A 141,468-nucleotide genomic window follows, 5' to 3' on the forward strand; every position below is an offset into this window, starting at 1 on the left:
CCCAGCATGGTCAGCTGCTAAGGGTCAGATCTCTCTGGTGCATGGTGCAGGCCGGTGAGGGCTTGGAGCAGTCTGGGTGTGAGGGCCTGGCAGGGTTCCCAGAGAATCACACGCTTGCTGCCAAATGCTTGTCCTTTCCCAGCAACAGCACCCCATGGAGTAGCTCTGGTCTCCCAGGTGCCCAGGTCCATGCTGAAAGGGAGCTACTCAGAGCACAAAAGGAAGCTACTGACTGAGCCAGTCTCCTCTGGCTCAGAGGAAACAGTGTAGTGAGATCACGTTGATGAAGGCAAATAAATATATTAGACAGGCGGGGGATGGGCTTCAGCCCCCCCAGGCGACTTGGGAGCACACAGACAGAGAGGGCCATGCAAAGGCAAGGGAGGCAGAAATCCACCGACACTCAGGGGGACTTGAGACAACCCATGAGTCCCTCAGCAGAGTCCGTTTCCATCTGCATAGCACAGGGGGCGATTGCAGGGGTTACTGTGGGGGGAAGAGGGGTGTTGCTAGACATGCCTACAGGATCGTACGAGAACATTCAACCCCAGAGTTACGCGCCCAGGACATGAGGGGACTGCACATTCCAGTCCCCCCCAAAGCAGCCTCCCAGGCTCTGAGCCAGTGCAAAGTGTACACATCACAGTGGGAGGGGCGGTTGATACACTGTGGCATGGGGATGAGCAGATTTGACACCGACCCAGACCTCTGAGGAGCCTTGGGCAGTGAGCCTGCAGCCCCAAGCGCTCAGCAGCTGCTCCTGGGCTAGCTGCTGCGAAAGATGCGGATGCGCTGCACGATGTCTGTGCGGCAGAGGGGGCAGGTGTGCAGGGCCTCGCAGCACGTCCGGCAGCAGCACACGTGGCCACAGTTCAGGAAGATCATCTGGGCCTGCAGGAAGGAGGCAGAGCAGAGATGAGGTTATACTGCTCCCGCCCAGTCCACCGCACAGCAGAAAGACTGGCACACACAGTCACCTGCTAGGCCTCGCAGCACCCTCCAGGTAGAAGAGCAGTATCATTCCCCTTTTACAGAGGGGAAACTGAGGCACAGAGCGGGGCTGTGAATTGCCCAAGCTCACCCATTGAGTCCGTGGCAGAGCTGGGACTAGAATCCAGGTGTCCTGATCTTTGGTCCCTTCCTCTAAGCACTGCACGTTCCTATTGAAGTAGATCCAGTGTCGGGCCCAGCTTTCACTCTCCTATGTTCCTGAATACACTGAGCAAAGCAGGGCTTCCAAAGCAGAGAGCTCAGGCATCGCCACTCTGGAGAGCTGGGGTTGGACAGAGCCAGTCTGCGGGGATCAGAGCTGTTGGCAACCCCTGCCTGACCCTGAATCTTGCTCTGCCCCATTTTCAGGGATAAACCCAGGTGAAAACTCAAATCTCTCCCCCACCCACCAGGCGACTGATCCTACTCCCCGTCTCCTGCTTGTGAGCACCGCTTGGATGGAAGCCAAGGCGAGCAGGGCCAGCATCTCCACTCACTGCTCTTCTCGGCATTCTGCTTGGCAGCCCAGGGCTGTGCTCACAGACGTGATGAGGACACACTGGGCTCCTGGCAAGTGCCGAGGATCAGAAGTAGCTCCCTACATCAGCCAGCTGTTGAGGCGGGAGGTGGGTGTCGTGACAGACTCCATAAAGGGAGAGATGAGAGGGCCCTGCCCCAGGCTAGGAGGCTGATCCCAGCCAGTAGGTCAGCCTTTGGGAGCTCCCTGCTGTACACTGCTGCCCAGCTGTGGCATTCCAGTCAACAGTCCCTTCCCCGGCTCCAGGATCTCACCTCCTGCTCCATGCAGACCACGCACTCAGACTTCCTCTCGTCCAGCTCCAGCTGGGGCGCAGAAGGGAGGATTTCTTCAGGGGGGGTGCTCGGCTCTGGGGCTGCAGGGCCCTTGGTCTCAGTGCTCGTCAGCAGCTCTGCAGTCAGCAGGAGAAAGCATGAGTGTCAGCACTAGCCTCCTCTTAACACCAGCCCCCACGCCAAGCAGCACAGCACAGAGCCCTGCCATCTGACTGGTGGGAGGTTGCAGCACTCCCTTCTCTAAACAACCGGCTCTGCAGCTCCTCCCTGGCCTGCCTCTTCTCTGGCTCCCACTCAGCCCTGCACATCTCCCCCTCCCCTCTTGGGCTGTCCAGTGCCTGCACAGAGCTGCAGACCTTCAGCCCAGAGGGCTAGGAGGCTGCTCTGGGCTGAAGGGGACCAGGACTCTTATAGAACACCGACATCCAGCAATGAGGCAGAGGAATAAGTTGGTGGTACCTGGGATTGTTTTAGCCACAGCCAGGATCTCCTGGGCTCGCCTGAGGATCGCACGCTGCAGGCCAGTTTCTGTTATTCCAATCTGCAGCACAAGGAGAAGCCAGTTAGCTCTGAGAGGCCAGGGCTGAGAACAGGATACAAGGCCTGGGCAAAGCTCATTGGCTTCATGCCGCAAAGCCTTGGGAAGCAGGTGATGCCATCCTGTGTCTCCACTAGGCCCTGGAGCCAGAACCAAAGCATTTCTTGGCATGGGACAGCAAAAGGCCTGGAGAGCACTCAGGAGAGGATGAAGGTACCAAGCCAGCTGTACAGATTCCTTCCCAGGAGACGTTGCAGGGAGTGGCTTCTGAGCAGCAGCTGCCATTTGGTAAGGCTCCCTGTGTCGGGGAACAGGCTCTTTAAAAGCACCCAGCTGGATCTGGCTCATGGGGCTGCATGAGGCACTCCATCCAGTCCCCTGTCCCCACTCCCCCGCCCCCACAGCAGTACACAGGGCTTCCCCAGGCTGCTCAGACCCAGGGCCATGGCAGGATCAGCTCCTGGAGTGCAGGGCAGAGGCAGGGAGTGGCATTGCAGGGGCATTTGCCATCGTACCTTTGCCAGGTCGCTGAGGGTCATGGTGCTGAGCATTTCCAGTGACAGCCGATGATGGGCAAAGATTGGTACGTACTGTTCAGCTGACAGCTCAATTAGCAGGTTTATCAGCTGCCTCTCCAAGCCCTCCTCCTGCAAAAGACAAGGCAAGTCCCAGCCATCCCCCAGCCAGGAAGTGTGCAGGGTTCAGCCCCGGGTCAGGATCAGACCCCGTTCCAAAGCCATGTCAGAGGAACAGGCACTGCTCCCAAACCGGCTCTCTAGGCTGAACCCCTGCTCTAGGCAGTAGCTGGTTAGAAGCCTTCCTCACAGGTATGGCTGCTCCCCAAGAGATGCTGCATCCCTGGAAGCACCCAATGCATCTGAGCAGCGTTTGCACCTTTCTAGTTTACCTGCCACAACCCAAATGTTCCATTTCTGGAAGAATAAAACCAAGGGTTTGACAGTTCCCATTCTGGCAGGTACCTGCCCTCCCAAAGTTCTTTACAAACACCAGTCGATATGCAAGCCAACAGGGATCATTCAGCTATTGCTGAAATCAGCCACCTCTGCACCACTCCAGCAGTTACGTAACAGTACATGACACAGGGCAAAAGTTATGGGCAGGAAGTGAAAAGACTCCCGCATTCAACTGCAATTGCAGGGGGATTTGGGGAAGCTGAATGCAGCTGCCTGAGTTGGAGTTTGGCTAAGACCAAAAGTCCTATTCTTAAAATGGCTATCAGTGTAATCATCACCAGGAGCTAAAAATTCAGGGTGAGGCCCATACCTCTGGCAGCCCAGCACCCTCCAATGCCATGCTGAGCTACTGGCTCACTGCAGGCTCAAAGGGAAGAGCATCTCCTCCTGACAGCTGCACTGGGATTTCTGTGGAGATGCTGAGCAGCCATAACCCTGCGCAGGGCAGGGAGGTCTAGCAATGCACCGCACAAGGGGATCAGAGGGGAGCAGATCTGGCAGCGTTTCAGCCTCTGTGGTGACATTGCTAATGGAACTGCTCTCCAACCCTAGCTCCAGCTGAGCACATGGGCAGGGCAATGGAAAGTGCTCGTTACCGGCTTAGATTTGGGGCAGCGCCTAGTACCATGGCCCCAGCACTACTGCACTCCCAGCAATACCCCCCAGTGACCTGGAGTTTCAGTGAGAGAGGTTTCTGGTTCAGCAGGCGCTGATACTGGATCAGCCAGTAGTTCTCCTGCTTCGTTTCACTTTTTGCCTCCATCTCGAGCTGCAAGAAAAAGAAGGTGAATTAGAATTCGGGCTTTAGGGGAGTTTGAATTACAGACTCAAAGGGGAAGCCAACAGCACCGTCAGCATGGAGCAAGCTCAGATACACCGATGGTAGCTCACATTGCCATGGAGAGCCAGGGCTGGGCACAGTCAGACCTTAACGGCCTCCTGGGGCTGACTCTGCTTTGATTCCCACATCCCTCCTCTTGCTCACCCCCAGGATTCTCCATCTCCCTCTGTCCCCACCCTCCAGGCACCCTTGTCCCACGCGCTGGGACCAAACTGCTAAGGGGCTGCCAGTGGCTATGGCTCAAGAAGATGAAGCACATCGGCAGACCATGCATACTGCATAGGGTCTCTGCATCTTGCTCCCCTCCTTCCCTACCTCTCCCCTTGAAACAACCATTGCAATGGTTGCCATTGCTCTGGCAAGGATGGAGGATGCATGCTGACCTCTGCCAAACAGTACCCACACTGGTCCAAGGACACTACGATCCTGATCCAAAGCCCTCCAAAGTCACTGGCAAGGCTCCCATTGACACTAACGGGCCCTACGAGCACAGAATATCACATCCCTCATCTCAGTCCCCTTTTCTCCCCATGGCCAAGAGCACCCATGGTCACCCCCCACATGGCACTGCCTGCTGCTCCTGATCTACGCAGAGTCATTAACAAGTCCCACCACATACCAGGATTTGTTGCAGTTCCTCTTCCCTTTGCTTCTTCTCCTTGAGCAGCTGTTGCAGCATGTAGCTCAGGGCTTGGCGTTGCTCTGTGATCATCTCCTGCAACAGAAGCAGAGGCAGCCCTGTCTCCAGACCACATGGAGGCTATGGCAGGGGTGCAGCTGCAGAGCGTTGTCCCTCAGTCACACCCTACAGCCTCCAGTGGGCAGAGCATTTATTTTGCTCAAATACTCAACCCAAGTTTTTGAGCCGTGTCCAACTGAACCTCAGCAAAGTTGAGCAGACGCCCAATCCTGCTCTCAGGGAGATTTCTGCTGGGGCCCAGGGGTCGCTGCCATGTGCATTAGACCCAGTAATGGCAGTTCCCCTGTTCTCAACGTAACACCCTGAACTTGTCCATTACCCCAGTCCCGCCACACGCTGTGCAGAGTGACCAGACTCACTGAGGCAGCCCTCTGCCCATAACCCACTCGCACACTCCAGCTGGAGACTCTGCCTCGATCTATAGAATAGGAACATCCGTATTCCCCTTCCTTATCTGCAACAAGGCCACAGAGGCTGAGCTCTGCAAGCCTGCAGGTACCCAGGTGGGTGGGGATGGGCCTAGGCAACAGCATCTCCATGGCCTTGGAGATGGGTGGACTCCTTGAGATCTCATGAGTATCAGATAGAATCAGGCCCCATGGCAGGGTGCTTGTTTGGTTCGATGGAGCTGTATGTCATGGGGCTTGGATTTGATCTTCATTCTGTTGTATGCTGCCCTGAGCTTGTGGCTGTGGGGAAGGGGAGGATGCTGTGGAGGTGCAGTCATCATTGTAAACCATTGTCATCAAGGACAGTGATGACAGTGGAACAGCTGGAATACCCCTTGGACATTCCAAATCACAGCGCCTCTCGCTGGCCACGAGAGGGATGCAGCTGCAGAGGTTTATCCCACATAGCTCTTTGTTAGTGTGGAGGAACGTAGAGTATGGTGAAACCAACAGAACACTGGAGCTGGACATTTTAGATGGCTGGGACCAAGGTGCCAGCAACGTTATTTGGAGTCAACCCCCCAAAAGAGGCCCGGGCAGCAGAGAGAAGCTCTCATCGAGCATAGCCTTGACAGGGCTCAGACACATTGCTGGCGGAAATTTCCTTTGACAGGAACAGTGGGTTCTGATCTCTGCTTTTGCGTAACTCTTGAGGGGGTTATGTCTCAGCAGAGGATTTAATGACAAGAGCCTCCTAACTTTGAGTGGTGCAGCAGGAGACTGTGAAATACCCGTTGACTTCCTCTCTGTCCCAAAGGGAGGTACTAGGCATGGGACACCAGCCACACAACCCCTCTGTCTTGTGCTGATCTCATTTGGAGAAGACATTTCCCTCAATACAGAACTGTTGTGTTCACGTTTGTTTGTAATTGTTGATTTCTTTCATTTCCACAGAGACACAGATCCAGGATTCTGTGAGCAAGAAAGGGCTGGTTTGGAGCACAGAACAGATCAGCTTCCCTGAAGGTCATAAGACAACTACCCTGGAGAAAGCCACCTGGAAAGCTCTGCTAGAAACATACCTCTGTGAGCAATCTGCTCCCATCCCCCCCAGGCTGTCCCACTCTAAGTGGCTTGACTCTCTCCCCATTTTCTCAGGACAGGGTAAGTAATATTTCTGGAGGCTTTAGCCATTGATGCACGGCTCAGAAGCAGCCGCTTAGTTCTCACATGGCGAATCCAGCCTGGTGCTCCTCTCCCCACATGGCCAGCTCTCCTTGGCCAGTTATTCAGGCCTTCTCTTAGGTTCCCCACAGCCCCTAGGTATGCCCAGTGCACCCACTTCACGGAGGCCCAAGTTCAAGCTGCTACCAGGGGAGAACATTCACACGCAGTACCGATTCAGGGGGTTTAGCCCCTTGGAGCACGTGTGGCTGGAGTGCAACCACAGAGCTCTCCAGTGTTTCTCTCAAACTACCCTGGCTGGTTGTGGCCTGCACAGGCTGTAGCTCGCAGCAGCTGGAAGGGTGCTCAGGCCAGTCACTGTATGATGGGACCTGGCATCTCTGCAGGCAGCACTTTGGTACTAAAGAAGGTGGCAGCTGCAGTCTGCTCCACTTGATGCACATCTAGTGCAACAGTTGGGCTTCAGGTGCGTTCCTGCTGCACCCCATTTTGGGCATTGATCCTGTATTAAGGGTTCAAGACAATGCATGAGACTACTGTGCTATGGGCTTGTTTATAACCACGCTGGCTAATGGGTTACCGGGGGAATGCGGCTCAGTTCTAGTTTCTAAGCGGTCGGTGCTAAGAGTAGCTGACAGATTAGGGTCAAGACACAGTCTCTGACACTTTAACACCATCCCTGGTACTGCCATAGTTTGCCTACACTCCAGCCCCGTCTCATTCACTTGACCACAGGACTTCCCACTCTTTCTCCTTGTAGCCGCTGCTTTGCAACTTGCTGCGCCATGATCCTTGGGCTGTGTATCAGGGTGCACAGAGACATGCCCAGCTCTTAACAATCTACTCTGAGCTATTTGGCAGCCTTCCGGAAGAGAGGGAATTGCGACTGGCTTGCTTCCCCAGGTATAATGAGCATGGAGGGTTCCCTGCCACCAGAGGTCAGTTACTGGAGTGTTTTATGACTAAAAGCATTTACAGTCACACTTGCTGACTAGGTGGCAATTGAATCTCATGCTTCAGGGTGCCAACTGATCAGTTCCGGGGTCAGGAAGGAACTCCCAACACCACCCCACCACTTACAGTATTACATGGCTGCTGAGTGTACTAAGCAAACTATATTCCTTTGACACATCAGCTACTGGCTACAGATACCAGACTTACTGGACCAGGGACCTGAACTGGCAAATCCTATGGGATAATTCACATAGGAAGACAATTCCTGCAAAGGCATATGAAAGAAAACTAAAGCTAAGCTGCTTTAACCCAACTTGAGCTCCCTCTACAGCTGGACGAAAACTCCTCTTGAGATAGAAGGCTGGCTGGGCAGAGGGGATGCTGTCATGGCCTTGGAGACATGGCTTAGAAAGGAGGACGAGGGAGGTGTGGGTCATTTTTGGCAGATACTTAAACAAATTAAAATTAAAACAAAACAATGCAAGAAAACATGAGATGCTTGGCAGATGTGTGCTAGGAGAAGCTCCTTCCCTGCCCAATGAGCCTGCTTGTGCCAAGTTTTCAAACTGAAAATTACTCAAGATCTTCAGGAGCAGCAGCAATGTTTGCAGAAAGCAGCAGGAGAGGGGGAATTTGGGGAACATCCCCTTCTGACTAAGCATGAAACTGCCTAGAAACTGCAAAGAGCACAGGAAGTGAGCAGATCTTTTGAGACCCCCAGAGTGAAGGTAGAGGGTAGAAGAGGGGCAGCCCCAGAGCCCTACATACCTGCAGTGTCTCTGTGTCCAGTTCTTGCCTCTTTAACTCCAGCTGTGTCAGCTGCAATAACTCTGTTTCTATTAACTTAATCTAAACAGAAGATGAAACAGTTTTTTACTGACATTTGAAATGACTTTTATTTAGCTGCTTTAGCGCTGGCAAAACTGCACAGCTGCCCTCGGGGAGACAGGGGGCTGGGCTGTGGTTTGGAAAGCCTGTTGTCTGCCTTCATTCTGTCAATTCTCCAGGGCCAAGTAAACAACCCACAAGCTAACTTGCACTGCCTACATGACTGCGCTGCCAGCTGCTCGTGCTTAGTCTCTTGCCTGATGCTAACTAGCTGTGTTCCACCCCCCAACAACAGAAGGCATTTTATGTGCCTGTCTCTAAGCACCTTCTAGCCTATGGCCTGGAAGTGCTTTGCAGTCAGTTGGTTCATTCAAGCCTCCCAGCCAGCTTGGAAAGTAAGGACACATTAACTCTGTGTTAATGCAGCTCCTTAGATTGTAAGCTCCGTAGGTGTTTGTACAGTGCACACAACACTTGGCTTCTAGGTGCTACTACAATACAAATAACAGATACTACTGATGGGGAAACTGAGGCACAGAAAGGCAAAGTGACTTGTCCACAATCCCACAACAAATAAGTAGCAAAGCCAAGAACAGATCCCAGATAGCCCATAGCCCAGGCTTGTACTTGAACCATTATTTTATCTGCTGCTATACGTCCCATGACCATTCAGGAAGAACACCCTTGGCATGCAGCTGACTGCTCCGGAGGCATCCTAACACTCCATTAGGTGCACAGCATGCCAATGGAATGCAGGGGAAGTGGAGGCCCAGGAGCGAAGCGTTTAATAGAGAGGTGCCCAGCAGTGAGACCTGAAGGCCAGACATGTCCCCAAGACACCCTAGGACTGTAGACCAAAGATAAGCAAACTGACCATCCACAAGGTTCTTGTTGCTGGTGAACTCCAGCAACGGAACCTTGCACGGAAGGTACAAGTTCAAGCAAAAAGCACATTTGTGTGATCTGATCACTGACGAGGTCCATATATATGTGCAAGCAGCCTGTGGGCTTCCCACAAGTTGCAAAGACTGGCCCTGTTTAGCTCATTATAACAAAGCAAAGCCATTCAACTTCTCCCCACCTCCTACACGAGCTCCTTTCCTAGGGTCAGATGGGGGAAAGCCTGGAGCACTCCGCTGAGAAACTGGCCAGGTCCTTTCTGTCATTTAACCAGAGGGGCATCCCGGTGCCGTGCTCCCCAGAACTGTCTCCACTACCCACCCCCAGTAACATGCTTCATCTTTAACAAAATGGAGATCAAACAGCAGGTTGGCAACAGAAACAAATAATAATGAGCTCATGCTGCAATGTACAAGTCTAATGGTCTGGATGGAGATGCAATGGATTCTTATGGAGACAGCAGCCCCGCTCACTATGCAGCCTGTCACATGGCAGAGGCCTGGCTCTCTCTGGCTCATCCCTAGAAGCTAGTGCAGGATTGCTCTCTATAACCCATTCTCACGTGCTTTGGCCAGTCAAGTTTCAGATGACTCAAGTAATGGGGATTCCAGCATTTCCCTTGGATCTATTAGGCCTCACTGCCACTCCTCCATGGTGGAGAGAAGTATTGTTAAATCAAATCTGACACTTTGTGTTACACAGCCCTACAGAAACAGAAGGGTGCTTGGTTTTCCTCAGACCCTGCGCTGCATACGCAGCACGACAACTTTCCTTGCAGTGGTCTCACCACTCAGATGAACAAGCTGAATCTTTTGTTGCTTCTGTTCTGCCAGCGCCAACTCACCTGGTTCCTGATCTGCCGGTGCAAGAGATCCTTCTTCACCTGAAGGGCTTCAAAGGCCGCTTTCTGCATTTCACTCTACGAAACATTACATTCTGCTTAGCCCAGGAACGATGCCCAATCATGGGGATGCAAACACACAGGCAACCCTCACTACGCTGAAATGATCTGATTTACAAACACTTCCCTGGTGCTCACCCTTGCAGAATCTGGGTGCCTTCTCACAATCCCAAGAAGTAAAACACAATTGCCCCATTTTACAGATGGTAAACTGAGGCACAAAGAAATTAAGGCCAAACATTTTCTGATGAAGTGAGCTGTAGCTCACGAAAGCTTATGCTCAAATAAATTGGTTAGTCTCTAAGGTGCCAAAAGTACTCCTTTTCTTTTTGCGAATACAGACTAACACAGCTGCTACTCTGAAACAAGTAATTACATAGCTTCCCTTTAGCCACTGCAGCCAATTATCCAGATCGCCAGAAATTTCTGCACCCAACTAACTAGTTTTAACAAGGCTTTAGAATAGCCAATGTGCTTGTCATGCCAGCTCTGTTCCCCACCCCCATTACAACATGCACTTAGCTTCCCTGATCACAAGCCTACCTCCCGCAGGATCTGACTAGTGGCCTTGCTCTGATCTAGCTGTTGCCAAGCCAGGATTTGTTGGAACTTCTGATCCATCTCTGCCAGGCTGCAAGAGATACATCACCAGGGGATTATTACAGGGTCTCAGACTGCAATGCAAATAAGAGGACAAGCTGGCCATGGAAATGAACCCAGAGAAATCCAGGAATGGGGACTTCCTAAAACATGAGAGTTTATTACTGAGCATGGACAGCCAGAGCTCTCACACTGTGACATTAACCTGCTCTTGGCAGGTGTGTAAACTCTTTCCCACCAACCAACCCTGGCCGATAAATGAAACAAAAACAGATGCACAACTTACTGGTGCACCTGCTGTGAGTGACTCAGTGTCCATGCCCGACAGCTCATAAAACATCACAGTGTGGGGATCATATTCCCTGGATGTAAAGCGTGGCCTCTGCTCCAAGAGAGGACTTTGTATAAATAGTCCCATGAAGTGCATTGCCTCAGTGATTGCAGAGGAAATGGTCTCAGATCTCAAGTACAAAGATGTCCCAGTGGGCCATTTGTCCTGTCACTTTCAGAGCAAAACTGTGCTGTAAGTGTAATTGATTGAAGATCAATGAGAAAACTATTCTGGCTGCTTTCAAGGGACAAGAACCAACATTCTGATTCTTTTCCTCTCCCCAAAGCGCCCCATGGATTCCAGGTAGCGTGGAGGACCCCAAAGAGCAGTGTGCGACTGCATGGCAGTGAAAGTGACGACTCAAAAATGAAATGACTGGTTTCATTTCACCCTCCAAACCAAGTGAAATGTAAGAAATAAAATAAATCATGTTTACTCTGTTCTTTCAGTTCTTACTAATCCAGAGCATTCGTAACACTCGTATTACTTGTGTTTAAACATAAGAGCTCTATCTTGGTGGCCCTTTTGTTCTTCAATCTTTAGTGCTGTTTGCTGTTAAATAGCTGTCATGCTCTACTCCAGAAATGGCTGCAGAGATCCCTATGTGTGTGATCAGAATTGTGCTGGGGCCCTTTGGTGTGAAAGGGGTTCTATAACAACATTGCTACCAGTCACACTGCTCTCTCAAGATACCTGGAGCAGGCCTGGTTGACAAGGTCTTGCCGGCGAGATTCAGAGGTCATGTGGATGAGCTTGTTCTTGTAGCTCTCAGCCAGCATTTGTTGCATGGCAGCTGGGAGACACAAAGAGGAGCCGTTAGTGCTAGAAGCAGGTTAACTCTGTGTCCAGCATCATTTCTGCTCCCCACTCAGCTACAAGAACTTGCTAATATTGGGGTCCCCCCACCAATTTTCATTCCATCCCTGTTTCCATGTAAAGCTGTTCAGACAGGAAAGCTAGCCAGCTGCACCCTCCCAATGGGCAACCACTTATCAGGGCTCGATGAGAGGCCTGCCAGGAGCGTGCCCTGCGGAGTCTGCTCTGCACAGACAACATGCTCTCAGCCTCTGCAGGGCACCACCCCAGTTTCAGCTCCCCAGCGGCTGCTTGCAGGATCAGAGTCACTAACTAGTGGTCTCACTGGGCTGCAAGTCTGATCTCCCCACTGCAGCCTGGGGCCTCCACGCAACTGCTGAAGAGAAATAGAGAGATGGGTGAAAACTTTGCCATCCCACTAAGGCAGGTTTAAGTCACTGCTTCGAGGGTTGAAATATCCACAAATAGGGGCTGACGCAGGAGACTGACTCTGAGAGCGCTTCGGCACAGATGTCTCTGTCACAGCAGTGCACGCGCTTGCTCCTGCATACGCACATTTTAATCCCAGCAGCAAATGCCAACAGCATACGTGAGACGTGTGTCTCTATGTGACGAGCGCACACACTAGGCTGCTTTCCACACCTTAAAGTCAGTTTCTTCCCCCCCCATACAGCAAAGGTGGCTCAGCGGGATCCAGCCAGCACCCCCATGTCCCGCCCCCACAGGGCACAGCATTTACCCGTGGCAGGCAGGCAGGTCTGAGTGCTGCCTTGTTCTCCCGGCTGGTTGCCAGTTATAGCTGGTTTGAAAGTACGAAGTGCTGTGTGTGTGCTGGGGATTGATCCCTTGCCAGATCTCTCACTGCTCTGGCTATGGCAGTGACCAGAGGGATGTGTCTCCCTTGGGATTAGTGGTGCAGTGCAGGAGGATAATGGATCAGCTGCCATCCAGGGACCAAGTGCTAGCTACACGCCTGCTCACACCACTGTTTCAGGCAAGCTATAGCAGTAAGAGTCATGTGTAGCCAGGAGGATATGGCCCTCCCTGCCTTCTCTCTCCCGATCCCGCAGAGAATACGGCCCTCACAACCCTCCCCCCAATGATACAGCCCTCTCAGCCCCCTCCATCCCCCAGAGAATATGGCCCTCACAGCCCCAACCCGATTCCCCAGAGGATATGGCCCTCACAGCCCCCCTCCACTCCCCAGAGGATATGGACCTCTCAGCCCCCCTCCACTCCCCAGATGACTACCACAGCCCCCTTCCCTTGGACTTACAGGCCACTTCCCTTCTGTGTAGCTGCTCCGTCTCCTCCTGCGTTATTGCCATCAGTTGGTCCATCCTTATTCTAGGAAAGAAGCAGAGCCACATTTCACCCTTGCCAGCCAGCCACGCCCTCTCCACCCTCCTCAAAGCTGCACCCTAGACTTGAATGGCTGAGTGATTCCATCTGTTCACTTATCCGTGTGAGCGAGAGATGCCAGGAGGAGGCCTGCAGAGGCTCAGGAATCTTCAGCTGCAGGCAGGACGCTGCCTGTCCATTGGGGAGGGTGCGTACGCTGCTCACAGTAGGGCCGAACCAGAGGGCATTGCCAGCGGGCTGTCTGCCCTTGGGAAAACCCAAGGGAGTAAGAAATAGGTGAAACAAAATACTTCTATAAAACCTCTATTCCTCTCCCTAAATCGTGAGCCCCTCCTTTTGCTTCCTGTTCTCTGGGGTCCCCCCATATACACACCCCCAGCCTCTAGATTGCCAAGGACTCTATATCTCTGCCTTGCTACGCACATCAATGGCACTGCATAAACAAGGATGGTGGTGATCGATGGCCCCAAAGTGCTCAACCCAACAGCGCGGCACCTTCCCGGAAACCCTCTGCCCTACAACAGCCAGCAGATGTACCTGGGTCATAGAATCATAGAATATCAGGGTTGGAAGGAACCTCAGGAGGTCATCTAGTCCAACCCCCTGCTCAAAAGCAGGACCCATCCCCAATTAAATCATCCCAGCCAGGGCTTTGTCAAGCCTGACCTTAAAAACTTCTAAGGAAGGAGATTCCACCACCTCCCTAGGCAACGCATTCCAGTGTTTCACCACCCTCCTAGTGAAAAAGTTTTTCTTAATACCCAACCTAAACCTCCCCCACTGCAACTTGAGATCATTACTCCTTGTCCTGTCCTCTTCCACCACTGAGAATAGTCTAGAACCATCCTCTCTGGAACTACCTCTCAGGTAGTTGAAAGCAGCTATCAAATCCCCCCTCTTTCTTCTCTTCTGCAGACTAAACAATCCCAGTTCCCTCAGCCTCTCCTCATAACTCATGTGTTCCAGACCCCTAATCATTTTTGTTGCCCTTCGCTGGATTCTCTCCAATTTATCCACATCCTTCTTGTAGTGTGGGGCCCAAAACTGGACACCGTACTCCAGATGAGGCCTCACCAATGTCGAATAGAGGGGGACGATCACGTCCCTCAATCTGCTCGCTATGCCCCTACTTATACATCCCAAAATGCCATTGGCCTTCTTGGCAACAAGGGCACACTGCTGACTCATATCCAGCTTCTCGTCCACTGTCACCTCTAGGTCCTTTTCCGCAGAACTGCTGCCTAGCCATTCGGTCCCTAGTCTGTAGCTGTGCATTGGGTTCTTCTGTCCTAAGTGCAGGACCCTGCACTTATCCTTATTGAACCTCATCAGATTTCTTTTGGCCCAATCCACCAATTTGTCTAGGTCCCTCTGTATCCTATCCCTGCCCTCCAGCATATCTACCACTCCTCCCAGTTTAGTATCATCCGCAAATTTGCTGAGAGTGCAATCTACACCATCCTCCAGATCATTTATGAAGATATTGAACAAAACCGGCCCCAGGACCGACCCCTGGGGCACTCCACTTGACACCGGCTGCCAACTAGACATGGAGCCATTGATTACTACCCGTTGAGCCCGACAATCTAGCCAGCTTTCTACCCACCTTATAGTGCATTCATCCAGCCCATACTTCCTTAACTTGCTGGGAAGAATACTGTGGGAGACCATATCAAAAGCTTTGCTAAAGTCAAGAAACAATACATCCACTGCTTTCCCTTCATCCACAGAACCAGTAATCTCATCATAGAAGGCGATTAGATTAGTCAGGCATGACCTTCCCTTGGTGAATCCATGCTGACTGTTCCTGATCACTTTCTTCTCATGTAAGTGCTTCAGGACTGATTCTTTGAGGACCTGCTCCATTTTTCCGGGGACTGAAGTGAGGCTCACTGGCCTGTAGTTCCCAGGATCCTCCTTCTTCCCTTTTTTAAAGATGGGCACTACATTAGCCTTTTTCCAGTCATCCGGGACTTCCCCCGTTCGCCAGGAGTCCTCTGAAGGGAGACGCCTCTGACCCACATTTTAGGGCTTCAGGAGATTGCATGGACCTCCTCTTTGTGGAGGAGAGGAGAGGTCAATTTTCCCATTGGAATCAGACTGTATCAGACTGGGGCCATCTAGCTTGGTGTCAGGTCTCTGACAGCACCCAAAGCACATGCTTCAGAGGGAGATGTAAGGAATCTTGCAGCAGGCAGACAAGGGATAATCTGCCCTCACATTACGTCTCATCCTGATCCCAAAGAGTGAGACACTGTTTCCTCACCCTTCCCATACTGTTAGCTGTAACAACCGTGGGTATTCTGGTTATCCTCAGCAACGTTCACAGCCTGGTTAGACCCTGAACTTTCTGCTGAGCCTGCCAATTATTGCCAACTGTGGATCTGGTTCTTGTGGTGTGGATTCCTGCTTCATCAGGAACCAGGCCGAGGCCCAGCAAACTCATTGTACACAGGCCACCTAATGGCTGCCAGATGCAAACAACTTTCCATCCCTGCTGACCTGAGCTGGATTCAGATGTGAATCTAGAGGTGAATGAGTCCATTTCTCCACCCCAGCCGCTCACCCTTGCCCAGAGGAGCCTAGGCAGGGCACTTACCTCTCGTTCTCCAGGGATTTCAAAAGTTCTGAACTTTGTTTCTGCCTAGAAAAATAAAGCAGAAGGTTTTTACTGCAGAGTAGGGCACCCTTTTCCCCAGGGAGTGGAGTCGTCCCTGAGCAAGCCACATGCCGCTACCACCAGCCCACTGGCTTGGCCACTGTCCCTGCCTCTGTGCTGGTGGAGCTGTCAGCTGCAGCCAGGGTGCAGTTCTGCTATGTGGGGGCAGGAGCTATGTGAGCTCCCCCGCTACTCCTCAGGGCACAGGCATGGAAAAGGCAAGGGGTGGGGGACACTGCCTCTGGTAGATCTTCCCATCCTCGCCCCTCCGGGGGAGCCACTGGGAGGCTAATCCCATGACTGGGGGAGTGGGAGTGGAGCAGGATTCCTTCCTTGTACCTATTTTCCCAGGGCTTGGGCTAGGCGCTAGCCAGAGAATTTACCCCTTGGAGCATGGAAGAGCTTGGCAGCCTTCCTTGCTGTTGGCAGCCTCATCATATAACTCCATACACACTAGCTGGTGTTCCCCTCTCCTGCAAAGCAAGAGGACACACAGTTCCTGGGGTACAGTGCCTCTGCAACATTTCCCTCCCCGCAGCATCTGGGCTCAGCTCAGCACCAATCCATCTGCAGCACTGTGCCGAGCAGACTCAGGCCAGGTAGTGGGAGCTGGGACACCCAGAATGCAGCAGCTTCCACCGTGGCCCAAACTCTTCTGTTCACAGTTATCTGAACCAGGAATTCTGGGTTGAAAGTTTAGGTTTGTCCCCCATGAGCTAAACATATGTGATCATGCCGCCCTCCAGTGGCCAGCCCCAGTGATAACAGCGGCCTGTGGCTGATTCGCACCTAATGGATTTCACAGAGTTCAGACTTGGGCGACAGGACTATTGTAGTCATTCAGTCAGACCTCCAAAAACTTTGCTAAAGCCAGAGAAGAAGCAGAGACTAGCAGGGCTGTGAAATGAACCAAAGCTCAGGTCCCTGTCCGGTGTCTTAAGCCCAAGGCCAGCTCTCTGGGTACAAGGCCCAGAGACACTGTGTAACTGTTTCAGAGTAACAGCCGTGTTAGTCTGTATTCGCAAAAAGAAAAGGAGTACTTGTGGCACCTTAGAGACTAACCAATTTATCTGAGCATAAGCTTACGTGAGCTACAGCTCACTTCATCGGATGCATACTGTGGAAAGTGTAGAAGATCTTTCTCCACACTAGGGGCTTATACCTGTACAAAGTAGGACATCTTGGATGTATGGACAAGGCCTTAGGCATGTTGACTAGTTTTACCCATAGTCTGTACCAGGAAGACTGTGGGATAGAATGTGCCTGCAAACAAGGATTCGCAGCACGGAGGGTTTCCCTTGGGGTTGTTCTCCAGCCTCGTCCCTGCCCTGCCACAGGGATTCACCCTCACTGCTCAGTCATTTCTGCGCTGCTTGGGGAGTTTGACTATGGAAAAACCTCAGAGAAATGGACAGGTCACGAGCAGCAGGTCAGCACAAAATGGGACACAGAGAAATAAACGCGCAGAGGGGCAGAGCTGACTGCAAGGTGTCCAGGGAGGAGGCCAACCTCTGATTCTCCTTCAGCAGCTTCTGGATTCGGCTGGCAATGCCCTGCTCCATTTGCTTCAGCTGCTCCAGCAGCTTCAGGTGCTCTCCTTCCAGGTTGCGCTGATGCTTTGTCAGACCTTTCTCCAGCCTCACCTGCTCCTGTGGCAAGGGGAAAAGGGAAACTAGCAGAAGAGAGAAGTGACAACTCTGCTGGGCTGTGCCCACAGCCCATGAGAATTGCTGAGGATGGTGTTTTATTACAAGGAGCTGAAAGGTTCCAAGAGGGTGGATAGGGAGCCTATCCAGAGCTTACACCGACACTGACAGAACCACATGAAAGCCAGAGACACTAGAGAGAGCAGAGACATGCTAGGCCACCCCTAGGCCAGTGTGAGGGGTCAGTGCAGGACTGTCCCTGCAATCCCTGAAAGGCCCTCTGGAAAGTCAAAAGGAGAGGAGAAACTGGGAATAAAAATAACAGAGAGCTGAGAGAACCCTGTCAGTGCTACCTCTGGGGGGCCCCTCTGCATGGGTGGGGCCCACACGTCGATACATGAAATGCCTGTTCTGAAAGGGAGCAGGTGGGAAATGGTCAAGTCTGTCCAGAGCTGGACAGATGGACAGCCCTGATCAAATGCAAACTTCAGCCACAGGCTGGGTGCCAGAGCCTCAGTCCCCAGCTGATGTACCTTTTTCACAGTCTGCAGAATCTCCTCCTTCTGATTGCTGCTCTGCTGAAGAAGCTGAGCATGCTCCCTCTGCCCCATGTCCAGGCGACGCTCGAACTCCAGCTTCTCCAGCATCTTCTCTTCCTGGCAGAGGAGCGAGAAGCAGAGTGAGGTTTGGGATCGGCAGCCTGCAGGCTATTCCCCTGTTCAAACCAAGACCCAGGCTGATAAAAACAGTATCAGGGAAATGAGATCCCAATTGTACGTCCTGGCTAAACCAGGCAGGGAGCTAGAGTGCTTAACTAGAAAAATCCGGTGATTCCTATACAGAAATCCAAACAGCATCAAGAGGAAACTGCTGTTCCAGCTGCCATGCTACTAACATTTCAGCATGGTCAGAAAGTCAGTTCACACTCTGTGAGCTCACCCTCTCTCCCAGTCCCACAACACGCTGTAGGGAAGAGAGAGCTGCAGCAAGTACTGTTAGCCTGGCCAGTGAAATCCCTAGAAGCTCCAGAATGACAGCTGAGAAGGCCGTCAGCAATAGAGTCAGCCAGTCAGAAAGTCTGAGCTGAGGGAGAGGGAACTGGGTGACACACAGAGTGAGTGACTAACAGAGGTCGGCAGTGCTGATGCAGAACATTCATGGACTTGGCCTAACAGCGAGGACAGGCAGAGGTTAGAGAAAGGGGCAGGAAATAAAGTGAGATTTCAGAGGAAAAAATGCAGCCAGTCAACGCATCAGGGGAAAGAATCCCAGAGCCAGAGGCTCAATGAGAGGTGGAAGCCAGAGGCGCAGTAATGTCAGTCCTGGGGTGACAACTGACAGCAAATCAGCACTCTGGCTGCAGAAAAGATCACGGACATTTTAGCCGCATGTGCAAAGGAGTGGTGCAGCAACAAGGGCTCTCACTATGGATGCAGGTCTGGCTTGCAGGTGCATTGGTAGAGCTATATGGTAGGAGGAAGGGGGTCAGGAACAGCAGCTGCTGTGGGGCAGTACTGAGGTACCTCAGCAGAATGGGGCCCAGGACTGCAGTAGCAGGGGGCTACAGGTCAGGACGCGGGTGCTCTGGCACAGCTGTGTGTGGATACGTTTACACACTGTGTCTGGATCTAGCTAGGCACTAAAACTCCTGAAGCTTAGAGAGTAGAAAAGAAGTGAAGAAAGTGTCTGGAGGGCTCCAGAGAGCATAAGCACTAGAAGCAGCCCTGCTTCTTCCACATGGAGATGGACACAAGCTTAACCTGAACTGGGACTTCTCACGCAAAAATATGCCACGGCTGCCAAAACAAACTGATTTGAAAGGAAAACAACTAATGGGTGTCAGGCAATTCCTGCCTTCAGAGCCAGATGTGGAGTGTGTGTTCAGATGCCTCTCTCACTCAGAGAGCGGGGGGTTGCAGAGCTCCAGGTTTCAAGGCATTCAGTGCTAGTTTGCTCAACTACACAGAAAGAAAAGCGAGCACACTCAGCCCCAGAAAAGGCCGCTGCAGGAACTCTTCCTTACCTTCCTCTTCTCATAATCCAAGAATTTGTTCTGAAAAGTAAATGTAATAGTTAGGAGAGAGGTATTTAATCAGGGGAACCACATTCTGTAGGTAATGTTAGACCACTCCATTCCCTCTTCCTCAACTGAGCTATGTTTCCACTACCACTTACATCGGTATAACTTATGTCACTCAGGGATGTGAATACTCTCCACACGAGTGACATAAGTTACACCGACGTAAGCACCGGTATGGACAGCCCTATGTCGGCAGGAGAGTTTCTCCCACCAACACAGCTACCACCACTTGTTGGAGGTGGCTTAATTATAGAGCGGCTACCCTGGAGATTTTACAGCGGCGCCACTGTAAGCTCTCTACTGTCAACATGGCCTAAGGCCTGGTCTACACTTAAGTTAGGCTGACATAGCTACAGTGTTTCACACTTGTGAGCTCCGTAGCTACACCGACCTAACCCCTGGGGTAGATGCAGCTAGGTTGATGGCAGAATGCTTCTGTCCACCTAGCTACTGCCGTTCAGGGGTGTGGATTACCCACAGAGACAGAAAACCCTTCTGTCACTGTCAGAGGAAGCAGCATAGCTACGGCACCATAATTGTGCTGCTGTAGTGCAGACATAGCCTGACAATCTGTTAAAGGGACAGCAAGATTAAAGAGGAAGTGGTTCGACACACAGTTGCTGTTCTGAGAGCACGCTGCCCCTGCCCAGGCACACTTGGGAGAAGCACCTGTCCCAGCCAGGTGCCACTGAGATTCAGAACCTGGTGGAAAGGAGTATGCTCTGGGGCCACTGAAGATTCAGGGCCAAGTCTGTAGGAGGTGCCTCAGTTCCCCCCACCAGTCCCCGGGGCCAGATTCTCTTCTCACACTGGTGTAAATCAGGAGTAACTCCATGTCTGTGAAAGGAGCTACACTTCGTGCAAAGAAGGAAATTCAGACCCCGAGTCACAGAAGAGCCCAACTCCACAGAAGAGGTGGGCAAGGGCTGTGAACATGCAGAGCTCCTCATCTATAAACCAGGGATAACGAGGCTCACCCCCCTTTGTAAAGAGCCTGGCAACCTAAGAATGCAGATATACCATAGAGAAGCTTAGCATTATTGTTACCTTTGTACAACTTGCAGCTTAGCAGCCAGCTTGTCACTTTCGGGTTCTCATGCCCTAGGACAAGGCTGCAATGTCGGGATTGTAGTGCCGTTGAAGGAAAACCGAATACACACAAATCTCTTCATTTATTATGAAAAAATAAATGAATATGAGGGTTTTACAGCTACCTACTTTCAAGCAGTAATTTCCCAGCTAAGCTCCCAGAGGGAACCTGTAACTGAAAAGGTATCTAGCCCTACCCAAATAGCTAAAGCTGGTCCAATGAAAAAGCTCTTCTACACACAGCCCTGTACAGGGCTGACCTTGCATGCCCCATACTATATCTAGAAATATGGGTCCTCAGTTTACAGTACCATGGCCCATCTAAAGCCAATGCCAATTAGCTACCATGGAAGGGTTTGAAATGTGAGAGACAGAAGCTGATGGGCCAGGTTCTGCTCTCATGTAAATCTGTTGACCACAAGCAGTAATTCTGCATTTACGTGGTGGTAAACTGGGCCTAATTAGGCATGTTGCCCCCCAAATGAGAAGCAAGCAATGGGGCATGCTGGTTTGCACACAATAACCCAAGTGAGGAAAGAGTTCAAAAAAAACACAGTATGGCTTATGGGAGAAGGATTCTCAACAGATTCTCCCAGCACACTTGCCACATGGCATCAGTAGCTAAGCAGTATCAAACTGAGACCTACAAGGGCTGACTCCACACTTCCTGGGTGGAGCTGAAGGACTTCTCATTCTAAAGCCTGACCTTCGAACAGGAAAGTCGCCTATATGGCACCTTAATTGATGCCCCTTGGAGAAAACTCAGAATTCCCTAATATTGCAATGCCGGGCACACACCACATTACACTCTGTGCGTCCCTCTAGCTATCCTGCCTCCTTGCTTTCAAGATGCTGACCTAAAATGAAATTAGTGCAGGAAAATACTAACATGAACATGTGCTTTTTGCAACTGGCTTCCAGGGCGCTTTGTACACCTTGAGCAGCAGGGCCATGGTAATTGAGCTGTGTGCCAGGGCATCAGGGCTCCGCCATCGACTCACTCCATGACCCGAGTGACTCTGTTTAGCCAATGGATGTAAGGATGATGCTTCCATCTCTCCCGTGGTGAGAGATCCTGACGGTTAGTGAACTAAGGGCATGGAAATCTGCAGATGGAAGGTGTTGCAGAAGTGCAAAGTGCTGGTATTCCGCTCTGTATGTGGCTGAGATCCTCACCTGCCACTCGCTCTCTTCCTCCATGTATTTATGCACACGCCTGTTGACACCATCCACTGATGTTTCTCCTCCATCACTTTCCAGGACTGGAAGCAGATACTGGGAGGGAGGGCAGTATTTGATTCCAGACTCTAGGCAAAGCACACAGAGCCACCCAGTTACAACAACACATAGAATCATAGAATATCAGGGTTGGAAGGGACCCCAGAAGGTCATCTAGTCCAACCCCCTGCTCAAAGCAGGACCAATTCCCAGTTACATCATCCCAGCCAGGGCTTTGTCAAGCCTGACCTTAAAAACCTCTAAGGAAGGAGATTCTACCACATGGGTCGGGGCTGGCCTAGGGAGACTCTGCTTCCAACCACAGTCTCTCACTCCCCACCCTCTTAAAGTGCCTGAAGGAGCTCGTTGATCCCTGAAGCCAGCTAGGAGCTGGCAATGGCAGGCTCTGAAGGGAGTGATGTGACTTTGTTCTCACCTAGGAAGATGGTGGCTGTGATGAATGGTCTCAAACACTGGGATGGGAGGAGCATTAGTGTCCCCTTCACCTTAGGGACAAACAAGGCTACTCTGCGTCACCAGACCCACTTTGACTGGACTGCATGGGGATCAGCTGAGGGGGAGATTGCCCCCAGTCGGAATTACAGTAACGTTACAGTTCTGACTCTCACCCTGATCGCTCTTATCGCGGGGAGTTCAGCTGAAAGTCTGACTGGGCACTTCCATCTGGCACCCCCCATATTGGCTATATAGCTTACACACACAAGCAGCGCTTCCGCCCTGGCCCTCTTCTCATCGAGCAGGCTTAAGGGTTTGTGTTTTAATACAGTCCCTTGTTCTTCTCCCAGGGCCTCCAAGCCCTTTGTGAAATAAGCCTGACATCCTCTCGTGGGGAAGAGAAGTCACATTGTCCCAATTTTATGGATGAGAAACAGAAGACGTAGAGACTGTGGCTTGTCCACAGTCACGCAGAGTCAGTAATGCAGCCTAGAATAGCTCTCCAGACTCCCTGCACCTTGATTTCTCCTGGGTTCAGGATAGACCACTACAGTGTCCTCGGGCAGGTGTAAAAAAGCAAAAAGGTTTTATCGGGCTGTCGCCCCCTTCGGGCAAGGCAATACCTGCAGTCACCTGCTTCTGCAACTGCAGGTAAGTCATCAGTAGCAAATCAAAACAGTCCTGAATTGGGCGCACTTTCCCCCAGAAAGGCTCTGGCAGCCAGCTGTCTCTCAAGCCGTCTGCAGCCCCAGCCAGGCACCTCTCAGAATGAGAGCTGGAAGCCTGTTCTCCGTCCCAGTCATCCCTCACTGAGCTGTGCTGTTCCCCTGGTAACCTTCCCTCCAAGACTGATGCCTATTGCAGGTGGAGTGGAGCAGGGCTGACTGAGCTCACAGCAGCTCATTAACCCTTTCCTGGTCAGTGTGGGGTCCACGTTCGCCATCACACTCCCACTCCTATACTTTAACCACAAGACCAATCTTGCCCCTTTCAGAAATTGGTCAGCAATTTCAAGAAGCCAGTAAGAAGTCAATACCCATCCCGTAGCTCATACTCTGGATGTCTGCCAGCTACGGCTTACATGCTGTCTAACGTATCTGCCACATGAGCAAAATGCCAATCAAGAGCTCCCAGAGGTACCAGGTACAGCCCATGAAGTACCAAACCCCTTTGGAACATCACACCTTCACAGACACATTCCTGGAACTCAGGGCAGGACCTGACTGGCATTTAGCCCCAGGTACGCTGTGCAGCAGACCCTTGACCTTTCACCCCCATCCACAGGCTGCTCCCCTTGCTTACCTTTGCACAGGAACTGCTGGATAGACTCTGTGCCAGCATTGCAAACATCATATGGCGGGTATGTCATGGACGAAGCATCCAGCGTCAGAGTCTCCAAAACAAAAAGCACACAGAGCTCCAGCTTTCATTCACAATCTAACAACCCAGACAGAGTCCCGCTGGCTCAAAGCCAGGGGGTCAAAGCAGCAGAAAAGGAGGGTTTCACCCTGGAGATTGAACTGCCGTACTTTCACTGCACCCCACTATAACTGAATGGCAGAATGTTTCTGCACTAGCAGGCATCACCCGCAGCCACCGTGATCTCACATTTCCTGCGCTTAGAGGATGCCATTCTGTTGAGAAAAATGGCATCATCCGCACAGGTAGGGAGTGTTCCAGCTCGGCTGCAACTGTGTTTGTCACCAGGGACAAGTAACAGAGTCACCTCACTGCCTCGGGGCCCCTTGCAGTTGCCTGGGTTGCGGGGGCCTAACACTGCCACATGTGCGCAGGGGCTGCGTACCTCCAGTGTGCGGATGTGCGCCAGCGCCTGGGGCAATTCCCGCAGCAGGTTCTCACTGACATCAAGGGTTCGCAAGCTGCGCAGGTCACCCAGGGTAGCAGGCAGCTCCTTCAGCTTATTACCTAGGGAGAAAAGGTCCGCCCCCCATTACCTGGGGAGAAAAGGTCCACCCCCCAAATTAGTCCACCCCCCAAACTGATCCTTCAGAGAATTCATTCCTCTGAATTGCAAATCCCTCAGCTGCCAGCTAGCTTGGTATTTTCAGTACATTGACTTGAGATTATACTAGTCTGTGCATAAAAATCACTTTGTCCCTACATTATGTACCATACATGAGGGGATCTCAAAACTTGGTGCAGGCTCAGCACATTTTAACACAGAGGCCATTGTAGACTCCGCCCTCATAGTCAAGATCGCTCGACAACTGTGCCACATAACATCCCTGGGGTCACTACAGCAGTTGCTTCCCTGGGAAGGTAACAGTGGGACACAGCCAGCTGGAAGCCAACACCATGTGACCAGCCAGCCCCTTACAAAAGATATTGGGAGGATGGTTAATGGCCTAAGAGGCTGACTAGTTAGCTACAACCCAGAACCCAAATGTACCAGGTTAAGGACTCAGTGGATTGAGTGCAAGGGGCTTCACAGAGGGGCAGGGCTTGACCCCTAAGCAGAGGGAAGGGACTTCAGGCTTAAGTGGCTGCATGGAAGGAACAAAAGTGAAAGTGGGAGTAAAACCCACAAAGAGAATTCAGAAGGCAGGAGGGAAGAAGAGGGGAGCTGGAGGAAGGGGTGGAGCTGGTCAGGGCCTGGGAGGTGAGGAGGAGAATAGGGCACGGGAGGGAAGTGGAAGCCAATTGAGGAATTCCAAGAGTGTATCTTGATTCTATACATAGTGTCAGAGACAGGTTTCCTGAGAGCTTTCTATATTTATAGACCTTCATTTCTCTTGTTGCCAGGAACTAGGCTCACAGCACAGAGTCTAGCTCTTCCCACCCCCCACCACACCACACCAAAAACATTGTCACAACTAAACCAAAAAGGGGAGTATTTCAATAGCCTACAGCAGATCTGCCAATCCTACTGCTTCCTGGCCCTTTCTACCAGCCTAGCAGAAAACTGAACCGACCTAGCGCCTGGTTCGGGGCAGGGGGATTTCACAGGAGATCAAGAAGCAAGAGGTATGTCAACATGTTTGAGAAACAACCCCAGCACTCAAATATTTAAGAGTCATCTTCTGTTTGCGTGACTTCTCCTGTCATGTCAATCACCTGTATTCATGCGCTCCCAAAATATAGCACTTAGTAGAGAAGAGTTTTGTGTCTGAATTTACACAAAGGGAATTTCCACACAAAAACTTTGTTAGCAAACGGTTGTGTGTCAGTGGGCTTTGTACATAAGTAACAAGCACACAAAATCGAGGAAATGTCCGGTTAAGGTGATAAATAGCACATGTGATCTACATCCCCCCCATCCCTGAGAGATCACTAGTACCCCACCCCGCATACACAGCATTCCCATTCCCCTGCCCTCCAGTCCTCTTCCTCCGGTCTAGCACCGCTGGCATCTGCAGAGGCAAAGTCACCAGGCAGAAAGAGGTTACTTTCATTCTCTGACTGTATTTCCCTCCACAGATGCAGGATCCCTGCTCTCCTCCCCTCTATGTTTGGGAGATTCAAGGAATGTGTAATCTAAGCCAGGGTGCCCAAAGTGCAGCCAGAGGGCGAAACACAGACTGGGGAGCTCTAAAATGCTCTCGCCCTAGAACTGCTGGTCTGAGCAGGCGCGGGGCCATTGCTTGTCACTGCTCTCACCCTAGAACTGCCAGTCTGAGCAGGCGCGGGGCCATTGTTTGTTATTGCCGGAGAGCTTGAACTAGCAACGGTTTCTGGTCATCTAACAAGGAAGATACAAGGGCAAGCAAGAGCCACAGGTGTGAGAGTTCAATATGGTTTTAAAATACGTAAATTACATGCAAATTAGGAGTTGGGAAATTGTTACTGCTGCTCTTCTGGTGGCCAGCCTTAGAAAAGTTTGCCATACCTTTCACATTGAGGGTCTGGAGCTGGGCGAGGTCCCCTATAGACCGTGGAAGAACTTTTAAGAGATTCCTTTCAAAGTTTAGGACCTAGGATGTTAAGAGAGAGAAGATATTCAGGCGATTCATTCCGTAAGCCTCGGAACCTCTGCTTGCTTATGTTCTGTCAGGGTGCCCATGAGCTCAATGGGTTTAGGAACTGCTGTTCGGGTAACAAAGCTCTTGGAAAGAGCCATTGGCCAGTCACTCAGGGAGACTTGGGATTCTGCAGCTGACCAGAAGACATGAGCACAGTTTTGGCCTAGCTGGGAAGAGCTGTTTTTGGAAGCTCCCACTGAGTCACTTTAAGAGGATTTGTCAATTTACTGTCCCTAAGGCCATGTCTAGGCGGACAGCATTGCAGTGGCGCAGTTGTATCGATATAGCTGCACTGCTGCAGCGCACCTGGTGAAGACATTTTATGCCGATGGGAGAGATTTCTCCTGTTGGCATAATAAAACCACCCCCACGAGCATCATAAGCTATATTGGTGAGAGAAGCTCTCCCGCTGACATAGTGCTGTGCATACAAACGCTTATGTTGGTGTAACTTATGTTACTCGGAGATGTGTGGAATATTCACACTGCGGAGCAACATAAATTTTGCAGACACAGGCTGTAGTGTAGACATGGCCTAAGGGTCTCGCTTTGCTAGTATTCAGGTTTCAGAGTAACAGTCGTGTTAGTCTGTATTTGCAAAAAGAAAAGGAGTACTTGTGGCACCTTAGAGGCTACCCAATTTATTTGAGCATGAGCTTTCGTGAGCTGTAGCTCACGAAAACTCACGCTCAAATAAACTGGTTAGTCTCTAAGGTGCCACAAGTACTCCTTTTCTCTTTGCTAGTAAGAGATCCTGCAGAGCTATCCTTTAGGAGCAAGACCCAGAGCATGTCCAGTTACTCAGAACAATGGTGATCCCCTTCATTGGTGAAAGCAGAACACAGAACTGAGTCCAGGTGCAGCAAGTGGAAAACAGGCTGACTTTCCGCCATCTTGCCCTTTATTTGCACAGAAAAATAAGCCAGCTATGATCAGATGGGCGCAATATACTGACACATAGGCTGAGGACCCAGTAACCTGTAACAGTCCATGGCTGTCCCAGACTCCTCAGAGTTACTCTTGAGGGACAGACCAGTCCTTGCTTACAGACAGCCCCCCAACCTGAAGCAGATACTCTCCAGCAACCACACATCGCACAACAAAAACACGAACCCAGGAACCTATCCTTGTAACGAAGCCTGATGCCAACTCTGTCCACATACTTATTCAAGTGACACCATCACAGGACCTAATCACATTAGCCACGACATCAGGGGCTCATTCACCTGCACTTCTACCAATGTGATATATACCATCATGTGCCAGCAATGCCCCTCTGCCATGTACATTGGCCAAACTCGACAGTCTCTACGCAAAACAATAAATGGACACAAATCTGACATCAGGAATCATAACATTCAAAAACCAGTAGGAGAACACTTCAACCTCTCTGGCCACTCAGTAAAAGACATAAGGGTGGCAATTCTGCAACAGAAAAGCTTCAAAAACAGACTCCAACGAGAAACTGCTGAGCTTGAATTAATATGCAAACTAGATACCATTAACTTGGGTTTGACTGGGAGTGGCTGGGTCATTACACATATTGAATCTATTCCCTTAAATTAAGTATCCTCACACCTTCTTGTCAACTGTCTAAATGGGCCATCTTGATCATCACTACAGAAGTTTTTTTTCTCCTGCTGATAACAGCTCATCTTAATTAATTAGCCTCTTACAGTTTGTATGCCAAATTCCACCTTCTCTGTATGTGTGTGTGTGTGTATATATATATATATTTTCTTACTATATGTTCCACTCAATGCATCCGATGAAGTGGGCTGTAGCCCACAAAAGCTTATGCTCTAATAAATTTGTGAGTCTCTAAGATGCCACAAGTCCTCCTAGTTTTTTTTTTTTTTTTTGGGGGGGGGGGGGGAATTCTTTGCTAGCTGTTCTGGTGCCACAGCAGCTTCTGCTGGGCAAAGGTGGAACTGCAGCACTTCTGGGACAAATGTATTTTCTGCTGGAAAAAAAAGAATTCTGTGGAACACGACTTCTGCACATGCATAATAGAGCAGAATTCCCCCAGGAGTATCGGGGTCGAGGGCAGGGGTAGTCAATTTTTTTTTGTCAAGGTCCAAATTTCTTGGCCAGAGCATAGTCAAGGTCCAGACTCCAGAGAAACATTTTCATACCACAGGTGACCCTGTTCAACACATACAATGCTGTGTAATACACCCAGCGCCTATATTGTTAATGCACTGCATAACCTAAAAATAATCTCCAGGAAAGATGTAATAAATTAGATCTCAGACTTTGAGAAAGTACATAGATTTCAGACAACGGTTTTAAATTTGAATTTGTTTTGAGTTTACAAGGAGTATTAACTTTGGTTTGTCAAATGAAATTATTGTAGGCATATTACCCCCCGCCCCTAGCTCCCTTCCCCATACCCCTGATTGACCGCACCCAGCTTAGGGTTACCATATTTCAAGTTCCCAGGACATGGCCAGAAGGGGAGGGGGAGCTGGCAGTACAGCTAGGGGTGCTAGAGGGAATATTTGGGGAGATGAGGGAGAAGTGTGTGTACTAGGAAGGGGTAATTGGGGAGTGCTGGAGGGGTGTGTACTGAGAGGGGATATTTAGGGGTGCAGGAGGGGTGGGTGCACTGGGAGGGAGAATTTGGGCATGCTGGAGGAGTTACCTGGTGGATGCTGGAGGGTCTGTGTACTGGGAGAGGATTCGAGGGGTGGAGGGTGCAAGAAGGCTATGTGTATTGGGAGGAGGTATTTGGGGTGTTGCAGGGGTGTGTGTGTGTACTGGGATGTGGTATTTGGGGGGGTACTGGAGGGAGTTCCTGAGGGGTCTGGAGGGTCTCTGTACTGGGAGGGGTATTTGGGGGGGGTGCTGGAGGGAGTACTTGGGGAGTGCTGGATGGGGCCCCTGGGGCCTCACTCTCAATGTGGGAGGCAGTGTTGCTCCGTGTCATAGTGTCAGAGTGGCTGGTGCAGGCCTGGGACTCAGTGCCAGCCCATCAGTCAGTGTTTCGCTGCCTCACCCCCTCTCCAGGGTGGGGAGCTGGGGCCTGGCTCTGAGGCCCTGTGGTAGGGCAGGTGACCTGGCTGAGAGATGTGTGGCAGCTCCGCTTACCTGGTGGGCTGGGTGACCCAGCTCTCCACAAGCCCCCAGATCGCCCACCAGCTCCCCACCCAGAGGGGCTCCCGCTGCTCCACTCACTGAGCCCAGATGCCAGCGCCTGCTCATTCACCCATATGGCCCACTCGCTACATCCCTCTGCTGCTGCCAGCTGGTGGAGGATGGAGCTGGTGAGGCTTCAGCTGCACCAAGCAGCCGCCTGGAGACACACTGTGCCCCGCAGCCTGGCCTAGCCACCTGCCCCTGACGGTGAGGCCCCAGTAGCGTAGCCAGGTGGGAGCAGCTGCTCCCTCTCTGAGCACAAGTGGTGCCTTTTTAATTTATAGGGGCCTTTTTAAATTTTTACTCACCTGGTGGCGCTCCGGGTCTTTGGTGGCCTTCCTGCGCTCCGGCTCAGCAGGGGCCTTCACGTGCTCTGGCTCCTCGGTGGTACTTCAGCAGCACAGGCCTTCCTGCGCTCCGGCTCAGCAGGGGCCTTCACTTGCTCCAGGTATCGGTGGCAGGGGCCTTCGGTGCTGCCAAGGACCCGGAGCGCTGCCCAGTGAGTACAAGCGGTTGGCACCTTTTTTTTATGTTCGCTCCACCTAGCTATGCCACTGGGAGGCCCTGCTCCCCATGGATCCAGTCCTGCTTGGCTTCAGCCCATCTGACCTTTACAGTCCACTCAAAAGTGTCTGGATTTCAAACTTGGTCCACCTTTTGACTATCCCTGGTCTAGGGGCATGAAACCCAGCAGAACCCTCTACTAAAGCTGCTGTAATCAGAATTAATTTTGTTGGTTTATTCGTACAGTACTCCTCACTTAAAGTGATCCCGTTAATGTCGTTTTGTTAGTGTAACAAAAATGATTAGGGGTATGGAACGGCTTCCGCATGAGGAGAGATTAATAAGACTGGGACTTCTCAGCTTGGCAAAGAGACGGCTAAGGGGAGATATGATTGAGGTCTATAAAATCATGACTGGTGTAGAGAAAGTAGATAAAAAAGTGTTGTTTACTACTTCTCATAACACAAGACCTAGGGGTCACCAAATGAAATTAATGGGCAGCAGGTTTAAAACAAACAAAGGAAGTATTTCTTCATACGACACACAGTCAACCTGTAGAACTCCTTGCTAGAGGATGTTGTGAAGGCTAAGACCATACCGAAGTTCAAAAAAGAACTAGATAAATTCATGGAGGATAGGTCCATCAATGGCTATTAGCCAGGACGGGCAGGAACGGTGTCCCTAGCCTCTGTTTGCCAGAAGCTGGGAGTGGATGACACGAGATGGATCACTTGATGATTCCCTGTTCTGTTCATTCCCTCTGGGGCACTTGGCATTGGCCACTGTCGGAAGACAGGATACTGGGCTAGGTGGACCTTTGGTCTGACCCAGTAGGGCCATTCTTATGTTCTTACATTGCTGATCAACTAGAGAACATGCTTGTTTAAAGTTGTGCAATGCTCCCTGATAACATTGCTTGGCAGCTGCCTGCTTTGTCCTCTGCTTGCAGAAAGAGCAGCTGGTTGGAGCGAGCTGGTGCGGGCTTGGAACCAGGGTGGACTGGCAGCCCCCCATTAGCTCCCCTAAGTTCCCTGTGCGGCAGCCACAGAGCAGGCTATCAATTGCTGGGCAGTTCAGGTGTCCCTCCCCCCACTGCCGTGTGCTGCTCCTGCCCTCTGCCTTGGAGCTGCTCCCTGGAGCCTCCTGCTTGCTGTGCAAGGGTTGGGGGAAGAGGGGTGCTAATGTCAGGGTGTCATCCTCCCCCCACTCCTGCCCCCCATCTCCACAGAGTGGGGGAGAAGGGGAACATGACAGGATGGAGGGAGCCTACTGCCAGCAGCTGCTGTCTCAACTTGCTCATCTACTTAAAAGGGCAGTGTAGAATCATAGAATCATAGAATATCAGGGATGGAAGGGACCCCAGAAGGTCATCTAGTCCAACCCCCTGCTCAAAGCAGGACCAATTCCCAGTTAAATAATCCCAGCCAGGGCTTTGTCAAGCCTGACCTTAAAAACCTCTAAGGAAGGAGATTCTACCACCTCCCTAGGTAACGCATTCCAGTGTTTCACCACCCTCTTAGTGAAAAAGCTTTTCCTAATATCCAATCTAAACCTCCCCCACTGCAACTTGAGACCATTACTCCTCGTTCTGTCATCTGCTACCATTGAGAACAGTCTAGAGCCATCCTCTTTGGAACCCCCTTTCAGGTAGCTGAAAGCAGCTATCAAATCCCCCCTCATTCTTCTCTTCTGCAGGCTAAACAATCCCAGCTCCCTCAGCCTCTCCTCATAAGTCATGTGTTCCAGTCCCCTAATCATTTTTGTTGCCCTTCGCTGGACTCTCTCCAATTTATCCACATCCTTCTTGAAGTGTGGGGCCCAAAACTGGACACAGTACTCCAGATGAGGCCTCACCAATGTCGAATAGAGGGGAACGATCACGTCCCTCGATCTGCTCGCTATGCCCCTACTTATACATCCCAAAATGCCATTGGCCTTCTTGGCAACAAGGGCACACTGCTGACTCATATCCAGCTTCTCGTCCACTGTCACCCCTAGGTCCTTTTCCGCAGAACTGCTGCCTAGCCATTCGGTCCCTAGTCTGTAGCTGTGCATTGGGTTCTTCCGTCCTAAGTGCAGGACCCTGCACTTATCCTTATTGAACCTCATCAGATTCCTTTTGGCCCAATCTTCCAATTGGTCTAGGTCCTTCTGTATCCTATCCCTCCCCTCCAGCATATCTACCACTCCTCCCAGTTTAGTATCATCCGCAAATTTGCTGAGAGTGCAATCCACACCATCCTCCAGATCATTTATGAAGATATTGAATAAAACCGGCCCCAGGACCGACCCTTGGGGCACTCCACTTGATACCGGCTGCCAACTAGACATGGAGCCATTGATCACTACCCGTTGAGCCCGACAATCTAGCCAGCTTTCTACCCACCTTATAGTGCATTCATCCAGCCCATACTTCATTAACTTGCTGACAAGAATACTATGGGAGACCGTGTCAAAAGCTTTGCTAAAGTCAAGAAACAATACATCCACTGCTTTCCCTTCATCCACAGAACCAGTAATCTCATCATAAAAGGCGATTAGATTAGTCAGGCATGACCTTCCCTTGATGAATCCATGCTGGCTGTTCCTGATCACTTTCCTCTCATGCAAGTGCTTCAGGATTGATTCTTTGAGGACCTGCTCCATGATTTTTCCAGGGACTGAGGTGAGGCTGACTGGCCTGTAGTTCCCAGGATCTTCCTTCTTCCCTTTTTTAAAGATTGGCACTACATTAGCCTTTTTCCAGTCATCCGGGACTTCCCCGGTTCGCCACGAGTTTTCAAAGATAATGGCCAGTGGCTCTGCAATCACAGCCGCCAATTCCTTCAGCACTCTCGGATGCAACTCGTCCGGCCCCATGGACTTGTGCATGTCCAGCTTTTCTAAATAGTCCCTAACCGCCTCTATCTCCACAGAGGGCTGGCCATCTCTTCCGCATTTTGTGATGCCCAGCGCAGCAGTCTGAGAGCTGACCTTGTTAGTGAAAACAGAGGCAAAAAAAGCATTGAGTACATTAGCTTTTTCCACATCCTCTGTCACTAGGTTGCCTCCCTCATTCAGTAAGGGGCCCACACATTCCTTGGCTTTCTTCTTGTTGCCAACATACCTGAAGAAACCCTTCTTGTTACTCTTGACATCTCTGGCTAGCTGCAGCTCCAGGTGCGATTTGGCCCTCCTGATAACATTCCTACATGCCCGAGCAATATTTTTATACTCTTCCCTGGTCATATGTCCAACCTTCCACTTCTTGTAAGCTTCTTTTTTATGTTTAAGATCCGCTAGGATTTCACCATTAAGCCAAGCTGGTCGCCTGCCATATTTACTATTCTTTCGACTCATCGGGATGGTTTGTCCCTGTAACCTCAACAGGGATTCCTTGAAATACAGCCAGCTCTCCTGGACTCCTTTCCCCTTCAAGTTAGTCCCCCAGGGGATCCTGGCCATCCGTTCCCTGAGGGAGTCGAAGTCTGCTTTCCTGAAGTCCAGGGTCCTTATCCTGCTGCTTACCTTTCTTCCCTGCGTCAGGATCCTGAACTCAACCAACTCATGGTCACTGCCTCCCAGATTCCCATCCACTTTCGCTTCCCCCACTAATTCTACCCGGTTTGTGAGCAGCAGGTCAAGAAAAGCGCCCCCCCTAGTTGGCTCCTCTAGCACTTGCGCCAGGAAATTGTCCCCTACGCTTTCCAAAAACTTCCTGGATTGTCTATGCACCGCTGTATTGCTCTCCCAGCAGATATCAGGAAAATTAAAGTCACCCATGAGAATCAGGGCATGCGATCTAGTAGCTTCCGCGAGCTGCCGGAAGAAAGCCTCATCTACCTCATCCCCCTGGTCCGGTGGTCTATAGCAGACTCCCACCACTACATCACTCTTGTTGCACACACTTCTAAACTTAATCCAGAGACACTCAGGTTTTTCTGCAGTTTCGTACCGGAGCTCTGAGCAGTCATACTGCTCCCTTACATACAGTGCTACTCCCCCACCTTTTCTGCCCTGCCTGTCCTTCCTGAACAGTTTATAACCATCCATGACAGTACTCCAGTCATGTGAGTTATCCCACCAAGTCTCTGTTATTCCGATCACGTCATAGTTCCTTGACATCACCAGGACCTCCAGTTCTCCCTGCTTGTTTCCAAGGCTTTGTGCATTTGTATATAAGCACTTGAGATAACCTGTTGATCGCCCCTCATTCCCAGTATGAGGCAGGAGCCCTCCCCTCACAGACATTCCTGCCTGTGCTTCCTCCCGGTATCCCGCTTTCCCACTTACCTCAGGGCTTTGGTCTCCTTCCCCCGGTGAACCTAGTTTAAAGCCCTCCTCACTAGGTTAGCCAGCCTGCTGGCAAAGATGCTCTTCCCTCTCTTCGTAAGATGGAGCCCGTCTCTGCCCAGCACTCCTCCTTCATGGAACACCATCCCATGGTCAAAGAAACCAAAGCCTTCTCTCCGACACCACCTGCATAGCCATTCGTTGACTTCCACGATTCGACGGTCCCTACCTAGGCCTTTTCCTTCCACGGGGAGGATGGACGAGAACACCACTTGCGCCTCCAACTCCTTTATCCTTCTTCCTAGAGCCACATAGTCCGCAGTGATCTGCTCAAGGTCATTCTTGGCAGTATCATTGGTGCCCACGTGGAGAAGCAGGAAGGGGTAGCGATCCGAGGGCTTGATGAGTCTCGGCAGTCTCTCCGTCACATCGCCTTTTAAGTACTTAGAGTGGGCTGCATACTTAAAAGGGCAATGCACATCTCTCTCTCTCTCACATATCTCTGTCTCTCTCTGCCATGCTGTTTCCCCTCCCTCCATTCGTGCTGCCTTGTAGAGTGTGAGGCTACATTAACAACGTGTTAACCCTTGAGGGCTCAACCAAGTGCTAGTTCATCATTTAGCAGTAACGCATTCCCTGGGAAACATCCCACTCTCTGATTCCATCACCTCAACCAAGCTTCACAATCATTGCTGTGTACAGTGCTAAATTGTTTGTTTAAAACTTATACTGTGTGCGTGTCTATATATATATATAGAGAGAGAGAGAGCGAGAGAGGGAGGGGGGGGGGTCAGGCCAGATGGCTACAGGAGAGTGATCCTACTGGGATCCGGGAAGTGGGCGGGCAAAGCCCGCCCACTGCTAAAGGATCCCCCCCAGCCTAAGAGGGAGATCCACAGGACCTGGACACCAAATAAATACAGGGGACAACTAATGAAATAACAGGGACAGGAGTGTGGTCAAAGGGTCAAACGAAGAGAACCGGACGGGGACACCGAGTAGAGAACCCCAGACAGCGCCCACTGCTCCTCAAAGGCGTCAAGGGAGTCAGTGGACGCCGCCCAGAGGAACTCTGCCTGGATACGTGAACGGACGGAGGATTGGAAATAGGCCCCACGATCACAGGAGACTCCATCGGCCAACCTCCTCACTCTGGTTTTATATATGGCCATTTTAGCTAGGGCCAGGAGATCCTGTGACTTTGTGGGGCTGCGGATAGGGAGTGTATAAATAAGAAGGTGAGGGGAAAAGTGCAGCCAAAAGAATAATAAAACATTTGTGAGGAGCTGGAATAGGGGCTGCAGCCTGGCACACTCCAGATATGTGTGCCAGGGTTTCCCTCATGCCGCAAAAGGGGCAGGTGTCTGGGATAGGGGTGAACTGCGCCAAGTACACGCCCGTGGTCACGGCTCTGTGAAGGAGCTGCCAACTGATATCCCCAGCAGGCCCTGGGACCAAGGTGGAATATAGGCTGGCCCACCGGGGCTCCGCACCCTCCAAAGGTGGCAGGAGGTCCCGCCATTTTGTATCGGGGCGGGACACAAGGGTGAGGGCGTGAAGGGTATTGAGCACGAGCGTGTATAGATGTTTCCTTAGCGCGGTCTGGAAGCAGACTGGCTGCAGCTTGTGGAGCCGGCTCACGGTGAAGGGGTGGAGAGGTCGGTTGGGTCCACGGGGCAGGGGCCTGATGAGGGGTGGAGCGTGAGCGGGGCGCACCCTCATGCAGGACCTGGTCGAGGTAAACCCGAGCAGTGGGTGGCAAAGCAGCCCTCACCTCCTGAAGTACGTGCTGGGGAGTACGAGGTCTGGAGAGCCCCATGTGCTGAGCAAGCGTCAGGGGATCCAGCCAGTCTCCCCGGTCGTAGTCCAGGAGGTCTCTGACTCTTGTGACTTTTGCCAGGACCAACCTCTGGCACACCGAGGGAGACTCCGCTATCTGCACGCGAAGCTGGGGGTTGTGTAGCAGGGGCTCCGTGAGGAGATCTGCCCCCTCGGTGGCCTCCACGAACCTGGTTGTTGAAAGCAGTTTCCAGGTTCGGAAGAGGTCCTGGCAGAAGACAGGCAGCCCGGAGAGGTCTCGCGGAAGACCTCTCGGATGGAGATAAAGGAGCTGTCGGTCGTTTCGGAGTCCTCGGAAGCGGCGCAGGAAGGCGTGCACCAGTACGCTCCACGCCGGACTACCTGCACCATAAAGGTGCCTCTACAGGGCCTGGAGGTGGAAGACATGGACCTGAACGTGCAGACACTTCAGGCCCTGCCCTCCCTCTTCCAGGGGTAGATGGAGAGCCCCTGCAGCGACGCAGTGCAGTCCTGACCAAAAGAACTCCAGAATAGATGTCCGGAGGTTGGCCAGAAAACCTGGGGCCGGGACCACAGCATGGACAGGACTAGTTGATTTAAGCACCAGCGCTCTCCCTCGAAGGGAGAGGCACCAGAATAGTCCTGTCCGTTTCCGGAGCCACTCTACCACCCCGCTCTCTAAATTGTACCAGTTTTCCGGCGGAGAGGGATGCGTAGCAGAAAGGTAAATGCCGAGATAGAGCAGCAGACCCGCGCTCCACCAGATGGCCTGAAGCGCGGGTGGGAGGGAGCTCGCCTGCCAGCCGTCCCTGACCACCAGGCCAGAGCTCTTGACCCAGCTGACCCGGGCGGAGGAGGTTGCCAAATAGATGGCCTGGTAGGCCTCCACCCGCACCAAGACGCCTGGGTCCTGGACCACGAGGAGCATGTTGGCGGCATACGCTGACAGGACCAGCCGCAGCTCTGGCTCCCGCAGCACCAACCCTGTCAACCTCCTGCGGAGGAGACAGAGGAAGGGCTCAATCGCCAGAGCGTACAACTGGCCCAAGAGGGCGCACCCCTGCTGTACTCCTTGCCCGAAGCTGACCGGTGAGCCTGATTAGACACTCTGCAGAGGCATACAGCACCCAGAGAAAACCCCAAAACTGGGGTCTGAAGTGAAACGCTCACGCAGTGCTCAGGAGATACCCGTGATCCACCCTGTAGAACGTCTTCTCCCAATCCAAGGACAGGAGGGCGAATGACAGACCATCCCTACACCCGAGTTCCAAAAGGTCCCAGACCAGATATAGGTTGTCAAAGATGCTGCAGCCCGGGACAGTGTAGGTGTGGTCTGGGTGGACCACGTCCGCCAGCATGGACCCTAGCCGCAGCGAGATGGCTTTTGCTATGACTTTGTAGTCTGTGTTGAGGAGTGAGACAGGACACCAATTTCGTAAATCGCGGAGGTCCCCCATCTTTGGCAATAAGGTGAGCACGGCTCGCCTGCACGAAAGAGGGAGGACCCCGCTCTGCAAAGACTCAGCCCAGACGGTGACTAGGTCTGGGCCGAGAACATCCCAGAACACGCGGTAGAACTCCACAGTCAGCCTGTCCATGCCCGGAGATTTATTGGTGGGCATGCAGCGGAGGGCTTCCGTGAACTCGGCCAGAGTGAGAGGCAGCTCCAGCCGGTCTCGGTCGCCCGCACTGACCATAGGGAGCTCCTCCCAGAGCATTCTACAAGCGTTAGGATCGGTCGGATCTGGGGAGAAAAGGCTTGCGTAGAAGGCTCTTGCCCTCCTGCACATCTCCACCGGATCCGTGAGGGGGGTGCCATCTTCTACCAGAAGGCAGGTGATGCGCTTCTTGGACCCCCTTTTTCTCCAGGGCGCAGAAGAAGTGGGAGCCGCGATCCATCTCCCGAAGGAGACGGATGCGGGATCAAACAAAGGCACCCCGGGACTGATGGTCCTTAAGGGCCCGGAGCTCCTCCCGCTTCTCCTGGCACGCTCCGCAGAGGGGCGAATCCTCAGGGCTGGCGGCCAGATGCCTCTCCAGCTCTAAGACCTCCCGACCCAACTGCTCTATCGCCGCATCCCTCCATCGGCTGGCGCCCCGGGCGTAGTCATGGCAGAAGAGCTGGGCGTGCACCTTCCCCAGGTCCCACCACTGCCCTTGCCAGGCCAGCCAGAACTCCCAGAAGGATGTCATGAAGCCCACATCCTCCAACAAGCTGTTGTTGAAATGCCAATAGACCGGCCCCGGCCTCTCCGTGCAGAGGGAGGCTGTCACGGTGGCTAAATGATTGTCAGAAAATGGGGCCAGCCGGATGCTGGAGGAGTGGGCTCATAAAAGGTGGAAGCGTGATAAATAAATGCGGTCCAACCGGGAGTGGCACGACCGATGGGCCTCCACCTGGACAAAGGTGAATGTGGAAATGTCATCCGGGTGGTGGTTGCGCCAGACGTCCACCAGGGAGTGGTGTTCGACTATCTCCCGGAGGATGTCCGCGGCAGCCAGGCACTGCTCGGTCCGTGAGCGGTCCCACTCCTCGAGGCTGGTGTTAAAGTCCCCGCCCAGGACCAGGCATTCGTGAGGATCCAAGGTGCCGAGGAAGGCCCACGCCTGCTGATAGAATCTTAGCCGCTCCGGGCCTGATGCTAGGGCATAGACATTAACGAGGTTGACCATGAGCCCCTCCATATGGACCCAGAGGTGCAGCAGGCGGCCCGGCACAGCCTTGGCGAGCCCCAGCACCTCGGGCTCTAGGTCGGGGGAGACCAGGGTCGCCACTCCAGCCGTACGAACTGTGAGATGGCTAAAGTAGATCCTGTCCCTCGAGTCCAGCTGCCAGCTGTCTTCGGCGGCCGGATCTGTATGGGTCTCCTGCAGGAAAACCACAGAGTACTCCCCCTCCCGAAGGAAGGAGAGCACCTGGGACCTGCGGAGATCCATCCTACAGCTCCGGGTGTTCAATGTTGCGATTGTGAACAGTGCCATGAGGAGGGCTGGGGGGGATCCTTGCTGGCAGGGACGCTCGCGGCCCCCATTTGACACGCAGCAAACTGTGACCTACCCCATAGGTGAGTAACGAGTCACGGAAGCCGCGGACTTGCTGGTAGGCTGCGGCAGCCTGCTTCCCGGTCCTTTTACCCTCCCCCATAAAGGCCCTTGCGGCCCGGAGGACCAGATGAAAGTCCCCCCATCACTGGAGAGCGAGCTGTACCTTGTTGCGGGAGCCACGGATGTCTTCTAAAAACTCCCGCAGCTCCTCTCGCAGCACAAGGGGGGGTGGGGTTACTGTCTCCTGGTCATCCCCTGACGGGGCCCCTGGCACAGCCCCGTGGCCCACTGAGACGGGCCGGCAGGGTGCGGACCCCCGACGGGGCGCCCGATGGGCTGGCGCCACGCAGCCCACCTCGAACCCTGGGGCAATAGGGGGCGGCGGAGGGAAGACAGCAGCCCCTAGTGGATCGGGACAGGGAAACACAACGCTGCCTGGGGGTCATTTACCGGAAATGGGAAGAAGACAGCCCCAGGGGCGGCAATAACATCGCAGGAAATGGAGGGGATTGAGACAGGGTCAGCATCGGGGCAGGGCCGGGGTCCGGGACAGGGGTAGGGGCAGAGGCGAGATTCTGAACTCCAGAAGCTAAGCAACTGGGCGGTGGCACTTCTCGGTCAGACTCAAGGGTTGGGGGGGATGGGGAGGGGCTCTCAGTGATGCCGGGTGCAGGCTCTATGGTGGGTTTGGCAGCCACGGCATCAGGAGGTGGACTGTGTTCTGTAAAGCCCCTGCCCAGGAAGGAAGTCGATTTTTCCACACCAATGAGGGGTGCCCCTGGTGACTCAGGTCCCGGTTGCCTGGCATTGGCCATCAGCTCAACAGCTGTCAGCAGGGAGCCTTCTGCGGATGGAACAGTCCAGGGACTCCTCGGAGGTGGGAGCAGAAGCAACAGTCAGGGGGAAGGAGCATGGGGAAAGAGGGGCTGGAGTGAGGTCGCCCAGATCGAGGACCGCTGGCAAAGGGTCGTCCTCCCCCTGGGTGACCAGGGTCAGACCCAGGGCCTCGATCTCCTCATATATGGACAGGAGATTGCTTTCCACCACCCCAGGGTTCTCCGCGCTGGCACCCGAAGCGACGGTCGCCTCGGGGCTCACAGGGGCTTCAGATGGTACCAGGGCAGGAGGGGCTCCCTCGGGGGCCTCGGAGGGGAGGAACTCCCGTGGAGGGGAGATACTACCTTCCGGTGCTGCCACATCTTCCCCAGCTGGCACCGGTGGATGGATCACACCCGTGGTCAAAGCGGAAGGCTCGGCATCGGTGCCCCCCTTCCTGGTCTTCTGGGGGGCCTCTGCATCGGCTGGGAGGAGCAGAGCTCGAGCCTTCCGCTTGCCCTGCTTCCCCTGTACTAGGGCTCAGCCCTCCATGGCATCATCTGGGGGCTGGCTAGCAGGGGTCGTGTCAGGGGGCAGAGGCGATGGCTCAGGACTCAGGGAGGGGTAACGGTAGGGCAGCACGAGAAAGGGAGGATTCCCCCTGGGCCAGGCCCTCTCCCATGCCCGGCGGTGTCCCTGCCGCACCCTCCTCCGCAGGCCCCACCAGATTCTCCCAAGCGGGAGCAGTGGTGGGCTGGGAAGGAGGAGGGGTGGCTTCAGGTGCCGGGCAGCCAGGGGCACCGGCGATGACGGGGTCGGCGCCCTGCCGGGGATCGGGGGTCCCGGATGCCCCTCCTTGCAGGGCCAAGGGCAGTCCCTCTGGATGTGCCCCATCGCCTGGCAGAGGTAGCACCGGGCCTCTCCCGTGGAGTAGTGCACCCGGTAACAGGCCCCCTGACAGGGGACAAGGAATGACCCCTCGAGCGCCTCTCCGTCACGCGCCGCCAGCAGAATGAGAGGACGTGACGGAGGGCAGGGTCTTTGCAGCCCAGTGGGAGAGGGCTGACAACGGAGATGGGTTTCCCCAGGGTGGAGAGGGCAGGTAACAGGGTGGCATTGGGAAGAAAGGGAGGGACGGAGGTCAGGACCAGACGGATGCCCAGGTCCTCTAGCGGCTCCAGGGGGATGAACACGCCCCCCACAGCCAGGCCCTTCTCCACTGCCTCCTGGGCGGTAGCCTCTGATGCTAAGAAGATGACGACCTTTCCGTACATTTTGGAGGCTGCCACAATGGCTGTGTGTCCCACCACCCTTGCCAATGCCCGCATGTACGTCTCCACATGGGGCGAGGCGGGCACGAGGAGGCAACGGACGCCATGCTTCCTGGTCAAGGTCGGGAAGGGGCCCTGGCCGCTATAGATGGTAGCGGAGGAGGTGGGCGGGAAAGAGGACGTAGCAGTAGGCCAGGGGGCTGCCGCCTCCTGGGCGTACGCCCTGGGGGCCGGGGGAGGGGCACCCGCAGAGCTGGTGGAGGGAACTGTGGGGAGGGGCGCCGCGGTTGGTGGCGGGGCCGCAGCAGTGTGGGCAGCCCCTGCCATGGAGGGCTTGGTCTTTTTTGCGGGGCCATTGCCCTTCTTTTTACCCTGGCCCTTCCTGCCGGCTGGGAGGGCTTCCCCAGGGTCGGAAGGGGCGAGGGACGTGGCAGCAGCGAAGGTCACCCCGGTGTCCACCTCTGCCGGTGCCCCAGCGGGGGCAGTAGCAGGTGGTTCGGCTGCGGCACTGGAGGTAGAGGCTCAGGGGGGCAACGGGGCAGCAGGTGGGGGAGGGGTGGTGGGGTTTTCTGGAGGGGCCCCACCCGTCTCGTCCCCCGCCATCAAGAGCAGGGAGGGAAGGGGAGACACCAGAAGGAGGAGGGGAGAGGGGAAGCAGGTCGACCACTCGTCCCCGCTAGGCTGCAGGCAGGGGAGGAGGGCGCCAAAGGGGGTGGGCTGGATGGGGGGGCAATCAGGAGTTGGGGTCAATAACCAACACTGGGTGGGATTCTGGCTCCTCTAGCTGCACTAGGGGAGGGGGGGATACAACAGCGTTGGGGGTGCAGTGAAGAGGGTTTAAACTAACATGGGGAGTGGCACAAGCGCATGGGAGGGGGCATGGACGCACAGAGCAAGGGGCTAGCTTCAGAGGCTGGGGCAGGGCAAACAAACAAGGGCTGCAGAGGGAAATGGGCGGGGCAGGCAAACAAACCGAACTAGTAAGGGGGGCTGGGGCAAAGGGGGGGCAAAGGACTGGAAGGGGCAAATGGGGCAGATAGCAAGGGGAAAAGCTGTGAGGTGGGCAGTCCAGGGGGGAGCACGTGCGCCCACATGCACTTACACAAAGTCAGTTTGGGCTGGCTGCTGCTTCTGGCCCAAATGGTGCAATCAGGGCGTGGCAAGCCAAGCAAGCAGCTGAGTCCAGAAGCAGGAGCTGAGGCAGATGGTATACACCCAGTGGGGTGGTAGAGGAGGCTGCGGTGGTGGTGGTAGTGGTGGGGGTTGGGGGGGAGACACAGATGGATCGGGGGGCAGCTCCACGCCACACCCCCGTGTCCCCACACACACAGTCAAGACCCCCACCACAAGAGCACAGTTTGAAAGTTACTCAGTTCCAAAGGCCCCCTCCACGGAGGCCGGCAAAGTCTCAAGGTGCTCCCCCACTGGTAGATCGTCCTTTTCTTCTCCTCTTCGGGGCTTCAGCAGCTCCAGGAAGCAGACTCCGCAGCAGCAGCTCCAGGAACTCCAGGTGGTGGTCCGGGTAGGCAGAAAGGACCCCTCTCAGGTGATGATGGTGGTGGTGTCCACAACAGCAACAGCTGGGATCCCTCACTCCCCCATTCTGGGGAGCCCGCCAGCAGGCTCCCGCCCCCCAATGGGCTGCAGTTGGAGCAGTAGCAGTACCCGAGGGTGGGGGGTCCAGCAGCTGGCGAGCAACCAGGTAGCAGAGAAGGGGGATGGTGTCTGGCCCAGCCAGGGGAGCAGCTGGAGCAGCAGGGAGAGCCCAGGGCCTAACAGCAGCAGTATCAGTATCAGCAGGAGCAGCAGCAGCCCTCTCCCTCCTTCTCCCTCCAGGCCAGAGGGCTACAGGAGAGTGATCCTATTGGGATCTACACATTAGTTAGTCACTGCTTAGTCTATTTTTCATTAGACACTGCAACCATTATTCCTTGCCTGGGACTACTGTGGGATCTCAGTGTTTACTAGGGGAGGCTCTTATCTAGCCCCCCAGTCAAAGCACGGAGCAAAGTCTCATCCCCTCTCAGACTGGCAGATGCCGATTTATTTCTTCCCATCTAGAACATATTTCCCAGCCTCCATTGCTAGAGCGCCACCTTCCCAACAGAAGGACAGAGCATACAACCCAATCAGAGCATGCTTCTGGGATCTCAGTTAGTTTGTTCACATAATGGTCCAATCCTACCCTACCCACGGAGACCATCTCCCTCCTCCACAATGCACAGCTTCCCATGGTCTATAAAACAGGGCTCCCAAAGTCACTGCTGAGGGCAGGTCTCTAACAGGCTGCACAGGACATATGCCCCCTCCATATTATGTACAAAACACACATACTTTAAGTCTTGTAATGCTCTTCCTCATTTCTCAGGAGACAAGATCCCTGTGCTCCAGTGGGTTCCCATCGTGGAATGTCCAGTAACTTCCTAGAGCAACAGGGAGTAATGAACTCCAATGCTCTTCATGGCAAGGGCGCATGGAGGGGAGGACTAATCTTCTTCCCCAGTGACGACAGGACGTCAGAGTTACAGTAGGCACACTGGGACTGTCGCTCCCGACACATTCATTTCAATAGGAGCTGCAGAACCTGAGTACTTCAGAAAGAAATTAGACTGGAAACTGCAGCCTCTCTATGCCTCCGGCACATGGTTGGTGACCTGCTGTGAGTGGTTTGCCGGCCGTTGCCCTATCCTAAAGGCCAGTTATAGCAGAATGGTGTAAACTGGCACCAAGGAATGTGACGTGCCTGCTATGCCCCAAACTGCCATTTTCAATGCGATTAACTTGGCTCTTAGGGAAAGTCAAGTGAGTGATAAGGATCCAGTGACTGACAACTGTCATTTAAAATACTAGTTAGCTATTTAATAGCACTACAAATCAACCACGCTGTCCTAGAGTAGAATCTTAAATCAGGCACCCAGGATACAACCCACAAACCCTTTACCTGGAGATATGTCAGCTGGCCAATATCATCAGGAAGTGATGTCAGCTGGTTGTCATGGAGATCTAAAACCTAGGACAGGAGGAGAAGATTCTGTCATCAATCAAGCTTGTGGTGAAGTAAGCACAGAGAGGAGTTACCCAGCAGTGAAAGTCAGTCTGCCAGGCTGCAACTTTCAAAAGGCCCTAAGAACATCAGGCATCCAATTTCTATGGACTTCTGGTAGGGGCTGGGCACCTAGCTCCTGTCAGTAATCCACTGTTCTCCACGTCCAGCAAAGGAAGGACAAGAAGTAATGGGCTCAGGTTGGACCTAGGGATACTTAAGTTAGATATTAGGAAAAGCTTTCTAACTCTACAGATAGTTCAGCACTGGAACAGGTCACCAAGGAAGCTTGTAGAGAATCCTTGTCACTGGAGGCTTTTAAGAACAGCTTGGACAAAAAGCTGTGAGGGATGGTCCTGCCTCAGTGCAGGGAGCTGGACTTGATGAACTCTCCTGATCCTGTCCAGCCCTGCATTTCTATGACTCTACACTACGAGTTTATGTCGGAGTCCACACAATGAAGCCATTTTTTCCGACAAAGGGCTCTTAAAAGCAATTTCTGTACTCCTTCCCAGTGAGGGGATTAGCGCTGAAATCGACATCGCCGTTTCGAATTAGGGTTAGTGTGGACACAATACAAAGGTATTGGCCTCCGGGAGCTATCCCACAGTGCACCATTGTGACTGCTCTGGACAGCACTCTGATGCACTGGCCAGGTGTACAGGAAAAGCCCCGGGAACTTTTGAATCTCATTTCCTGTTTGGCCAGGCGAGCTCATCAGCACAGGTGACCATGTAGTCCCAGAATCGAAAAAGAGCTCCAGCATGGACCGAACGGGAGGTACTGAATCTGATCGCTGTATGGGGAGAGGAATCCGTGATATCAGAACTACGTTCCAAAAGACGAAATGCCAAAACATTTCAAAAAATCTCCGAGGCCATGAGGGACAGAGGCTACATCAGGGACGCAACACAGTGCCGTGTGAAACTTAAGGAGCTCAGACAAGCGTACCAGAAAACCAAAGCATCAAAAGGACGCTCTGGGACAGAGCCCCAGACATGCCGCTTCTATGCTGAGCTGCATGCAATTCTAGGGGAGGCTGCCACCGCTACCCCACCCCTGTCCGTGATGGGACACTCTCCGCCATGCCTGAGGATTTTGTGGATGAGGAAGATGAGGAGGAGGAGCTTGAGAAGAACACACAGCACACTGTTCTCTCCAACAGCCAGGATCTTTTTATCACCCTGACTGAAATACCCTCCCAACCCAACCAAGCTGGAGAAGGGACCTCTGGTGAGTGTACCTTTTTAAATATAATACATGTTATAAAAGCAAGCATTTTTTAATGATTAAGTAGCCCTGAAGACTTGGGATGCATTCATGGCCAGTACAGCTACTGAAAAAGTCTGTTAACGTGTCGGGAGATGGAGCGGAAATCCTCCAGGGACATCTCCATGAAGCACTCCTGGAGGTACTCTAAAAACCTTTGCAGAAGGTTTCTGGGGAGAGCAGCCTTATTCCGTCTTCCACGGTAGGACACTTTACCACGCCATGCTTGTAGCAAGTAATCTGGTATCATTGCATGACAAAGCTTGGCAGCGTATGGTCCCATTGTTTGCTGGGTCCTCTGCCTGGTTATGGATAAATGTCATCAGTCAACCCTCCTTCCCTCCATGAAAGCAACAGCAGACAATCATTTCATGCCCTTTTCCCTGGATTGCGTCTGCTCGGGCAATCCAGGGAAAAGGGTGCAAAACGATTGTCTGCTGTTGCTTTCATGGAGGGAAGGAGGGTTGACTAATAACGTTCACCCATAACCACATGTGACAAATTTTTGGCCCCATCAGGCATTGGGAGCTCAGTCCAGAATTCCAATGGGCAGCGGGGACTGCGGGAACTGTGGGATAGCTACCCACAGTGCAACGCTCGGAATGTTGACGCTTGCCACGGTACTGTGGACACACACCGCCGAATTAATGCGCTTAGGATGGACACATGCACTCAATTTTATACAATCTGTTCCCAAAAATTGACTTCTGTAAAATCAGAGTACTTTCGTAGTGTAGATATGGCCAAGAAAATCCCAGCCTCTACAAACAAATGGATTCACTGTAGTGCCAGTGACAGGAGCTCAACAGCCCCCAGATGGTAAAGACTTCCTGCCACTGCCTCCCGGGGATGAAACTGAAGGGGTGAGGTCAGTGAAGAAGATTTTACATCTTGCTGTCAGTCCCTAGAGGTGAGAATCAGTTTGATGGGTAGAGGGCTTATTTTTAACCCTGACTGAATGCGAACAGAGACATTGTTACAGGCTCACAGGTTACCTTCACAGTTATGAGATTCAGGAGACTGCAGGACTTTGGAACCAGAGATGTTAGATTATTTGTATGAACAATCAGCACCTGAAGAAAAAAAATAATATTGGAATAACATCACAGGAGATATTACAGCCTGAACAACCACATCCCCATGGATTTCATTCTGTATTCAATTGTTCTATTTCTGTAAGGGGTTCAGACCTGATTAGATTAAATATTAAATAAAATATGTATTTGCATGAGTGGAACTGACTGCCATAGGAGGCCAGAGTCAGATATCACAGCTGAATTTAAAGAGGGGTCTGGATAATTTTCTGATCAATAATACTTGAGGTCATGCAGGCTAAGACAGCATGAGATTTGATTCTTTCTAAGTTAACTCCTGTAGAGGCTCAGCAAGAATTCCTACATATATTCTCCTGTGATAAAGAGGCTCATTGGTGGTTCACTACTCTCTGACAGCAACTCCTCTCAGGCTTGACAAACTCACTACACCTAACATTGCTATCACAGTATTTGTCTGTAAAGAAGGTCTGTCATAAACATACAGCTAAGGGTAGCATAAAATCCCTCCTTTACCTGTAAAAGGTTAAGAAGCTCAGATAACCTGGTTGGCACCTGACCAAAAGGGCCAATAACGGGAGAAGATACTTTCAAATCTGTGGGGGAAGATTTTTGTTTTGGGTTTTGTGTGTTCTCTCCAGAGACAAAGAGAGACCAAGCAAGTAATCCAGCTCCTACTGAATGATACATTTAAACTTACAGAAATAGTAAATAAGAGCAAGGAGTATCTTTTATTTTAGCTTGTGAATTTTCCTCTATGCTAAGAGGAAGGTTTATTCCTGTTTTTTTTGTAACTTTAAAGTTTTGCCTGGAGGATAATCCTCTATGTTTTAAATCTTACCCTGTAAAATTATCTTCCATCCTGATTTTACAGAGGTGTTTCTTTTACGTTTTCTTCTTTTATTATAAAAGTTCTGTTTTTAAGAATCTGATTGGGGTTTTTAGTGTCCTAAAAACCCAAGGGTCTGGTCTGTGCTCACCTTGTTTACTCTCAAGCCTCCCCAGGAAAGGGGGTGAAGGGCTTTGGGGGATATTTTGGGGAAACAGGAACTCCAAGTGGTCCTTTTCCTAAATCTTTGTCTAACTCACTTGGTGGTGGCAGCGATACCATTCCAAGGACAAGGAAGGATTTGTGCCTTGGGGAAGTTTTTAACCTAAGCTGGTAGAAATAAGCTTAGGGGGTCTTTCATGAGGGTCCCCACATCTATACCCTAGAGTTCAGAGTGGGGAGGGAACCCTGACAAGATCATTGCCTTCTATGATGAGATAACTGGCTCTGTGGATAAGGGGAAAGCAGTGGTTGTGTTATTTCTTGACTTTAGCAAAGCTTTTGATATGGTCTCCCACAGTATTCTTGCCAGCAAGTTAAAGAAGTATGGACTGGATGAATGGACTATAAGGTGGATAGAAAGTTGGCTAGATCGTCGGGCTCAATGGGTAGTGATCAATGGCTCCATGTCTAGTTGGCAGCCGGTATCAAGCAGAATGCCCCAAAGGTCGGTCCTGGGGCTGGTTTTGTTCAATATCTTCATAAATGATCTGGAGAATGGCGTGGATTGCACTCTCAGCAAGTTTGCAGATGACACTAAACTGGGAGGAATGGCAGATACGCTGGAGGGTAGGGATAGGATACAGAAGAACCTAGACAAATTGGAGGATTGGGCCAAAAGAAGTATGATGAGGTTCAACAAGGACAAGTGCAGAGTCCTGCACTTAGGACGGAAGATTCCCATGCACTGCTACAGACTAGGGACCGAATGGCTAGGCAGGAGTTCTGCAGAAAAGGACCTAGGGGTTACAGTGGACGAGAAGCTGGATATGAGTCAGCAGTGTGCCCTTGTTGCCAGGAAGGCTAACAGTATTTTGGGCTGTATAAGTAGGGGCATTGCCAGCAGATGGAGGGACGTGATCAATCCCCTCTATTCGACATTGGTGAGGCCTCATCTGGAGTACTGTGTCCAGTTTTGGGCCCCACACTACAAGAAGGATGTGGATAAATTGGAGAGAGTCCAGCGAAGGGCAACAAAAATGATTAGGGGGCTGGAGCACATGATTTATGAAGAGAGGCTGAGGAAACTGGGATTATTTAGTCTGCAGAAGAGAAGAATGAGGGGGGATTTGATAGCTGCTTTCAACTACCTGAAAGGGGATTCCAAAGAGGATGGATCTGGACTGTTCTCAGTGGTAGCAGATGACAGAAGAAGGAGTAATGGTCTCAAGTTGCAGGGGGGATGTTTAGGTTGGATGTTAGGAAAAACCTGTTCACTAGGAGGGTGGTGAAGCACTTGGAATGCGTTACCTAGGGAGGTGGTGGAATCTCCTTCCGTAGAGGCTTTCAAGGTCAGGCTTGACAAAGCCCTGGCTGGGATGATTTAGTTGGGGATTGGTCCTGCTTTGAGCAGGCGGTTGGACTAGATGACCTCCTGAGGTCCCTTCCAACCCTGATATTCTATGTGAGGTATTAAATGAAAGCTGAAAGCAGCAGTCCCCAAACGAGAGACCACAAAGTGGTCCCCAAAGTGGCCAGGAATGGGGACACAGCTCAGGGAGGAGGAATGTGGACAGGGGTAAGGGTGCCAAGGCTGGGGCTGCAGCCAGGGGCGAGTCTGGGGCTGGGAGCAGGGCCACAGCCCAGCTGCGGTGGGGGTGCCAGGGTTGGGGACTGGTGCGGGGCCGTGAGTTGAGCCACGCCAAGGCTGAGGCCAGGGCCAGGCGTGGGGCCGGGAGCCGGGGACTCCTGGGGGCGGGACCAGAGCAGAGCTGGGAGTGGGAAGGGGCTGGGTGGCATTCCCTCCCTGCCCCCATGGCAGCTGGCCCAGGCCCCACTCCATGCCCCCATAAGGGGGTGCGCCCCACACTTTGGGGACCTCTGGCTTATGGTATACTGGTCATCATAAGCGTTGCGAGATGTATATATGGGTGATAACTACGAAGCTGTATGTATGTGCTAAAAATGTGTTCACCACGTGACCCAGCAGGACTGATGAACAAGCCTGTCCCAGAAACAGGAATGTTGGTTTACATCAGAGACCTTGGCAGGCAGGTAAATCAAGCAATTCAAAAGCCAATATGATGGGAGCTGCATTTGCATGTAAGACAACAGGAAAAGCCAGGCTGACCGGGGAAGCAGGGAGTGTGAAATCAGCCTGGGAAAGCACCAAAAACTAAAACCACTGGGGGGTTGTCTTGTTTCTGGGGTCAAAACAATAAGTTTTGAGGAAATATAAGGAGAAACTAAAAGACATTTTGTTATCCATGTCTCTGGCAGAGGGGAGTGATTCGTGACCATTGTGGATGATGGTTTTGACTGAAAACCAGCAAGCTCTGCAGACAGACTTTGAGGGTGAGAACACTGCTTTAGCCAAAGGACGGTAGCCTGCTAAAGTTTAGTCTTTTAAAAGTGTGTTATAGTTTTGTTTTTAACCAATTCTGTTTTCATTACCTTTACGCAGTACCACTTAAATCTCTATCTTTGTTAATACACTTCTCTTTATTTTATCATAAATACCTCTCAGTGCTGTAATATTAAGCAGACCGTGAATCCTTCGTTGAATCAAACAGGCTGGTGTGTGCAGTGTCCCTTTGGAGATAGCAAACTTGGTAATTTCTGTGAGTGTCCAGTGACAGGCTGGATACTGTGGGGAATGCTTTCAAGGGTGATTGGAGTGCACCTAAAGTTAACCGGCAAGGCAAAGCAAGGCTGGCAGAGCTTCTGAGGAGATTGTTTGAGTGGCTACCAGACTAGAGTGACAGGAAGCTGACACCATGTTTAGCACCAGCAAGTCTCTCTCTCACTGAGGCAGGGGAGTAACAAGATAACAGAATCCTGGGTGCCTCAAGAAAACATCAGAACACCCTCTATGTATAGCATTGCATAACTGGTCAAGTGCATTAAGGACAGAGATTTCATCTTCCTCTGAAGCATCACGTAAGCCCATATACGTTACATAGGCACTTCACATACTGTAATAACACTTAGTATTAGACTTCTCTTACCTTTTTTTGCAAAACTTTACATGTTGCAAAAGCGCCATAAGGAATCTGAAATCAAGCACAAAAATAGCCCAATAGATCACAACAATACATTGCAACGTGCCATTAATTTTCTAAGCACTTCTAAAGTATCCATCCACAGGACTCAACAATCCGCTTTCATTAAAAACCAAACTGATACTAAGATTACTGTCTCTGTCATTAGTCAATAGCTGGTCCCAGGACCCAGCACTTCACTGCACTGCTGTGAACATCAACCAGTGGCTCTGGGCAGCACGACAGGGACTTCAGGCAAACAGAGAATGTGCTGCTAGGTCTGGACAGCTGTCCAGGACTTGGGTGGCTTAACAGGCAGCGCACAGATCCCTCAGAAGGCCAGGCACATTCTCAGTGAGTCTCTATACAAATGGGGAATCCCAGCATGTCTTTGTAACTCCCAGCACACAACTTGGCCAAATGGGAAAGGGGAGAGGACAGATGCCTTTACATATGTTGGCGTTCCGAGTATGGAAAAGGTGCAGAACTACTGTCTTAGGCCACAGAGAAGACTTCCCAAAAAAGGGGCAGAAGCCCCACACTTCAAGAGATGAACTAGACTGAACAAAGAGGCAACAATTCTGCACAGATAAAGCCATGACAGATAAATTAAGCAGTTCATCTCTGTCTCCAGACCAGCAAGATCACCCAAGATCACTTTTTGAATTTAAAGACAACCCAGGATCTACCCCGCCCCTTCCCTGAGGCCCCTCCCGTTCCCCAAAGCCCAACTCCACTCACTCCTTCCCCCCCCCCCCATCACTCACTCTCCCCCACACTCACTACCACTTTCACTGGGCTGGGGTACGGGGGTGGGATTCTGGCTCTGGGCTGGGGCCGAGGGGTTTGCAGCGTGGGAGGGGGCTCTGGGCTGAGCCTGGGGCAGGAGGTTGGGGGGCAGGAGGGGGTGAGGGGTGTAAGCTCTGGGAGGGAGTTTGGGTGCAGGAGGGGGCTCCGGGCTGGGGCAGAGTGTTGGGATGCAGGAGGGGGTGCAGGTGCTGGCTCTGGGAGGGGGGGTCAGGGCTGGGGCTTGGGGTGCGGCCTCCTTCCAGGCAGCACTTACCTCCAGCAGCTCATGCTCAGCGGTGCAGCGTGGCTGCCACTAAGGCAATCTCCCTGCCTACCTCAGCCCCATGCCACTCCTGGAAAGCGCCAAGACACCCCTGCCGCCCCGGGGGGGGGGGGGGGGGCGGCATGTGGCTCTGTGCATTGCCCCTCTCTGCAAGCATGGCCCCTACAGCTCCCATTGGGCACAGGTCCCCATTCCTGGCGAATGGGAGCTGTGGGGGTGGTACTTACAGGCAGGAGCAGTGTGTGGAGGGAGACCCCTGGGGCCATGGTAGCCGCTTCTGGGAGCGGCCTGGAGCTGGGGCAGGCAGGGAGCCTGTCTTAGCAGCAGCCCCGTTGCACAGCCAGAGATCGCAATTGACAGAGATCCTCCGGGATCGACTGGTTGGGAACCACTGCTCTAGTCTCAGAGTTATAACAACTGACGTTCTATACTGGGAAGGAAATGAGAGAGCTGGACAGGTCCCCTCACTCTGCAAATCACATACCTCAGAGAGTTCACATTTAGATATATCAAGAATGTCATCAGCACCAGCTTCTTTTGCCTAGAGAGAGAGAGAGAGAGAGAGAGAGAGAGAAATATGTGCTGCACGTTTAGAATGCTAAGAGAGAAAAGTGGCCTCTTGCTGCATGTTGGCTAAACTACCCTGCTGACCTCTCTTTAGAAATTTAATCACAGCTCTTTGCTATCGCCACCCCAATCAAAGGCCAGTATTAGATGCAAAGTATATTCCATAGCTATACTTGAAGCCCTGTTCATGCAACCAAGAAACTAAATTCTACAATACAAACATTGTTTGTGCAGAAAAGTGAATTTCTGCATCAAGAGCAGAGATGTCACTTACTTGTGCAAGAAGATTTTAACAGAGAGCATATGCAAGTGTTTTAGTGACATAATTCCCGGTTCTCTAGGACTGGAGATAAATAGATCATGCCATGAATGAGAGGGAGGCTCTACTACATAAAGGGACTACTGTAAAAATGGTACCTCTTACTCCCTTTGTGCATTCAGAATCAGATCTGCTATCTAGGGGAACAAAAGTAATTACTGCTGCTTTCTATTCCTGCTACAGGGCTAACTCAGCTGCAGAAAGGGGAGCTGGGGTTCATTCCTTCTTGTATAAAGCAGTTGTTATGTTCCAGCTTGTAGCACCTGTGCAACCTGTTGCTACCACTAAAGGCGATAATGAGGTTGCACCAGGGAGCGTAACTTGGCCTCCCGAACTTGTTATTATTAGTGATGCTCATAAGATGAAAAGAGTCCAGCTTGACTTGGAGCCCAGACTGAGTCTGCAAGGCTGGCAGTTAGAAAAAAATCCTTTCACTTGGAGACTAAGCACAGCCCCTATGGCAATAATCCTGGGACAGCAAACACCAGACCCCACAGTGCTAGTTTTACAGACACTCTTCCAGAGCAGAGACACACTTTGGGCCTGACCCTGCTCCAGTGCAAGCAATGGGAGTTTCACCACTCACTTCGAGGGGGGCTGGATCAGGGTCTTCAAGTGCATAAGCACCCTGATCCAGAAGGATATTTAAGTACATGTGTAATTTTGAGCTTGTGAATAGTCCAACTGACTCAAAAGCGCTATCGTGCTTACGCACCTTGCTGAATTGGGGCCCTCAGACAAGTTTCAAGGAGCAAAAAGTCAATTTTAAACACCACCTAAGCTTTATCCGTGAAGGTGGAAGTTTGAGTGAATTTTAGGGTTGGTGGATTGACAGACTGATAGCCCTGGAGACCAAAGTTCCCATTTATTTCCAGAACAGGTATAGCCCCAGCAAGGAAGGGAAAACTGCCCCTTTACTGCCCAAACCAATGTGCCAATCGTGACATGGTGCAACCATATCTGGGGCAAGAGGGTAAGTTCACTGTCCTTAGCCTCTCTGCTGAGATTGTCAACAAGGGGGCCAATAAGTGACCATTTTTGTGTATTTTGTGACATGTATACCTGTCCCACCAGGAACTAGCCAGAGACGCCCTCCCCGCAAATTCATTTCACACAGTCTACTGAAATGAAGGCAGCTTACATGAACTTAAAAGTGAAAGGGAGTTATGATGGGGAACCCGACAGAGGCTAACAACTGCCAAGCCAGTCCATTTAGTTGATTGGACTCTGAACACATAAATCGCTGTAACGTTCAGACTCAAAGAAAACCATCACTTTCACTGGTCAGGCCGCTGGGGTTACTAGGAAGAATTAGAAGCAGCTGCAAGTCACAAGGGCAATTCTTCACAACACCCAGCATCCTCATCTCTGAGCTATTAAAAGATACAATGACCAGTTGGAAGAAGAGTTCTTCTAGTCCTCTGCAGCTTCTAAGGTAAATTATGTTTTGGGGGTCTAATCATTTCCACAGTAACGACTTCAGGGAGTAGCATCATTAATACATATTTATTCATTCCTGTTTTCACCAGACAATTAGATGTAACCACTGTTATTAACCCAGGTAGTGAAACTGATGTCATGCAAATACATGTCAGAAAATACAGGGGCCAAATTCAGCTTTAAATGAAGTTTTAGTGCAGAGCAAGATGTCAGGAAGAGCTTAGAGAAGTGGAGCTTATGCATCATACTAGTTTAAAATACACACACTGGATGCAGGCATCCAAAGCAACATTTGATCCTTTGGCTAGATAGTGTCTCTAAACTATTAAAATTATGAATAGGGAAAAAAGTCTAAAACCACTCATCTCTTCTCAGTTACACCAGCTACTTACATATATTCATACAGTGCATAAGGCCTTTCATCCTGAAGCACTTTGCTGTCTGCTTAAATAGGAATCAATCTCCCACTAGCGAAATGTGGCTGCCTCTGGGGTAGAACATGGCAGCCATCCTATGCCAGCACCACTCCACAACTACTTTTAGAAGTGGTGAAAAAACTACCTGGGGATGGTTTTAAGGAGGCAGACTATAAACCAGGGGACAGACCCTCAGGTGGTATAAAGCAATGTAATTTCATTCACTTCAATGTAGCTATGACAACTTATACCAGTTGAGCATCTACCCCAGCTGTCCTAGCCAAATCACAGCGCAGGTAAACACCTGAACTTTTATTCATTATTATTATTTGCACTGCAGTAGCACCTAGTAATGAAAGTGCCATAGGATCTGTAGTTACCAGTGGTTGGGAGTTCAGCTTAGCATCCTTATCCAAAACAGGGATACAGAAAAGGGAAAAGCATCATCCCAAAGCTTACCAGGCACATTTGGTATTCAAGGCGCTTCCGGGCCGCATCGCTGGGTTTCCTTTTACGGAAGAACAGCAGCATCTTTCACTTTTCACTCCAGATCTGTCTCAGTGGCAGAAAGCGACCAGTGTAAACAAAGGCAGAAGAGGCAGGGAGTGTATGTAACAGGTGTTGACAGGGAGCCTGGGTTAAGGAATTGCACTCTAAGTAAAAAGAAGAAAAAATCGCCATCCCTGAGTTTGTCCTGGTTTAGGCTCTGATTCTGCCAGATAATCCCCAGAAGTCATTGGGGCTCCATGTTGGCACACGGATTAGAGTGCCCAATTGGGTGCTAATGTTGCATCCACGTAGTACCTGCCATTACAGTAGATTGTTTTATGCTTTTAAACCCTACCTTTGCCTTGTGCTAATGTAATACTTTTCAAGCACTTGCTTTTTAGACAAAAATACAGAATACTTCTCCAATTTTACTCACCTAGTACTTTTGCTTAAAACATCTAGCAGTTTAAAGCCCATTTTCAGTTGGCAGACTTTTCAAGATACAATCACTGGCATTCGGACCTATGTTAACACAAATGCACCTAAACTTTGCCCATAAAATAAGAGTTGATTGCCACCGCATTAGTCATATGCGGTGGCATGGGCTGCAGAGACAATAAATTCCAAACTGCAGTGCCTGGAGCACAAGCCTCTCAGCTTAAGCTGGAGCATTGATGCTGCGACCTGTAGTTTTTGCAGCACAAACACTTGCCATATTAAACACTAGGGTGGCCTTGTTACACCGAATTATGGACTCTGTGGGACACATTTGGCCAATCCTGAATTAACCAGCAACTATGCAAACAATATTGCAGTCATGTAGTGTCAATAGCAATAAGAGGAGAGTGCTGTTAGCACACCAAGACCATTCCTATCTTCAGAAATGAGGCCTGCATGAACTAACCTGCACTAGGGGTTATTACTGTTTGGAGATAATGTACCCCAAAACCTCAAAGAGCTTTGGGATAGAGGGTTGCAAAGTGTAACTGAATGGTTCTTTCTCAGACGAGCTGTGACTAAGACTATGTATTACTGAGGTATTACTATCTGCTATACTGACAGGTTTCAGAGCAGCAGCCGTGTTAGTCTATCCGCAAAAAGGAGGACTTGTGGCACCTTAGAGACTAACCAATTTATTTGAGCATGAGCTTTCATGAGCTACAGCTCACTTCATCGGATGCATTCAGTGGAAAATACAGTGGGGAGATTTATATACACAGAGAACCCCACTATATTTTCCACTGAATGCATTGGATGAAGTGAGCTGTAGCTCACGAAACCTTATGTTCAAATAAATTGGTTAGTCTCTAAAGTACCACAAGTCCTCCTTTTCTATCTGCTGTACACGACCATGGCAGATACAGTCCCATCAGAGGGAGCATCACAGCAGCAGACATTTTTAAGATTTATAATATGAAAAACAAAATAATGACATTAAGTTCATGAAAAATATGGCAGCTTTCATTCCCTCAGAATAACATTAAAATGGAAAAGTCCAGCAGCCAAAACGAAACTACGAGCAGCTTGCACTAGCTGCAGAATGAGAGAATTAGGAATATTCAGCCAATATAGATCTGGCTGTTTGAATGGCCCCTAGTGCTTTATAACATGATACTCTTCGTAGAAATTTACACACACACAATACACAACTGTACAGGTCCATTACAAAGGTTTTATTGGCTGATGTTGGGGTAGCTGCATAACTCACAAGAAGTGAAGGCATAAGTGAGTCAGGGAAGGCACGGTTTCTTTATGCCTACAATATCTCCACATATATTTTGTATATGTCAAACACTGTAAAAGTGTTTGCAAGATTTTAGGTTTCTAAACTGATACAATTTTCAAGGCCTTTCACCTACAAAGGTAGGCTGCTGTAGATTATATGCGCCCAAACACGCAGAGCTCCAGTGGGTGAGGACAGTTGTAAATAATACATTGTAAAGACCTCTAAACATTAAAATAGTTTTCTGATATAACAATGAGGGAAGTGGAAGGTCTGATATCTCAGGTCCTTCCAGGGCTAGAACTGGGTGCTGGGCATCCCAGTGGAAAGTAAAGACCTGGTTTTATCCCCAATCATTTCTGAGACATGGGCCCTTAACTATGCCACTGCTCCAAGACTGAAGATTGCTGTGAAGGGCAGGATGAGCAGTTTAGAAGGAGAAATTTCAACTGGTTGTCTGGCAAATTGGGTCCTTTAAATGGCAGCTGCTTGGAAACTGCTCGGAAATTCAGGATGTCATCCAGCAGATGTGGATTAGCTGGCACACAGCACATGACCTGGGTGCATGATAAAAGGAGCGTATTACATGGCTATCATTTTTCAGGTGCTGTATACATGAAAGCTATCTCATCACTATACTATAGGTGGGCCTGGTAGTACTGCCTATTCATGTCGCCTGATACATCCCATTATAACACTCTATTTTCAATTGCTTATAACTTTGACAGATTTCAACCATTTAAGTAAAGTTCTCCATGCCAGGTGTCTGTCTCAGACTGAATTATTTTGGAAAATTTCAGCCAAAATGGTTCAGCCATTTCCGAGAACAACACTAGGGAAAAATAAGTCCTTTTGCAATGTTTAAAAAAAAATATTTGGCGATCTTTTGATATGCTCTAGTGCTTTGGAGCTGGTGACATTCAGCAGGGAGATGGCACTTTGCTGAAACAAAGGTATTTTGTCTTCCGTACGAAAACCCACCCAAACATGGCTGAGTTATACGCCTTTGGAAAAAAATCACAGTTCACACAGGCTGAGCATGCTCCATCCTCTCACAACTTCTACCTGTGACCAGATTGCGCTTGTGCCATCCCCACCAAGTGACTGCGCATGCGTCAATCCAGGGCTACAGGGGAAAAGCTGGACTTTACCTGTAATTACTGCTCCAGACTGGGGCGGAACAGGTCACTGGAACTGAGAGCAGGGAGCCTGTCTCTCCTGTGTTCTCAGAGACACCACCACCACCCCCTCTCGCTGGCACCCAGGCCGTGTGGAGGAGGAAGCTGCCTGATCCAGATACAGAAGGGACAAAAGCTGGACCCTGGGGGTGGGAAAGGAGTTGACTGGGGCAAGGAGTCTGGTGAGACTGGGAGGGGAACAGATTGTGACAGGAAGTTCGGGAGAGACTAGAACTGTCTGGGCAAGAAGCTAGACTGAGAGGAAGGAAGGGGAGGCTAGGACTGGTTGCACAGGGAGGCTGGTTGGGCAAGAAGGCGTGGAGCTGGGGTGGGGAGGATAGGCTGGAACAGCATGGGGAGGAGGTGACTAGCCCTCTGTGAAGAAAGAAGTGGTTCGGGACTATTTAGAAACACTGGACGAGCACAAGTCCATGGGGCCGGATGCGCTGCATCCGAGAGTGCTAAAGGAGTTGGCGGATGTGATTGCAGAGCCATTGGCCATTATCTTTGAAAACTCATGGCGATTGGGTGAGGTCCCGGATGACTGGAAAAAGACTAATGTAGTGCCCATCTTTAAAAAAGGGAAGGAGGAGGATCCTGGGAACTACAGGCCAGTCAGCCTCACCTCAGTCCCTGGAAAAATCATGGAGCAGGTCCTCAAGGAATCAATTCTGAAGCACTTAGAGGAGAGGAAACTGATCAGGAACAGTCAGCATGGATTCACCAAGGGCAAGTCATGCCTGACTAATCTAATTGCCTTCTATGACGAGATAACTGGCTCTGTGGATGAGGGGAAAGCAGTGGACGTGTTGTTCCCTGACTTTAGAAAAGCTTTTGACATGGTCTCTCACAGTATTCTTGCCAGTAAGTTAAAGAAGTATGGGCTGGATGAACGGACTATAAGGTAGACAGAAAGCTGGCTAGATTGTCAGGCTCAATGGGTAGCGATCAATGGCTCCATGTCTAGTTAGCAGCTGGTATCAAGTGGAGTGCCCCAAGGGTCGGTCCTGGGGCTGGTTTTGTTCAATATCTTCATTAATGATCTGGAGGATCGTGTGGATTCCACCTTCAGCAAGTTTTCAGATGACACTATACTGGGAGGAGAGGGAGATACGCTGGAGGGTAGGGATAGAATACAGAAGGACCTAAACAAATTAGAGGACTGGGCCAAAAGAAATCTGATGAGGTTCAACAAGGACAAGTGCAGAGTCCTACACTTAGGACGGAAGAATCCCATGCACCGCTACAGACTAGGGACTGAATGGCTTGGCAGCAGTTCTGCAGAAAAAGACCTAGGGGTTACAGTGGACGAGAAGCTGGATATGAGTCAACAGTGTGCCCTTGTTGCCAAGAAGGCTAACAGTATTTTGGGCTGTATAAGTAGGGGCATTGCCAGCAGATGGAGGGACATGATCATTCCCCTCTATTCGACATTGGTGAGGCCTCATCTGGAGTACTGTGTCCAGTTTTGGGCCCCACACTACAAGAAGGATGTGGAAAAACTGGAAAGAGTCCAGCGGAGGGCAACAAAAATGATTAGGGGACTGGAACACATGACTTATGAGGAGAGGCTGAGGGAACTGGGATTGTTTAGTCTGCGGAAGAGAAGAATGAGGGGGGATTTGATAGCTGCTTTCAACTACCTGAAAGGGGGTTCCAAAGAGGATGGTTCTAGACTATTCTCAGTGGTAGCAGATGACAGAACAAGGAGTAATGCTCTCAAGTTGCAGTGGGGGAGGTTTAGGTTGGATATTAGGAAAAACCTTTTCACTAGGAGGGTGGTAAAACACTGGAATGCATTACCTAGGGAGGTGGTAGAATCTCCTTAGAAGTTTTTAAGGTCAGGCTTGACAAAGCCCTGGCTTGGATGATTTAGTTGGGGATTGGCCCTGCTTTGAGCAGGGGGTTGGACTAGATGACCTCCTGAGGTCCCTTCCAGCCCTGATATTCTATGATTCTATGAACTGGATGCACAAGGAGACTGTAACTGTCCCTCACCCTTACACAAAGTAAGCAGTCATGGGACAAGAGGAAAGGTCATCTCATGCATCAGTAACTGGTTAAAACATAGGAAACAATGGGTAGGAATAAACGGTCAGTTTTCACAATAGAGAGAGGTAAATAGCGGGGTTCCTCAGGAGTCCGTACTGGGACCAGTGCTGTTCAACATATTCAAAAATTATCTGGGAAAAGGGGTAAACAGTGGCGTGGCAAAATTTGCAGACGATATAAAATTACTCAGGATACTTAAGTCCAAAGCAGACTATGAAGTTACAAAGGGATCTCACAGAACTGGATGACTGGGCAACAAATGGCAGATTAAATTCAATGTTGATAAAAGCAAAGTAATGCACATTAGAAAATATAATCCCAATTACACATACAAAATAAATGGGTCTAAATTAGCTGTTACCACTCAAGAAAGAGATCTTGGAGTCGCTGAGAACAGTTCTCTGAAAACATCTGCTCAATGTGTAGCAGCAGTCAAAAAAGCAAACAGAATATTAGGAATCATTAGGAAAGGGATAGATAATAAGGCAGAAACTATCATAATGCCTCTACACAAATCCATGGTACACTTACATTTTGAATAGTGTGCAGCTCTGGTTGCCCCATCTCAAAAAAGATATATTAGAATTGGAAAAGGCACAGAGGAGGGCAACAAAAACGATTAGGGGTATGGAACAGCTTCCATACGAGGAGCGATTAAAAAGAGTGGGACTTTTCAGCTTGGAAAAAAGACTAGGAGGGGATATGATAGAGGTCTATAAAATCATGACTGAATAAGGAAGTGTTATTTACTCCTTCACATAACATAAGAACCAGGAGTCATCCAATGAAATTAATTGGCAGCAGGTTTAAAACAAACAAAAGGAAGTACTTCTTCACACAACATACAGTCAACCTGTGGAATTTGTTGCCAGAGGATGTTGTGAAGGCCAAAACAACAACAGGATTCAAAAAGAACTAGATAAGTTCATGAAGGATACGTCCATCAATGGCTATTACCCAGGATGGTCAGAGATGCAACCCCATGCTCTGAGTGTTCCTACCCTCTGCCAGAAGCTGGGTGTGGACGACAGGGGATGGATCACTCGATTGCCCAATCTGTTCATGCCTTCTGAAGCACCTGGCACTGGCTACTGCTGGAAGACAGGATACTGGGCCGGATGGACCATTGGTCTGACCCAGTATGGCCATTCTCATGTTCTTATTCCCCTCCAGTGCACAACCTGCTATCAGTTACTCCATTAGCTCAAGTGGCAGAGGTCTGTGTGGTGGATCTAAAGGTTCCAACCACACTGATGACACATATGGGTGTCAATGTGTCTTATACCATATGACCATGTAATTACAAAACTGTATCATACATACAAGCAAGGACACTGATTGAAGGCTGCACAAGCATTCTTTCATACAGTCCAAGGCCAGAAGGGACCATTGTGATTACCTAGTCTGACTTTCCATACAACACAGAGCAGATACCTGCCTCAAAATAATTCCTATAGCCGATCTTTCAGAAAAATAGCCAATCTTGATTTTAAAATGGTCAGCGATGGAGAATCCACCACAATCCTTGATAAATTGTTCCAGTGGTTAATTACCGTCCCTCACTGTTAAACATTTACGCCTTATTTCCAGCTTGAATACTGGCATTGCCTAACTTTGAGTCATGCCTGAACTTCCAACCTTAATAATGTTCTTGTCACAGGTTTCTGGGTGTACGTGCACGTCTCGCCGCTGACCAGGCGAAGCTGCACCTGCGACGTGCAAGCGGCGACCGTGCCAGCCGGGATCTGAAGGCGCTGACGAGTCCCGAGCCGGCCGTCAACCCCTCGGAGGCAGGACGGGGCCTCTCGCCAGGGCCGGGGGCTGGCGGGCAGTTGGCCGGAGGGGAACGCCAGGCCCAGCCGTTCCGCTCCCAGCTCAGGCCGCGCGGCGGGCCGGGAGAAGGGCGGCCGCCGCAGCCCAGCGCGGAAACCCCGGGCCAGGGGGAGCCCCACAGGACCGGCCACCTCGCGGCGGGGCAGCCGGCCCGGCCGCCGGGACCCCGGGCAGCTACAGCCAGGGCCGGCGGGGAGCTCCGCCGACAGCCCCCGGCGGGCTCCCCTCACGCCCGACCTCGCCCCCCGACTCACCGCGCTCCGCTGTCACCGCAGGGACTTCCGGGCTCCCCGCCCCGCGGCTGCGGGGTCACATGACCTGACCGCGCCGCCACGGAGGCGAGGCCAGAGCGCCCCACTGCCCAGGCGTGGGAGCGGTGGGGGCGGAGCGGGCGGCGCCCGCACAGCGAGCCGCCTCGCGATCCGGAGTCCCAGGGACCTGCAGCTAGACGGGGATTCGTTACCGTGCGAGCTAGGCTGGGGGCTTTGCCCACCCCAACATGGCGGCTAGCTCGCCTCTGGGGACCTTGCCCACACACAACATGGCGGCCGGATCCCCCGCCCTCCTGGAGGCTCTTGCCCACGCCTAACATGGCGGCTAGCTCGCCTCTGGGGGCCTTGCCCACACACAACATGGCGGCCGGATCCCCCGCCCTCCTGGAGGCTCTTGCCCACGCCTAACATGGCGGCTAGCTCGCCTCTGGGGGCCTTGCCCACACACAACATGGCGGCCGGATCCCCCGCCCTCCTGGGGGCTCTTGCCCACGCCTAACATGGCGGCTAGCTCGCCTCTGGGGGCCTTGCCCACACACAACATGGCGGCCGGATCCCCCGCCCTCCTGGGGGCTCTTGCCCACGCCTAACATGGCGGCTAGCTCGCCTCTGGGGGCCTTGCCCACACACAACATGGCGGCCAGATCCCCCGCCCTCCTGGAGGCTCTTGCCCACCCCTAACATGGCGGCCGGGTGTGGCTTGCATGGGTCTCGCGAGATCTCGGCTAGTATATGTTGTGCGGCCGACGGCATCTCCGGCCTCTCGTGCGCGCTGCCCTAGGCCGGGAGGTGGCAGGAGCTGCCTGAGTCTCGCGTCCCGGATCCGGCTCCATCCGCCTCGGGCCCGCCGCCGCCATGCCGCCCAAGTTCGACCCCAACGAGATCAAAGTCGGTACGTTGGTGCGGGGCGGCCCGTGAGGTGCCGGGCCTGGGGCCGCGGCGGCCGGGGAGCCCTGTGCCCGGGCGGGGAGCGTCCCCCTGCGCGGCCCGGCCTGGGCGCGCTCTGCGCCCGCGGGGGGCCCGGCCTGGGCGCGCTCTGCGCCCGCGGGGGGCCCGGCCTGGGCGCGCTCTGCGCCCGCGGGGGGCCCGGCCTGGGCGCGCTCTGCGCCCGCGGGGGGCCCGGCCTGGGCGCGCTCTGCGCCCGCGGGGGGCCCGGCCTGGGCGCGCTCTGCGCCCGCGGGGGGCCCGGCCTGGGCGCGCTCTGCGCCCGCGGGGGGCCCGGCCTGGGCGCGCTCTGCGCCCGCGGGGGGCCCGGCCTGGGCGCGCTCTGCGCCCGCGGGGGGCCCGGCCTGGGCGCGCTCTGCGCCCGCGGGGGGCCCGGCCTGGGCGCGCTCTGCGCCCGCGGGGGGCCCGGCCTGGGCGCGCTCTGCGCCCGCGGGGGGCCCGGCCTGGGCGCGCTCTGCGCCCGCGGGGGGCCCGGCCTGGGCGCGCTCTGCGCCCGCGGGGGGCCCGGCCTGGGCGCGCTCTGCGCCCGCGGGGGGCCCGGCCTGGGCGCGCTCTGCGCCCGCGGGGGGCCCGGCCTGGGCGCGCTCTGCGCCCGCGGGGGGCCCGGCCTGGGCGCGCTCTGCGCCCGCGGGGGGCCCGGCCTGGGCGCGCTCTGCGCCCGCGGGGGGCCCGGCCTGGGCGCGCTCTGCGCCCGCGGGGGGCCCGGCCTGGGCGCGCTCTGCGCCCGCGGGGGGCCCGGCCTGGGCGCGCTCTGCGCCCGCGGGGGGCCCGGCCTGGGCGCGCTCTGCGCCCGCGGGGGGCCCGGCCTGGGCGCGCTCTGCGCCCGCGGGGGGCCCGGCCTGGGCGCGCTCTGCGCCCGCGGGGGGCCCGGCCTGGGCGCGCTCTGCGCCCGCGGGGGGCCCGGCCTGGGCGCGCTCTGCGCCCGCGGGGGGCCCGGCCTGGGCGCGCTCTGCGCCCGCGGGGGGCCCGGCCTGGGCGCGCTCTGCGCCCGCGGGGGGCCCGGCCTGGGCGCGCTCTGCGCCCGCGGGGGGCCCGGCCTGGGCGCGCTCTGCGCCCGCGGGGGGCCCGGCCTGGGCGCGCTCTGCGCCCGCGGGGGGCCCGGCCTGGGCGCGCTCTGCGCCCGCGGGGGGCCCGGCCTGGGCGCGCTCTGCGCCCGCGGGGGGCCCGGCCTGGGCGCGCTCTGCGCCCGCGGGGGGCCCGGCCTGGGCGCGCTCTGCGCCCGCGGGGGGCCCGGCCTGGGCGCGCTCTGCGCCCGCGGGGGGCCCGGCCTGGGCGCGCTCTGCGCCCGCGGGGGGCCCGGCCTGGGCGCGCTCTGCGCCCGCGGGGGGCCCGGCCTGGGCGCGCTCTGCGCCCGCGGGGGGCCCGGCCTGGGCGCGCTCTGCGCCCGCGGGGGGCCCGGCCTGGGCGCGCTCTGCGCCCGCGGGGGGCCCGGCCTGGGCGCGCTCTGCGCCCGCGGGGGGCCCGGCCTGGGCGCGCTCTGCGCCCGCGGGGGGCCCGGCCTGGGCGCGCTCTGCGCCCGCGGGGGGCCCGGCCTGGGCGCGCTCTGCGCCCGCGGGGGGCCCGGCCTGGGCGCGCTCTGCGCCCGCGGGGGGCCCGGCCTGGGCGCGCTCTGCGCCCGCGGGGGGCCCGGCCTGGGCGCGCTCTGCGCCCGCGGGGGGCCCGGCCTGGGCGCGCTCTGCGCCCGCGGGGGGCCCGGCCTGGGCGCGCTCTGCGCCCGCGGGGGGCCCGGCCTGGGCGCGCTCTGCGCCCGCGGGGGGCCCGGCCTGGGCGCGCTCTGCGCCCGCGGGGGGCGCGAGCGCCCTGACGCCTCTCTCGCTTTCTCCGCAGTGTTCCTGAGGTGCACCGGCGGGGAGGTCGGCGCCACTTCCGCTCTGGCGCCTAAAATCGGCCCGTTGGGTTTGGTGAGTGGCGCTGGGAGGGGGTTGCTCTGTGTCGCTCGCGGTATTACCAGGTGCTTGGCAGATGCTGCTGAAACTGTCTGTAACTGATGCCTGGATGGCTGCGCTACTGAAGGGGATGATTAGGGTGAAGTTACTTTAGTCTAATCGAGAGATTTTTGTCCTAACGTGAACCTCTAAAACCCCCCTACAGGATAGCCATGAGCTGAAATCTAACCGTGTATCCTGAGCTCCAAATGTGAGAGTCCTGAGCTAGACTGAGTCAATTGCCTCTTTAAGTACAGGAATCCAGTGTACCCGCTTCCCGTTTAGATGGGAGCCCTCTTTACAGAGACTGCTAAGGCTGTAAACTGGTCAGTTGATCAACATAAAAGGAGTTAGCTCTTCTAAAATGCCTTACGTTTTGCCATGGATGTGAGTTTGCTCCTTGTGACTGGGCAGAGAGCAAACTTGCAAGAAATTGAACTTAGCCTTGTTTTTGTATAACTAGGCTATTGTATCTCTTTGGGTGTGGTGTGTGAACATGTTAGTGCACCTCCCTGGGTGTGAGGGGGGCCCTGGTTTTGAGATGGGCTTTTTGAAAAGGGGGGGAATTTAGCAAAATAGAAGGGCCACTGAAGGGAGTGAGAAGTGTGATTAGGCATGGGAAATGACTGAGGGTGGGAGTGGACTGGTGCAAATAGCCAGTTAAGGCAGAGGAAAAACTGCAGAAAGCTGTTTAATGTGTGTGTCTAGCAGTCCTTGCTGCCACTTACTCTGGGTTTGTGGCTCGCTCTGCTGAGGCATTGCTCTCTCCATGAGATTTCAGAGATACACAGAAGGGTTTGTATTTGCTCACATCAGTGAATTTAGCTGTTTGGGAAGAGGGGAATCTTTCAAATACAGCAATAAAAATAACTGCCGGTACAGGGCATGAAGTGTACAGCATAATACGGGAGTTCAAACGAATGAGTGTTGGAAAATCTCTCTGAAGAGAAAATAATCAATTAAATGCTTGTTCTTGCCTTCAGTCTCCCAAAAAGGTTGGTGATGACATCGCCAAGGCAACAGGTGACTGGAAGGGGCTGAGGATCACCGTGAAACTCACTATCCAGAACAGGCAAGCTCAGGTACTAAACGCCAGAAGGGATGGCTTGGTGGGAGAAGCGCCAGGTTTGAAACACCTGCGTTTGCTTGAACCACAAGTGTCAATCCCGGCAGGGTTGACTCAGCCCTTCATCCTTCCGAGGTAGATAAAATGAGTTCCATGCAGTTTACTGTGTGGGGGTCTCCTGGACGAGACCTTAAAAACAAAGTCCTTCCTAATCTCTGTAGGCTCTGAAGAGCTGGGGTGTATCCAATGCCAGAACTGTCTCTGGTCCACCATCCAGAGGCAGCTGCATTTCAGTGTATAATTCAGGGCTGTCCAGGCTAAAGATGCTGTGTGTGCCACTGTGCTCAGAAATAGTGGTGTGTCTGAATCAAGAGCAGGCATCAAACTGACTGTCAGAGTTAATGACAATAGAATGGAGAGGAACAAATGAGTTCATCAGTCTGCCAGGGTTGGTATTGTATTGGTCTTGGAACCATGACAACACTCTGAGAGACTACTATGGGGGAACTGTTGGCTGATACTGGAGATGGGGTGGAGAGCAAGTTTTTAGACCAGGGAAACACTGTGCCAAACTGGAATATTCCAACTACTCTTCAGTATACTTGTAGCCACCCGCCACCATACCTGTCTTGTACTGAAGTGACTGGTGTACTCCAGTGGTGTGCTGAGAGGAATCCCCAGCTTAGGAAGCAGGGCTATTCTATGTGTGGAGAGCTCTGTGCCGAAAGGCTGGGAACATTGAATCACACGTCTTCCCATAGAGAAGAATAGTAACAAGCATGTCGAGTACACACAGGTGGGAGGGTGATCCCAATTATTTTCTAGTAAATACAATGCATTTAGGTTTATTATAGTTCTGTGTGAGTTGGAGGCTGTTAGCTCTTTCAAGACTGATATTTGTCAAGCATTCTGGATTTGCTTTCTGACCTCAGTATCTCCTAAAGAAAACATGTTCCCCTCCCCCAATCAGATCGAGGTTGTCCCTTCTGCCTCTGCCCTGATCATCAAAGCCCTCAAGGAGCCTCCTCGTGACAGGAAGAAGCAGAAGAACAGTAAGCTTTCTTTTTTGCTAACTTCCATTGGTCACTGGTGCTAAGTGGTGCAGCCAGCCAGCCCAGATCTAGCTGGCTGTCACTTAACTTGCTTGCCTCCAGTTTACTCCTCTGCAAAATGGGAATATTTGCCAACCTTGTAGGGGATTGTGGGGCTTCATTAATGTTGTGAAGCACTTCACGATTTCAACCTGCAAGGCACAGAAGTACAATCCAAGATCTATCTGAAGGGGAAATTACTCCCTAGGATGCAGGGTATTGAAATGATTTGCCTGTGGATCATTGTACTTTTATGACCAGCTCCATGGTTCTCAAACTTTTGTATTGGTGACTGCTTTCACACAGCAAGCCTCTTGAGTGCAAACCCCCTTTACAAATTAAAAACACATTTTTTATATTTAATGCTATCATAAATGCTGGAGGCAAAGTGGGGTTTGGAGCTGACAGCTTGTGACCTCCACATAATAACCTCATGAGGTGTCAGGACACCCAGTTTGAGAACCCCTGGAGTTTGGTCTAAAAACTTCAGTAAAACAGCCACCTGCCACTGTACCTGTCTAGTATGAAGTGCCTGGTACAATCCAGTGGTGAGCTGATAGAAAACACCAGCTTAGGAAACAGAGTTATTCTCTTTGTGGGTAACTCTGTGCCAAAGTCTGGGAACACCAGATGATAAACCAAGGAATGAGTGTGCTGCTATACTGTCCCCCTACCCTCTTCACTCCCAGGGTTGAGATGTTGAACAGATTTGTTTGTTGCTCTTCAGAGGACTCACTGGTGTTTTGATTTTGTTCACAGTTAAACACAGTGGCAGTGTCAGCTTTGATGAGATAGTAAACATTGCACGCCAGATGAGGCACAGGTCCTTGGCCCGGGAGCTCTCTGGTAAGAGCAGTATGCTGCTAGGGGGTTACTAATGCGGTGGCTGCCATAGGCTGGTCCTGAGTGCCTGAACCAGCTCTGCCTTCTGAACTCAGATGGGCTGCAGAGCCCCTCATCCTGCTTGTCTACCCACTAGCTGGCCTACTCTGCAGCTCTGGGCTCCATTCCAGCAACCTCAGCCTCTGCTGTAGGTTTTCACTTATATTTCCTGGTGTGAATGGGTAGATCCATGAGCATGGACAGTCAAGCTGGCAGAGGCAGAACATGGCAGGACTTTTTTTCCCCCCATACTCCTGACCCTGTCACAGTGCAGTCTGTTTCCAAAGGGGACTAGCCCGTCCCCTGCTGACAGATACCTGGGCATTAGCTAGCTTCCTAAACTACAATATAAGTAGCTTCCATATCTGATTCAGTTTATCAAGATACCTTAGTCTTAGAAATAGGTCAGACCTGCTTAGTAACAGGCCTGTCTTACTGAGATACATTCAGCCAAGTCAGCTCTGAAAGGGGATACGAAGGGAACTTATGAATGTCCTTCTGGAAGGTCCCATGTACCTTCCTGTCCTGAAACATCAGTGGCCTTTCTAGATTGACATACCCAGGAGACAGTGTGCTGCACTGATGCAGGAGACCCAGGTTCCAGGATATGCTCATTATGCCCTCAGCAGTGAATCCTGCTAATGTACCTTGCAGACCTCTGGGGATGGAGGTTATGGCTTGTATAGATAGAAAAATGGCATAGGGCAGTGATTTTCAACCTATGATCCATGGATCCCTGGGGGTCCCCAGACTATGCCTAAGATTTCCAAAGGGGTCTGCACCTCCATTAGAAATTTTTTGGGGTCACTGGACCCCAGGAGAGGAGCCTCCCATATAACACATGCCAAGCCTCCTTGCACCCATTCATCAAACAGGTCAGTATTTAACAGACTTCCACCAGGAGGGAGACATGCACAGGAATTAACATGCTGTTGTACATCACTGACCTGCTGCTACCAGCGTAACTAGCAGGGACACTTTTTTTCCCCCAATGGAAAAATCTGAACTCTGAAAGCAAGTCAGGCTTGGTCTGTGTGTCACCACTGTGTTGGAGGTGGTCTAAGATGCAGTCTCTCTGTTACAGGAACTATTAAGGAGATTCTAGGAACTGCTCAGTCTGTTGGCTGCAATATTGATGGCAGGCATCCTCATGATGTCATTGATGACATCAACAGTGGCACAATAGAATGCCCAGCTGTAAGTCTCAAACTTCAGTTGAAATTGACTAGCATTGTCTAAGAACAAAATATCTCTTTACTAATGGGAGGCTTGTTTTGTTTTTTCAACAGAGCTAAGACAGAAACCAAGAACTCTCAACATGAAAGCTGATTAAGATTTTTTGTGACAATTGGGAAACCTCAATAAAACCTGCATTGAGTGAGAGTGGTCTGGTAATTTAAATACAGGATCCAGGTTGTCATCTGAAGGTGCAAAATGCTGGAATCTAAACACATGGTTGATTCCAGACAATCTGTATTCTGCCACATCAAGATTACAGGATTTTTTTCTGGTCCCACACTGAACTAATATCTAGTACCTACACTAAGAGGTTGTCCTTGAGACAACCCCTGCATTTTGGAATGGAGAAAACATGCCACAGAAATTTACAAAGGTTAAAAGTGGAGATTGCCTCTCAACTCCTATCCCTCTTAAAACTTGCCATCATAAATAGATGTATTCCTTGTGAGCAGGTGGTTTATTCAGAATAGTAAATCTGTGCAAATCTTAATTTATGCTAGTGCTATGTGTACCTAACAGCTAGAAGGGCATAAATAACTGATACCTTTGCATGTGTAGGCTATGGAGAACTGCAGTCATGTCATAAAATGTAATACAGCCTGCAAGCAGATTGTTCAGGTGGCTAGCTTAAGCTAATGCATTTAAATTATGAAGCTTTCACCTGTGGTAGTGATGAAACAGGATACAGCATGATCTTGACATTACATGACTTCCATCTTAAATGGAAATTTACTCCTGAACACCCTGCCGTGTTAAATATACTTAGACAAATCTGTTTTAGTAACAGGTAAAAAGTGAGTGCTCCCAAAGTCCTCTGCTTGAGCGTCTGTGAAGACAGGCACCCTGGTTCTTAGTGTGTAATAGGTACCTAGTCCAATTCAAAACTTCAATTTTCAAGGGTTTATTACTTGTAAATGTGTGTCTGGTCAACATTAGCATCCTCAATTTCTAACAGCAAAAGCTACCCATTATTACAGTACAGCTCCAAGCTTCGTAGGTGTACTGGGCTTGTACTTCTCTCTCTGAATAAACAGGTTGTTTCAGATCAGAATCCATGTAGGGAGGTGACTTAGTAATAGAGTACACTGCATAATGAATCTTAGTCTGTGTTAACTTTGTGAGCCTCTTTAGATGAACACACTACATGGGCTGCTGTTAAGCAGATGGAAAATGAGCAAAGTTATTTGGTCTTTGCAGCTCCTGTTCAGAGAGTTGTGAAGGGCCCGGTTTCATGTCTCTTAGGTCTCCTGATGCCCTGGATGATGACACTTGGGCAGCTGGGCAAACGAGCTATGTGCCCCTTCTCAACATCATATGATCCTGGTCCTGGTGTGTTTCCTGAAAGGAAGAGAACCCAGCAGCTGGTACATCTTAAATTTGTGGACGATCTGCCCTTCTCTTGGTACTAAAAGGCTTCCTCTAAGAGTCTCTGCTCTGCATTTCATGTGCAGATAGACATTAGGACCCCATCACCCGTGGCTTTCCTAACTACATGTAAACAGGATCTTAGTGCTGTCCATGAATTAATTACTAGCATGTGAAATGCATCCTGTGAGCTTTAAGATTTCACCTACTGCTGTAAAAAACAACTCCATAGTTGCTTCTGCTCCCCTTGATGTCTGGCAGGGTGGTTTAGGTGTATACAGACCTAATGAAATTCAGATGCTGTAGCCTGCATGTTTTGATTTAAATGTTCCAGCTACGAAGATCTGGTGCAGGAGCAGAAGTGCTAGAATATGCGAACTACCACTTCAGTGGAAAAGTACTAACTCAAACTGAACGTCTGAAGGGCTAGATTTCCAGTGTGTTTAAAATTGCCATTCTACAATTAGGCTGGGTATCTGCAAATGACAATAGCCCTGTACATGAATGGCAGGAACAGCAGTGGTTGTAAAACTTCTGAAGCTGAGCACGCTCCCAGTGCGTTTTGCCCTTTACACCAGTAACTTTACAAAGGGCCATTTTCACTTACACTGGACAATGGCAGTTTTACCAGCATAGGATTTATTCCTCTAAATATTTAGACCATCTGTAAGAACCACATTCTCCACATGATCTTTGTCCTGGCTTCCTCTTCTCGGTGTAACATCCACTCCTATCAGGGCTATTATACAGTCTAACTTTCTGAACCAGGCTACAACTTGTAACTGAAAACCCAATGCAGCCTTTGCTGGGTAACTTCTGAGCTAGAACAGCCTCTTCTCGCTGTAGTATGAAAGTAAGGGATGTGCCCGTGGAAGGATTTACAATAGTGTGTGTGCAGTGCTATCATGATCTCTTAAATATGAACACTAGTCAACTGCAGCTCAAAATGCTTTGCAACTGTAACCTAGCACATGTGCTGCCTCCCACCCTGGCTCACCTCTTCAGTTTACAAGGGGAAACTGAGTCAGACAGCTCAAGTGACTTATCCAAGCTGGCTGCTGAGGTCACGTCAGCTGGGATTAGGACAGAGCAGTCCCTATTTCTATCTTTCTATCTCAGTTCCCCTTTTCAGGAGAGAAATTCCTGTGTTCGGTCAGATTTTCAAGGGGATGCTGAGCAATCCTAAAAACCTGACTACTTCTTGAGGTACCTAAAGGGGAGCTAAACTCTTTTGAAAACCTTGTAAATCTGAAAATTCTCTGGTCCTAATACCAACTAAGGTCAGGTCTACACTTCACTTTAGATACTATAGTAATGGGGGGAGGGGTGATTTTGTTTTTAAACCAGCACAGAACTAGCCCTAGTGCAGAAAAATTGGTCGTGACCCATAGTGAGAACCACTGGACTATGCCAAAGCTGCTTGTTTTGCTGTGGGTCCTTTCCCACATTGAATGGAACAATGTTTCCCAATTCATAATGAGCTTTGACAAAATATGTGGCCCCCCAAATTGGCTGCTGCTACCTGTTTTATCCTCAAAACAGAACTTCTGCTTAATCAGTTTTTTCTGTCAGTGGTGTTTCGCTATCACCCATGAGTGTGAAATTATCAGTGTCCAGCTTGACACAACCTACTCCCATGTTTTCAAGAATGGCATCTGTATGCTCCATCCCTTCCCCTGAAAAATCTCAGAGGGGAAGAGAAATGGGAATATGGTACGAAGAATAGGGGAGACAATTGCAATAACGCAGGGAGTATGCAGGAAGTTAGTTGCTCTGTAGCAAACTGCTGCTTAGCTTGCACGGTGAAGTGTGTATACAGCCAGAGAGTAATAGATTTAATTGCACAGGGCTTTGATGTTTTTTTTACCTGAAGTGCCCCATTGATGAGTCCCCTGTGGCCGGTTTCTTATAGTGTAAGAAGGTGAGGTCTGCAACACCTGGAAATATGCTGGTGTTGTGTCATATTTATTTGGTGCTGGATCAATTTGAGCATCTGGAAAAAGAAATGGGAAAGTATGATACCAAACTCAGGACTAAAACAAAACCTGGAGACTCTTTGAAGAGACAGTGGTGTTGGGGTCTGCCCTATCTATCATCTTGCTAACAGCATAGAATCAGGACCTAGGACCGTAGCTCCCATAATATACAGGTGTGACTTTTCAACAACCAACTACACTGTGCAACCCTGTGTTCACATGTGGCTCTACAGCAACAAAGTGCTGTGTTTGAGCAAACAGATTTTTGGTTCGATGTGTATTTTACCTGCCTTGTCAAGTCACACCCCTAGCTGAGTGGGTGAAATTTTACAAGGCTGAGCAATGGTGAAGGAAAAAATAAAAAAAATACTTTGACCATGTCCTTTTAAGAGGTAAAATGCTAGCTCTTCTCTGTGTACATGGGGGACAGCTAGAGAGTTACAGAAGGATATAAACTATTAGAGAACAGTGCTGGGGAAGCAGGCTTCATAGAATATCAGGGTTGGAAGGGACCTCAGCGGGTCATCTAGTCCAACCCCCTGCTCAAAGCAGGACCAATCCCCAACTAAATCATCCCAGCCAGGGCTTTGTCAAGCCTGACCTTAAAAACCTCAAAGGTAGGAGATTCCACCTTAAATGAGGCCTTGAACAACAGGGTACTGCTAATGCTGAGAGCTGCACTGAGATCAGCTAGACAGAAGAGAGGGACCCACCCATAGCAATAAAGTGTAGGCCCTTAGCTGCCCCAAGAAGGGCACATGCAGGTCTGACAGCAGCCCAGAGAGCTGTGCTGGGGAAGATGGTCAGAGAGCTAAGAGGAGACTACCTTACTGGGCACAGGAACTTGGGAGGAGTCAGTGTTAATAGCAGAGCCATAACTGGGCATTTTAGCATCCAGGGTGAGAGCATATTTACACCCCATACTGCTTTTGTCATTTTTCTGCCCCCATGGCTTTGTGGGCGGCTGCTCTGCTCACCCCACCTGGTTATGGCCCTGATCAGAACACTCACCTTTGCTGACAAGGCTGAATTTCCCCTTTCTCCCAATGCTGTAGCTCGGGTACCCTGGTCTGCTGGCCTGCCGGGGGCCCAGGGTCGAGGCCTGCGTGTAGTGGAATGGAGACGGCCACTACCAGAACAGAGTTAGTCTTATCAAAGCACAGTGCTAAGTAAAGCAACAGACATTACTGTGAAGGGCAGATCCCTCTGCAGGAGCATCAGGGAGACTCGTGCACTGTGGGTCTACGGGGAAAGAGGGTCTGGAACACTCAGGGACCCCTCAGTTACCGGAAAGGCTGAGGTCATAGGTGGCTAAAGTGATGGCCAGCGTGATCGTTAGTGAAGAGGAGCAGTCTGGATCCAGGCTGCTCCAGTTCTGCTAGGTCATATAGAGCTCTTTAAATGCTATGCCTACACTGTCTCTCTTTGCCATCTGCTCCCCCTACTGCCTGAAGTGTCCTCCCCATGTGACTGTGCCATCCTGCTGGCCACATGTTCAACTCAAGTCTGAGCCTTGTCCATCCCAGCCCTGTGCCTTGGGCAGTCATTTACACAAGTGTAAGACGCATGCAGAGTGGATGTAAAATGCTACCAGCTCCCAAGGGCAAGCATTTTGCATTGGCTCTGCACTGCTGTGAATGGCTGCACAAGGTCCAGGCCCATGCAATAATCTTTTTCCTCTACAATGGAGGCTCTTTGCACACAGGGGTGAGAAACACAGTCTATGCCCTGGTGGCTCATTCGGTCTCAGATGTGTGGGCTGGTGGAGGACAGAGCCTGGGAGAATACCCCCTCCTGTTTTTTTCCAGTCTGAGCTCTGGGAGGGGGAGAGGAATTTGTAAAGATTCAACCAAAGAGAAATAAACAAGCATCACCTACATTGCTCTCTGTGTTAAAATCCGCCTTCCTGGTAAAGGGGCTTTTGCTCTGGAACCAGGACTTCTGCCAGGATCTGCGGCCTCCCCCCTCTGGAGAAAACAAACAGCAAAGGGTAAGTCTGGGGAGCTGCTCCCTTCACCCAGGAGCCCTTTGCTCCGCCTATACAAGCACTTGGTAGGACGTAGGGAGAGCGGACTGAAATAACACTTCCACAAGACAGACAGACACCTGAAGAGCCACAGCTGTGCAATTCACTACTCCCCATCCCAGGGCAAAAAGTTAAGCATACCAGTATTGTTTGGGTTGGGGTAGGATGTAGCAGGCCCAGTCCTGGACCAGGACACCATGGTGCTAGGTGCTGTTCAGACACACACTGGGAAACATCTGGTCAGTGACTGAAAGCAGGTCATCCCACTGAATACCTCTAGGGGGCGTCTTCCTCCCAAAGGTATAGGCTGGAGCACTGGTCTCCCTGCAGCTCCTGGTGGATGGCGAGTAGGCAGCTGGCCCAGGGCTATCTACATTGATGACCAGAGGCGGGCGGCTATCCATTGCCTCTCTATATCCTAGGAAAACAGCACAACATGGTGAAGGAGCCAAGCTCATTGGGGTAAAGGGCTGGCTGCATGGTCCATGCCCCATCTGTAAGTTACACGCTCCAGGGCTGCTCTGGAGCTGGCTGGGCTTTCAGGGGAAGCGCAGCTGCCAGCAGCCATCGTTTGTTCAGCACTGCCCCAGGTTCTTGCAATCGCCCCTGGGGTAGTTCAGCCCAAGCCAGTGCCCTGGCATGTGGGAGGTGGTTCTCGCACAGCGATGCTATGCCCTTCTAAGCACTTATAGACCCACTCATGGCTACAGGAGCCCCCAAGCCCCTCTGCCAGCTGCCCTCAGCTGGACTCAGCAGCAGCACAAGTCGCTGGAGCTCAGTGCTAGCAAGAGCCTGGTGCTCCTGTGGGTGGAGGAAGAAGAGGCCAGCCCTGGCACTGGCTGGGAGAAGTCTGACCCAATGGTTGGTAAATACCCAGAACTAGAGCCCATCCCATTGGGGTGGAGAGGAGAGTGGGAGTAGATAACGTGGGGGGAGGGAGTGGAATGGTGGGAGAAGAGGAGAGGCCTGTGGGGAAAGTGGGGGTATGGTTCGGTGAGGAGAGGGGTCCCCTGTGAGGAGAGGTGGGTGAAGATGGAGCTTGGCAGATCCTGGAGGAAGCAGGACCTGGGCCAGGAAGGCAAAGGCTGGAATAGCCAGGCCTTTGGGTGTTTGCTGGGACATCCCCGCACTGAGCAGCTGCTCCAGGAGATGTGCAGTAGGTGACCGGCGTAGGTTGGCCTTGCCTGATAGACCTTGTGCTCTGGACACCCCCTGCTCTGGCACAGTGGGGTGGGCTCCTGGCACGGCTGTCTGCTGCCGGGTGCAGACACCTCCCTTGTGACCTCAGTGTATGTTTGGGCTGCTGGATCCTAGACCCAAACCACTGGGGCCTCCCCCACCCTGACGTCCTTCCTCTCCGGGACTTGGGCTCTGTGCTCAAACATAAGGGACTCTTCTGTGGCGGAGGCCATGGGCCACCATGACAGAGCCAGCTTCAGAGTGTTTTAGTGTGTGACTGTGGTTGCACTGGAATGTTGGGAGACGTTTCCTCCCCACACATGGGCTGGCTAATCCTGGACTTTAGGAATCTAGCAATGCTTCCTCTTGGGCCTTGGCCTTGAAAAGATGGGCATGCAAATGGGGAGCCTGGCTGTTTGTGCTGCTGCCAACCTTCCTCCCTCCCCTGCAACTGGGTGCTGCCAAGTGCTGCTACCCAGACCTTAGTGAAAGCCCCCTTGGCGCACCTGCTCCTGGAGACCAGTAGGAACCGGAGATGAGCTTGGGGTGCTCAGATCCTGCATTTTGCCCTGTAGCCATATCGAGTAGGGACCAAAATCTCAGCAGGGAAGGAGCCAGTCTCCACTGTCTCTTGCGGCCTGATTAATGCAGCCACTGACAGACCATGGCCACCCAGCACAGTGTACTCCTGCCTCCTTGGTATCCCAACAGGAGTAGGGCAGGGGATACATGGTTGGCAGCAGGGGAGAGACGGGTGACGGAAGGACGGGGGCTTTTGCCAGCCTGGCTGAAGGAAAAGAGGGCCCCGCTTCCCTGCAGCAGCCATTTATTAATAAATAAAAAGGATCAGTTGCTGGCCACAGTGTAAAGCATTTCACTGGGAAAACTCCAGGGAAACCTTGTGCTGAAGAGAGTCTTGACATCCCTGCTGAGATTCTCGTCCCTACTAAATATGGCTACGGGGAAAAATGCCGGATCTGAGCACCCCAAGCTCAGCTGAGCTAAGCAGTTTGAGCTCATCTCTGGTCCGCAGCCCCGTCCAAGGCTGGATTCCCCCTAGCCTAGGCCATCTGAGGCACTTGTACTTACTGCTGCCCTTCAGCACACTGATCTGCGGTAACAGAAGCGTGCTGGGTTCACTATTCAGGCGACCCCTGCAAACAAGACACATATTGAGCATCAGTCCCTCCCCACAGCCTTGGGCAGTGCTGAGCCCTCTCTGGGAGGAGCTGCCCCCATGACACACAGAAGTGGCAAGGTGGGTATTAAGGTACAGAGCTGACGCCAGCTTCAAATACAGATAAAATAGAATCGTACCAGCTGTGTTCAAAGAGTGCACCTTTGAGCATGTGGGGAGCAGCACAAACAGACTATAACAGGAATCAACAGGGACAGCACAAAAAACAGTAAAGAACTGGGTCTGTGCCCAGGCCCTGTGCACAGGGCCTGGCCTGGGAATTCGAGCTGGGGAGTGACAGAGCATGCAGTGCTGGTTTCAGGCAGTGGTAATCTTCCCTGCACCAGCCCTGAGATGAATCATGGAGCTCAGTCACCCGGGGATGCTGCTGGGATTGCAGACAAGGGTGCCCATTGGGGTGGAAATAGCAGATTGAGGCTATGACTGGAGGCCACCAACCTCGCTGCTGCCCAGCCACTGAACAGCTGCCAGGTCGTGATGATGTTTGGTTGCTATCAGTCTGGACTTACTAAATCTGTGACCTGACTGTGGATGGCACAATGTCCCAGTGACATTCCCCTGAGCTCCTGGTGAACCAAAGGGAAGGGGGCTCTAACACTGCCATGGAGTTGTCCTGTTAGCGAATGGCTCAAACCCGACACCTGTGTTAACTCTTCAAACCTGAGCTCAGCATCAGAATCTCATGATTCTGGGGGCAGAATGAAAACCCGCGGATGAAGACCTCCAGAGCGTGTGACCAACCCTAAGGGCAGAACCCCTGGGCGCACAGGAGCTGCCCCAGCAGATGGGAGGGCACTGAGAAAATCCCCCTTCTTTAAACATGCTTGTCCAGTGTTACCAGTGGTACTGTGTGTGCTGCTTGTTGAGCAATGGTTTCCCATGTGGTTTCCAGTGCTGGTTGCCGTTCATGTAGTATTGGGCCAAAAACTTGGTGAGTTTTTGCTGATATTCCATTTCTGCGACGGAGAAATGTGTCTTGCCCTTCTGTGTTGGCGGGGGGGGGGGGGGCGGCGCGGCTGTCCTCCAGCCATTGGATGGAATAATAGCTCCCCTCTGTGTGACATCAGCAAGTCCCTGTATTCTGAAGATTTGTAGTTCCATTCTCCCTTGTTGCAGCAGCCCTGGGGAGCTGGAACCACTCTGCTAGCCTTTCTGTGTGACCTTGTGGAAGGCACTTCCCCGCTCTGCTTTAGAGCCTGGCTAGACTAGGGGACTCTGCCCCAGCAGTTACATCAGTTCAAACCTCTAGTGTAGTGACACGGCACTAGTGCAAAGCAGGGCTCCCGCCAGAGAGACTTAGGGTACATACACTTTGCGATGTAAGCCCTGGCTCAGACCCAGAGGCAAACCCAAACCCCTGTTAGTCTATACAAAAATCTGTCTGACTTGGGACTGGGCCCAGAACTCCACAGGGGTGGAAGGGTCAAGTCTGGTTCCCCTGGGGGCTCGGGCCCAAATACCATAATTTTGCAGCGTGGACACAGCTTGGGCCCGGGGCAAGGCCCCCCAGACTCAGTCCCTGAGAGCGAGCTGACGCTGTTGTATTGTTTAGCCTCTCTATCCCAAAAGCGGTAAATGACTCCCAAGAAACGGAAGTGGCCCCTCTTGTTCTAGTACAGCAGCTCGGTGTTTAACCCTTTCATTTTATTCTGACTGATGAGCTGCAAACACATTGAAACTTCTCCTGTATTTGCAATGGCCACCACCAGAAAAAGTCCTTTGCCAAGCACATTGCTTCCAGGTCATGGGCGCACAGCCAGATTTTGGTGACTCTCTGGTGTGAGATGAGCAAAAAGCATGATTTTAACAAGGAATGACCATGTGTACCAAGAAATAGAGAAGAAGCTGGCAGCATTAGGAATCAGGAGTTTGGAGGCAGGCAGGGACAGACTCTAGAAAAGCAGAGAAGGATGGGAGCAAGGGCTGGACAGGAAGCGGGTCTGGTGCAGCTGTGGGGGTGGAATGCATTGAATATCCATCAGGGTGTTGTTATTACCAGGCTTAAATAATGATCTGTTGGCCCTCCTATCCAATCAGGGAGCACAGTCACTGGGGCCATGTTTACCCTACAAACTCATGTTGACGCAAGTTATGTTGGCATAAAGCCACCACAGTTATTATGCGTGCATACTTGGCTCCTTGTGTCGGTGGTGTGTGTGCGTTTGTGTGTACTCACCAGGGATCTCTGCATCAATGCAGAGTGCGGTGAACCATGAGGAGGTCTCCCACTGTGCAACCTACCACCATCCAGTGCACTGCCTTTTGGGAAGTTTTGGCAATGCATGGTGGCAATGAAATGAGTCACATGAGTGACTGGAAGCATGGGCATCAACTTCCCAGTTTTCAACGGTTGCCATCCCATAACGTCATCTGTATCCCACGATTTTTGCATCTTTTTAAAAAATCCCACAAACCTGTGCGGCCCTCCTTGCTGTCTGCCAACTCTAACAAAAGCATGGAGCTTGTACAGCTCTGCAATATCGTCCTAAACATTGCAAGCACTGGGTGCAGGATCCTAGAGTATTTGCAGAGCTGCAAGAAGAACCAAATCAGTGGAGGACATGACAATTCCTTGCAGGACAGATTGCTGTGGGACAGCAAAAACCAATTCATGGTTGTTTGTGGCATTCATGGAGCAGCTGCAGATGGTGGAGCGCCACTTCTAAACCTGAGAAAAGAGCACTGACTGGTGGGATTGCATGGTAATGCAGACTTGGGATGACAAGCAGTGGCTGCAGAACTTTTGTATGTGCAAGGCAACATTGCTGGATCTGTGCACTGAGCTGGCTGCAACCCTCCAGCACAGGAATACCAAAAGGAGAGCTGTACTGACAGTGGAGAAGTGAGTTGCCACCATGCATATCCCTATTTGGCACCAGTCCACCTTGCTGAAGAGTACATCAACAGAAAGGGCTACATTTCTATGGTTATGCAAGCATTGGTAGATCACCAGCTCAGCAGGTGTAGAATGACAGTCAAATGTGCTTTTGGTCATCTGAAGGGTCACTGGCGTTGTTTACTCATGGGATTGGACCTCAGTGGGAAAAATATCCCCATGGTTATAGCTGCCTGCTGTGCCCTGCATAATATCTGTGAAGCAAAGGGGGAAAACTTTCTGTTGGGGGGTGGAGTGGCGCAGTTGTATGCTGAGTTTGAACAGCCAGACACAAGGGCAATTAGAAGAGCTCAATGCGGAGCTGTATGGCTCAGGGAGGCTTTGAAAGACCATTTTAACAGTGAGCCATAGTAATGCATTTTGTTATACTGTGCTCTACCTGGTCCTGCTCTTTTGTGGCCTCTTAGGAATTGGGTGGTGATTGCTGTACAGGTAGGAGTATAAGATTGTCAATACATCTGTTACTTTTGTTTATGAATGATCCTATGAATTGTGTTACACTGTGCAGCAACAAGCAATTGGTTGCTTTCAGACCTGTTAAGCAATTGATAGCAGGTGCTGCAAACTAAAAGATGAGTTACGTTTTAAATAGACCATTTGTAACAGAATTCAGTGCAAAAAAGAAACCATGGCTTTATATTTTAAAACAAATATATTTTAAACTTACTAAAATTTAATAAATAAAAAGAAGAGAACCTATGAAGGGGAAAGAACATTCCAGTCCATTTTAGCTACACCTACACCATCCGTGGCTTTCACAGGTCAGTGTACGTGAAGCTGTGATAGTCTTTAATGTCCCCCAGGATGGAGTTGAAGGGATAGTGCAGCGGCCCCTGATGCCATGTGGAATGCTGGAGGGGATAGAGGGATGTCCTGATATTGAGCTCTCAATGGGCTGCAGAGGGAGGCAAGCCTGCATCAAGCACAGTCTACAGCAGAGGTCAACAACCTATGGCACGCTTGCTAAAGGTGGCATGCCAGCTGATTTTCAGTGGCATTCTGTTGCCGGCTTGGGGTCCCAGCTGCCGGCCCCGCTCAGCCCGCTGCTGGTCTGGGGTCCCGGCCACTGGCCCTGCTCAGCCCGCTGCCGGCATGAGGTACCAGTAGGGTGACCAGATGTCCTGATAAAATCAGGACTGTCCCGATTTTTAGGTCTTTGTCCCGCGTCCCAGCTGATGCACGGTCAGGACACCATTTGTCCCGATATTGAGGCTTTGGCCGCTCCAGACGCTTTTTTTTTTTTTGCTTTCCCCATGTGTCCCGATATTTTCTCCATTTCATCTGGTAACCCTAGGTACCAGCTGTCAGCCCCCTACCAGCCAGGGTTCCCGCTCAGCCCACTGCTGGTCCCGGCCACTGGTCCGGGGGTCTCCGCTGTTGGCTCTGCTCCTGGCCTCGGCCTGGTGGTCTGCAGCTGTCCCCAGCTAAGGCCCACTGGCCCCAGCCTGGGGCAGTGAGGGGTGCAGACAGGGGCAAGAAGGGGCACGGCTCAGCACCCCCACCTTAAAAATTGTTCCAGTGCCACTGGGATATTTTTAAGTCCTGATTTGCTGCTTATATCAGGCCACATGGAACAGCGCACTGCGTTTGATGTTGCGTGCCCCCGCTGTCACCATTTTTTCCCCCACTGTGAGTTGGGGGGTACATTTGACAAAATGTCAGGTCCTAAAAAAGCAAAGTTAGATGTCTGTTCGTTTCAGCCTTCTTGGACAGACAATTGGATTTATTCAAAAGAAGGTCCATGCTGTTTGTACTTTCTGTTGTGAAAGTGTTGTTTGTCATACATCAGGTGTTCGACGACATTTTGAAACGAAGCACGAAAAAAACCTTTCTTGACGAAGCAGACAATACTGAATTGATCAAAAAGGCAGTAGCAGGATATGAGAAGCAAAGCAGTGTTTAAATGCTTAAATGTAAGTAAAAATCAAGCTACAGAAGGAAGTTACAAGATTGCACAGTGCATTGCAAAAAACGGAAAGCCGTTTACAGATGGGGAACATATAAAAAGTTTTTCTCAGCAGTTCGGAGGTTTTGTTCAATGATTTGCCAAATAAAAATATGATCATATCTAGAATAAAAGAACTTCCTGTCTCTGCCAGAACAGTTGAGAGACGCATAAGGGAAACGGCAGAAAACATTAACGAAATGCAGACGACTGCATTAAAAGACACAGCAGTGTTTAGCGTTGCAGCTGTTGAGAGCGTGGATATAAACGACGTTCCACATTTGGCAGTTGTTGCAAGATATTGTGCTTCCAATGAAATCCAAGAGGAACTTTGTTGTCTAAAACCCCTGCGCAGCACAACAAAGGGGAAAGATATAGTGGAAAGTTTTGTAAACCATTTTGAAGAACGAGGAGTTGACATCAAAAAAATATCTTGTGTGACAATGGATGGTGCTCCTGCCATGGTCAGAAAACAGAAGGGATTTGTAAAGTTACTTGAAGATCAAATTGGTCACCTGACAGTCAAATTTCACTGTATCATCCATTAAGAAAACCTGTGTGCTAAAATTTCTAATTCAGAGCTTAATAATGTGATGAATACTGTGGCGTGAATTGTGAATTTCCTTGTTGCTCGATCTGCTTTGACTGACAGACAATTTCAAGCACTGCTAGAAGAGATGGACAGTGCGTATAACGACATTTCACTTCACAGCAACATTCGGTGGCTAAGTTGTGGCAAGATTTTGGTGCACTTTGTAAAGAAAAAGGACAAAACTACCTGAAGTGGATGATGACAAAAGGCTGTGTAAGCTCATGTTTCTAACTGACATCACCGCTCACCCAAATGAACTCAACCTCTGTCTCCAGGGTGCAGGGCAAATGGTTCTGGATCTTTATGAAGCCTGGAAGGCATTTGTTGTAAAACTAGCAGTTTTTTCTCGGGATATTTGAACTTCGACTTTCTGCTACTTCCAACACATAAAAGAGCTATCCACACATTGCACTGTCAGTGTTGATGAGATTGGAATGCACATGCAAGAACTGGAATCAGAATTTTCTGACAGATTTCAAGATTTCCAGGGATTTGGCCCAAAGCTTTCTTTTCTAATTAAACCTGAAAAGTTCAATGAAAGTGACTTGGATTTGTCTGTATTTCAGTGGATGGGTGTTGAAGATTTTGAAATGCAGCTCATTCAGTTAAAAAGCTCAGAATTGTGGGCACCAAAGTTTGGAGATCTGCAGAGTGCACTTGAAGCTACCGAGAAAGATCATGGGGCCTCTATTCTGACCTGCTGGACGTCCCTGCCAGTGAAATTTACCTGTTTGAAGAAAATTGCATTTGCAATGCTTTCAGTATTTGGATCCACATACCTGTGTGAACAGATATTTTGCACACATGAAATCTGTCCTCTGTCCCTCTTGGAGCCAGTTAACAACTGATCACTCAGAAGCCTATGTGCAGCTTAAAATATCCAAATATGTGCCAGACATTGGAAAACTCAGCAAGGGGAAAGGATCACACTAAACTGATAAGATCTGCATTTAAAATTTAATTTTAAATGAAGTTTCTTAAACATTTTAAAGACCTTATTTACTTTCTATATTATATAACTAAACTATTGTTATATGTACTTATAGAGAGACTTTCTAAAAATGTTTAAATGTATTACTGGCATGCGAAACCTTAAATTACAGTGAATAAATGAAGACTTGGCGGCACACCACTTCTGAAAGGTTGCCTACAGTCTGGTCTACAGTCTCCATGTCTGCTGCTTGAGAAGTACCGTTATGTCATGTTGCATCTTCCTCTCCTTTTCCAGCTGGGCATCCTGGGCCTCTCTCCTGTCTGCCCTTCTCCATGCTGTCCACTCTCCAGGCCCTGTGCTCACTGTCCAGACTTGCAATATCTCATTGAACATGTCAACCCAAGTCCTCCTCTTTCTCCGCCTTATCTGGTTTAGGCATTCCACAGGTGTGGAGGGGGAGACCCTGAGGGCCGTAATGGCAGAAGTTGCAGATAAAACACACAGAGGTATCATTGTCAGCATATTCACTATGACAAGCAAAACTTGAGTATGGCCCGCCAGTGGATGGGGAAATGAGAAGGGAATTGCTCTGGTGCATGAACACTAGTAGCACAGGGCATTGGCACTGAAGATTGGTGCCATTTTCCACAGGTGATTCTGATTTCAGCTGAGATCTCACTCTTGAGAGCTACACAGACAGAGGGAGCACTGCTGCTGGCATTCCGAAGCCATCCTGGCCGGTATGCTGCTGTCCTGGTTATTGCAATGGTGCCCGCCAAAGTTATCGCTGACTGACATGGGAAAGTGTCCTACCATGGAGAAAGAAATAAGGCAGCCCTCCCTAGAATTCTTTGGCAAAGGCAGGTACCTCCATGAAAGTTTCATTGAAATCTCTCAGGAGGATTCAAGGGACATCCCTGTGTACATAAATAAAGTGCTCCACATGGCCCCCACCTCCTGCCTCACTCTGGGGTGGGGGGCGGGAAATGAAAAGCATAGCACTCTCCCTCTTCTAGCACAAGTAAATTGATGAAAAGTCAAAAGCTGTGTCCTCCTATTCTGGGGGGGGGCACCCCTGTAATGGAAAATTTATGTACACCCTTACCAGAGGTTATTTCCTCTCCACTGGGCTCACCTGTGCTTGAGTGGCTGGACTGTGGTGGAGTCAAAAACAGGTCCTGGCTCCCTGCACAGCTGGATCCCCCAGCAGTGGTGGATTAATGATTTTTCTGCCCCTAGGCCCTGAAATAATTGCCACCCCCATACGAACTTGTTTTTAGTTTTTTTACAAATTCACGCCATCATTGGTGGTTTCAGTATGTGCCCCGCCCCACTCACCTCTGCTCCGCCTCCTCCCCTGAGCGCGCTGCCGGGTCCTGCTTCTCCCCACTCCCTCCCAGCGCTTGTGCGTGAAACACTTTGCATGGTTTGGGGGAAGCGGGGGGACGCCGCGTGCTCGGGGGAGGGGGCGGGGCCAGGGCGGGGATTTGGGGAAGGGGACCAATAGGGGCAGGGAGGGGGTGGAGTTGGGGCAGGGACTTTGGCGGAAGGGGTTGGAATGGGGCAGGGAAGGGGTGGAGTTGGGGCACCGCCAGGGGGCGCAAGCACCCACCGGTGCCAGGGGAAGTTGGCGCCTCTGGCTACTGTTATAAATTTGTCAGCCTCGGCGATAATACACCGCTGTCCCCCGGTTGCCTTCCTCTATGCCCCTCCTCCTCATCTGCCTCCAACTCCTCCTTGCTGTACATGGCAAAGGCCTGTAACTTGGGCTTCTCAGAAGTATTGATAATGTTGTGTGCGCGCAAAGTATGACACGCAACTCACTGTAAGAGCAGCAGGTCCCCCGCTCGCCCCCAGATCAATTGCTGGCCTTCTGGCATGCAGCTCCTTGGCTCTCATGTGGCTCTGCTGCTGGCCCCTGATGTGCCCCTTTTCCTGCATCCCCCAAACCAGCTGCTCATAGATATCGTCGGTTCTACAGCTGGCAGGATCTTTTCCCCACAGGCCCAGGAGATCCAATACCTCTTGTCTACCTCAGGCAGGAGCACGTCTGGAACACATAGCTGGGCAATGGAGAGCTGCTGAGTGCACTCACCAAGCCAGGCAATCAGGAACAGGAATTTCAAAAATTCACAGGGCTTTAAAAGGGGGCGGGACAAGTGTGGTGGGGAGCGTCCAGTCTCTGTGACCCCTGGGCAGTGGAGTTCATAATGGTCACCCTGGAGAACTCAGTGTGGGGCATTGTGGGACAGCTGCTGGAGGACTGTTACAGTTGGGGATTGGTCCTGCTCTGAGCAGGGGGTTGGACTAGATGACCTCCTGAGGTCCCTTCCAACCCTGATATTCTATGATTCTATGAGTTGACATAAGTACTGTGTCAATCTCCACCCATCAACCTCGGCTCAAGGTAGTGGTGTTATTATGTAAGTGGCCTGTTACGCTAGCATATGTGGGAGACAAATTTACATGTAGACACATGCACAACTAGGTCAACCCAAGTTGGTGATGTAACTTTGTAGTGAGGACCAGGCCTTCGTGAGGGTTTATTGGGCCCAGTTAAGCACTTTGGGTTCCTGGGCAGCCATGCCCAGAGTTACCTGAGTTCCTGACAGTATCCCCCTTGAGGGCTCCTCCTGCTGCCCTTGGCTCTGGCTTGTCAGGGTATCTTTGGTGAAATTCATTCAGGAGATCAGGAACGTGAACATTTTCTTCTGGTTCCCAGGATCGCTCCTCTGGCTTGCACCCCTTAGGGTTGCCAACTCTCCCGGTTTCACCAGGAGTCTTCTGGACTCAGGCTCTATCTCCCAGAGGCTACTGAAGCCAAACTGGGAGATTTTAGGTGCTAAAAGTCTGGCAGTGCAACAGGATTACTTACCTGCCCTGGCCCTGCACCACTCTCAGAAGCGGCCAGCACATCTCTGCGGCTCCTGGGAGGGCAGGGGGTCTCCGCATGCTGCCGCCACCACCCCCAACGCCAACTCCCCTGCTTCCATTGGCCTGGAACTTATGGGGCCAGGAGCTAACTCTGAGCATGCCAGAGGGGCAGGGATGGGGTGCTCCGGCTCCCTCGGTCCCTGTCCCCAGAAGCTGAGCCTGGGTGGGGGGCAGCACAGCCAGGTGCTCTCCTAGCCAGCCGCTGCACTGCACCGGGCAATGTCCCAATGTGGCTGGAAAAGGTTCTGGCCCTGGCTCTTCCATTCTGGCTCTGGCTCTGCCTGGGCCAGCTGCTGAGGGAGCACTTGACCCTTCCCCTGCCCCCACTCCCCCAATGAGTTGCCTCTGCAAGTATAGTATAGTCAGCTTGTCAGTCAATACTATAGTGTATAGTATAGTATGTGTGTGTGTGTATTAATAAAGATGTATATACGTATGTGTTGATAGTGAAAGAAATGTATAAGATTCAAAGCATTTAGCAATTACTGTCAGCAGCCTGTGACAGACCGTCCATCTGTGACAAGGTACAACCACTTAGAATCATTTCAACTGTCTGGAATATGCTTTAACTTGTTGTCATAAATATAAAAGGAAGAGTAACCACCTTTCTGTATACAGAACTATAAAATCCCTCCTGGCCAGAGGCAAAACCTTTTCAACTGTAAAGGATTAAGAAGCTAAGATAACCTCGCTGGCACCTGACCAAAATGACCAATGAGGAGACAAGATACTTTCAAAACAGGGGGGGGGGGGAACGGGACGGGGACAAAGGGTCTGTCTGTCTTTGGGATGCTTTTGCCGGGAACAGATCAGGAATGCTCTTCATAACTCCTTAAGTTAATAAGTAATCTAGCTAGAAATGCATTAGATTTCCTTTTGTTTAATAACTGGTAAAATAGCTGTGCTGAATGGAATGTATATTCCTGTTTTTGTGTCTTTTTGTAACTTAAGGTTTTGCCTAGAGGGATTCTCTATGTTTTGAATCTGATTACCCTGTAAGGTATTTACCATCCTGATTTTGCAGAGGTGATTTTTTTACTTTTTCTTCAATTAAAATTCTTCTTTTAAGAACCTGATTGCTTTTTCATTGTTCTTAAGATCCAAGGGTTTGAGTCTGTGTTCACCTATGCAAACTGGTGAGGATTTTTATCAAGCCTTCCCCAGGAAAGGGGGTGTAGGGTTTGGGAGGATTTTGTGGGGGAAAGACGTTTCCAAGCGGGCTCTTTCCGTGTTATATATTAGTTAGATGCTTGGTGGTGGCAGCAATAAAGTCCAAGGGCAAAAGGTAAAATAATTTGTACCTTGGGGAAGTTTTAATCTAAGCTGGTAAAAATAAGCTTAGGAGGTTTTAATGCAGGTCCCCACATCTGTACCCTAGAGATCAGAGTGGGGAAGGAACCTTGACATGGTGGCAGAGGGGTGGGATTAACTTGAAAGCATTTTGAGATCAATTTGAGATTTTTTAAACCAGAAGCCCAGAGTTTAAAAGGAACTGTTTTTTTTCCTTTGGGCTGCTGGAAAGCAGGTTTTAAGTTGAAAGCAGTTAGAGTTTTCTTTGTCTCTGCTTGGGGGCCAGAGCAGAGACAAAAGGGAATTGTCTTTTGTGAGCTGGAGTTTTCTCTACCTAAAGGCAGGGTAGTTAACCTCCTGCAGGGAAATTCACAAGTCTTCACAGACCTGAAGTTGTTTTTTTACCTAAGAGCAACTAGAGGGGTTTTCTGTCTATTTGCCTGGAGACAAAGGTGTTAGTTTTTTTTAAAGGATTGGTCTGTAGGCTGACAGTCACGATCCGAGAACATAGGTATCTGGTTACAGCACAACCTATTTTTGTTTTGACAAGCCAAGTTTTTTGTTTGTTTGTTTTAGTTCTAACTCTCGGGTGTAAAGTTAGTTAAAAACAGAGAGGCAAACATGACAGAAATCAAGGAAACAGCCAAAGAGGCTGCCCATAGGAGAGCTATGCAGGCAAAGGAAAAAGAAATGGAGGAAAAGGAAAAAGCCCAAGAGGCTGCCCACGGGAGAGCTATGGAGACAAAGGAAAAAGAAATGGAGGAAAAGGAAAAAGAATAGAAGCATGCTGAGGAGGAAAGGGAGGCTGCCCACAGGAGAGCTATGGAGGCAAGGGAAAAAGAAATGGAGGAAAAGAAAAAGAGAGGAAGCATGCTGAGGAGGAGAAGGAAAAAGAGAGGAAGCATGCACTGGAGATGGAGAAGGCAAAGGCTGAGCGGAATCTACTGGATAACCGTAACCATCCTTCCCCAACAATCCACAAATGGGAGCGACTATGTCCACAGTATGATGAATCCAGTGATATTGCTGAATATTTTCTCACCTTTGAGAGACTGTGCACTCTCCACAAAATTCCTGAAGCTCATGAGATGACCACATTGGTTGCAAAATTAACTGGAAGAGCTCTGGACATATTCAATAAGACGCCTATTGATGAGGCTTCTGACTATAAATTCAAGGATTTGGTTTTAAAGCAATTTCAAATTACATCTGAAACATACAGAGTAAAATTTCAAACCCTTAAGAGTGGGCCTGGACTAAGTAATGTGGCTTATCTAAACCAGATGAAGGATCTGTTAGATAAATGGGTCCAAGGAAGGGGTGTCACTAGCTTTGATGGAATGTGTGATTTGATCACTCAGGAGCAATTCCTGAATATGTCCAAGGAGGAAATAAAACAGTGTTTATGGGATAAGGAAATGGACTCAGCAGAAAGTCTTGCTTCTTATGCTGATCGATACGAGCAGTCCCAGACCACCAGAGAGGGGGGCAAGCCAGAACAAAATGGGTGGAGAGAGGAGAGAGGAACAACCCTGGTCTCAGTTGGAGCGGATACCAGAAGGGACAACCTCAGACCACACCCTACTACCGGGGGCAGCCCAAGGCCCCAACTACACACCAAGGAATACTCCAGACACCTTGTCGTTCTGCCACACCGTTCTCCAGCAACCCACCTCGCCCCAGTGACCTGTCAGCTGGATGATGTTTTAAATGTAATGAGCCGGGGCATGTAAAAGCCAACTGCCCCAAGAACCCCATCCGATAACAGTTCATTGCACCAGAATCACATGAGAGGTCCTCAGGCCCAGATACCTCCCAGATACCCTTGGAGCGGAGGGAAACTGTGAGTGTGGGCGGGAAGAAGGTCACCGTGTGGAGGGAAACCGGAGCATAAGTGTCGGCTATCCATGCTTCCTTAGTGGTCCCCAATTTAATTGACCCAGAGATCCAAGTGACAATTCAACCCTTCAAGTCCAACTCTTTCAATTTGCCTACAGCCAAGTTGCCTGTCCAGTAACAGGGCTGGTCAGGAACGTGGACTTTTGCAGTCTATGATGATTATCCCATCCCCATGCTGTTGGGGGAAGACTTGGCCAATCACGTGAAGCTAGCCAAGAGGGTGGGAATGGTCACCCGTAGCCAGACTAAGCAAGATGTCCCGCCTAGCTCTGTTCCAGAAACTTCTACCAGGACCCGATCAGAGGTGATGAACCCGGACCCCATGCCAACATCTGCAACAGAAGTAGTGGATCCAGTCCCAGAGACCCATACAGAGCCAGTCCCAGAACCGGAACCAGCAGCAGCCCATAACGCTACACAAGAGGCTCAGCTGGAGCCTGAACCCCAACATAGTGCACCAGCGGAGAGCGGTTCACAGTCAACGGAAACAGCCCCATCCCCTACATCGCTTCCAGAGGGACCAAGTATAGGTCCACAATCCAATGAGGAACTGATGTCTCCAGCATCAAGGGAACAGTTCCAGACCAAACAGGAAGCAGATGAAAGCCTCCAGAGAGCTTGGACGGCGGCACGGAGCAACCCACCGCCTCTCAGCTCTTCTAATCGATCCAGGTTTGTTGTAGAAAGAGGACTTTTATACAAGGAAACTCTTTCTGGTGGACACCAGGAAGACTGGCATCCTCAGAGACAGTTGGTAGTTCCAACTAAGTACTGGGTAAAGCTCTTGAGCTTGGCCCACGATCATCCTAGTGACTATGCTGGGGTGAACAGGACCAAAGACCATTTGGGGAGGTCATTCCACTCGGAGGGAATGGGCAAGGATGTTTCTACCTATGTCCAGTCTTGTGAGGTATGCCAAAGAGTGGGAAAACCCCAAGACCAGGTCAAAGCCCCTCTCCAGCCACTCCCCATCATTGACGTTCCATTTCAGCAAGTAGCTGTGGATAATCTGGGTCCTTTTCTGAAAAAGACACCCAGAGGAAAGCAGTACATACTGACTTTCATAGAATTTGCTACCCGATGGCTGGAAGCAGTAGCTCTAAGCAACACCAGGGCTAAAAGTGTGTGCCAGGCACTAACAGACATTTTTGCCAGGGTAGGTTGGCCCTCCCACATCCTCACAGATGCAGGAACTAATTTCCTGGCAGGAACTATGGAAAGCCTTTGGGAAGCTCATGGGGTGAATCACTTGGTTGCCACCCCTTACCACCGTCAAACAAATGGCCTGGGGGAGAAATTTTAATGGGGGCCATGATACATAAATTCATAAATGAGCACTCCAATGATTGGGACCTAGTGTTGCAGCAGTTGCTCTTTGCCCACAGAGCTGTACCACATCCCAGTTTAGGGTTTTCACCATTTGGACTTGTATATGGCCGCAAGGTTAAGGGGCCATTACAGTTGATGAAGCAGCAATGGGAGGAGTTTACACCTTCTCCAGGAACTAACATTCTGGACTTTGTAACCAACCTACAAAACACCCTCCGAACCTCTTTAGCCCTTGCTAAAGAAAACCTAAAGGATACTCAAAAAGAGCAAAAAGCCTGGTATGATAAACATGCCAGAGAGCGTTCCTTCAAAGTAGGGGACCAGGTCATGGTCTTAAAGGTGCTCCAGGCCCATAAAATGGAAGCATCGTGGGAAGGGCCATTCATGGTCCAGGAGCACCTGGGAGCTGTTAATTATCTCATAGCATTCCCCACCTCCAACCAAAAGCCTAAGGTGTACCATGTTAATACTCTAAAGCCCTTTTATTCCACAGAATTAAAGGTTTGTCAGTTTACAGCCCAGGGAGGAGATGACGCTGAGTGGCCTGAAGGTGTCTACTGCGAAGGGAAAAGTGCTGGTGGTGTGGAAGAGGTGAACCTCTTCATGACCGTTGGCGTATGCAGTGACAGCCGATCAAGGAGCTGTGCACTAGCTACACACCGACATTCTCAGCCACCCCAGGACTGACTGAATGGGCATACCACTCCATTGACACAGGTAATGCTCACCCAATTAAAGTCCAACCTTACTGGGTGTCTCCTCAAGCTAAAACTGCTATAGAACGGGAGATCCAGGATATGTTACAGATGGGTGTAATCTGCCCCTCTGGCAGTACATGGGCATCTCCAGTGGTTCTAGTTCCCAAACCAGATGGGGAGATACAGCATTTAGCTTACGGTAGTCCATGCAAAAACGTAACTCGCCCAGACAACTATCCAATGCCACGCACAGGTGAACTATTAGAGAAACTGGGATGGGCCCAGTTCATCTCTACCTTGGACTTAACCAAGGGGTACTGGCAGGTACCGCTAGATGAATCCGCCAAGGAAAAGTCAGCCTTCACCACACATGTTGGGCTGTATGAATTTAATGTACTCCCTTTCGGGCTGCAGAATGCACCCACCACCTTCCAAAGACTTGTAGATGGTCTCCTAGAGGGAGAGGAGAATATGCAGTTACCTACCTTGACGACGTGGCCATATTTTTGGATTCCTGGGCAGAACACCTGGAACATCTACAAAAAGTCTTTGAGCGCATAAGGGAGGCAGGACTAACGGTTAAGGCTAAGAAGTGTCAAATAGGCCTAAACAGAGTGAGTTACCCTTGGACACCAGGTGGGTCAAGGAACTATCAACCCCCTACAGGCCAAAGTGGATGCTATCCAAAGGTGGCCTGTCCCAAAGTCAAAGAAACAGGTCCAATCCTTCTTAGGCTTGGCTGGATATTATAGGTGATTTGTACCGCAATACAGCCAAATTGCCACCCCACTGACAGGCCTAACCAAAAAGGAACAGCCAAATGCCGTTCAGTGGACCGAAGAGTTTCAGAAGGCCTTTAACCAGCTTAAAGCGACACTCATGTCTGACCCTGTGCTAAGGGCCCCAGACTTTGACAAATCGTTCCTAGTTACCACAGATGCGTCCGAGCGTGGTGTGGGAGCAGTTTTAATGCAGGAAGGACCGGATCAAGAATTCCACCCTGTAGTTTTTCTCAGCAAGAAGCTGTCTGAGAGGGAAAGCAACTGGTCAGTCAGTGAAAAAGAATGTTACGCCATTGTCTACGCCCTGGAAAAGCTACGCCCATATGTTTGGTGATGGCGTTTCCACCTGCAAACCGACCATGCTGCGCTACAGTGGCTTCATACCACCATGGGAAATAACAAAAAACTTATTTGGTGGAGTTTAGCTCCCCAAGATTTTGATTTCGACATCCAACACATCTCAGGAGCTTCTAACAAAGTGGCTGATGCCCTCTCCCGTGAAAGTTTCCCAGAATCTACTGGTTAAAATTGTCCTTGAGATGTGGAAAATATTGTTAGTCTTTATATACTTGGTAGTATATTTAGAGGTGCATGTGTCTTATTCACTCTGTTTTCTCCTAGAGCTCCAGGAAGAAATCCCAGCCAGTGTTTCACCCTATCTGTGATTTGGGGGGCGTGTCATAAATATAAAGGTAAGGGTAAATACCTTTAAATCCCTCCAGGCCAGAGGAAAAACCCTTTCACCTGTAAAGGGTTAAGAAGCTAAGATAACCTCTCTGGCACCTGACCAAAATGACCAATGAGGAGACAAGATACTTTCAAAGCTGGAGGTGGGGAGAAACAAAGGGTTCTCTCTGTCTGTGTGTTGCTTTTGCTGGGACCAGAGCAGCAATGCAGGTCAGAACTCCTGTAAAGGGCTAATAAGCAATCTAGTTAGATATGCGTTAGATTCTGTTTTGTTTAAATGGCTGATAAAATAAGTTGTGCTGAATGGAATGTGTATTCCTGTTTTTGTGTCTTTTTGTAATTTAAGGTTTTGCCTAGAGGGATTCTCTGTGTTTCGAATCTGATTACCCTGTAAGGTATTTACCATCCTGATTTTACAGAGGTGATTCTTTTACTTTTTCTTCAATTAAAATTCTTCTTTTAAGAACCTGATTGCTTTTTCATTGTTCTTAAGATCCAAGGGTTTGAGTCTGTGTTCACGTATGCAAATTGGTGAGGATTTTTATCAAGCCTTCCCCAGGAAAGGGGGTGTAGGGTTTGGGAGGATTTTGTGGGGGAAAGACATTTCCAAGCGGGCTCTTTCCCTGTTATATATTAGTTAGATGTTTGGTGGTGGCAGCAATAAAGTCCAGGGGCAAAAGGTAAAATAGTTTGTACCTTGGGGAAATTTTAACCTAAGTTGGTAAAAATGAACTTAGGGGGTTTTTCACGCAGGTCCCCACATCTGTACCCTAGAGTTCTGAGTGGGGAAGGAACCTTGACAAGGGCTATTGGATGTATAATGAGGCCTGAAGAGAGAAGTGACCCATTGATAGCCCCAACAATCTCAGGGAAGTCTTTGCAAAGGATAGGAATTTTATGCCCCTTAAACTCCTGGTTGATGAAATTGCCAGAGGCTCCCAAGTTGACCAATGCTTCTAAGTGGACATTGGGCATGGCAGAATTCTGGAGTTGAAAGGGAGACAGAGCGGGGTAATGTGCTGGTAAGGGGTGGCCAAGATTCCTGCAGAGAGGCAGTTTGCAGTTTGCTTTGGCAAGGAGTGGAGTGCTGACCCAACCCTAGTACCTGTAGGGGGGCTGGTGTTTCCTGACCCAGAAGTGAGCTGTTCTTTGGCCAGGCACCCTGCTACAATGTGCTAGGCATCCCACAATACAGTTTCATTGTCTGGAGAGGCGGGGCTGAGGCTGAGCATTTTGCATCACTTTGGGGTCTGATAGGACAACTGGCCCCCAGGAGCTGGAAGAATTTTGGCTGGTTGGGGCCAGGTAGTATGGCATTTTTCTTGGGCTTGCTCTATTAGCTAATCATCAATCCTAATGCAAAGATCAATCAAGGCTCCCAGGCTAGGTGGAGGTACCACCTGTGCTATTTTATCTTTGATAGGGTTATTAAAGTGGTGTCACTGCATAGCCTCATTCCAGTGGGCGTCTGCAATCAGACTCAGAAGTTCTGCTGCACATTTGGCAATAGAGCCAGGACCCTGATAGAGGGCATGGAGAACAGCTTCTGCAATAGGATCTTGATTAGCGTTGTCAAAGATGCCAACCATTGTCTGTACAAAGTTCTTGAAGTGTGCAAGGAGAGGTCTGGAGTCCTCCAGGAGTGGGGAGGCCCACTTCAGGACCTCTCTGCTGAGCAGACTAAGTACTAATCCCACTTGGGACCAATCCAAAAGGTATGACTGTGGTTGGTTAAGGAACCAATAAAACTTGGGATGATCCCTGTTGAACTCACCAGGTAGAGGCATTCTGGGCTTGCATAAAGTGGATGCGAGTGTTGGGGGGACAGAAGATGCTGCCAGGGGCTGGAGCATTGGATTTGGGTTGCATAGTGGGGTGACCTGAGCCTGTAGGACCCAATAATGTCTGAGAATATGGGTTGGGCTCCTGCTGGGGCTCTTCCAGAGGGGAGCCCCATGCGATAGTTTGAGCAGCCCACTAGAAGATGGGGGGGAACGACTTCACCTAGTCACACACTGACATGTAAGCAGTGCAACCTAGTGGTCAGAGCAAAACCAGAGGGCAGCACTGGAGGCATGGTCAGGAGGCAAAACAGGGGTCAGAGCCAGGGGTTAGGAGCCAGAACAGAACCAACAAGCAGATCTAGAGCTGTGGCCAGGAGACAAGCCAATGGCTGGAGCCAAGGGTTAGGAATCAGGGGTTTGGAGGTAGCAGGGGCCAGAGCTGGAGCCATAGGTGCTGACTTTTAGTTTTCCCCAGGGGTGCTCAACCCCTGCTCTGCCCCAAGGCACCCCACCTCTTCTCTCCCCCAAGGACTTGCCCTCACTCTGCCTCTTCCTGCCCCTGCTCTAACCCCTTCCACGAGGCTCCTGCCCACCCACTGCTTGCTGCTTTCTGCCCTCCCAAAAGCACCTCCCCCAGCTGCTGAACTGCTGATCAGCATCCCCACTGAACAGCTGATCAGCGGCGCTACCAAACAGCTCATCAGGAGTGTGGCACTGCACCCCATATTCACCATGGTGTTATAATTGTGATATGTTTTGCACGAAGTATGCCTTGTGGAGTATCATTTTAAAAGTCTTAAATATGTTGAACATTAAATATCCTGTTAAGCTGTAGGCGCTCTCATGGCATGTGAAGTTTTGCTGTGTATGTGCAACTGAAACATGTTGTGCGGTTAGGAACACCCACAAGCAGCCTTTCAGGTATAACAATAAACAGGCCAGACAACGTTGATGGCCTGTAACAGGGTCACACTCACCTTTCGTGAGCGTCCCCTGGCCGAGTGCGTGTGCCTACACTCTCTCTCTCTGTTTGTGGTGGGTCTTTGGTGACTCAGCCCTCCGGTCAAATCATACGCAGTCTGAGAGATAAAGAACTTGTAGCCCAAAAGGGGTCTGCATTTCAACAGGGGCCTCTCTTGGTGCCCCCTGGGATGTCTCTCTCAGTTTGTCCCTGCTCCAAACTGGAGCAGTGCCCCAAGCTCCTTCCCTGGAGGCAGTGTCTTTGCCCTCTCAGGGCCTTTCTAGCCTCAGCTCTTCAACTGGGCCACTACAGTTCAGTTCCCCTTCTGGGGTGCCCAGTGGCTGGTTGGGGGAGACCCTCTTCTCCAGGTCCCAGCCCAGGGACCCTATAGATAGCAGCCATTTGCAATGTCCCTTTAAATAAACGGCATTGCTGCTATAATTCCCTAGGCCACTTCCCCATGGCTCCCACACATTCTTCACCCTTAGCTCAGGGCTCTGTCCTTGTGGAGTCCCAGCAGCCAGCCTGGAGGACGATCCGTGCATCCGGCCCCATGGACTTGTGCTCATCCAACTTTTCTAAATAGTCCTGAACCACTTCTTTCTCCACAGAGGGCTGGTCACCTCCTCCCCATGCTGTGCTGCCCAGGGCAGGAGTCTGGGAGCTGACCTTGTTCATGAAGACAGAGGCAAAAAAAGCATTGAGTACATTAGCTTTTTTCACATCCTGTCACTAGGTTGCCTCCCTCATTCAGTAAGGGGCCCACTCTTTCCTTGACTTTCTTCTTGTTACTCTTAAAGTCTCTTGCTAGCTGCAACTCCAGGTGTGATTTGGCCTTCCTGATTTCACTCCTGCATGCCTGAGCAATATTTTTATACTCTTCCCTGGTCATTTGTCCAATCTTCCCCTTCTTGTAAGCTTCTTTGGGGTGTTTAAGATCAGCAAGGATTTCACTGTTAAGCCAAGCTGGTCGCCTGCCATATTTACTATTCTTTCTACACATTGGGAGGGTTTGTCCCTGTAACCTCAATAAGGATTCTTTAAAATACAGCCAGCTCTCCTGGACTCCTTTCCCCCTCATGTTGTTCTCCCAGGGGATCCTGCCCATCAGTTCCCTAAGGGAGTCCAAGTCTGCTTTTCTGAAGTCCAGGGTCCGTATTCTGCTGCTCTCCTTTCTTCCCTGTGTTAGGATCCTGAACTTGACCATCTCATGGTCACTGCCTCCCAGGTTCCCATCCACTTTTGCTTCCCCTACCAATTCTTCCCCGTTTGCGAGTAGCAGGTCAAGAGCGAGAGACGCCAGCCCCAGCCGTTGCCGCTGTGGATACCATCATTCCTGTCATCTAGGAGGGGTCCTATAATACATGGGTGTCTACCCCCCCGTAAACCGCCCACCCCGCAGCCGTGCCCATCTTACCGGGCACTCTCAGGAGAGGGAGGATCGGTGACACTGGGCGCGGCACTGGGTAACTCGAGGGGGTGGAAGACCGCGAGTGTCGAGGAAGCCCCCCCGCTCTGGGCCCAGGCTAGCCTGAACGCTTCTCCCTCCTGAAAGCTGCTGTGTTATACCTTCTGATTGCGTTGTTTTGTTGCATAGTTGTTTTGTTTCCTTTGGTAATTTTGTAAGCGTTACCAATAAACTTTTTTTTCTGTTTCAAAAAAAAAACCAAAAAAAAACCTTCCCTGTTGGGAAACGGAACGTCTTTTGCTTGCTCCTCAGCTATCTGCTTTCTATTCTTTCCTACAGCTCCCTGGCCCGAATTTTTCTTACTTTTTGCACCTGCCTTAGTCCCCCCGCCGACCGGGCCAGACGCTTTTTTTGTTTTTTCTTGATTCTTTGGGGTTTTTTTTCCCGTCTATGTCCTTCGCCAGCACCAGCCCCCACCACGCCTGCTTTCGGGCGCAGCTACTTGCCTCAGCTGAGCCCCCAGAGGAGGGGGGGAAGATTGCCGATTTGCTGTCCGGAGGGGGGAGTGGAAACCCCCAGACCCAGCCGTTTTGCCAGCAGCTCGGACTTTACAACATTCTTAACATGCCGGAGGCCTTGGAACACAGCCAACACAGCCGGAGAAGAAGATTTCAGCAGACAGAAGAAATAATCCAAGAGAGCTATAAATCATCGTGAAGGGGGCCGTAAGACTGAGTAATTTTCTGAATTATACTCTCGTGGGGGGGAGTTTGACTGTGATTACTTGCGTTTGTGGCGGCACAGGGGGTGTGGCGTGGAGACCCCCACCCCCGATCCATCGGTGCCCCTACCCCCCCATCGTTATTACAACTGTCACGGCCCCCCCGCCATCTGTCCCTGCTGGCAACCTGCCATCTCCTTTCGGATCCAGCTGTTCGCTTTGAACTTTGCCTTCCGGACCGGACATAACAGCTGACCAACCGAGACTCTTTGGACAAACGTGTGTGGGTCTGCAAGCCCCCCCCCGGATTGCTTACCCCACAACTTGCCCCTATTACCAGACCCCGATTTTGTTTTTTTCCCCCCTCCCCCAGTCTAATCCCCTCGGCATTCCCCCCTCCCCGCCCGCAGCCTAGCGGAAGGAGGGGCTACTCCGCTTCTCCCCTCCCCCCTCCTCCTTCCGGTGTCTCCCTGTCTCTCCCTGCTCACAATGGCAGGGAACGAGAGGGGCGAGACTGCTTCAACAAAATTAGTTGTCCCTCCCCCACCACCACCCCTGCCCGACCCCCAAGGTCCCCCCCCACCACTATTGTCAAGATACTTGCCACCCCCCTGCTGGGGCACCGGCAGCAGGAGGCACCGGGGTGATTGCTGCTGCTGCTGCACCCACCGCCCACCCAGATTCTAGGAACCCCCCCCCCGGTTCGCCAGAAGGGCCAGGGCGGGTGGAAAGGAAAGGGCCCCGCTAAAACCACTGAGCCCTCCATGGCAGGGGCTGCCCCCACCGCTGCGGCCTCGTCATCAACCGTGGCGCCCCTCCCAGCGTTTCCCTCCACCAGCTCTGCGATTGTCCCTCCCCCGGCCCCCAGGACGTATGCCCGGGCGGCAGCGGGCTCCCCCCTGCCTGCCGCCTCGTCATCTCGCCCCCCCCTGCCTCCGCCACCATCACCAGCGGCCGAGGCCCTTTCCCCGCCTTGACCAGGAAGCACGGCGTCCGTTGCCTCCTGGTGCCCGCCTCGCCCCGCGTGGAGACATACGTGCAGGCGTTGGCGAAGGTGGTAGGACCCACGGCTATTGTGGCGGCCTCCAAGATGTATGGGAAGGTCGTTTTCTTCTTAGCCTCGGAGGATGCCGCCCAGGAGGCGGTGGAGAGGGGCCTGACGGTGGGGGGGGGGTGTTTGTTCCCCTAGAACCATTAGAAGACCTGGGCGTTCGCCTCGTCCTCACCTCCGTTCCTCCCTTCTTACCCAATGCTGCCCTGTTACCCGCTCTCTCCACCCTGGGGAAACTTGTCTCTGTCATCAGCCCTCTCCCGTTGGGCTGCAAGGACCCCACCCTCCGTCAAATTTTTTCGTTCCGCCGGCAAGTGCAGCTTCTACCACCGGCAGGGGCGCGTGACGGAGAGGTGCTCGAGGGGTCCTTCCTAGTCCCCTACCAGGGAGCCCGCTATCGGGTCTTTTATTCTACCGGAGAGGCCTGGTGCTACCTCTGCCTCTCAGCGGGGCATGTCCGCAGAGACTGCCCTTTGGCCCGGGGGGAGGGGCACCCGAAACCCCCGAGACCCGGCAGGACATCAGCCCCGTCGCTGCCGACGCCCCTGGCTGCCCAGCACCTGAAACCAACCCTCCTCCTACTCGACCCATCGCTGCTCCCGTCCGGGCCCAAGAGATACCTTCCCTACAATGCCCGGGCGAGCAAGGGGTTTCCACCCTTGCTAGTACCAACCCAACAGAGCCTATGGAGGAGGGTGTGGCAAGGATATTACCGGGTATAGGAGAGGGCCCGCCCCAAGGAGAAACCCCCGCCCCTCATGCTGCCTCACCGCTACCCCCCCGAACCCCTGAACCATTGCCTCCGCCCCCCGACACGACCCCTGCTAACCAGCCCCCAGATGACGCTATGGAGGGCTGGACCCTAGTCCAGGGGAAACGAGGCAAGCGGAAGGCTCGAGCTCCGCTGCATCCACCCGACGCGGAAGCCCCCCGGAAGACCAGGAAAGGAGGCACTGATATCGAGCCTCCCGCCACGGCCATGAGTGAGATCCATCCGCTGGTGTCGGGAGGGGAAGACGGACTGGCATTGGAGGGCAGAATCCCCCCTCCATGGGAGACCCTCCCCTCCGAGACTTCTGAGGACGCCCCTTCTGCCTGGACACCACCCGAACCCCCCGCGGACCCCGAGGCGACCGTTGAGGCGGGCCCTAGAGGAGAGGCCCCCGGGGTGGCAGGAGTTGGCCTCTCCCCCGTGTACGCGGAGATTGAGGCCCTAGATCTGACCCCGGTCACCCAGGGAGGGGATGATCTGCTGCCGGCTGGCCTCGAGCTGGGCAGCCTTACCCCAGCCTCCCTTTCCCCATGCTCCCTCCCCCTAATTGCCTTCCCGGGTGAGCACCCTGCAGAAGGTGGTCCACCACCTGATGCCATGGCCGCTAAGACCACCATGGAGCCAGCACCTAGCATTATTGGGAGCCCCCTCCCTTACCCCTTAACCCTTGACTCTGCTCAGGAGGCACTTTCCTTTAGCGGCTTGCCTCCTGAACCCCAGAGCCTTGCCCCTGCCCCTGCCCCTGCCCCCACCCCTGCCCCTGCCCAAGTCCCCTCCTCCTGCAATGTTAATGCCGCCCCTGGGGTTATTTCCTTTCCGCCTTTCGCAGATTCCCCCCAGGGAGCAGTCTTTGCACTTTCTAGCCGCGACCCATTAGGAGTGGCAATTTTTCCCCTGCCATCCCCCTCCACCCCAAGACGTGAAATGAATTTAATAACCCCAGCCTGTCAGACGCCCCGTCGGTGGTCCGCACCCTGTCTACCCGCCTTAGCGGACCACGAGGCTGTATTAAGAGTCCCATCAGGGAATACCTCGGGAATTGTAACCCCACCCCCCCATGAGCTGCGGCATGCGCTACGGAAGTTCCTAGAGCACTCCCGTGGCGCCCGCAATAGGGCACAGCTGGCTCTTCGGCTATGGGGGGACTTTGATCAAATCCTCTAGGCCACAAGGGCCCTTATAAAGGAGGGCAGGGGCAAGGAAGGCGCGGTGCTGCGGCCTACGAGCGAGCCCGCAGCTTCCGACGCGATCTACTCACCCACGGGATGGGTCACGGGTTGCTGCGCAACCCGCCGGGGGCCCTGAACACCCCCGCCAATACTAGGCCCCCACCCCCCCAGCCCTCCGCATGACGCCTCTTATTATTGCGACCCTGAATACCAGGGGCTGTAGGATGGCTCTCCGCAGGTCCCAGGTGCTCTCTTACCTTCGGGAAGGGAGGTACTCTGTAGTTTTCCTGCAGGAGACCCATACGGACCCAGCCGCCGAGGACAGGTGGCGGCTGGAGTGGGGGGACGGGGTATACTTTAGCCACTTCGCGACCTGGCAAGCTGGAGTGGCGACCCTGTTCTCCCCCAACCTACGGCCTGAGGTGCTAGGGGTCAATGAGGCCGTGCCGGGCCACCTGCTGCACCTTCGAGTCCGTATGGAGGGGCTCGTGGTTAATCTTGTTAATATCTATGCCCCGCAAATGAGCTCCAGGCGGCCACAATTTTATCAGCAGGTGTCCGACTTTCTCGGCACCCTGGATTCGCACGAGTGCCTGGTCCTGGGAGGGGACTTTAACACCACCCTCGAGGAACGGGACCGCTCAGGGGCCGAACCGAGTCCGGCTGCTGCGAATATTCTCCAAGGGATAGTTGACCATCACTCCCTAGTGGACGTCTGGCGTGACCATCACCCAGATGACACCTCCACATTCACCTTTGTTCACCCATCGGTCACACCACTCTCGGTTGGACCGTATTTACTTATCCCGTTTCCATTTTTCACAGGCCCACTCCTCCGCCATTTGGCCGGCCCCATTCTCCAATCATCATTTAGTCACCGTAACGGTCTCCCTCCGTGCAGAGAGACAGGGGCCGGCCTATTGGCACTTTAATAACAGCCTGTTGGAGAACGAGAGCTTCGCGATGTCCTTCCAGGAGTTCTGGCTGGCCTGGCGAGAGCAGTGGCGTGCCTTTCCCTCGGTGCGGCGATGGTGGGATCTCGGGAAGGTGCGCGCCAAGCTCCTCTGCCGTGACTACACCCGGGGCACCAGCCGACGGCGAAATGCGGCGATAGAGCAGTTGGAACGGGAGGTCTTAGAGATGGAGAGGCGCCTGGCTGCCAGCCCCGAGGACCTGTCCCTCTGTGGAGCGTGCCGGGAGAAGCGGGAGGAGCTCCGGGCCCTCGAGGACCACCGGGCCCGAGGTGCCTTCGTTCGGTCCCGCATCCGCCTCCTTCAGGAGATGGACCGCGGCTCCCACTTCTTCTATGCCCTGGAGAAAACAAGGGGGGCCAAGAAACACGTCACCTGCCTTCTTGCGGAAGACGGCACCCCCCTCACGGATCCGGAGGAGATGTGTGGGAGGGCCTGTGACTTCTACACAAGCCTTTTCTCCCCGGATCCGACCGATCCTGGCGCTTGTGGGGTGCTCTGGGAGGAACTCCCCACGGTCAGCGTGAGCGACCGAGACCGACTAGAGCTGCCTCTCACCCTGGCCGAGTTTTGGAAGCCCTCCGTCGCATGCCCACCAATAAATCTCCGGGCATGGACGGGCTGACTGTGGAGTTTTACCGCGCGTTCTGGGACATCCGCGGCCCAGACCTAGTCACCGTCTGGGCTGAGTCCTTGCAGAGCGGGGCCCTCCCTCTGTCATGCAGGCGAGCGGTGCTCGCCTTGCTGCCGAAGAAGGGGGACCTCTGCGATTTACGAAACTGGTGTCCCGTCTCACTCCTTAGCACGGATTACAAAATCGTAGCGAAAGCAATCTCGCTGCGGCTAGGGTCCGTGATGGCGGATGTGGTCCACCCAGACCAGACCTATACTGTCCCGGGTCGCAGCATTTTTGACAACCTCTTTCTAGTCCGAGACCTTTTGGAACTCGGGCGGAGAGATGGTCTGCCGTTCGCCCTCCTGTCTGTTGATCAGTTGAAGGCGTTCGATAGAGTAGACCATGGGTACTTCTTGAGCACTCTGCAGGCGTTTGGATTCGGACCTCAGTTTGTGAGTTTTCTCCGGGTGCTGTATGCCTCCACGGAGTGTTTGGTTAGGCTCAACTGGACCCTGACCGAACCGGTCAGCTTCGGGCGAGGAGTGCGGCAGGGGTGCCCCCTCTCGGGCCAGTTGTACGCTCTGGTGATCGAGCCTTTCCTCTGTCTCCTCCGCAGGAGGATGACAGGGTTGGTGCTGCGGGAGCCGGAGCTGTGGCTGGTCCTGTCGGCGTACGCCGATGACGTACTCCTCGTGGTCCAGAACCCGGGCGACTTGGCACAAATGGAGGTATGCCAGGCCATCTATTCGGCAGCCTCCTCCGCCTGAGTCAACTGGGTCAAGAGCTCTGGCTTGGCGGTGGGGGACTGGCGGCAGGTGAGCTCCCTCCCACCATCAGACCATCCGGTGGAGTGCGGGTCCACTGCTCTATCTCGGCGTTTACCTTTCCGCCACGCACCCTTCCCCGCCAGAGAACTGGCAAAACTTAGAGGGCGGGGTGATAGAGCGGATCCAGAGATGGACGAGGCTACTCCGATGTCTCTCCCTCCAAGGGAGAGCACTGGTGCTTAACCAACTAGTCCTGTCCACGCTCTGGTACCGGCTCAACACCCTGGCCCCGGCCCCGGGTTTCCTGACCCACCTCCGGAGATTGATTCTAGAGTTCTTCTGGTCAGGAATGCACTGGGCCCCTGTTGGAGTTCTTCATCTACCCCTGAAGGAAGGAGGGCAGGGCCTGAAGTGTCTGTACACTCAGGTCCGCGTTTTCCGCCTCCAGGCCCTGCAGAGGCTCTTTTATAGGGCACGTAGTTCGGCGTGGAGCATACTGGCGCACGCCTTCCTGCGCCGCTTCCAAGGGCTTCGATACGACCGGCAGCTCTTTTATCTTTCTCCAAGGGGTTTTCCGCGAGACCTCTCCGGGCTGCCGGTCTTCTACCAGGACTTCCCCCGGACCTGGAAACTGTTTCTAACAACCAGGTCCGTGGCGGCCACCGTGGGAGCAGATCTCCTCACGGAGCCCCTGCTACACAACCCCCCAGCTCCGTGTGCAGGTGGCGGAGTCCCGCTCGGTGCGCCAGAGGTTGGTCCTGGCGGAAGTCAGGAGGGTCGGAGACCTCCTGGACTACGACTGGAGAGACTGGCTGGATCCCCTGACGCTCGCCCGGGTCATGGGGCTCTCCAGCCTCCGTACCCCCCGGCGCGTACTTCAGGAGGTGAAGGCCGCCTTGACCCCCGCTACTCGGGCTTATGTCAACCGAGCCTTGCGCGAGGGCACACCCCGCCCATCCCTTACCCCAGGCCTGCTGGACCTTTCCATTGGGCCCCTACCCCGTAGATCCCAACATACCCCTCACCCTTTCACTGCAAGCCGGCTGCATGAACTGCAGCCGGTCAGTATTCAAATTGCACCACGGAAATATTTATACACACTCACGCTTCACACCCTTCACACCCACACCCTGGTGTCCCACCCCGATACAAAGTGGCGGGACCTCCTGCCACCCTTGGAGGGTGAGCAACCTCGGTGGGCCAGCCTGTATTCCACCTTGGTCCCGAGGCCCATCGGGGACATCAGTTGGCGGCTCCTTCACGGAGCTGTGAGCACGGGCGTGTTTCTGACACGGTTTACCCCCATCCCGGATACTTGCCCTTTTTGTAATGTGAGGGAAACCCTGGCGCACGTATATTTAGAGTATGCCAGATTGCAGCCCCTTTTCCGGCTCCTCACAAATATTTTATTGCGCTTCTGGCTTCATTTTTCCCCTCACCTTTTTATCTGTACACTTCCCATCCGTGGCCCCACAAAGTCGCGGGATCTCCTGGTCAACCTCCTCCTAGCCTTGGCTAAAACAGCCATTTATAAAACCAGAGAGAGGAGGTTGGCCCATGAAACATCCTGCGATTGTAGGGCCTTTTTCCGACCCTCAGTACATTCACATATCCGGGCAGAGTTCCTCTGGGCGGCGTCCACCGACTCCCTTCACGCTTTCGAGGAGCGGTGGGCGCTGTCCGGGGTTCTCTGCTCGGTGACCCTGTCCGGTTCCCTCCGTCTGACCCTTTGATTGAGGGGAAGAGCGAGAGACGCCAGCCCCAGCCGTTGCCGCTGTGGATACCATCATTCCTGTCATCTAGGAGGGGTCCTATAATACATGGGTGTCTACCCCCCCCCAAACCGCCCACCCCGCAGCCATGCCCATCTTACCGGGCACTCTCAGGAGAGGGAGGATCGATGACACTGGGCGCGGCACTAGGTAACTCGAGGGGGTGGAAGACCACGAGTGCCGAGGAAGCCCCCCCACTCTAGGCCACCAGGTAACTCAGGAGGGTGGAAGACCACGAGTGTCGAGGAAGCCCCCCTGCTCTGGGCCCAGGCTAGCCTGAACACTTCTCCCTCCTGAAAGCTGCTGTGTTATACCTTCTGTTTGCGTTGTTTTGTTGCATAGTTGTTTTGTTTCCTTTGGTAATTTTGTAAGTGTTACCAATAAACTTTTCTGTCTCAAAAAAAAAAACCAAAAAACCTTCCCTGCTCCCTTACCCAGGGAAAAGAGACCTCCTTCGCTTGCTGCTACTCTATCTGCTTCTATTCTCTCCTAAAGCCCCCTGGCCTGGGCTTTTCTTACTTTTTGCCCCCACTTTAGTTCCCCCCGCACTCCGACTGGGCCAGACGCTTTTTCTTCGTTTTGTTTTTTTTTGCTGTTTTTCTGCTGCCGTTTGAGTGCTGGTCAGCTGCCAGCTTCCTGCCAGCCCCCACACGCCTGCCCTCGGACGCTGCTACTGTTCCAGCTGAAACCTCTGGCGGGGGGGAGGACTGCCGACCCGCTACCCGGAGGAGGGGAGTGGACGCCCCCAGACCCAACCGTTTTGCTGCTTGTTTGTGGACCCGTAATTAACCGACAAGTTATTTTTTTCTTCTTATCTGCTTGGCATTTTTGGAATGCTCCACAAAGCCCGGGAGAGAAGAAAGCCAACAGAGGAATCGCCCAGGGAAGCTACAAATCATCGTGGAGGGGGCCGTACGACTGAGTAACTTTTGAACTGTACTCTCTTGTGGGGGGAGTTTGACTGTGTCTTAACTGTGTTTGTAGGGGCAAAGGGGGTGTGGCACGGAGCTGCACCCTGATCCATCGGTGCCGCCCCCCCAACACTACTGCAACCATCACGGCCCCCCGCCGTCCGTCCCTGCTGGCAACTTGCCATCTGCCTCTGGATTCAGCTGCTTGCTCTGAATTCCGCCGTCCGGACCAGACACAACAGCCGACCAAACGAGACTCTTTGGACAAATGCGCGTGGGTCCACGTTCCGCCCACCCCACAGTTTGCCCCTACTACCTGACCCCAACTCCTGTTTCCTCCCCCTGTCCAGTCCGACCCATTTAGCCCCCCTCCCCCTGCCTGCAGCCCAGCAGGAAAAGTGCTTAATCTGCTTCCCCCTCCCCCCTCCTCCTTCTGGTGTCTCCCTGTCTCTCCCTGCTCACGACGGCGGGGACTGAGAGGGGTGGAGACATACGTGCAGGCGTTGGCGAAGGTGGTAGGACCCACGGCTATTGTGGCGGCCTCCAAAATGTACGGGAAGGTCATCTTTTTCTTAGCACCGGAGGCTGCCGCCCAGGAGGCGGTGGAGAAGGGCCTGGCGGTGGGGGGGGTGTTTGTCCCCCTGGAGTTGCTAGAGAACCTGGGCGTCCGCCTAGTCCTGACCTCCGTCCCTCCTTTTCTACCCAATGCCGCCCTGTTACCCGCTCTCTCCACCCTGGGGAAACCCGTTTCTGTCATCAGCCCTCTCCCGTTGGGCTGCAAGGACCCCACCCTCCATCATGTCTTCTCGTTCCGCCGGCAAGTGCAGTTTCTACCGCCGCCAGTGGTGCGTGACGGAGAGGCGCTCGAGGGGTCCTTCCTAGTCCCCTACCAGGGAGCCCACTATCGGGTCTTTTACTCCATGGGAGAGGCCCGGTGCTACCTCTGCCGATCAGCGGGGCATGTCCTGCGCCTAGCATCAGTGGGAGCCCCCTCCCCACCTCCTTAACCCTCCAATCTGTTTGGGAGGTGCCACCTCTTAGCTGCTTGCCTCCCGAAGCCCAGAGCCTCGCCTCTGCCCCCGCCCTCATCCCTGTCCCTGCCCAATCCACCTCCTCCTGCAATGCTATTGCTGACCCTGGGGTTATTTCTTTCCTGTTTTTTGCGGATTCCCCCCAAGGAGCAGCCTTTGCATTTTCCTGCCGTGACCCATTAGGAGCTGCAATTTTCCCTCCACCATCCCCTTCTACCCCAAGGCTTGAGACAGACCTAATAACTTTAGCCTGTCAGATGCCCCGTCGGTGGTCTGCACCCTGCCTGCCCACCTCAGCAGACCACGAGGCTGCCCCAAGAGCCGCACCAGGGAATAACTGAGAAATCGCATCCCCACCCCACCATGAGCTGCGAAAAACATTGCGGGAGTTTTTAGAAGACATCCGTGGCTCCCGCAACAGGGTACAGCTAGCTCTCCAGCTATGGGGGGACTTATGAGGACAAGGGTCCTCATAAGAGAGGGTAGAGGGACAGGAAGGCACAGTGCCGCAGCCTACAGGCGAGTCCGCAGCTTCTGTGATAAATTACTCACTTACAGAACGGGTCACGGATTGTTGCATGACCCGCTGGGGGTTGCGAACACCCCCGCCAACAAGGAACCCCCACCCCCCAGCCCTCCGCATGATGCCTCTCATTATCGCAACGTTGAACACTAGGGGCTGTAGGATGGCTCTCCGCAGGTCCCAGGTGCTCTCTTTCCTTCGGGGAGGGGGTACTCTGTGGTTTTCCTGCAGGAGACCCATACGGATCCGACCGCCAAGGACAGCTGGTGGCTGGAGTGGGGAGACGGGGTCTACTTTAGCCATTTCACGGTTCGACAGGCTGGAGTGGTGACACTGTTCTCCCCCAACCTACGGCCCAAGGTGCTAGGCATCACTGAGGCCATGCCGGGCCACCTGCTGCATCTCTGGGTCCGTATGGAGGGGCTCGTGATCAACCTCATTAACATCTATGCCCCGACAACGAGCACAAAGCGGCCGCAATTCTATCAGCGGGTGTCTGACTTCCTCAGCACCCTAGATTCTCATGAGTGCTTAGTCCTGGGAGGGGACTTTAACACCACCCTCGAGGAACAGGACCGCTCAGGTGCTGAGCTGAGCCCGGCCGCCGCGAACATTCTCCGAGAAATAGTCGAACATCACTCCCTACTAGACGTCTGGCGTGACCACCACCCAGATGACACTTCCACGTTTACCTTTGTCCGGGTGGAGGCCCATCGGTCACACCACTCTCGGTTGGACCGTATTTATTTATCCCATTTCCATCTTTCATGAGCCCACTCCTCCAACATTCGGTCGGCCCCAATTTCCGACCATCATCTAGCTACCATAACAGCCTCCCTCTGTGCAGAGAGGCTGGGGCTGGCCTATTGGCATTTTAACAACAGCCTGTTGGAGGATAAGGGCTTCATAACGTCCTTCCGGGAGTTCTGGCTGGCCTGGCAAGAGCAGCGGCGTGCCTTTCCCTTGGCGCGGCAATGGTGAGATCTAGGGAAGGTGCGCGCCAAGCTCTTCTGCTGTGACTACACCCGGGGCACCAGCCGACGGAGAAATGCGGCGATAGAGCAGTTGGAAAGGGAGGTCTTAGAGATGGAGAGGCATCTGACTGCCAGCCCTGAGGACCCGTTCCTCTGCGGAGCGTGCCGGGAGAAGCGGGAGGAGCTCCGGGCCCTCAAGGACCATCATGCCCGAGGTGCCTTTGTTCAATCCTGCATCCGCCTCCTTTGGGAGATGGATCGTGGCTCCCGTTTCTTCTATGCCCTGGAGAAAACGAGGGGAGCCAAGAAACACGTCACCTGCCTTCTAGCAGAAGATGGCACCCCCCTCACGGATCCAGTGGAGATGTGTGGGAGGGCCCGTGACTTCCTCGCGGAGCCCCTGCTACACAACCCCCAGCTCCGTATGCAGGTGGCGGAGTCCCGCTCGGTGAGCCAGAGTTTGGTCCTGGCGGAAGTCACGAGAGTCGGAGACCTCCTGGACTATGACCGGGGAGACTGGTTGGATCCCCTGACGCTCGCTCGGCGCATGGGGCTCTCCAGACCTCGTAACCCCCGGCGCGTACTTCAGGAGGTGAAGGCCGCCTTGATGCCCACTGCTCGGGCTTATCTCAGCCGAGCCCTGCGCGAGGGCGCACCCCGCCCATCCCTTACCCCAGGCCCGCCGGACCTTTCAGTTGGGCCCCTACCCTATAGATCCCAACAAACCCCTCACCCTTTCACTGCGAGCCGGCTGCATGAACTGCAGCTGGTCAGCTTCCAAACCGTGCCACGGAAACATCATTACACACTCACGCTTCACAGCCTTCATGCCCACACCCTGGTGTCCTGCCCCGATGCAAAGTGGCGGGACCTCCTGCCGCCTTTGGAGGGTGAGCAACCCCGGTGGGCCAGCCTGTATTCCACCTTGGTCCTGAGGTCCGTCGGGGACATCAGCTGGCGGCTCCTTCATGGAGCTGTGAGCATGGGCGTGTTTTTGACGCGGTTCACCCCCATCCCAGATACTTGCCCTTTTTACAACGTGAGGGACACCCTGGCGCACGTATATTTAGAGTGTGCCAGGCTGCAGCTCCTTTTCTGGCTCCTCACAAATATTTTATTATGCTTTTGGCTCCACTTTTCCCCTCACCTTTTTATCTACACACTCCCCATCCATGGCCCCACAAAATCGCGAGATCTCCTGGTTAACCTCCTCCTAGCCCTAGCTAAAACAGCCATTTATAAAACCAGAGAGGGGAGGTTGGCTAATGAAGCGTCCTGCGACTGTAGGGCTGTTTTCTGATCCTCAGTACATTCACCTATCCGGGCAAAGTTCCTCTGGGCGGCGTCCACCGAGTCCCTTGACACCTTCGAGGAGCGGTGGGCGCTGTCCGAGGTTCTCTGCTCGGTGACCCCGTCCGGTTCCCTCCGTCTGACCCTTTGATTGAGGGGAAGAACGAGAGACCCCAGCCCCAGCCATTGCCACTGTGGATACCATCATCACCATCACCTAGGAGGGGTCCTATCACACGTGGGTGTACGTCCCTCCCACCCCCAAACCGCCCACCCCGCAGCCGTGCCCATCTTGTTGGGAAATCTCAGGAGAGGAATAATCGGTGACACTGGGTGTGGCACTAGGTAACTCAAGGGGGTGGAAGACCACGAGTGTCGAGGAAGCCCCCCCGCTCTAGGCCACCAGGTAACTCAGGAGGGTGGAAGACCACGAGTGTCGAGGAAGCCCCCCCGCTCTGGGCCCAGGCTAGCCTGAACACTTCTCCCTCCTGAAGGCTGCTGTGTTATACCTTGCGTTTGCTTTTGTTTTGTTGCATAGTTTTGTTTTTTCCTTTTTGGTGACTCTTTGTAAGTGTTATGGAAATAAAATTCTTTTCTGTTTTAAAAAAAAAAAATTACTCTCCTATAGCCATCTGGCCCGACCCTGTCACACTACACTTTCCCCAAAAGATAACAGGAACATGCTGACCCATTTTAAAAATAAGATCAGGGTGACAGCATGATGGATAGAGATGTTTTAATCAAACCAACAGGTACAAGGTAATGGGTTGTGGTTAGCTACGTCAGAGGGGGCAGTAACTCACACCAGAGTGTGGCACCTAACTGTATCAGAGGGGTAGCACGTAACTTGTTTGTACTGGGGTATAAAGACAAATCTCAAAGGGAATGTCTTTGTCTGGCCTTGTGGGGAACGGAAAGTCCTGCCATTCACCGATCTGGTCCTTTGTAACAGGCATACATGTGTTAGTGGTTCTGTAGAGTCTGCAGGATACTAGGACCGTGCCTCATTGACAATAAACCTGGCCATATGCCTTCACTTAAAAAAAAAAATTACTCTCCTATAGCCATCTGGCCCAACCCTGTCACAGTACACTCTGAAAAAGCTACGCCCATATGTCTGGGGATGGCGTTTCCACCTGCAAACAGACCATGCTGCGCTGAAGTGACTTCATACCATCAAGGACAATAACAAAAAACTTCTTCGGTGGAGTTTAGCTCTCCAAAATTTTGATTTTGAAATACAACACATTTCAGGAGCTTCTAACAAAGTGTCTGATGCACTCTCCAATGAAAGTTTCCCAGAATCAACTGGTTAAAATTGTTCTTGAAATGTGGAACATATTGTTAGTTTTTATATAATCAGTAGTATCTCTAGAGGTGCATGTGTCTTATTAACTCTGTTTTCTCCTAGAGCTCCAGGAGAAGAAATCAGAGCCAATGTGGTACAGGCTGTGTGGGGGACATGTCATAACCATAGAGGTAGCCTAAATTCCTCCTTACCTGTAAGGGGTTAAGAAGCTCAAGTAACCTGGTTGGCACCTAACCAAAGGAACCAATGGGGACAAAAGATACTTTCAAATATGGTGGGGTGGGAGAGGTTTTGTTTTGGGTTCTTTGTTTCTGTGGCTGTTCACTCTTGGGACTAAGAGGGAGCGGACATCAATCCATGTTCTCCAAATCTTTCTAAACAAGTCTCTCAAATTTCAGACTTGTAAGTAACAGCCAGGCAAGATATATTAGTTTATCTTTGTTTTCTCAACTTGTGCATTTTCCCTTTGCTAGAAGGAGGTTTATCCCTGTTTTGTTGTAACTTTGAAACTAAGGCTAGAGAGGGTTCCTCTGTGCTCTTTGAATTTTCTGCTACTCTGTAAGGTTAACTACCAGCCTAAGTTTACAGAGGTGACTCTTTTACCTTTTTCTCTTTAAATAAAATCCTTCTTTTTAAGAACCTGACTGATTTTTCCCTTGTTCTAAGACCCAGGGGTTTGGGTCTGTAGTCCTTTTGTAACCAATTGGTGAGGATATATGCTCAAGCCTTCCCCAGGAAAGGGGTTGTAGGCTTGGAGGAATATTTTGGGGGAATTGGACTCCAAGTGGTCCCTTCCCTGATTGTTTGTTAAATCACTTGGTGGTGGCAGTGATCCCAAGGCAAGAAGGGAATCTGTACCTTGGGAAAGTTTTAACCTAAGCTGGTAAGAGTAAGCTTAGGGGTTCTTTCATGAGGGTCCCCTAAGATGTGGAAAAAAAGACAGAGGATGTGGAAAAAGCTAATGTAGTCAATGCTTTTTTTGCCTCTGTCTTCACTAACAAGGTCAGCTCCCAGACTGCTGCGCTGGGCATCACAAAATGGGGAAGAGATGGCCAGCCCTCTGTGGAGATAGAGGTGGTTAGGGACTATTTAGAAAAGCTGGACGTGCACAAGTCCATGGGGCCGGACGAGTTGCATCCGAGAGTGCTGAAGGAATTGGCGGCTGTGATTGCAGAGCCATTGGCCATTATCTTTGAAAACTCGTGGCGAACGGGGGAAGTCCCGGATGACTGGAAAAAGGCTAATGTAGTGCCAATCTTTAAAAAAGGGAAGAAGGAGGATCCTGGGAACTACAGGTCAGTCAGCCTCACCTCAGTCCCTGGAAAAATCATGGAGCAGGTCCTCAAAGAATCAATCCTGAAGCACTTGCATGAGAGGAAAGTGATCAGGAACAGCCAGCATGGATTCACCAAGGGAAGGTCATGCCTGACTAATCTAATCGCCTTTTATGATGAGATTACTGGTTCTGTGGATGAAGGGAAAGCAGTGGATGTATTGTTTCTTGACTTTAGCAAAGCTTTGGACACGGTCTCCCACAGTATTCTTGTCAGCAAGTTAAGGAAGTATGGGCTGGATGAATGCACTATAAGGTGGGTAGAAAGCTGGCTAGATTGTCGGGCTCAACGGGTAGTGATCAATGGCTCCATGTCTAGTTGGCAGCCGGTGTCAAGTGGAGTGCCCCAGGGGTCGGTCCTGGGGCCGGTTTTGTTCAATATCTTCATAAATGATCTGGAGGATGGTGTAGATTGCACTCTCAGCAAATTTGTGGATGATACTAAACTGGGAGGAGAGGTAGATACGCTGGAGGGGAGGGATAGGATACAGAAGGACCTAGACAAATTGGAGGATTGGGCCAAAAGAAATCTGATGAGGTTCAATAAGGACAAGTGCAGGGTCCTGCACTTAGGACGGAAGAATCCAATGCACCGCTACAGACTAGGGGCCGAATGGCTAGGCAGCAGTTCTGCGGAAAAGGACCTAGGGGTGACAGTGGACAAAAAGCTGGATATGAGTCAGCAGTGTGCCCTTGTTGCCAAGAAGGCCAATGGCATTTTGGGATGTATAAGTAGGGGTATACCGAGCAGATCGAGGGACGTGATCGTTCCCCTCTATTCGACATTGGTGAGGCCTCATCTGGAGTACTGTGTCCAGTTTTGGGCCCCACACTACAAGAAGGATGTGAAAAAATTGGAGAGAGTCCAGCAGAGGGCAACAAAAATGATTAGGGGACTGGAACACATGACTTATGAGGAGAGGCTGAGGGAGCTGGGATTGTTTAGTCTGCAGAAGAGAAGAATGAGGGGGGATTTGATAGCTGCTTTCAACTACCTGAAAGGGGGTTCCAAAGAGGATGGCTCTAGACTGTTCTCAATGGTAGCAGATGACAGAACGAGGAGTAATGGTCTCAAGTTGCAGGGGGGAGGTTTAGATTGGATATTAGGAAAAACTTTTCACTATGAGGGTGGTGAAACACTGGAATGCGTTACCTAGGGAGGTGGTAGAATCTCCTTCCTTAGAGGTTTTTAAGGTCAGGCTTGACAAAGCCCTGGCTGGGATGATTTAACTGGGAATTGGTCCTGCTTTGAGCAGGGGGTTGGACTAGATGACCTTCTGGGGTCCCTTCCAACCTTGATATTCTATGATTCTATGATTCTATGATCTGTACCCCAGAGTTCAGAGTGGGGAAGGAACCCTGACAGGGCTAAATGAAGGGAACCTGATGGGAACACCAAGCCGAGAACCCTGGACAGCGCCCACTCCTCCTTGAAGGTGTCAACGGAGCCAGCGGACACTGCCCAGAGGAACTCTGCCTGGATGCGTGAATGGACTGAGGAGCAGAAATAGGCCCTACAGTCACAGGAAACCCCATTGGCCGGCCTTCTATCCCTGGTTTTGTAGATGGCCTTTTTGGCCAGGGCTAGGAGGAGGTTGACAAGGAGTTCTCGCAACTTTGTGGGGCTATGGATGGGGAGTGCATAGATGAACAGGTGAGGGGAAAAGTGCAACCAAAAACATAATAGTATATCCAAGAGGAGCCGGAATAGGGGCTCCAACCTGGCGCACTCCAGGTACACGTGCGGCAGGGTCTCCCTCATGCCGCAGAAGGGGCAGGTGTCTGGGAGGGGAGTGAACTGTGCCAAGTACACGCCCGTGCTCACGGCTCTGTGAAGGATCCACCAGCTGACATCCCTGGTGGGCCTCAGGACCAGGGTGGAATATAGGCTGGCCCACTGGGGCTCCTCACCCTCCAGAGGTGGCAAGAGGTCCTGCCACTTCATGTCAGGGCAGTATGTGAGGGTGAGGACGTGAAGAGTGTGGAGCACGAGCATGTACAGATGTTTTCTTGGCGCGGTCCAGAACCAAACTGGCTGCAAATCGTACAGCAGGCTCGCGGTAAAGGGATGGGATGGCCTGGCAGGTCCACGGGGCAGGGGCCCGATGAAAAGGTCTGGTGGGTCTGGGGTGGAGGGTGGGCGGGGCATGCCGTCCCACAGGACCCAGTCAAGGAAGACCCAAGCAGTGGGCAGTAAAGCAGCCCTCACTTCCTGAAGTACGTGCTGGGGAGTTCAAGGCCTGGAGAGCCTCATGCGCCGAACGAGCGTCAGAGGATCCAGCCAGTCTCCCCGGTTGTAGTCCAGGAGGTCTCTGACTGTGGTGACTTCTGCCAGGACCAACCTCTGGCGCACTGAGGGGGACTTCACCACCTGAACACGAAGCTGGGGGTTGTGTAGCAGGGGCTGCACGAGGAGATCTGCCCCCACTGAGGCCGCCACAGACCTGGTGGCCCAAACTAGTTTCCAGGTCCGGAGGAGGTCCTGGTAGAAGACTGGCAGCCCAGAGAGGTCTCGTGGAAGACCTCTCGGATGGAGATAAAGGAGCTGCCGGTCATATCGGAGCCCTCGGAAACGGCGCAAGAAGGCGTGCGCCAGTACGCTCCACGCTGGACTACCTGCACCATAAAGGAGCCTGGAGATGGAAGATGTGGACCTGAGTGCGCAGGTACTTCAGGCCCTGTCCTCCCTCATCCAGAGGCAAGTGGAGGACCCCTGCAGAGACCCAGTGCAGTCCTGGCCAGAAGAACTCCAGAACCAACGTCCAGAGGTTGGCCAGGAAATCCGGGGCCAGGACCAGGGTGTTGAGCTGGTGCCAGAGCATGGACAGGACTAGCTGATTGAGCACCAGTGCCCTCCCTCAGAGGGAGAGGCACCAGAGTAGTCCTGCCCATATCCGTGCCGCTCTATCACCCTGCCCCCTAAACCGTGCCAGTTCTCCAGCGGAGATGGATGCGTGGCAGAAAGGTAAATGTCAAGACAGAGCAGTGGATCCTCCCTCCACCGGATGGCCTGAAGTGGGGTGGGAGAGAGCTCACCTGCCACCCGTCCCCTACCACCAGGCCAGAGCTCTTGACCCAGTTGACCCGGGCAGAGAGGGCCGCCAAGCAGACGGCCTGGAAAGCCTCCACCCGCACCAAGTTGCCCGGGTCCTGGACCACGAGGAGCATGTCGTTGGCGTATGCTGACAGGACCAGCTGCAGCTTTGGCTCCCGCAGCACCAACCATGTCAGCCTCCGGTGGAGGAGACAGAGGAACGGCTCAGTCACCAGAGCATACAGCTGGCCAGAGAGGGGGCACCCCTGCCGTACTCCCAGCCCGAAGCTGACTGGCTCAGTCAGGGTCCAGTTGAGCCTGACCAGACACTCCATGGAGGTGTACAGCACCTGGAGAAAACTCACAAACTGGGGTCCAAAGCCGAACGCTCGCAGAGTGCCCAGGAGATACCCATGGTCCACCCTGTCAAACGCCTTCTCTCTGATCCAGGGACAGGAGGGCGAATGACAGACCATCCCTACACCTGAGCGCCAAGAGATCCTGGACCAAATACAGATTATCAAAGATGGTACAGCCCGGGACGGTGTAGGTCGGGTCTGGGTGGACCACATCTGCCAGCACGGACCCCAGCTGCAGTGAGATGGCCTTCACTACAACTTTGTAGTCTGTGCTGAGGAGCGAGACAGGATGCCAATTCCGAAGGTCGCGGGGGTCCCCCTTCTTTGGGAGCAAGGCGAGGACAGCTTGCTTGCACAACAGGGGGAGGACCCCGCTCTCCAAGGACTTGGCCCAGACAGTGAGAAGGTCCAGGCTGAGGACGACCCAGAACACACGATAGAACTCCACGGTCAGCCTGTCCATGCCTGGGGATTTATTGGTGGGCATGCAGCAGAGGGCTTCTGTCATAAATATAAAGGGAAGGGTAACCACCTTTCTGTATACAGTGCTATAAAATCCCTCCTGGCCAGAAGCTAAGGTAACCCCACTGGCACCTGACCCAAAATGACAGAACAAGGAGTAATGGTCTCAAGTTGCAGTGGGGGAGATTTAGGTTGGATATTAGGAAAATCTTTTTCACTATGAGGATGGTGAAACACTGGAATGCGTTACCTAGGGAGGTGGTGGAATTTCCTTCCCTAGAAGTTTTTAAGGTCAGGCTTGACAAAGCCCTGGCTGGGATGATTTAACTGGGAATTGGTCCTGCTTCGAGCAGGGGGTTGGACTAGATGACCTTCTGGGGTCCCTTCCAACCCTGATATTCTATGATTCTATGATTCTATGACCAATGAGGGGACAAGATACTTTCAAATCTGGGGGGGGGGGGAAAGGTTTTTGTCTGTCTGTGTGATACCTTTGCCAAGAACAAATCAAGGATGCAAACTCCTGTAAAGTTAGTAAGTAATCTAGCTAGAAAAAGGGTTAGGTTTTCTTTGTTTTCTGGCTTGTAAATTCGCTGTGCTGGAGGAAGTGTGTATTCCTGGTTTTGTGTCTTTTTGTAACTTAAGGTTTTGCCTAGAGGGATTCTCTATGTTTTGAATCTGACTGCCTGTAAGATTATCTTCCATTCTGATCTTACAGAGCTGTTCTCTTATCTTCTTTTTTGTTCTTCTAATAAAGTTCTGATTTTTAAGAATCTGATTGGGTTTTTTGGGTCTTAATAATCCAAGGGGTTTGTGCTCATCTTGTTTATTCTCAAGCCTCCCCAGGAAAGGGGGTGTAAGGGCTTGGGGGGATATTTTGGGGAAATAGGAACTCCAAGTGGTCCTTTCCCTGTTCTTTGTCTAAAACGCTTGGTGGTGGCAGCGTTTTACCTAATCCAAGGGCAAAGACTTTGAGGCTTGGGGAAGTTTTAACCTAAGCTGGTAAAAATAAGCTTAGGGGGTCTTTCATGCAGGTCCCCACATCTGTACCCTAGAGTTCAGAGTGGAGAAGGAACCTTGACAGCTTCCGAGAGCTTGGCCAGAGTGAGAGGCAGCTCCATCCGGTCCCAGTTGCCTGTGGTGACCGTCGGGAGTCTGTCCCAGAGCACTCTGCAAGCATCAGGATCGGTCGGATCTGGGGAGAAAAGGCCTGTGTAGGAAGCCCTGGCCTTCCTGCACATCTCTGCCTGATCTGTAAGGGGGATGCTGTCCTCTGCCAGGAAGCAGGTGACGTGTTTCTTGGATCACCTCCTTTTCTCCAGGGCATAGAAGAAGCAGGAACCACGATCCATCTCCCAAAGGAGGCAGATGCAGGATTGAACAAAGTCACCCCAGGCCCAATGGTCCTCAAGGGCCTGGAGCTCCTCCTGCTTCTCCCGGCATGCTCCGCAAAGGGATGGATCCTCAGGGCTCGCAGCCAGACGCCTCTCCAGCTCTAAGACCTCCCGTTCCAACTGCTCTATCATCGCATCCCTCCGTCGGCTGGTGCCCCGGGTGTAGTCGCGGCAGAAGAGCCGGGCGCACACCTTCCTCACGTCCCACCACCTCCGCGCCAAGGGAAAGGCATTCTGCTGCCCTCGCCAGGCCAGCCAGAACTCCCGCAATGATGCCACAAAGCCCACATCCTCCAACACGCTGTTATTAAAGTGCCAATAGGCCGGCCTTGGCCTCTCTACACAGAGAGGCCATCACGGTCACTAGGTGGTGATCCGAGAACGGCTGGATGCTGGAGCAGTGGGCCCGTGAAAGGTGACAGCATGAGAAGTAAATGAGGTCCAACTGGGATTGGCATGACCGATGGGCCTCCACCTGGACAAAGGTGAACATTGAGACGTCGTCTGGGTGGTGGTTGCATCAGACGTCCACCAGGGAGTGAAGGTCGACTATCTCCTGGAGGACGTCCACAGCAGCTGGGCACTGCTTGGTCCCCGAGTGGTCCCACTCCTCAAGGATGGTGTTAAAGTCCCTGCCCAGGAACAGGCACTCGTGAGGATCCAAAGAGCCGAGGAAGCTGGATGCCTGCTGATAAAAGTGCCTGCAGTCACTCCGGGCCCAATGTCAGGGCATAAACGTTGATGAGGTTGACCATTGGCCCCTCCATGTGGACCCAGAGGGGCAGCAGGCGGCCCGGCACAGTCTTGGCGACCCCCATGACCTCAGGCCATAGGTCGGGGAGAAGAAGGTAGCCACTCCAGCCGTACGAACTGTGAGGTGGCTAAAATAGACCCTGTCCCCCCACTCCAGCTGCCAACTTGCTTCAGAGGCTGGATCTGTATGGGTCTCAGACTGGAAAACCACACAGTACCCCTCCCCCCGCAAAAGGAAGGAGAGCACCTGGCACCTGAGGAGACCCATCCTACAGCCCCGGGTGTTTAATGTTGCGAAGATGATGGGTGCCATGGGGAAGGTTGGGGGGGATCCTCGCAGGCAGGGACACTCATGGCCCCCTTTGGGCTGCACAGCAAACCGTGACCTACCCTGTAGGTGAGCAAAGAGTCATGGAAGCCATGGGCCTGCTGGTAGGCCGAAGTGGCCTGCCTCCCGGTCCCTTTACTCTCCCCCAGAATGGCCCTTATGGCCCGTAGGGTTTGATAAAAGTGCTCCCAGAGCTGGAGAGTGAGTTGCACCTTGTTCCAGGACAAACGGGCATCCTGGAGAAATTCACCCAGCTCCTCTCACAGTCTATCGGGGGGCGGGGTTACAGGCCCCTGCCGTCCTCTAGTAGGGCCCCTGTCAAAGCCCCGTGGCCTGCTGAGACAGGCAGGGAGGGGGCGGACCCCCGGCCTGGTGCCCGATGTGCCAGTGGCACGCAGCCCGCCTCAGACCCTGGCTCAGTAGGGGGCGGGGGAGGGAAAATAGCAGCCCCCAGGGGTCGGGACAGGGGAACACGAAGGCCACTCCCTGGGGTCATTTTCCGGGAAGGGGAAGGAGATGGCTCCAAGGGCAGCAGTAGCAGCATGGGAGATGGAGGGGAGGGGGCCGGGGTCAGCATCAGGGGCAGGGCAGAGGTCAGGAGCAGGGTTGGGGAGAGGGGCGGAAGTGGGATTGTGGGCCCCAGCAGCTGAGCCACTGGGGGGGCAGCACCTCTCAGCTGGGCTCAGGGGTCTGTGGAGTGGGAAGGGGGCCCTCAACAATACCGGGCTCGCGCTCCAAGGCAGCTGTTGTGGCCACGGCATCGATAGGTGGAGAAGCAGCAGTGGGGCCCCCACCCAGGAAGGAGGTCGGCTGCCCCGCATCAACGAGCGAAGCCCCTGGTGACTCAGGTCCCAGCCGCGTGGCACTGGCTGTCACCTCAATAGGCTCGGCGGCTGTTATCCGGGGGCCATCTGCGGCAGGGGTGGTGGAAGAATCCAGGGTTCCTCGGAGGCGGGAGCAGAAGCAGCGGTTAGGGGAATTGAGCATGGGGAGAGGGGGGCCGGGATGAGGTCACCCAGATTGAGGCTCGCTGGCAGAAGGTCGTCCTCCCCCTGAGTGACTGGGCTCAGACCTAGGGCCTCAATCTCCGCGAAGATGGAGGGGAAATCACCACCCACCACCCTAGGGACCTCCTCGCTGGTGCCCGAAGCAATGCTCGCCTTGGAGCATGCAGGGAGTTCAGGTGGCAAGGGGGAAGGAGGGGTTCCCCGAGGGAGGGACTCAGGAGGAGGGGCAGTGCTACCTTCCATTGCTGCCATGCCATCCCCAGCCGGCACTAGCAGATGGGATGCACCCAGCGGCAAGGCAGAAGGCTCGATGTTGGTGGCCCCCTTCCTGGTCTTTTAGGGGGGCCTCCGCATCAGATGGAAAGAGCAGAGCTCAAGCCTTCCACTTGTCCCACTTCCCCTGTACTTGGACCCAGCCCTCCATGGCATCATCTGTGGGCTGGCCAGAAGGGGTCAGGTCAGGGGGCAAGGGTGATGGCACGGGAACTCGGGGAGGCAGTGGTGCGGTGGCACGAGGGAAGGAGGATTCCCCCGGGGCAGGCCCTCTCCCATGCCCGGTGGTGTCCCTGCCGCACCCTCCTCCACAGACTCCGCCAGATTGCAAGCAGCGGGGGCAGGGCTCTCCCGCTCGTCTGGGCGTACTGGGGGAGCTGCCCCTTGGGCCCGAGCGGGAGCAGCGGTGGACTGGAAAGGAGCAGGGGTGGCTCCGGGCAGCTGGGGGCGCAGGCGATGACGGGGCCAGTGCTCTGGTGGGGCTCGGGGGTCCTGGACGCTCCTCTGTGCTGGGCCAAGGGGCAGTCCCTCCGGACGTGCCTCATCACCCAGCAGGGGTAGCACAGGGCCTCCCCCGTGGAGTAGTGCACCCGGTAATGGGCCCCCTGGTAGGGGACCAGGAAGGACCCCTCGAGCGCCTCTCCATCCCGCGCCGCGGGCGGCAGTTGAAGCTGCACCTGCCGGCGGAACGAGAGGACGTGACGGAGGGCGGGGTCTTTGCAGCCCAGGGAGAGAGGGCCGACAACTGACAGCGGTTTCCACAGAGTAGAGAGGCAAGGTAACAGGGCGGCGTTGGGAAGGAAGGGAGGGACGGAAGTCAGGACCAGCCAGACACCCAGGTCCTCCATTGGCTCCAGGGGGATGAACACGCCCCCCACCGCCAGGCCCTTCTCCACCGCCTCCTGGGCCGTGGCCTCTGATGCCAGGAAGAAGACAACCTTCCCATACATTTTGGAGGCCGCAACGATGGCCGTGGGCCCCATCACCCTCGCCAACACCCGCACGTAGGTCTCCATGTGGGGGGAAGCGGGCACCTGGAGGCAACGGACGCCGTGCTTCCTGGTCAAGGTGGGGAAGAGGCCCCGGCCACTATAGATGGTAGCGGAGGCGATGGCCGGGAGAGATGATGGAGTGGCAGGCGGGGGAGCCACCATCACCTTGATGTACGCCCTGGGGGCCAGGCTATGGGCATCTGCAGAGCTGGTGGAGGGAGCAACAGGGAGGGATGCTGCGGCCAGTGGTGGGGCCATGGTAGAGGGGGCAGTCCCTGCCATGGAGGGCCTAGACTTTTTGGCAGGGCCCTTACCCTTCTTCCTGCCCTGGCCCTTCTCGCCGGCTGGCTGGGCTCCCTCACAATCAGAGAGGGCAAGGGACGCGGAAGCAGTGGAGTTCACCCCATTTTTCGCTGCTGCTGGTGCCCCGGGGGCGGTAGAAGGTGGCTTGGCATCAACAGTTGAGGTGGAAGCCACAGGGGATGACAGGGGGGCAGATGGAGGAGGGGCAGCAGGGACTGCCCAGAAGTTCCCACCCTCCTTGTGCCCCGCCATAGTGAGCAGGGATGGAGGAGAAACTCCGGAGGGGGAGTAGGGAGAGGGGAAGCAGGTCGACCACTCCTCCCCGCTAGGCTGCAGGCAGGGGAGGAGGGCGCCAGAAGGCGGGGGCTGGAGGTGGGGCGATCAAGGACTTGGTGGGGGTTCAGTCACCGACACAGGATGGGATTCCGGCTCCTCTAGCTGCACTAGAGGAGGGGGGGTTATAATAGCATTGGGGGGGTGCAGTGAGACAAGGGTTCAAACTGAAACAGGGGAAGGGCACAAGCACATGGGAGGGGGCATGGGCACACAGAGCAAAGGGCTAGTCAGGGCAGAGGAATCGCGGTGGGGGGCAGGGGACAACCAGGCTGGAGGGAAGACAAGGAAACCAAGCAGCTAGCTTTTAGAGGCTGGCGTGGGGCAAATAAACAAACAAAACTGCAGAGGGAAAGGGGGGGGGCAGGCAAACAAACTAAAGCTGCTGAGGGGCTGGGCCAAAAGTGGGTGGAAGCAAAGGGCCGCAAGGGGAGAGGGGGAGACTGTTGCAGGGGTGGAGGGGGGCATGTGCACCCACGTGCGCTTGCAAAAAAACCCAGCTTTTGCTGGCTGCTGCTTCTGGCCCAAATGATGGAACAGGTGTGGGAAGCCAAGCAAGCAGCTGAGTCCAGAGCCAGGAGCTGAGGCAGATGGTATACAGCCAGTGGGGGTGGTGGAGGGGGCAGCGGTGGGGGTAGGGGAGGACACAGATAGACCAGGGGGAAGCTCCATCCCCCCCGTGTCCCCACAAACACAGTCAAGACCCCCACCACAAGAGCACAGTTCGAAAGTTACTCAGTCCTTGAAGGCCCCCTCCACAGTGGTCTGCAGAGTCTCTGCGCGCTCCCCCAGCAGCAAACAATCCTCTTCTTCCTCCTCCCGGAGGCTCCAGCAGCTCCCAGGGAGCAACAGCAGCTCTAGCAGGCAGCCTGGTGGCCAGGCAGGAAGGACCCCTCACAGGTGGTGGTGGTGTCCACAGCAGCAGCAGCAACTGCTGGGGCTGGGGTCCCTCACTCCCCTCCTCTGGGGAGGGGGCCAGCAGCCCCCCCTCCAAGGGGCTGAAGCAGGAGCAGCAACAACCGGAGGGGTGGTGCAGCAGCCAGGAGCAGAGAAGGGGGGTCGTGTCTGGCCCAGCCAGGGGAGTAGCTGGAGCTGGAGCAGCAGCAGTGAGAGCCCAGGGCCTAGCAGCTGGATTTATTGGAAAACCCGGGAGGTGGGCAGGTGCAAGCCTGCCCACTTCTAAAGGCCCTCCCCCAGCCTAGCAGGCACAGCCACTGGACCCAGGAACCAAATGGATACTGGGGACAAGTAATGGAAAACAGGGATCGGAGTGATGGTCACAGGTTCAAAACGAGGATACTGGATGGGCACACCGAGCAGAGGACCCCAGACAGCGCCTACTGCTCCTCGAAGGTGTCTAGGGAGCCAGCGGACGCTGCCCAGTGGAACTCTGCCCAGATGCATGAGACGAGGGAGGAACGGAAATAGGCTCCACAGTCGCAGAGCACCCCCTCATCCAGCATCTTCCTCCTGCTGTTATAGATGGCGACTTTAGCTACAGCCAGGAGGAGGTTGATGAGGAGGTCTCGCGACTTTGTGGGGCCTCAGATAGAGTGTGCAAAAATGAACAGATGCGGGGAAAAGTGAAGCCAGAACCTCAACAAGAGGTTCTGAAGGAGCCAGAATAGAGGCTGCAACCTGGCACATTCAAAGTAAGCATGTGCCAGGTTCTCCCTCATGCTGCAGAAGGGGCAGGCCTCGAGTTTGGGGTGAACTGTGCCAGATACATGCCCACGCTCCGGCTCCATGAAGGAGCCACCAACCAATGTCCCTGGCGGGCCGTGGGACCAAGATGTAACAGAGGCTGGCCGAGCGGGGCTCCTCACCCTCCACAGGTGGTAAGTAGTCCCACCACTCAGTGTTGGGGTGGGACGATAGGGTGAGGGAATGCAACGTGTGGAGCACGAGCATGTACAGTTGGTCCCTGGGCATGGTTCAGAAGCAAACTGGCTGCAAGGTGCACATCCAGCTTGGAGTATGGGAGCAGGGAAGCTGCGGGGGACTCGCAGAACAGGGGCCCAATAAAAAGGTCCGGAGGGCCTGGGGTGAGGGGCGGGCGGGGAGTGCCCTCTCACAGGGCCCGCCGTAGGAAGACAAGAGAAATGGGCGACAAGGCAGCGCCCACCTCCTGGAGTACACGCAGGGGGATTGGAAGGGTGGAGAGCCCCATGCGTTGACCGAGCGCACGGGGAGCCACCCAGTCCCCCCTGTTATAGTCCAGGAGGTCTCTGACTCTGGTGATTTCTGCCAGGACCAACCTCCGGCACATTGAGGGAGGCTCCGTCACCTGCACACATAGATCGGGGTTGTGTAGTAGAGGCTCCGCCAGGAGGTCCACCCCCTCGGTGGCCACAATGGACCTGGTTGCCGAAAAGAGCTTCCAGGTCTGGAGGAGGTCCTGGTAGAAGGCCGGCAGCTTGGGAGAGATCTTGCAGAAGGCCCCTCAGGTGAAGGAAAAAGAGCTGCCAGTCACATCAGAGCCCTCAGAGGTGGCAGAGGAAGGCATGCGCCAGCATGCTCCACACCAGACTACCTGCACCATAAAGGAGTCTCTGAAGGGCCTGGAGGCAGAAGACATGGACCTGACTACGAAGGCAGACCAGGCCCTGTCCTCCCTCCTCCAGGGGAGGACTCAGAACCCCTGCAGAGACCCAGTGCAGTCCTGGCCAGAAAAACTCCAGGGCTGTCCTTTGGAGCCTGGCCAGGGGTTGGGCTCAGGGTGTTGAGCCGGTGCCAGACCATGGACAGGACTAGCTGATTCAGCACCAGCACCCTCCCTCACAGGGAGAGACACTGGAGCAGTCCTGTCCACCTCCGCAGCTGCTCACCCACCCTGGCCTCCAAACCCTGCCAGTTCTCCAGAGGAGAAGGCTGCATGTCTGAAAGGTAAACGCCGAGATAGAGCAGCGGACCCATGCTCCACCGGATGGCTCGAAGAGCGGGTGGGAGGGAGCTCACCTGCCACCCGTCCCCGACCACCAGGCCAGAGCTCTTGACCCAGTTGACCCGGGTGGAGGAGGCTGCCGATTAGACAGCCTGGCAAGCCTCCACCCGCACCAGGTTGCCCAGTTCCTGGACCACGAGGAGCACGTCGTTGGCGTACGCCGACAGGACCAGCCGCAGCTCTGGCTCCTGAAGCACCAACCCATCAATCTCCGGCAGAGGAGACAGAGGAAGGGCTCGATCGCCAGAGAGTACAGCTGGCCCGAGAGGGGGCACCCCTGCCGTACTCCCCACCTGAAGCTGACCGGCTTGGTCAGGGTCCAGTTGAGCCTGACCAGACACTCCACCTCAGTGTACAGCACCTGGAGAAAGCCCATGAACTGGTGAGGAAGAAGACGACCTTCCCATACATTTTGGAGGCCGCCACAAAGGCCGTGGGCGCCACCACCCGTGCCAATGCCCGCACGTATGTTTCAACGTGGGGCGAGGCTGGCACCAGGAGGCAGCGGACGCCGTGCTTCCTGGTAAGTGAGGGGAAGGGACCTCGGCCGCCAGGGATGGTACCGGAGGTGGCAGTTGTCGTGGATGGCACGGTGGCACGTGGAGAGGCAGCGGCCACCTGGGCGTACGTTCTGGGGGCCTGAGATGGAGTGCCCCCAGAGCTGGTGGAAGGAATGGCAGGGGAAGGAGGGGTTGTGGCAGGTGTCGGGGCCACAGCGGGGAGGGCAGCCCTGCCCATGGCAGGGAGAGCAGCCCCGCCTGCAGGAAGTTTTGCTTTCTGGGTGGGGCCTTTGCCCTTCTTGTTCTCCTGGCCCTTCTTGCTTGTGGAAGGGGGGGCCATGGCAGCGGTGGAGTCTGGACCAGTAGTGGCCAAGAGGGAAGCCGCAGGGGCAGGCAGGGGTGGTGGCAAAGGGGGAACCACGGGGTCAACAGGGGCAGGGGTAGGAGTAGGGGCAGAAGCAGGGTCCTCCTCCATTGTGGCAAAAAGCAGGAGGAGGCCCTAATATGGGGCTGGGGCAATGGGCAGACACTCCTCCCCGCTAAACAACATGCAGGGGAGGAGGGTCCATCAGGAGGGGCAGGGTTGGGGGGAGAAGGAACAGGGCTAACCACTTCCCCTTGCTAGGTTGCGTTCAGGGAAGGAGGGTGCCCCTAGGGCGGTGGGGGCAGGGGAAGGAGGGAAAACCACCACTCCTCCCCGCTAGATGATGCGCAGGGGAGGAGGGTCCAGCAGGAGGAGCAGGGCAGTGGGGGAGAACGAACCAGACTAACCACTCCTCCCTGCTAGGCTGCGGTCAGGGAAGGAGATACCAGTGGGCTGGGGACTACAGGGGGGACCGGGGGAAAGGGAAGAAGCAACCACTCTTCCCTGCTTGGCTGCAGGCAGGGGAGGAGGGCGCCCGTGGTGGGGGATATAGGGGCGAAAAAGCAGGTTTGACCCTGGGACTTTCAGAGCCATGCCACAGACCTCTACTACTTGAGAGGCAAATTAATCATTAAACACGCTTGCTTTTAAACCATATATAATATTTACAAAGGTACACTCACCAGAGTCCCTTCTCCGCCTTCAGGGTCCAGGAGCCCACCTTGGGTGGGTTCGGAGGTACTGCGTCCAGGTCCAGGGTGATAAACAGATCCTGACTGTTGGGGAAACCGGTCTCTCCACTTCCTTGCTGTGAGCTATCTACAACCTCCACCTCATCATCATCTTCCTCGCCCCCAAAACCCGCTTCCGTGTTGCCTCCCACTCCTTTGACGGAGTCAAAGCACAGGGTGGGTTAGTGGTGGCTGCACCCCCTAGAATGGCATGCAGCTCATCATAGAAGTGGCATGTCTAGGGCTCTGAACCAGAGCGGCCGTTTGCCTCTGTTTTTTTGGTAGGCTTACCTGAGCTCCTTAATTTTCATGCAACACTGCTGCGGGTCCCTATTATAGGGTATGTCTACACTACGAAATTAGGTCGAATTTATAGAAGTCGGTTTTTTTGAAATCGGTTTTATATATTCGAGTGTGTGTGTCCCCACAGAAAATGCTCTAAGTGCATTAAGTGCATTAACTCGGCGGAGCGCTTCCACAGTACCGAGGCAAGCGTCGACTTCCAGAGCGTTGCACTGTGGGTAGCTATCCCACAGTTCCCGCAGTCTCCGCTGCCCATTGGAATTCTGGGTTGATATCCCAATGCCTGATGGGGCTAAAACATTGTCGCGGGTGGTTCTGGGTACATATCGTCAGGCCCCCGTTCCCACCCTCCCTCCCCCCGTGAAAGCAAGGGCAGACAATCATTTCGCGCCTTTTTTCCTGAGTTACCTGTGCAGACGCCATACCACGGCAAGCATGGAGCCCGCTCAGGTAACCGTCACCCTATGTCTCCTGGATGCTGGCAGACGCGGTACGGCATTGCTACACAGTAGCAGCAACCCCTTGCCTTGTGGCAGCAGACGGTACAGTACGACTGGTAGCCGTCATCGTCATGTCTGAGGTGCTCCTGGTCGCCTCTGTGAGGTCGATCAGGAGCGCCTGGGCAGACATGGGCGCAGGGACTAAATTTGGAGTGACTTGAGCAGGTCATTCTCTTTAGTCCTGCAGTCAGTCCTATTGAACCGTCTTATGGTGAGCGGGCAGGCGATACGGACTGCTAGCAGTCGTACTGTACCATCTTCTGCCGAGCAGCCATGAGATGTGGATGGCATGCAGTCCTTCTGCACCGTCTGCTGCCAGCCAAAGATGTAAAAGATAGATGGAGTGGATCAAAACAAGAAATAGACCAGATTTGCTTCCCCCCCTCCCCTGTCTAGGGGACTCATTCTTCTAGATCACACTGCAGTCACTTACAGAGAAGGTGCAGCGAGGTAAATCTAGCCATGTATCAATCAGAGGCCAGGCTAACCTCCTTGTTCCAATAACAACGATAACTTAGGTGCACCATTTCTTATTGGAACCCTCCGTGAAGTCCTGCCTGAAATACTCCTTGATGTAAAGCCACCCCCTTTGTTGATTTTAGCTCCCTGAAGCCAACCCTGTAAGCGCCCCTCCCAGCGTCAGAGCAATGGCAAACAATCGGGCATCTGAGAGTGCTGTCCAGAGCACTCACAATGGAGCACTCTGATGGGGCTAAAACATTGTCGCGGGTGGTTCTGGGTACGTGTCGTCAGGCCCCCGTTCCCTCCCTCCCTCCGTGAAAGCAAGGGCAGACAATCGTTTCGCGCCTTTTTTCATGAGTTACCTGTGCAGACACCATACCACGGCAAGCATGGAGCCAGCTCAGGTAACCGTCACCCTATGTCTCCTGGGTGCTGGCAGACGCGGTACGGCTTTGCTGCACAGTAGCAGCAACCCATTGCCTTCTGGCAGCAGACGGTGCAATACGACTGGTAGTCGTCCTCGTCGTGTCCGAGGTGCTCCTGGCCACGTCGGCTGGGAGCGCCTGGGCAGACATGGGCGCAGGGACTAAATTTGGAGTGACTTGAGCAGGTGATTCTCTTTAGTCCTGCAGTCCTATTGAACCGTCTTATGGTGAGCGGGCAGGCGATACGGACTGCTAGCAGTCGTACTGTACCATCTTCTGCCAGGCAGGCAAGAGATGAGGATTGCTAGCAGTCGTATTGTACCATCTTATGCCAGGCAGGCAAGAGATGAAGATGGCTAGCAGTCGTACTGTACCATCTTCTGCCAAGCAGCCATGAGATGTGGATGGCATGCAGTCCTTCTGCACCGTCTGCTGCCAGCCAAAGATGTAAAGGATAGATGGAGTGGGTCAGAACAAGAAATAGACCAGATTTGTTTTGTACTCATTTGCCTCCTCCCCTGTCTAGATCACACTGCAGTCACTCACAGAGAAGGCGCAGCGAGGTAAATCTAGCCATGTATCAATCAGAGGCCAGGCTAACCTCCTTGTTCCAATAACAACGATAACTTTGGTGCACCATTTCTTATTGGAACCCTCCGTGAAGTCCTGCCTGAAATACTCCTTGATGTACAGGCACACCCTTTGTTGATTTTAGCTCCCTGAAGCCAACCCTGTAAGCCGTGTCGTCAGTCGCCCCTCCCTCCGTCAGAGCAACGGCAGACAATCGTTCCGCGCCTTTTTTCTGTGCGGACGCCATACCAAGGCAAGCATGGAGGCCGCTGAGCTCATTTTGGCAATTAGGAGCCCATCAACCACCACACGCATTATCCAGCAGTATATGCAGCACCAGAACATGGCAACGCGATACCGGGCGAGGACGCGACGTCAGCGCGGTCCCGTGAGTGATCAGGACATGGACACAGATTTCTCTGAAAGCATGGGCCCTGACAATGCATGCATCATGGTGCTAATGGGGCAGGTTCATGCTGTGGAACGCCGATTCTGGGCTCGGGAAACAAGCACAGACTGGTGGGACCGCATAGTGTTGCAGGTCTGGGACGATTCCCAGTGGCTGCGAAACTTTCGCATGCGTAAGGGCACTTTCATGGAACGTTGTGACTTGCTTTCCCCTGCCCTGAAGCGCATGAATACCAGGATGAGAGCAGCCCTCACAGTTGAGAAGCGAGTGGCGATCGCCCTGTGGAAGCTTGCAACGCCAGACAGCTACCGGTCAGTTGGGAATCAATTTGGAGTGGGCAAATCTACTGTGGGGGCTGCTGTTATGCAAGTAGCTCACGCAATCAAAGATCTGCTGATATCAAGGGTAGTGACCCTGGGAAATGTGCAGGTCATAGTGGATGGCTTTGCTGCAATGGGATTCCCTAACTGTGGTGGGGCTATAGACGGAACCCATATCCCTATCTTGGCACCGGAGCACCAAGCCGCCGAGTACATAAACCGCAAGGGGTACTTTTCGATAGTGCTGCAAGCTCTGGTGGATCACAAGGGACGTTTCACCAACATCAACGTGGGATGGCCGGGAAAGGTGCATGACGCTCGTATCTTCAGGAACTCTGGTCTGTTTCAAAAGCTGCAGGAAGGGACTTTATTCCCAGACCAGAAAATAACTGTTGGGGATGTTGAAATGCCTATATGTATCCTTGGGGACCCAGCCTACCCCTTAATGCCATGGCTCATGAAGCCGTACACAGGCAGCCTGGACAGTAGTCAGGAGCTGTTCAACTACAGGCTGAGCAAGTGCAGAATGGTGGTAGAATGTGCATTTGGACGTTTAAAGGCGCGCTGGCGCAGTTTACTGACTCGCTTAGACCTCAGCGAAACCAATATTCCCACTGTTATTACTGCTTGCTGTGTGCTCCACAATATCTGTGAGAGTAAGGGGGAGACGTTTATGGCGGGGTGGGAGGCTGAGGCAAATCGCCTAGCTGCTGGTTACGTGCAGCCAGACACCAGGGCGGTTAGAAGAGCACAGGAGGGCGCGGTACGCATCAGAGAAGCTTTGAAAACCAGTTTCATGACTGGCCAGGCTACGCTGTGAAAGTTCTGTTTGTTTCTCCTTGATGAAACCCCCCGCCCCTTGGTTCACTCTACTTCCCTGTAAGCTAACCACCCTCCCCTCCTCCCTTTAATCACCGCTTGCAGAGGCAATAAAGTCATTGCTGCTTCACAGTCATGCATTCGTTATTCATTCATCACACAAATAGGGAGATGACTACCAAGGTATCCCAGGAGGGGTGGTGGAGGAGGGAAGGAAAATGCCACACAGCACTTTAAGCACAGCACTTTAAAAGTTTACAACTTTAAAATTTATTGAATGACAGCCTTCTTTTTTTTGGGCAATCCTCTGTGGTGGAGTGGCTGGTTGGCCGGAGGCCCCCCCACCGCGTTCTTGGGCGTCTGGGTGTGGAGGCTATGGAACTTGGGGAGGAGGGCGGTTGGTTACAGAGGGGCAGCAGTGGCAGTCTGTGCTCCAGCTGCCTTTGCTGCAGCTCAACCATACACTGGAGCATTCTGGTTTGGTCCTGCAGCAGCCTCAGCATTGAATCCTGCCTCCTCTCATCACGCTGCCGCCACATTTGAGCTTCAGCACTGTCTTCAGCCCGCCACTTACTCTCTTCAGCCCGCCACTTACTCTCTTCAGCCCTCCACCTCTCCTCCCGGTCATTTTGTGCTTTCCTGCACTCTGACATTATTTGCCTCCACGCATTCGTCTGTGCTCTGTCAGTGTGGGAGGACAGCATGAGCTCGGAGAACATTTCATCGCGAGTGCGTTTTTTTTTCTTTCTAAGCTTCACTAGCCTCTGGGAAGGAGAAGATCCTGTGATCATTGAAACACATGCAGCTGGTGGAGAAAAAAAAAGGGACAGCGGTATTTAAAAAGACACATTTTATAAAACAGTCGCTACTCTCTTTCAGGGTAAACCTTGCTGTTAACATTACATACATAGCACATGTGCTTTCGTTACAAGGTCGCATTTTGCCTCCTCCTACCGCGTGACTACCCCCTCAACCTTCCCCCCTCCCTGTGGCTAACAGCGGGGAACATTTCTGTTCAGCCACAGGCAAACAGCACAGCAGGAACGGGCACCTCTGAGTGTCCCTGAAGAAAAGCACTCTATTTCAACCAGGTGACCATGAATTATATCTCACTCTCCTGAGGATAACACAGAGAGATAAAGAACGGATTTTGGTTGAATGCCAGCAAACATACACTGCAATGCTTTGTTCTACAGTGATTCCCGAGTACGTGTTACTGGCCTGGAGTGGTAAAGTGTCCTACCATGAAGGACGAAATAAGGCTGCCCTCCCCAGAAACCTTTTGCAAAGGCTTTAGGACTACATCTAGGAGAACCGCAAATGCCAGGGCAAAGTAATCCTTTCACATGCTTGCTTTTAAACCATGTATAGCATTTTAAAAGGTACACTCACCAGAGGTCCCTTCTCCGCCTGCTGGGTCCAGGAGGCAGCCTTGGGTGGGTTCGGGGGGTACTGGCTCCAGGTCTAGGGTGAGAAACAGTTCCTGGCTGTCGGGAAAACCGGTTTCTCCGCTTGCTTGCTGTGAGCTATCTACAACCTCCTCCTCATCATCATCTTCTTCGTCCCCAAAACCTGCTTCCGTATTGCCTCCATCTCCATTGAAGGAGTCAAACAACACGGCTGGGGTAGTGGTGGCTGAACCCCCTAAAATGGCATGCAGCTCATCATAGAAGCGGCATGTTTGGGGCTCTGACCCAGAGCGGCTGTTCGCCTCTCTGGTTTTCTGGTAGGCTTGCCTCAGCTCCTTCAGTTTCACGCGGCACTGCTTCGGGTCCCTGTTATGGCCTCTGTCCTTCATGCCCTGGGAGATTTTCACAAAGGTTTTGGCATTTCGAAAACTGGAACGGAGTTCTGATAGCACGGATTCCTCTCCCCAAACAGCGATCAGATCCCGTACCTCCCGTTCGGTCCATGCTGGAGCTCTTTTGCGATTCTGGGACTCCATCATGGTCACCTGTGCTGATGAGCTCTGCATGGTCACCTGCAGCTTGCCACGCTGGCCAAACAGGAAATGAGATTCAAAAGTTTGCGGTTCTTTTCCTGTCTACCTGGCCAGTGCATCTGAGTTGAGAGTGCTGTCCAGAGCGGTCAGAATGGAGCACTCTGGGATAGCTCCCGGAGGCCAATACCATCGAATTGTGTCCACAGTACCCCAAATTCGAGCCGGGAACGTCGATTTAAGCGCTAATCCACTTGTCAGGGGTGGAGTAAGGAAATCGATTTTAAGAGCCCTTTAAGTCGAAATAAAGGGCTTCACTGTGTGGACGGGTGCAGGTTTAAATCGATTTAACGCTGCTAAATTCGACCTAAAGTCCTAGTGTAGACCAGGGCATAGGGTATGTCTACACTACGAAATTAGGTCGAATTTATAGAAGTCGTTTTTTTTGAAATCGGTTTTATATATTCGAGTGTGTGTGTCCCCACAGAAAATGCTCTAAGTGCATTAAGTGCATTAACTCGGCGGAGCGCTTCCACAGTACCGAGGCTAGAGTCGACTTCCGGAGCGTTGCATTGTGGGTAGCTATCCCACAGTTCCCGCAGTCTCCGCTGCCCATTGGAATTCTGGGTTGATATCCCAATGCCTGATGGGGCTAAAACATTGTCGCGGGTGGTTCTGGGTACATATCGTCAGGCCCCCGTTCCCTCCCTCCCCCCGTGAAAGCAAGGGCAGACAATCATTTCGCGCCTTTTTTCCTGAGTTACCTGTGCAGACGCCATACCACGGCAAGCATGGAGCCCGCTCAGGTAACCGTCACCCTATGTCTCCTGGATGCTGGCAGACGCGGTACGGCATCGCTACACAGTAGCAGCAACCCCTTGCCTTGTGGCAGCAGACGGTACAGTACGACTGGTAGCCGTCATCGTCATGTCTGAGGTGCTCCTGGTCGCCTCTGTGAGGTCGATCAGGAGCGCCTGGGCAGACATGGGCGCAGGGACTAAATTTGGAGTGACTTGAGCAGGTGATTCTCTTTAGTCCTGCAGTCAGTCCTATTGAACCGTCTTATGGTGAGCGGGCAGGCGATACGGACTGCTAGCAGTCGTACTGTACCATCTTCTGCCGAGCAGCCATGAGATGTGGAGTAAGGAGTAGCTGGTCACTTTGGATGGGCTATCACCAGCAGGAGAGTGAATTTGTGTGGGGGGGTGGAGGGTGAGAAAACCTGGATTTGTGCTGGAAATGGCCCACATGATGATCACGTTAGATAAGCTATTACCAGCAGGACAGTGGGGTGGGAGGAGGTATTGTTTCATATTCTCTGTGTATATATAAAGTCTGCTGCAGTTTCCACGGTATGCATCCGATGAAGTGAGCTGTAGCTCACGAAAGCTCATGCTCAAATAAATTGGTTAGTCTCTAAGGTGCCACAAGTACTCCTTTTCTTTTTACAGATACTACAAACTCTGCTTGACCTGCAGGTTCAACACTCCCAAGCTCACCTCCCTCTGCAGCCCATGGAGAGCACAATATTGGGGCATCCCTCTATCCCCTCCCAAGATTCCACATGGCATCATGTTGCACTCCACCCCAGGGACATTAAAGCCTATCACAGCTTCACATACATTGACCTGTGAAAGCAACAGATGGTGTAGGTGTACCTGAAATGGAGATGAATGTTCCTTCTGCTTCATAAGGTCTGTTCCCTTAATTTATTAAATTGTAATAAGTTTTAAATATATATATATTTTCATTTCACAATTTTTTTTTGCACTGAATCCTGTTTCAAAATAAATGTCTATTTAAAACTGGTTTCAGAGTAACAGCCGTGTTAGCCTGTATTCGCAAAAAGAAAAGGAGTACTTATGGCACCTTATAGACTATCTAATTTATTTGAGCATAAGCTTTCGTGAGCTACAGCTCACTTCATCGGATGCTTATGCTCAAATAAATTGGTTAGTCTCTAAGGTGCCACAAGTCCTCCTTTTCTATTTAAAACTGAACTCCTCTCCATTCATTTGCAATGTCTGCTATCAAATGTTTAGTAGGTCCAAAAGCAACCAATTACTTATTACTGCACAGTGTCACTAGGGTGACCAGGTGTCCTGATTTTATAGGGGCAGGCCCAATATATAGGACTTTGTCTTATATAGGCACCTATTACCCTCCACCCCCATCCCAATTTTTTACACTGGCTATCTGGTCACCTTAAGTGTCACACAACTCATAGGACTATTCACAATCAAAATTAATAGGTGCATTGATAATGTTATATTCCTACTTGTACAGCAATCACAGGGACAGATAGAGCAGTACAAAAAATGTGTTATTTTGGCTCACTGTTAAAGTGCTCTTTCAAAGCCTCCCTCATCCCTGGCCCCAGCCCAGAAACCGCATCCCTTCCCATACCCCAACCCCCTGCCTCAACCCACAGCCCTCTCCTGCGCAGTGCGCATCCTCTCCAGCCCCAGCCTGGAGCCCTCTCCTGCATCCCAAACCCCCATCCCTGGCACCACCCCAGAGCCAGCATCCCCAGCTGGAGCCCTCATTTATGGACTCACCCCCAAGCCTGCACCCCCAGTTAGAGCCTGCACCCCCTCCCGCACCCCAACCCCCTGCCCCAGCACAGTGAAAGTGAGTGAGGGTGGGGGAGAGTGAACCACCAAGTGAGGGGGGAATGTAGTGGGTGGGGGACAGGGCCTCAGGGAAGTGGCAGGGCAGGGGCGAGGCCTCAGGGCAGGAGCCAGGCCATGGTGTTCGGTTTTGTGCAGCTAGAAAGTTGGCAATCCTACTGTTCAGTTTTTCAACAATTATCATAGACTTAACCCATTCCATAGGTCAATCCACCTTTGTGATCACACCTATGTTTTTTTATGCGTTCTTGTCTGAATGTGTGAATCAAAGTAAATGGGATTTTTTGTGCTGAGCACACAGTGGAAGTGTGTGGATATAGTGTAGTTACTGAATGCCTCAAATACAGCCTTGTAGCTAGTCTTTCATTGTTTCTTGTTCTGTCTCCTGCTGTTACATAGTCCTTCAGACACTGGAATGCATCTATCCTTGTAGTATAGAGAGGCTGCAATATATCTTTGTAAGTGTGCTGTAGGGTGCAGAGATTAGCAACTACTCAGCTATGTGTCATTTCCCCTATATGCTTGTGATGTGGCAGCTGCCCCACCCCATGAGAAAAAGGCCAGCAGCCAATCGACAAAAGTCTGTAGAGAGCCAATCAGGGCCAAGGAAGAGGCAGCCAATCAGGGCTGGGCTGGATCCTATATAAAGGCTGCCTAGCAGAGGACAGGGTAGTCTCTCCCTGGCTGGCAAGTGAGAAGGACTGGCTCCTGAGGGAAGGAGCTAGCACCTTGGACAGAGCAGTGCTAGGCAGGCTCTGGGGAACAGAGGAGAGCTCCGGCCCAGTTACCTGCCAGACTGCAGCCCTGCTAAGAAGGGTTGAGAAGGTGCACAGGGCCAAAGGGGAAGAGGCCCAGGGAAGATAGGCGGATAAGAGGAGAGAGAAGAAGGGCAGAGAGAGGCTGCTGCTAGAGGGTCCCTGGGTTAGGACCCAGTGTAGCAGGTGTGCCTCGTTCCCCCCCTTCCCTCCTCGTATTGCACCTGGCCACAGAGGAGTGTGGCAAGACAGACTGCAACTTGCCCCTGAGCTGAGGGGCTAGACTTTGGGGTTGTGGTTGGCCACTGAGGCAGGTGCAAGCTGAAAGACTGCTGTTAACATGCCCCCCCCCATGAAAGGGGGTGAGACTGGAGTAGTGGGCACTGCCAGAGGACAGTGTCCTAAAGAGGATGCTGCCGAGCAGGGAGCAACGCGGATCCCAAGGCAACAAAGCAGACAATGGGTGAGACACCATGTGCCGAGGGTGCTCTGCAGCTGACAGGAGCTAATTCCCAGAGCACCCAGCGGGAGGCGCCAGCAGTGGTGAGTCCCGATCCCATCATAATGCTGTAACAGGATCCCTGGGGTGCAACTTGGAACTGGGGTACCACTGTTCCCCCTTAACTCTCCAGCCCCTGGGCTGTCTCTCACAATGCTTTGCTAGTGACAAGCAGCAAATCCCTCTGGGCGCTATTATCACTCAGCACAACATCAGGTGGAGTCCCACACCTAGCCAGATTGCATGAAGGCACCCAAAGCCTCTCATGAATCACATGGAGAAAGGCACCAGCTAGTTCCCCCCACCTCCCCAGCCTAGGACCCCAGAGCTGTACTGTCCTGCCCTGGTCAAAAGCCTGACCAGTGTCAGTTTATTACCCAGTCTGCCCCTCCCTTGATGTGGAGAGGACATGCACCAGCTTTTGTACACTGAACAGAGGTTTCCTAAGCACTTCAAGCAAAATACACTGTTCTAGGTAAAATATAAAACAGGTTATTACCTACAGAAAGAGAGATTTTAAGTGATTATAAGTGGGAGGCATAAAAGGACAGATGATTACCAAAGAAAATAAAAATAAGCGCACAATCTAAATCTTAAACCTTATCAAACTAGACTGTATTTAGATCAAGCAGTGTTCTCACCCCACTGGATGCTACAGTCCTTAATGCACGCACTTTCCCCCTGAAGCCTGGACCAGTCGCCTCTGATGATCTTCATCTTCTAGGCATCCCGGTTGTTTCCAGTGTAGGTGGGGGGAGAAGAAAGGCCCCTTCATGCTGCAACTGTTCCTTATTTTATACCATTGGCCCATGTGCCTGGCAGACACTAGCCCAGGCATGTCCTGGTGAGCTTTGCTGAGTCACTGTGAGCAAGCAGCCCCCAAGTCCCATTATGTGGTTCTCACATAGTTCAGTCACACAGTTGATTAATGGGTGGTTGTCATGGGGCACAGACTCTCCCAGCAGCACCTCCTGCTGGTCGTCTCGGGGAATTAGCGTCCAGCCTCCAGAGCGCATCCTTCAGGCCAGTGCCTTGCCGCCCCTGGCCCCCGTGTTCCTCCCGGGCCCCGGTGCCCTTGTCTTGGGTGCTGCCCCCTGGCAGTACCCCCACAGTTCTGGGTCTCCCCCTTCCAGGGGAACCCCCCACCCACTATCCCTACCTCGCCTCAGTTGTAGGCTCCTGCCAGTCACCAGCTAGCCCCCGTGCCCTGGGACAGACTGCAGTATGAGCCACTCATCACAGGCAAGGGGGTTTGCCCTTGCAACCCCCATACCTAATACGCCTTCCCAAGCCTGCAGCCTGGGGCTTTCCTAGGCCCAAGCTCCCCAGCTCCCTTGGCCTTCCCCAGCCCTGCTCCCAATCTAAGTACTTTCTCAGCCCTTGCAGCCAGGTCCCTCTTTCTCCAAGCTAGAGAGAGTCTCTACTGGACCTTCTGGCTCAAAGCCTTTGCTGGGTAGCCAGTGGTTCTCTGTGTTGGATCTTCGGAGTGGATACTACCAGATCCCTTTGGGAGAAGAAAATAAGGAGAAGACAGCCTTCATTGGCCTATTAGGTTCTACCAGTTTGAACGCATGCCCCAAGGGATTTCTGGAGCACCTGCCACATTTCGACGTCTTATGGAGAAAGTCGTGGGAGACATGAATTTACTGCAAGTGTTAGTTTATTTGGATGATCTGATTGTGTTTGGAAGAACCTTGGAGCATGAAGAAAGACTTCTTAAAGTGCTTGATAGGTTGGAGGCATCCGGTTTGAAGCTTTCAATTGACAAATGCCAGTTCTGCCAAACCTCAGTGAAGTATGTGGGTCACATCGTGTCCCAGTAAAATAGAAGCACTCGCTACCTGGCCACGTCCAAGTAACTACAGAGAACTCAAGACCTTTCTTGGATTTAGCGGCTACTACTGCAGATTTGTGAAGAACTATGCTACGAATGATCTTACCAGGGGATACCAGTCCAATAAGAACAAATCTAACACGGGTAGTGATCAATGGCTCCATATCTAGTTGGCAGCCGGTATCAAGTGGAGTACCCCAAGGGTCGGTCCTGGGGCCAGTTTTGTTCAATATCTTCATAAATGATCTGGAGGATGGTGTGGATTGCACTCTCAGCAAATTTGCGGATGATACTAAACTGGGAGGAGTGGTAGATACGCTGGAGGGGAGGGATAGGATACAGAAGGACCTAGACAAATTGGAGGATTGGGCCAAAAGAAATCTGATGAGGTTCAAGAAGGATAAGTGCAGGGTCCTGCACTTGGGACGGAAGAACCCAATGCACAGCTACAGACTAGGGACCGAATGGCTAGGCAGCAGTTCTGCGGAAAAGGACCTAGGGGTGACAGTGGACGAGAAGCTGGATATGAGTCAGCAGTGTGCCCTTGTTGCCAAGAAGGCCAATGGCATTTTGGGATGCATAAGTAGGGGCATAGCGAGCAGATCGAGGGACGTGATCGTTCCCCTCTATTCGACATTGGTGAGGCCTCATCTGGAGTACTGTGTCCAGTTTTGGGCCCCACACTTCAAGAAGGATGTGGATAAATTGGAGAGAGTCCAGCGAAGGGCAACAAAAATGATTAGGGGACTGGAACACATGAGTTATGAGGAGAGGCTGAGGGAGCTGGGATTGTTTAGCTTGCAGAAGAGAAGAATGAGGGGGGATTTGATAGCTGCTTTCAACTACCTGAAAGGGGGTTCCAAAGAGGATGGCTCTAGACTGTTCTCAATGGTAACAGATGACAGAACGAGGAGTAATGGTCTCAAGTTGCAGTGGGGGAGGTTTAGATTGGATATTAGGAAAAACTTTTTCACTAAGAGGGTGGTGAAACACTGGAATGCGTTACCTAGGGAGGTGGTAGAATCTCCTTCCTTAGAGGTTTTTAAGGTCAGGCTTGACAAAGCCCTGGCTGGGATGATTTAACTGGGAATTGGTCCTGCTTCGAGCAGGGGGTTGGACTAGATGACCTTCTGGGGTCCCTTCCAACCCTGATATTCTATGATTCTATGACACCAAGAATAAGAGGAGGCCCTCAAAGCCTTCTGTGCAGAGACACTATGGCCCCTTCGAACTGTTTGGGCCACAATGGGATGAGAGATGTGAAAGGGCTTTTCGGGAAATCATTACTCGCCTAACTCATGCTCCAATCCTAGTCTTCACTGATACAAGCAAACCGTTTATCCTACATACTGATGCCAGTTTGGAGGGTCTGGGAGCAGTACTATACCAGGAAGTGGAAGGCAAACGTAAACCTATAGCCTTTGCCAGCCGAGGACTGTCTGACAGTGAAACTCACTATCCCATCCACAAGCTTGGCCTTGAAATGGACCATCTGTAACAATGCTGGTTCTGGCAGGACCCAACTGAGAGTGCCAATTCAGGACAAATTGCTTAAAGCAGGGCAGTTACAACCCAAGGCTTGGGTTTCTATGCACACCAAGGCAAACCAAACCAGCCAGACAGAGAAGACTTTGGTTTTACCCCACTGGCTAACCACAAATCACACAAGCAATTCCCTTAGACACTCCAGTTTCCCAGTATCACCACCAGTGCCACTCATTATGGGGATGAATGGTTATGAAAACCAATACCCCAATAAAAGAGAGAAGGTTCTCTCAATCCCAAAGGACCAAGCCCCAGACTCAGGTCACTATACAAATCAGATCTTACCCACAAATCACGCTGTTACCAATCCTTTAGAATCTAAAATCTAAAGGTTTATTCATAAAGGAAAAAGATATAGCTGAGAGCTAGAATAGGTTAAATGGAATCAATGACATACAGTAATGGCAAAGTTCTTGCTTCAGGCTTGCAGCAGTGATAGAATAAACGGCAGGTTCAAATCAAGACTCTGGAGAACATCCCCAGCTGGGATGGGTCATTCAGGCCTTCATTCAAAGCTTCAGTGCAGCAAAGTCCCTCCAGAGGTAAGAATCATAGAATATCAGGGTTGGAAGGGATCCCTGAAGGTCATCTAGTCCAACCCCCTGCTCGAAGCAGGACCAATTCCCAGTTAAATCATCCCAGCCAGGGCTTTGTCAAGCCTGACCTTAAAAACCTCTAAGGAAGGAGATTCTACCACCTCCCTAGGTAACGCGTTCCAGTGTTTCACCACCCTCTTAGTGAAAAAGTTTTTCCTAATATCCAATCTAAACCTCCCCCACTGCAACTTGAGACCATTACTCCTCGTTCTGTCATCTGCTACCATTGAGAACAGTCTAGAGCCATCCTCTTTGGAACCCCCTTTCAGGTAGTTGAAAGCAGCTATCAAATCCCCCCTCATTCTTCTCTTCTGCAGGCTAAACAATCCCAGCTCCCTCAGCCTCTCCTCATAACTCATGTGTTCTAGACCCCTAATCATTTTTGTTGCCCTTCGCTGGACTCTCTCCAGTTTATCCACATCCTTCTTGTAGTGTGGGGCCCAAAACTGGACACAGTACTCCAGATGAGGCCTCACCAATGTTGAATAGTGGGGAACGATCACGTCCCTCGATCTGCTCGCTATGCCCCTACTTATACATACCAAAATGCCATTGGCCTTCTTGGCAACAAGGGCACACTGCTGACTCATATCCAGCTTCTCGTCCACTGTCACCCCTAGGTCCTTTTCCGCAGAACTGCTGCCTAGCCATTCGGTCCCTAGTCTGTAGCGGTGCATTGGATTCTTCCATCCTAAGTGCAGGACCCTGCACTTATCCTTCTTGAACCTCATCAGATTTCTTTTGGCCCAATCCTCCAATTTGTCTAGGTCCTTCTGTATCCTATCCCTCCCCTCCAGCGTATCTACCACTCCTCCCAGTTTAGTATCATCCGCAAATTTGCTGAGAGTGCAATCCACACCATCCTGCAGATCATTTATGAAGATATTGAACAAAACCGGCCCCAGGACCGACCCCTGGGGCACTCCACTTGACACCGGCTGCCAACTAGACATGGAGCCATTGATCACTACCCGTTGAGCCCGACAATCTAGCCAGCTTTCTACCCACCTTATAATGCATTCATCCAGCCCATACTTCCTTAACTTGCTGACAAGAATACTGTGGGAGACCGTGTCAAAAGCTTTGCTAAAGTCAAGAAACAATACATCCACTGCTTTCCCTTCATCCACAGAACCAGTAATCTCATCATAAAAGGCGATTAGATTAGTCAGGCATGACCTTCCCTTTGGTGAATCCATGCTGGCTGTTCCTGATCACTTTCCTCTCATGCAAGTGCATCAGGATTGATTCTTTGAGGACCTGCTCCATGATTTTTCCAGGGACTGAGGTGAGGCTGACTGGCCTGTAGTTCCCAGGATCCTCCTTGTTCCCTTTTTTAAAGATTGGCACTACATTAGCCTTTTTCCAGTCATCCGGGACTTCCACGGTTCGCCACGAGTTTTCAAAGATAATGGCCAATGGCTCTGCAATGACAGCCGCCAATTCCTTCAGCACTCTCGGATGCAACTCGTCCGGCCCCATGGACTTGTGCATGTCCAGCTTTTCTAAATAGTCCCTAACCGCCTCTATCTCCACAGAGGGCTGGCCATCTCTTTCCCCATTTTGTGATGCCCAGCACAGCAGTCTGGGAGCTGACCTTGTTAGTGAAGACAGAGGCAAAAAAAGCATTGAGTACATTAGCTTTTTCCACATCCTCTGTCACTAGGTTGCCTCCCTCATTCAGTAAGGGGCCCACACTTTCCTTGGCTTTCTTCTTGTTGCCAACATATCTGAAGAAACCCTTCTTGTTACTCTTGACATCTCTTGCTAGCTGCAGCTCCAGGTGCGATTTGGCCTTCCTGATATCATTCCTACATGCCCGAGCAATATTTTTATACTCTTCCCTGGTCATATGTCCAACCTTCCACTTCTTGTAAGCTTCTTTTTTATGTTTAAGATCTGCTAGGATTTCACCATTAAGCCAAGCTGGTCGCCTGCCATATTTACTATTCTTTCGACTCATTGGGATGGTTTGTCCCTGTAACCTCGACAGGG

At 52.6% G+C, this 141,468-nt stretch overlaps 2 protein-coding genes and 2 non-coding genes across 12 annotated transcripts; 3 read left to right on the forward strand and 1 right to left on the reverse strand.

Moving 5' to 3' along the window:
• Positions 1 to 280: 280 nt before the first annotated feature.
• On the reverse strand, positions 281 to 62,106 carry LRSAM1 (leucine rich repeat and sterile alpha motif containing 1). 8 transcript variants are annotated; one of them, XM_073314467.1, is made up of 25 exons: positions 61,832 to 62,104; positions 54,762 to 54,854; positions 52,045 to 52,101; positions 50,456 to 50,500; positions 46,403 to 46,480; positions 44,037 to 44,105; positions 26,118 to 26,202; positions 24,075 to 24,196; positions 23,573 to 23,663; positions 21,773 to 21,903; positions 19,451 to 19,480; positions 17,961 to 18,083; positions 17,291 to 17,430; positions 15,722 to 15,766; positions 13,037 to 13,107; positions 11,638 to 11,737; positions 10,557 to 10,644; positions 9,957 to 10,031; positions 8,153 to 8,233; positions 4,776 to 4,871; positions 3,986 to 4,084; positions 2,857 to 2,988; positions 2,263 to 2,344; positions 1,783 to 1,919; positions 281 to 891 (listed from the first exon to the last, which is right to left on the reverse strand). In XM_073314467.1, the coding sequence occupies exons 2-25, from the start codon at positions 54,831 to 54,833 to the stop codon at positions 766 to 768; spliced, it is 2,175 nt and encodes a 724-aa protein (XP_073170568.1). In that variant the 5' UTR covers positions 54,834 to 54,854; positions 61,832 to 62,104; the 3' UTR covers positions 281 to 765. The 8 variants fall into 8 exon arrangements, with proteins under 8 accessions (XP_073170568.1, XP_073170564.1, XP_073170566.1 ...); XM_073314463.1 differs by having other exon boundaries at positions 54,762 to 54,955; XM_073314465.1 differs by lacking the exon at positions 61,832 to 62,104 and adding an exon at positions 61,383 to 61,823 and having other exon boundaries at positions 54,762 to 54,955.
• Positions 62,107 to 62,602: 496 nt separating this feature from the next.
• RPL12 (ribosomal protein L12) lies at positions 62,603 to 69,141 on the forward strand. Of its 2 annotated transcripts, XM_073314472.1 has the most exons (7): positions 62,603 to 62,741; positions 64,622 to 64,695; positions 65,703 to 65,801; positions 66,756 to 66,837; positions 67,636 to 67,722; positions 68,843 to 68,955; positions 69,048 to 69,141. In XM_073314472.1, exons 1-7 carry the CDS (start codon positions 62,705 to 62,707, stop codon positions 69,051 to 69,053), a joined length of 498 nt encoding a protein of 165 aa, XP_073170573.1. In that variant the 5' UTR covers positions 62,603 to 62,704; the 3' UTR covers positions 69,054 to 69,141. The 2 variants fall into 2 exon arrangements, with proteins under 2 accessions (XP_073170573.1, XP_073170574.1); XM_073314473.1 differs by lacking the exon at positions 67,636 to 67,722.
• On the forward strand, positions 66,397 to 66,526 carry LOC140899454 (small nucleolar RNA SNORA65). Its single transcript, XR_012155339.1, has one exon. It is a non-coding gene; the product is annotated as a small nucleolar RNA SNORA65 (small nucleolar RNA).
• On the forward strand, positions 67,378 to 67,505 carry LOC140899453 (small nucleolar RNA SNORA65). Its single transcript, XR_012155338.1, has one exon. It is a non-coding gene; the product is annotated as a small nucleolar RNA SNORA65 (small nucleolar RNA).
• Positions 69,142 to 141,468: the final 72,327 nt, after the last annotated feature.

This window comes from Lepidochelys kempii, chromosome 16, assembly GCF_965140265.1.
Source record: "Lepidochelys kempii isolate rLepKem1 chromosome 16, rLepKem1.hap2, whole genome shotgun sequence".
In the NCBI taxonomy this organism is placed as follows: Eukaryota; Metazoa; Chordata; order Testudines; family Cheloniidae; genus Lepidochelys; species Lepidochelys kempii.

Excerpts from the sequence above, each read along its gene's own strand:
- LRSAM1 (XM_073314467.1), bottom strand. The coding sequence starts at position 54,833 with ATGCTGCTGTTCTTCCGTAAAAGGAAACCCAGCGATGCGGCCCGGAAG. Across the intron at positions 13,108-15,721 it reads AAATCCCTGGAGAACGAGAG|AATAAGGATGGACCAACTGA; the intron begins GTAAGTGCCCTG and ends CTTCTTTCCTAG. Across the intron at positions 11,738-13,036 it reads ACACAGAAGGGAAGTGGCCT|CTGCCATGCAACAAATGCTG; the intron begins GTAAGTCCAAGG and ends TGTGTCTCCCAG.
- RPL12 (XM_073314472.1), top strand. The coding sequence starts at position 62,705 with ATGCCGCCCAAGTTCGACCCCAACGAGATCAAAGTCG. Across the intron at positions 62,742-64,621 it reads CCCCAACGAGATCAAAGTCG|TGTTCCTGAGGTGCACCGGC; the intron begins GTACGTTGGTGC and ends CTTTCTCCGCAG. Across the intron at positions 67,723-68,842 it reads CTTGGCCCGGGAGCTCTCTG|GAACTATTAAGGAGATTCTA; the intron begins GTAAGAGCAGTA and ends TCTCTGTTACAG.